Here is a 140,546-nt window from a genome sequence, read left to right on the forward strand (position 1 = left end):
GGCGATTGGGCTGGATCCGGCCCCCGGGCCTTAGTTTCCCTACCCATGATTTAAATTGTTTTTGTGCACCGCTCTTAGGGAAACACTGCAAAAAATAAAAATAAAAAAGTCGTTGTTATTTCCACAGGACTTTGTAAAGTGCCCAGTGTTTTGTAACCATTTCCCCTGCTTTCTTTCTTTCTTTCTTTTTTATTTTCTCCCCCTGCCCTTTGCAAAGCAAACATCCCCAGCCTGCATCTCCAGCAATGGTAAACACAACAGAGAGCAATAAGGTTTTCCCTAGACGCCACCCATTCCCCCCCTTCCACTGCTGCTGCCTCAAAGTTGCTGGACGAGGCCTGGGTTCTTCCTGGCCCCCACTCCTCAATCCAACACAGCTGTGGGAACAGCTTCCAAGGGGCGCGGTGCGCAGTCAAGCCCTGGGGAGGGCGTGGAGCACATCCCACAGTCCCCAGAGAGGAAGAGAAGTCGAGAAGAGCAGCCCACCTTTCTGCAACTATGCTTCTTCGCCCCCATGCCTTTCCTCCCAGCAGCTGTCTCCTCTCTCTCCCCGCTCTTGAATCACCCACTCCTCCTGGCTTGACAAGGCGCCTTTTAACTCCGGAGCATCAGCAGAGAGGACTGCCAGATGCGCTGGGCTGCGGCTGGATGGCAGAGGAGCCAGGAAGCAATCGCTCACCTTAACAGGTAAGCCTGTCTGCTTTTCATCCTGGTAAACAGAGAGGCGTTTTGGTGTTCTCTGGGCTTCTCCTTCCAGCAACAGGGTCCCAGGACTCTGTCCCTTCTGCTTTCTCGTTTGGTGGTCTGGGATCCTGTAGTTTAGAGAGGAAGCGAGCACGAAACGTCAAGATGAGATGCTTGGAATCGAGGAAAGGGCTTGTCCCTCTCTCCCAACACTGGAACGCATGGAGACTAAATGTTGGAAGGTTCTGGACTGTTGCAGGAATTTATGTATAGGTTGGGGGGGGTTGCCCCCCCAGCAGATATCATGCCCATGCAGCCCACTACCAAAACCAGCACAATCACTTTTGGGACTTTTGTGATTTGTCCCCACAAAACACTTCATCGCAGTTTCTTCCTATCTATTCCAAGGGCCTTTGCTGCACGATACCAAATGTAAGAATTCACTGATAAATGTATCTCTGTACTGGCTCACTGGGAAAACTTCAGAAATTCATATAGACCTGTGAGCTCAGCTGCTCAGCAGCCCCTCTGCCTGAGTGATAATCCCTGGCATCCGGATACCTGAGTGCCAGACAGGTAGCCATTCCAGAAAGAACAAACCCAGATGAAGACAAAAGGGTGTGATTAACTTGGCTGAGAAACAGGGAAATGTAAATATCTCTTTTGCTTCACTTGATGGGTGTTTGGTGGAGGGCAAGGAGAACCATGGGGCAGGGTCCAGGATGCTCAGATTACGGCCCCCAGACCTCCCCTTTCATGATGTAACCGTGATGTATGAGTGATGTAGTTTTGGGGGGTGTAACATGGGGATGAGCAGCTAATAAAAGTTTGGGTTCTCTTTTGTTCGGGGCTTCCATCTTGTTCCACCTGGTGGCAGGTGGGAGTCCTGTCGCGACAGTCTTCAATCAAGACCAAGCCTACTGGCTGCTGTTTTGCTCTGGTATTCCTGGCTGGTGTCCTTGTTTTTTTGTCCAAGGGAGCCCTCAGATTTCTCCGTTAACAGGACAAATAAAAGAAAGTTCTTCTTCGCTCAGTGCAGTGTTAAACTGTGGAACTCTCTGCCCCAGGAAGGAGCGAGGGACACTAATTAGAATGGCTTTAAAAGAGAATTAGACAAATTCATAGAGGAGAAAGCTAGCAGTGGCTATGAGCCACAAGGACGATGCTCTAACAGTCAAAGGCAGAAATAGTTCTGAATACCAGTTGCTGGAGGGGAGAGGGCTCTTGTGTTTGAATCCTGCCCTTGAAAACTCAATTACTTCTTACTACTACTTGTGGCGCTGTGGGTTAAACCACAGAGCCTAGGACTTGCCAATCAGAAGGTCAGCGGTTCGAATCCCCACGACGGGGTGAACTCCCATTGCTCGGTCCCTGCTCCTGCCAACCTAGCAGTTCGAAAGCACGTCCAAGTGCAAGTAGATAAATAGGTACCGCTCCGGTGGGAAGGTAAACGGCGTTTCCGTGCGCTGCTCTGGTTCGCCAGAAGCGGCTTAGTCCTGCTGGCCACATGACCTGGAAGCTGTACGCCGGCTCCCTCGGCCAATAAAGCGAGATGAGCGCTGCAACCCCAGAGTCAGTCACGACTGGACCTAATGGTCAGGGGTCCCTTTACCTTTACCTTATGGCCTGAAAGGTTTCTGAAGATCGATTAGAGCAGGCATAGGCAAACATCGGCCCTCCAGATGTTTTTGGGACTACAACTCCCATCATCCCTGACCACTGGTCCTGTTAGGTAGGGATGATGGGAGTTGTAGTCCCAGAACATCTGGAGGGCTGAGTTTGTCTATGCCTGGATTAGAGAAAGAAGAGGGTGTGGTCTCCCCCCCCCCCCCCGATTGGCAAGCAATCTTTTGTTTTGTGTGGCAGAGGAAATACAATTTTGGGAGGAGGGCGTGAAACTACCCCTGACTGGTTGCCAGGCGGAAGGTGCTTTGGGCAGCTTTCACGTTCCAAAATGTTGTCTAGCCCCTGAAGATTTCAAATAGGCACTGCATTGATATTGACAGATGGACACAAGTTTCAAAACTCCTTTGGATGACAACCTTTGGGTGCCTTCCAGCTCTGAAATTCTATGATTTAATGAAAAAGTTTCAGGGATCAACTAGAACACAAGAATGGCATCTTTGCTATGACCCTGACTTTGATCCTAGAATTTGGAAATAGGTCCTGTTGATTTCTGTTGGGCTTCTCAATACTGAAGGGGCAACCAAGGCGGTTTTGGGTGGGGGTGTCAAAGGGAAGGCCACAACTTTTATTTTTTTTTTTTAATTAATATGTGGGAAATGCCTTTAACAGCAGCTGGTTCTGATAGTATATGAACAGTGGAAGCTTTTCATAGAATATAAAACTAAGGGACTTGGCTGAGATGGCAAGGTTGAGGTGTTTAATTAGAGAAAAATTATTACTGACATTTATTAAGGATTGGAAATTTCTTGTGGACTTTTTGTGTGAAGGAGAAATTGAAGATGGGAAAAAATACTGGTTTATAGAAGACAGAATGGCTGGATCTTATGGCCTGAACACTATATTTAACTACAGGACAGAGCGCTGGAAATCCTTTTCTCTTCCTCTTTATTCCTCTTTCCTCTTTTGCTTTGTCTGTCTTTTGGTCTTCCTTTTTCTTGTCTCTTTTCTGACTTTGTTTTGCTTTTTTTAGACATTAAGTAGCTGTCTTATATCCGTATATTATAAAAATATTCTTTGTCATGGGCATTCATTTTTATATATCTCTGAATAACTGTCAATGAATAAATTAAGAAAGAAGTAGCAGCTTTGCACAGAACGAAGAAAAGCATTTCCATCAAAGGATATCTTTGTGAAGCCAACTGCTATTAAAGGCAGAGGAGCAGCGACAAGGAAAAAGAGTTGGCAACCCTATGCGAGGGGGAGCAGCTATGTGTCCTTAGGGCTGAAAATATGCCAAATTTTCTCGCAAGCTAAGGCTTGCTTCTGAGTAAAACTGCTGAGGACCGCAGGAACATTTCCTTTCATTCTGTTTGGTTTTGCAGATTATCTCCATGTAAAAGAAAGGGCACAGGGCTGTTTCTGATACTTATAATATCCTGGTTTCTGGCCAGGCCGTCTCTGCTTCTTTTAATCAAATAAAAAGGTATTTTTATTTAGTTTATACATGAGGAGGAGCAGACAGACCAGGTCTGCCTCAGAAGCCTAGGGAGCGGGAAGGGAGAGAGGAGGATGAGGGAAGCGGGGAGAGGAGTCCTGGTTTGGGATGTTACGGAAATTACGGGGGGGGGGCACATCTTTAAAGTTAAATATTACAAATATTATGCCTGAATATATCCTTCCAACTTGACAGCTCAGGGAAGTTACCTAGCTTTAAAAATAATATAAAATCATCTCCTTTCCCGGTCCCCCCCATTCCAAAGCTATTTTCCCCTTGAAAAGGGACTCCAGGAAGTTCTCAGAGGTGACAATTGCTGGGCTCATTGTTAGCCAAAGGAAGCCAAATCTCATCACCAGACTTGTCTCAGGCTCCAGACATGCAAAGGAACTTCTATTGTACTTTTGGGTGGTGGGTACTTAAGACATATTTGCCTATGCTCATCTTATACCCGAGTCTTGCCCTGCCATGTCTGCTTATGCTAATCTTGTACCAAGGACTTGTCTGGACATGTTTGCCAAGGTTAACCCCTCCCCTTCGAACTGTATTCTGGGATGTGGTGGGAAAGTTTTAAAAGTCCTTGTCACCCCATCCTCGGGGTTCAAATTTGCTCTTTGAACCTATTGCGCAATAAACTTTGGTCTACAGCTATTTGCTCCGGTTGGCTGGACTCCTCCCTTTATTCCGCAGGGACCCGCGGGCTCTGCCCGACCAGCTGGGTGACTGAGCAGCCTCACACCTAGATTTTTCCCTAACAGGGACAAGAGAGTTTGACCCCCAAAGTTTCCTGATGGAGAATAGAATGACCCTATTTTCATCAGAGGAAGACAGGGTGTGACATCTCTGCATCCGGAAGCTTCTCCCGCCTTTTCATCTCCTGCACACATAGATGTCAAATACTCACATCCCATAGCTGTCAACTTTTCTCTTTTCTTGCGAGGAATCCTATTCCTTTTTTCTTTTTCCTTTCTCCTCCTGTGATGAGGCTGCATTTTAATATTTTACTGTTTCAATATTTTAACTGTTGTATTTTAATCTTGTTTTTAAGTTGTATTCATTCAACTCGTTTTTATTATTGCTTGTTAGCCACCCTGAGCCCGGCCTTGGCTGGTGTAATGGGTATGAGTTACTCGTGCGTAAACTGGTGCCTTTCTCGGTTAATTTGCCTTGTTAAAACTTTCTGACTGCGCAGCCCCTTCTCATGGTGGCTGCCTCAGTCACTGGCAGAATCCGTCAGTGGGCGTTTCTTGAACCTCTTCCAACATAAAAGTTGTTTGACACCCAGTCTCCTCCTCCTCTCACTGCGCGGGAGTCTTCTGCGCAGGGAGGGCGTGGGTAGCGGAGGACCTGGACTCTCCTCACTGATGTCCAGTGAAGAGTCCTGGAGCCCTCTCTCCAATTCCCCCGTCTGCCTCCCTTTATCCCTGGTGTTGCGCTGATTGGCTTCCCCCTCTACTGAGCTGTTTCTCCCCCTGCTGCTGGGTCCTTCGCCAGCATCATCTGGGAGCCTCCCCTTCGCCTCTCGCTCCGATGTCAGTTCCCTGACAGCTGGGGAGGGCGGGGTATAAATAATAATAATAATAATAATAATAATAATAATAATAATTATTATTATTATTATTATTATTATTATTATTATTATTATTATTATTATTCGGAATAAGGGAATTTCCCTTTAAAAAGGGGAAACGTTACAGCTATGACACATCTACATCAGTCACCAATTGCAACTCTCTCTGCCAAGCCTACCTCACAGGGTCGTTGTAAAGAAAAAAATGTGTGAAGGAAGGGAAAGTGTACAAGACCATCAACAGATAAATGGAACAAAATAAAATTTTAAGGGTAAGCTGCCTTGAGTCCCTGATATGAAAAAGGTGGGGAGGAGGAGGAGGAGGAGGAGGAGAAGGAAGAAGAAGAAGGAAGAAGAAGAAGAAGAAGAAGAAGAAGAAGAAGAAGAAGAAGAAGAAGAAACGGAGGGAATGATCAGGACCATACCAGAGAGTAAAATCTTATTGAACCTAGTGGGACTTACTACTGAGTAAAATTGCTTAGGATTGCAGTATAAGGCTCTATTGACAATAATAAACAGTCCACACGTTTCCTAAGAAATGGCTGGCTGCTGAAACATTGCAGTGCAATCATTTAACATGGATTGGGGACATTTTCCTTCAAAATTACAAAATTCGTACGCCATCCTCACCATTTCCTTCATTTGCCACACGTGTTTTGTTTTCAGGATAAACAGGACTCCCATTTTTTTTTTACACCTATCCACAGACGCACTACTTGTTCTCCAAGACATGGAGGGGAGCAAAAAAAGGAAAAGCGGGACATTCTGGGGTCAAATCAGAAATTGGCATTGGCTTCTGTAATTGCGGGACTGTCCCTGGGAAATCGGGACACTTGGAGGTTATGAGAGTAAGGCAGTCTCCGCAGGTACTGGGGACAAGCAGTGAGGCATTGGAAGATGGCACAGCTCTGGTTGTTGTTTAGTTGTGTCCGACTCTTCGTGACCCCCTGGACCAGAGCACGCCATGCCCTCCTGTCTTCCACTGCCTCCCGCAGTTTGGTCAAACTCATGCTGATAGCTTCGAGAACACTGTCCAACCATCTCGTCCTCTGTCGTCCCCTTCTCCTTGTGCCCTCCATCTTTCCCAACATCAGGGTCTTTTCCAGGGAGTCTTCTCTTCTCATGAGGTGGCCAAAGTCTTGGAGCCTCAGCTTCAGGATCTGTCCTTCTAGTGAGCACTCGGGGCTGATTTCCTTCAGAATGGAGAGGTTTGATCTTCTTGCAGTCCATGGGACTCTCAAGAGTCTCCTCCAGCACCAGAATTCAAAAGCATCCATTCTTCGGCGATCAGCCTTCTTTATGGTCCAGCTCTCACTTCCATACATCACTACTGGGAAAACCATAGCTTTAACTATACGGACCTTTGTTGGCAAGGTAATGTCTCTGCTTTTTAAGATGCTACCTAGGTTTGCCATTGCTTTTCTCCCAGGAAGCAGGCGTCTTTTAATTTCATGGCTGCTGTCACCATCTGCAGTGATCATGGCTCTGATATTGGTGCCCAAATAAGATAAAGTTTCCGGTCAAATCAGCTTCTGTACATGAAACTGGAATGCCAACTTGCCCTTTGCTTCAGGGAGCAAAATGACTTGAACTGGCCTTGTTTGGAATTACAGGGAGAAGATGACACACGACTTGCCTTGTTGTCCCTTCCCTGTTTCCTCTGTCCTGCCGCTGCGCCCCTAATGTGCCCAGCCGGATGAGGCCGGCCCCCTCCTGTATTAAAGTGCATTGCGGAGAAGTGAGCATCGATTTCCAATTTTTACTTCCTCCTGACAGCTTTTAGCCAAGTAAACATCGCTGAGCGCGGAAACAAGACACTGACAGCTTGTGGATAAATGCCCGAGGGCTTCTTTCGCATCCTGAAAAGCGAAAGGAGGGAGGAGAAGTGGAGTGCGGCCCAGTGGTTAGAGCAGCATTCACCAGCCTGCTTTCGGCTGCTTGGGATCACAGCCACAGCTGGCGGAGGGCAACTGGTTGGAGGGAGTCAGTCTCTCAAGCCATTTCGCTAAGCACACACTCTTGGCGGGTTCCCGTGAGAACCTTCCGGAACAGCAGCTGACAGAATGGGAAGTCTAGGGCCTATTTTTAGGGCACTTAGTTTTGAGCAGCCCTCTGTGGCCTAGGAATATAGGGGCAAGGGGACTCGGGCCAGAGGGAAATGGATTAGCTGCAGAAAAGGACCCAAAAGGAGCCCAGATTTTGGGAACTGGCAACAGCAGCCTGCATAAACCTCTGCCCAGCAGGGGAGTATCGGTTAAATTCCAGGTGACCTATTTATTCTGATCTGTTTGCAGGGAGGTTAGACAAAGCTGAGTCAAGCAAGCATCGTCCCACACTTTCTGGTGTCACTTGTTGTTGTTGTTTAGTCGTGTCCGACTCTTTGTGACCCCCTGGACCAGAGCACGCCAGGCACTCCTGTCTTCCACTGCCTCCCACAGTTTGGTCAAGCTCATGCTGGTTAGCTTCGAGAACACTATCCATCCATCTTGTCCTCTGTCGTCCCCTTCTCCTTGTGCCCTCCATCTTTCCCAACATCAGGGCCTTTCCCAGGGAGTCTTCTCTTCTCATGAGGTGGCCAAAGTCTTGGAGTCTCAGCTTCAGGATCAGCCACATCATCAGCTCTGAATCTACTTGTACTTGTCCTCCGCTCTTCCTCAGTAGCATGTTGGACGCCTTCCGACCTGAGGGGCTCATCTTCCAGCGTCATAACTTTTATATGCCTGTTGTCCATGGAGTTTTCATGGCAGGGATACTGGAGTGGCTTGCCGGTTCCTCCTCCAGGTGGATCACGTTTGGTCAAAACTCTCCACTATGACCTGTCCATCTTGGGTGCCCTACTTGGCATAGTTCATAGCTTCTCTGAGTTATTCAAGCCCCTTCACCACGGCAAGGCAGTGATCTATGAAGGGGACCTTGTTGCTTAAAGGTAAAGGTAAAAGGACCCCTGACCATTAGGTCCAGTCATGACCGACTCTCGGGTTGCAGCGCTCATCTCGCTTTATTGGCCGAGGGAGCCGGAGTACAGCTTCCGGGTCATGTGGCCAGCATGACTAAGCCGCTTCTGGTGAACCAGAGCAGTACACGGAAACGCTGTTTACCTTCCCGCTGAAGCGGTACCTATTTATCTACCTGGACTTTGATGTACTTTCGAACTGCTAGGTTGGCAGGAGCAGGGACCGAGCAACGGGAGCTCACCCTGCCGCAGGGATTTGAACCGCCAGCCTTCTGATCGGTGAGTCCTAGGCTCTGTGGTTTAACCCACAGCGCCACCTGCGTCCCTTGTCGCTTACCTCGCCACAAAAAAATATTTGGGGGGAGTCTGTTTGTTGAGCAAGATCCCCACGTCAATGTGGATTGAGCATCCCAAAACTGCCAGTATGCGGTTGAATCTCATCTAGACATCGGAGCTGTCTGGAAAGGCTCTGTGTTTTTTTCTTTTAATTTTTCTTTTAATTGATTTTTAATTTCAGGTAACAAACCCGTACAAGGAATATGGAGCTTAGTAGTTCTACAGAGAAGAACGTAAAAATGTTTAATAGACTATTGTATTTTAATATTGTTGAAAGCAGCCCAGAGTGGCTGGGGAAACCCAGCCAGATGGGCGGAGTATAAATAATAAATTATTATTATTATTATTATTTCACCTCCAGAACTCTTCCACCGAACGTGGGTCCAGTGTGGATGGAGGCGGACTCCCACTGCAGAAGGCTGCTAGCCATAGGAGCCTGAGATGGAGGCCCCTCACAGGCCTCGTGTCTGTTCCGCAGCCGAAGCATGCAGGGATCCCTTGATCTCTTCCTTTTGCTTGTCTTCCTCCGAAAGAACGCGCAGGTGAGGCTGGGGGCGAGGAGCAGGGTCTCATCCGCATCCTAAAACAGCGGACACTCGGGTTGCGAACATGATCCATGCAGGGATGCACATTCGCAACCCGCAACGGCGCATCTGTGTACGAGCGGGTTGCAATTCGGCACTTCTGCACATGCGGAAAGCGCGATTTAGCGCTTCTGTGCATGCGCGATCGCCGAAACCCGGAAGTAACACGTTCCGGTACTTCTGGGTTTCGTCGGGTCCGTATCCCAAAAAAAATGCAACCTGAAGCATCTGTAACCCAAGGTATGACTGTATCATAGACAGGGCCAGATTTCGGTCTGATGAGGCCCTAAGCTACTGAAGGTTATAATAAATAATAATAATATTTTTTTATTTATACCCCGCCCTTCCTGGTTTAAAAACTGGGCTCAGGGCGGCGAATAGCAAATAGAAAACATTGATTAAAATGCGACTGAAAAACAGCATAAAATACAACATAAAACGCAGCATCAATATCAATAAAATTCAAAAATTCAGACTATATGGAGATGGCGGAAATGACTGGCAGAATCCGAGACCAGGGAGAAGAGTCAGTGGAAGAAGATTGGAGAAAATTTAAAATTTATTTGCAGAAACACTGTAAAATTTATGAATGTTAAACGACATTGAAATAATTTCAGGGGTTCTAGCAACAAAGTAAAATGTAAGATTGGAATAATAATAGATAAATTGTTTGGATATGAATTTGCTGAACAAATTTCTAAAAAGGGATACAAGAATGGGAGATGTGAGGAAGTCTGGAAAAGTAGTTAATTGAAGATGAGAAATTAAGAAAGAAGGAATTTTTTGTTTCTTTTTGTTAATACATGTGTTTCTATTTCTTTTTTTCTGTTTAATCTTAGTCTTTTTGTATTGTATTGTTTTTTGTGATTTTGTATGTTTTCTGTTTTTGTATGTTTATCTCATTGTGAAAATTTAATAAAATATTTATTTTAAAAAAATAAATTCAAAAATTCAGAGGTCGGGCGGGGGGGGGGGGACAAAACAAAAAACCCAGTCAGTAGACATCAAATGATCTCCAGGGCTAACTGGCCAAGATGGTCTCACTAGGGCCAGCAAGGAGACCAGGGAAGAATTTAAATGTGGGGTCCCAGAAAGGGTTTCTTCATAGAAAAGGAAAGGGGAAAAGGGAATAGAGGATCAGGCTAATTCAAATTGAAGGCCAGGCAGTCCTGCAGGGCCCTAGTGCCGTGGGACAGAGCATTCCACCAGGTCGGAGCCATCACTGAAAAGGCCCTGGCCCTGGTAGAGGATAGTCTGGCTTCCTTGGGGCCCTTTATATGTCCAGATGTCCTTTGTCAACAACAAATGGCCGCTGTTTTTTGTGTTGAATATACGCTACAGTACAGTCATACCTCATATTACATTTGCTTCATGATATGTTTTTTCAGGTTGCATCCCGCGGCGACCCGGAAGTACCGGAAAGGGTTACTTCTGGGTTTCGCTGCTCGCGCATGCGCATAAAATGACTTCACGCGCATGCTCAGAAGCGGTGAATCGCGACCTGCGCATGCGCAGACACGCAAACATGGGTTGCGTTCTATTCATGTTGCGAACGGGCCTCCGGAACGGATCCTGTTCGCAACCAGAGCTACCATTGTATATGGTAATTTATGGGCCTAATAGGTATCTGAAGCCATTTGCGCATGTTGCCATGGAACCTGTTAAGTTGTGGGTGAACATATCAGACGACACAGCGATTCTTCAAACAGCTCTTGTTTATTCACAGGCCAGAACAGAACTGAACTGAAGGGTTCAGCCAGCCTGCTTATATAGAGCTCCACTACAACGCAACAGTAACCATTTTCTATAACTATCCAATCACTGAATGTCACTTTCAATCCCTTATTTGCATATGTGGACCTGAGTGAAAACTATCTACAGTATCCCCCTGCTGGCCCAGGGTGAGAACTTCAGTACATAACACAACCAGTCCGTGCAGAATGTTGGCACTCTATATACAGAAAGGAGCAAACCCGTGATATTTAAGGGAGCAGGCTAGCAGGTGGTGCCCATTACTTACACCATAGGAGTCTACACAACACAAAACACTGTTGCTGTATGTAGGTTTTATTTTATTTGTTTTTTAACTTATATTTTGGAAATATACATCCAGGTGTGTTTTTTTCCCTTTAATTTTTTTGGGGGGCCCCAAGAGAGTGGGGCCCTAAGCTATAGCTTGTTTAGCTTCTACGTAAATCCGGGCACTGATTGTAAAGTTGGGAGGGTTGCCTAATTCTTTTGGGCCTTGGAGCACCTTTGGGAATCTAAGAAACAGACATGGGCACCACAGAAACACCCAAATCACAGCAGGAAGGTGGGCACTGGGCCATGTTCAGAATCAACCCAAACAACAGGTAAAACAAACAAACAAAACCTAATAAAGCACAGGCAGCCCACCCTGCCCCAAAGCCCTCAGTTTATTTATGTTTTTAATGAAAGGGGCAAGGTGGGGGAATGAACCTGCAGACTGCTGCTGTGCCGTTGTTCAGGGGCCTGACACACAAAACTGCAAGCAAAGCTTTTTCTTTGGTGTGGTGGTGAAGTGATAGAAATTGCTTTCTCTGCTTGCTTTCTGTGGACCAGGCTGCAATTTCAAGGCTCAGGCTTGCAATAATAATAATAATAATAATAATAATAATAATAATAATAATAATAATAATAATAATAATTGGGCAACTAACCTAAGTAAACATCAGGCAACTTTGGGAAGAGCTATGTACTCTGGCAAGGGACGCGGGTGGCGCTGTGGGTTAAACCACAGAGCCTAGGACTTGCCGATCAGAAGGTTGGCGGTTTGAACCCCCGCGACGGGGTGAGCTCCCGTTGCTCGGTCCCTGCTCCTGCCAACCTAGCAGTTCGAAAGCACGTCAAAGTGCAAGTAGATAAATAGGCACCACTCCGGCGGGAAGGTAAACAGCGTTTCTGTGCGCTGCTCTGGTTCGCCAGAAGCGGCTTAGTCATGCTGGCCACATGACCCGAAAGCTGTACGCCGGCTCCTTCGGCCAATAAAGCGAGATGAGCACCGCAACCCCAGAGTCGGCCACGACTGGACCTAATGGTCAGGGGTCCCTTTACCTTTATGTACTCTGGACAAAACTTTTAGGTGACTAGCTGATATGTACCTGTTATTTTTTTTCATTTCTCTCCCCTGTCGCAGGCAAGCTCCACCGAAAACTCGGCCAAAGAGATGTTTGAGGCGTGGCAGCAGTATCAGGCAGCCTGCTATCGCAAGATCCTGGAGGACCCGCGTCCCACAAGTGAGAGAGAGAGCAAGGGATCTTCTTTCCCTTTGGCCTGATCCAGCGGAGTTTTTCTTATGCTCTTAGCAGTATAAAGAGGTCTCTTCCAAACCACTGCTTTACTGAGCATCCATCCTGGTTTGTTTGCACAGTGCCTGCAGAGAGGTTAAACAGCGTTGCGTCAAGTAATTGCTGTCTCATGTTGTAAATAAAAATTGCCCTTTTCCCTTACGGGGTATCCAAGAGCCCATATAGAGTCCTTACATAGGTTCCCTATTGGTAGGAGAAAATAACAGAGGCCAACCAGAGAATATTGAGAAGCAAAGCAGCTAGTAAGCCTGATCTTTATTGATCTGTTGCAACAGGGTGCTCCTCTCACCCACAGGAGAGAGGAGGAACCCAGAAAAATGGTGTGCAAGGCCTTATAAAGACTTTTGAAATTGCCACCCTGTAGATCAAGACCACCCCCAGAAACATCATACATACATCACAGAAGGGGTGTAACCTAAGACCACCCCTCAGATACATCATACCTACATCACAAAAAGGTGGTCTAAACAGAAATTTGAATGTTGTTTTTCTCCTGTCCTTGTTTATCTCCTGTCTGGCAGGTTACTTGACTGGATTTCCTGGGGAGCCTGGCCAGTCTTTTGTAATGATAAATACTTAGTTCCTGGGCCAGGTCACACGCTCACACCTTATTCATATCTTAAATGTGCCCTTAAGACAGGATTTGTGAGGAAAGAGACAATGGGGAGGTTTCCCACTTTGACCTTGCAGAGAAAACATTTGCTCAGTTTAGGAATCAAAATGGTTTCAGGTTGGTCTTCCTGTGCTGATCTATGTATGTGCTTGGTTGGTAAATTTATGAACATTACCATATATCTAAGACCATAAAATTCTTATCATATCCACGCTTTCCAGTTCATTCACTTTCCGTATTGCAAAAAGTCTGATGTGGGGGGGGGGGAATTAAAGGATCTGTTGCCCAAGGTTGCTGATGAAAGGTGTCGCATGATCAAAGCTGATGAGATACAATCTGATCATACAACCTGAATTTGACAGCATGTGATTGATCCTCCAAAAGTAGGCACAGGTTTGAAATGTCCCAACTTGCCTACCCACCCTCCCTCTCTTTCAACCTGCCTTCTCCAGGAATCCATAATTTTTTAAGTTCAAATGTCTCCAAGAAGCGGTATCTTGCAAATGAAATTTCTTGTGCAAGGCTGTTTGGCCGGTACGCCGAAATTTGTCCAATTTCCCCCGAGAATGGCATTTCGCTTTATTTATTTCTGTTTCGTTTGCTTACTAAATTTGCGTTAATGCCCTTCATCCGTCGATTCTGGGCCGGTTCGCAACACGAAAACACAAGATAAAAAAAAACACGGAATACATAATATAAACCAGAAACAACCAGAAACAAAAAAACACCTTTTCCCCCCACCCCCTCTCACAAACACATTTTAAAGTGTATAGGTTGGACGTTTTCCGATACCTGATTTACTTGTTAATGTTCACAAACGTGGTTCCCCAACAACTGACATTTGGAAGGTAGAGTGCTCCTGAAGGCAGAAGCTCTATGACTCCACCATGACCAGCAGTCATTGAGAGATCCCCTTCTTCCTGCTGTTGCTCTGTCCCTGAATAATAATAATAATAATAATAATAATAATAATAATAATAATAATAATAATAATAATTTATTTATACCCCGCCCATCTGGCTGGGTTTCCCCAGCCACTCTGGGCGGTTTTCAAAAGAATATTAAAATACTGTGATACAACAAACATTAAAAGCTTCCCTAAACAGGCCTGCCTTCAGATGTCTTCTAAAAGTCTGGTAGTTGTTGTTCTCTTTGACATCTGGTGGGAGGGCGTTCCACAGGGAGGGCGCCACTACCGAGAAGGCCCTCTGCCTGGTTCCCTGTAACTTGGCTTCTCGCAATGAGGGAACTGCCAGAAGGCCCTCGGTGCTGGATCTCAGTGTCTGGGTAGAACGATGGAGGTGGAGACGCTCCTTCAGGTATACTGGACCGAGACCGTTTAGGGCTTTAAAGGTCAGCACCAACGCTTTGAATTGTGCTCGGAAACGTACTGGGAGCCAATGTAGGTCTTTCAAGACCGGTGTTATATGGTCTCGGCGGCCGCTCCCAGTCACCAGTCTGGCTGCTGCATTCTGGATTAGTTGTAGTTTCCGGGTCACCTTCAAAGGTAGCCCCATGTAGAGCGCATTGCAGTAGTCCAAGCGGGAGATAACCAGAGCATGCACCACTCTGGCGAGGCAGTCCGCGGGCAGACAGGGTCTCAGCCTACGTACCAGATGGAGCTGGGAGACAGCTGCCGTGGACACAGATTTAACCTGTGCCTCCATGGACAGCTGTGAGTCCAAAATGACTCCCAGGCTGCGCACCTGGTCCTTCACAGGCACAGTTACCCCATGTTTACCTTGGGGTTTACAGTTACCCCACAGTTACCTTGGCTTAATCCCCCTTTCAAAAGCGTTAAACGACCTCTTCCCCCTTTGCTCTGCCCTTCTTCCAGGTCTGGTGTGCAACCGTACATTTGACATGTACGCCTGCTGGGGCGATGCTCTTCCGAACACCTCTGCCAAGGTCCCTTGCCCCTGGTACCTGCCTTGGCACCAGCAAGGTAAGTATAGATGCAAAGGCACCCAATACGGTTCGTTCATCTCTTAAGTCTTGGAATCAATTTGATTCCTTCCCCCTCTTCCTTTTTCCTTTCTCCTCCTGTGATGGATCTCCTATTTGGGGACTTCCCTGGCTTTTTCTGGCCCATGTAGGACCAGTCTGGATAGTTAGCCTTGGTGAAGACTTGGTGCTTTCATCCCCCAAAAGGTTTTTGCTTTGAGTTTCCATTAAAATGAGGCTGCATTTTAATGTTTTAATGTTGTATTTTAATCTTGTTCTTAAGTTGTATTTCAATTAATTTGTTTTTATATCGGGTGTTAGCCGCTCTGAGTCTTGGCTGGGGAGGGCGGGGTATAAATAAAAATTTATTATTATGATGATGATGATGATGATGATGATGATGATGATGATGATGTCTGGGCTCCCAGCCTGGTTGCAATGTTTGCTAACTTTCAGAACTGTTGGTTCTGAAACCAAGGGGGTTGGACTAGGTGACTCTCTGGTTCCCTGCCAATTCTACAATTCTATGATTCTAAATAATAATAATAATAATAATAATAATAATAATAATAATAATGACATTTATATATTTATTTACTTATACATACATAACCCAGCCATCTCTGGGTGGCTCCCAACAGAATATTAAAAACACAATGAAACATTGAGCATCAAAAACAGGGTTGCCTTCAGATGTCTTCTAAAAGTCAGATACAGTGGTACCTTGGTTGTCGAACTTAATCCGTTCCGGGAGTCTGTTCGACTCCCGGAACTGTTCAAAAACCAAGGTGCGACTTCCGATTGCCTGCAGGAGCTTCCTGCACTCCATTCGAAGCCGTGTCAGACATTTGGCTTCCAAAGAACGTTCGAAAACCGGAACACTCACTTCCAGGTTTTCGGCTTTCAAGAACCAAAACGTACAAGTACCAAGGCGTTCGAGAACCAAGGTATGACTGTAGTTGTTTTTTCCCTGACATCTGGTGGGAGGGTGTTCCATGGGGCGGGTGCCACCACCGAGAAGGCCCTCTCTGCCTGGTTCCCTGTAGCTTTGCCTCTTGCAGGGAGGGAACCGGCAGAAGGCCCTTGGAGCTGGACCTCAGTGTCCGGGCAGAACGATGGGGGCGGAGACACTCCTTCAGGTATACTGGGCTGAGGCCGTTTAGAGCTTTAAAGGTCAGCACCAATGATTCTTCTGAGCACAGCAGAATGGAATACAACTATAGTGGTACCTTGGGTTAAGTACTTCATTCGTTCTGGAGGTCTGTTCTTAACCTGGAACTGTTCTTAACCTGAAGCACCACTTTAGCTAATGGGGCCTCCTGCTGCTGCTGTGCCACCGGAGCACGATTTCTGTTCTCATCCTGAAGCAAAGTTCTTAACCTGAGGTACTATTTCTGGGTTAGCGGAGTGTGTAACCTGAAGCGTATGTAACCTGATGCGTATGTAACCCAAGGTACCACCGTATTAAATCAAATTGTATTGTCATGGATATACGTTATTTGTATTTTTATTATTATAATCAAACTATTCGTATCCTCTTGCTGCTTCCCCCTCCTTCCCCAAAACGTCCTCTGCAGTTCGAGGTGGCTTTGTGTTCCAGAAATGCGGCCCAGATGGACAGTGGGTGGTGGATGAGTCAGGGCACCCATGGCGAGATCACTCTCAGTGCGAAGCCGTCGACAAAGAGCTCCCCTTCCAGGTAAACTCATTGCACCACAAACCCCACCTCTGAAGAGCAGTGAGGAGGGAGAGAAGAGACCTTACTAAATAAGAGTCGCTCTGGATTCTTAATCCATATTTAATGCGTTTGTGCTTTAAATGTTCAGTCTTTGGTTCCCCCCCCCCAAAAAAAATTTTTTTATTAGTTTTCACAATATTATAAACAAACAAACAAACACACAAACACACAAAACAGACAAACATAAATCATAGCCTTATTCAAAATTACAGTTATTAACTTTGTTAAGTGACTTCCTCGCTTCCCCTCGGTTGAATTTCATTGCATGTCCTTTTAACGGTTTTCCAAATCCCAATTTTTATGAGATTTAACTTAAACATCCTTAGATCTTCATCTTATGGAATTAAACATATTAATTCCTCACTTAACATAAATAAAATCCGAAGCCCATTAACTATCTGCAAGCTGTTTTCAGTTAGTTTAACTTAACAAATTTAACTAAATAATCATTAAATTTATTCCACTCTTCCTGATACTCCTCCTCCTTCTGGTTGTGGACTCTTCCGGTTAGGTCGGCTAGCTCCGAAAAATCCATCATCTTCATCTGCCATTCTTCTATTGTTGGTAATTCTTGGGTTTTCCACTTTTTAGCTAACAAAATACGAGCAGCAGTTGTGGCGTACAAAAATAATTTAACATCTTTCTTGGGCAATTCCAAACCTGTTATTCCAAGAAGAAAGGCCTCTGGTTTCTTTATAAATGTATATTTCAACATTTTTTTCAATTCATTATAAATCTTTTCCCAGAAGTCTTTCACCTTGGGACAGGTCCAAAAATGTTCAGTCTTTGGAAAGCAATGCTATTGAGGGCTGCTGCAAGCCATAATCCATCTCACGAGTAGATTAATCGACAAAAACTCAACTAAAGATATCTCCTACCAGTGTACAAAACTTTCTGGATGCTGTGAATATTGTGGACTTGAATCTTGATGATGATGAGTTATATGGACAGATTAATGCTTTTGGTGTGTGTGTAATATAATTAATAATATAATATAATTAATAATATAATATAATATAATATAATATAATATAATATAATAATGTTTAGGGAAGCTTTTAATATTTAACGGGCCACTGTATTTTAATACTTTGTTGGAAACCGCCCAGGGTGGCTGGGGAGACCCAGCCAGATGGGCGGGGTATAAATAAATTATTACTATTATTATTATTATATATAATATAATATAATATAATATAATATAATATAATATAATAATATATTACTTGAGAGTTCACTTGTCTCCTGTACAAGGTGAGGAAGGGATTGTTTTAAACCCTTAAAACTGTGTTAATTTTTTAAAAGCCTTTCTTTAAAAAGATTAATTGACTAAAGTTATCAAATTATGCGTGACGTGGGCAAAATTTAATCCACTGGTTTCCCCCCCAGATTGCAGTATAAAATGTAATTCTGTTGGGGGTCTGTGACCATAGTAGAAAATTGGGAGAAGGGGAAAGAAGGAATTAAATATGCCTTTCCTTCTAACAAACGGCATCAGTTTTCATCCATTAAACTCTCAGTGATCTTCCACTTTCATCCCCACCTCAAAAAAAAAACAGCTGCACTGAGGTTTTGATTTACACGATAACTTATTTCCATGTACCTGCTGCACCGAGAAAAGACAGATATTCAATTAGCTAAAAAGCCTTGAATCACTGAATGGATCTTTTTCCCTTTTGCAAATGAATAATGGCACATTATTTTGAGAACCAAACATTTCGCCATCAAAATTGGAAGTACCAGTAACTCTGGGCAAAGAAACCTAAGGAGGCCTTTTGGATGCAGCAGAATACCCTCTGATATTTCTCCGATGAAAATAGGGATGTCAATAATAATAATAATAATAATAATAATAATAATAATAATAATAATAATGGTAATAGCCTGCCCATTTGACTGGGTTGCCCCAGCCAGTCTGGGTGGCTTACATCATAATAAAACGTTAAACATTAAAACCTTCCCTATACAGGGCTGCCTTCAGATGTCTTCTAAAGATTGTATAGTTACTTATCTCCTTGGCTTGAGGGTCGCATAACTCCATACCCTCCAACATTCCTCCGATGAAAATAGGGATGTCCTAAGGGAAAGGACGTGGGTGGCGCTGTGGGTTAAACCACAGAGCCTAGGACTTGCCGATCAGAAGGTCGGCGGTTCGAATCCCCGCGACGGAGTGAGCTCCCATTGCTCGGTCCCTGCTCCTGCTAACCTAGCAGTTTGAAAGCACGTCAAAGTGCAAGTAGATAAATAGGTACCGCTCCGGCGGGAAGGTAAATGGCATTTCCGTGTGCTGCTCTGGTTCGCCAGAAGCAGCTTAGTCCTGCTGGCCACATGACCCGGAAGCTGTACACCGGCTCCCTCGGCCGATAAAGCAAGATGAGCGCCGCAACCCCAGAGTCGTTTGCAACTGGACCTAATGGTCAGGGGTACCTTTACCTTTAGTTTAGACAAAAAGCAAGAGGTGATACGACAGGCGCTTATAAAATGATGCATTTCATGGAGAAAAATGGATAGAAATAAGTTTTTCTCCCTCTTAGCACTCGTAGAACGTGTGGACGCCCTGTGAAGATTCAGGGCAGACAGAATCAGAGAACCGTAGTGTGGGGAGGGACCCTCAAGGATCATCCAGTCCACCGCACCGCAACCCCAGAGTCGGCCACGACTGGACCTAATGGTCAGGGGCCCCTTTACCATTAAGGGAAAGCAGGGCATTCCAGGATCAAATCAGAAATTGGGGCTGCTTCTGAAAATCTGGGACTGTCCCTGGAAAATTGGGACCCTGGGAAGCTCTGCAAGTGCTGCAGTCTCAGTGGATGAAACCTTGTCTGCAATAATAATAATAATAATAATAATAATAATAATAATAATAATAATAATAATAATTTGTTTGTTTGTTGGTTGGTTGGTTGGTTGGTTGGTTTATACCCTGGCCACCTGGCTGGGTTTCCCCAGCCACTCTGGGTGGCTTCCAACAGGATATTAAAAACACAATAACACATCAAACATGGAAACTTCCCTAAACAGGGCTGCCTTCAGATGTCTTCTAAAAGCCAGATACAGTGGACACTCGGGTTGCGAACGTGATCCATGCGGGATGCACGTCTGCAACCCGCAGCAGCGCATCTGTGCATGCGTGGGTTGCGAATCGGCGCTTCTGCGCATGTGCGACCGCCGAAACCCAGAAGTAACTCATTCCAGTACTTCCAGGTTTCGGCGGTCCGTAACCAAAAAAAACCCGCAACCTGAAGTGTCTGTAACCCGAGGTATGACTGTAGTTGTTTATTTCCTTGAAATCTGGTGGGAGGGCGTTCCACAGGGCGGGTGCCACTGCCGAGAAGGCCCTCTGCCTGGTTCCCTGTAACCTCACAGTGAGTGAACTGCTAGAAGGCCCTCAGAGCTGGACCTCAGTGTCTGGGCTGGACGATGGGAGTGGAGATGCTCCTTCAGGTATACTGGGCCTTTGAGGCCGTTTAGGGCTTTCAAGGTCAGCACCAACACTTTAAACACTCTTTCCTTCCAGACCTTTTGCTGATAAGCCTATTAATAGTGATGTTTTTCCTGCGTCACTTGCAACCTGCGATGGAGGTGCCCTTTTCAGCTGAGGTGTATTCCAACTGTGCTTCTGTTTCTCCCCAGAAACATTTGTGGATTCTGGAGCAGTTTCGACTGATGTACACAGTGGGCTACTCCCTTTCGTTCGTGGCTCTGCTTGCGGCCTTCGTCCTGTTGGCAGCTTTCAGGTATTGAGAAAGACGGCAAGGGGCACTGCCCTCCCCTGGGTACCACGCAGGAAAAATGAGAGGTATTGAAAGATGTGGGTGTGTGGTTTGATTAATCACACCTGCCAAGACAGGCTTCCGCTAAGGCAGGGGTCAGCAAACTTTTTCAGCAGGGGGCCAGTTCACTGTCCCTCAGACCTTGTGGGGGGCCGGACTATATTTTGAAGAGGAAAAAAAATGAATGAATTCCTATGCAAAGATGCATTTTAAATAAAAGAACACATTCTACTCACGTAAAAACACCAGGTAAAAAGGTAAAGGTAAAGGGACCCCTGACCATTGGGTCCAGTCATGGCTGACTCTGGGGTTCTGGCGCTCATCTCGCTTTATTAGCCAAGGGAGCCGGTGTACAGCTTCCGGGTCACGTGACCAGCATGACTAAGCCGCTTCTGGCGAACCAGAGCAGCACACGGAAATGCCGTTTACCTTCCCGCCGGAGTGGTACCTATTTATCTACTTGCACTGGTGTACTTTTGAACTGCTAGGTTGGCAGGAGCAGGGACCGAGCAACGGGAGCTCACCCCGTTGCAGGGATTCAAACCGCCGACCTTCTGATCCCAGAGATGCATTTTAAATAAAAGCACACATTCTACTCATGTAAAAACACCAGGCAGGCCCCACAAATAACCCAGAGATGCATTTGAAAGAAAAGGACACATTCTACTCATGTAAAAACACGCTGATTCCCGGACCGTCTGCGGGCTGGATTTAGAAGACGATTGGGCTGGATCCGGCCCCCGGGCCTTAGTTTGCATACCCATGCACTAAGGCATGTCTCTTAGAGCAGAGCAGAGCAGAGCAACAGCTCCCCCTGCTGACTATTAAAGAGTTAACCACACAGTGCACATCAATGCACTTTGGTGCGGTTCAGTAAACACTAGTGCAAGGATGGGATATGTGGGGTGTTAGAGGAAGCGTAGTGCCTCTGGTGCAGACACGTCATGCTCCTTCTGGGGTAGTTTCCCCACCTTTGGTCCTCATCCTGCACTCAGCTCTCGCCTGTGGCTCCTAGAAGCTGTCAGCATGTGACAGCTGCCACAACTTGGAAACAGCTTCGACTGGGTTAATTAGGGACTTCCTCAGGTGGATTGAGTGGATGAACAGAAGAGTTTGGATTTGATATCCCGCTTTATCACTACCCTAGGGAGTCTCAAAGCGGCTAACATTCTCCTTTCCCTTCCTCCCCCACAACAAACACTCTGTGAGGTGAGCGGGGCTGAGAGACTTCAGAGAAGTGTGACTGGCCCAAGGTCACCCAGCAGCTGCATGTGGAGGAGCGGGGAAGCGAACCCGGTTCACCAGATTACGAGTCCGCTGCTCTTAACCACTACGCTACACTGTGGGGCCAACGGTCAAGAAGGCGGTTTCTGCACAAGCTGGCGAGGGATGTGAGGGGCAGGTGGGGCTCGTCCACCTGGGAAGGTAGCGCAGTCTAGGAGAAGGAAAAGTCTGGTCCTCAACCTCCGCTGCCATGTGGGATATCTTTGGGTGAAGAAAAAGGAGGAAACCCTCAGATAACCAAGATGGCGCCTTGTACGCCTCCTTCCGGCAACTCCTGCAGCCAGCAATGTCTAGGCAACACGATGACCATGTACATACGCAATAGACAATCTTTATAGAATTCCTTCAAACCATAACAAGTCCAAAATGAAATCTTTAGTCTCATAGTCTCTGAAAAGCTTTAAATGAAGTGAGGTACTTTGAATGATGAAAGACAAGCTGTGAAGCTTTGTGTATTCAGCAAATATGATGTCCAACACTGAACAGTGATTCCGGATACTGACTACTGTTTCGCAGAATTCTTCGTCAGCGTGGTGGGACGAGATAGAATTGCTTCATAAACCCATCCTGTATCGAATGAATTTATTTACAGATAGGTAGCCGTGTTGGTCTGCCATAGTCAAAATAAAAAAAATCCTTCCAGTAGCACCTTAAAGACCAACTAAGTCAGTTCTTGGTATGAGCTTTCGTGTGCATGCACACTTCTTCATTTATGTGAAGTTTAATAAATTGAATTTATGTGACTACATTCTTACATGAGCACTGTTCCACAGCGTTTGATATTTTCATTTACATTCATTCATTCAAAACAGTAGTCAATATCGGGAATTTAAAGCTTTGCAGAGACTTTGAGACTAAAGATTTCATTTTGGACTTGTTATGGTTCGAAGGAATTCTATAAAGATTGTCTATTGCGTCTGTACATGGCCATCGTGTTGCCTAGACATTGCTGACGTTCTCCTTGCAACACGGGAGTTTGTCTGGAAACTTCTGCAGCCAAGCTGGTGCCAAACATTTTGAATTTGGATTTGATATCCCGCCTTTCACTCCCTTTAAGGAGTCTCAAAGCGGCTAACATTCTCCTTTCCCTTCCTCCCCCACAACAAACACTCTGTGAGGTGAGTGAGGCTGAGAGACTTCAGAGAAGTGTGACTAGCCCAAGGTCACCCAGCAGCTGCATGTGGAGGAGCGGAGACGCGAACCCGGTTCCCCAGATTACGTGATTACCGCTCTTAACCACTACACCACACTGGCTCTGCTTTCCTTTGGACCACATCAGCCAGGCCGAGAGGGGGGGTTGTTGTCGTCTGGACAGTCCAGGACCTCCATGCACACTGCCCAGGCATGTGTCCCAGAGGGGTCACATGGAAGCTGCTAGTGCAGTGTTTTTACTTCACCCCCGGAAGCATACTCCATTGTCTCTTGAGACAGACAGGTGCCAACAACAATGCTTTTATCCTGTATTTTTATCCTTTGAACCACCCTGAGCTCTCTCGAAGTTTAATAAATAATAAAACAAAAAAACTAATAATAATAATAATAATAATAATAATAATAATAATAATAATAATAAATAATAAATAATAAATAATAATAATATATTATTTATACCCCACCCATCTGGCTGGGTTTCCTCAGCCACTCTGGGCGGCTTCCAACAGAACACTAAAATACAACAACCTGTTAAACATTAAAAGATTCCCTAAACAGGGCTGCCTTCAGATGTCTTCTAAAAGTCTGGTAGTTATTTTTCTCTTTGACATCTGGTGGCAGGTCATTCCCCAGGGCAGGTGCCACTACCCAGAAGGCCCTGTGCCTGGTTCGCTGTAACTTGGCTTCTCGCAGTGAGGGAACCGCCAGAAGGCCCTCGGCGCTGGACCTCAGTGTCCGGCCAGAACGATGTGGGTGGAGACACTCCTTCAGATATACTGGACCGAGGCCGTTTAGGGCTTTAAAGGTCAGCACCAACACTTTGAATTGTGCTTGCAAATGTACTGGGAGCCAGACCAGTGTTATATGGTCTCGGTAGCCGCTCCCAGTCACCAGTCTAGCTGCTGCAAGTGCAAGAATGAGATTTGGTTTCTGTTAAAACCCAGTCTAGCAGTCTTGGATCCTGGCTCGAGGTGCAGATGTGGGGCACAACTGACTTCTCCCTGACCCCTGCCCACTGTTCTCTGCCCACTTCCAGGAAACTCCGTTGCATCCGCAATTACATCCACATGAATCTCTTCGCGTCCTTCATGCTGCGGGCCGTCTCCATCCTCACCCGGGACACCTTCCTGCGGCTGCACTTCCCCAAGGACTTCCAGGACGAAGGGGACCTCTCTCACCTTCCTTTGGGACAGGTATCATTGCAACTGCAATTTGAGGGAGGGTAGGTGGGAGGGGTCCAGCCGGGACCAGAGGGGCAGCATGGGCGTCGTGTTGGGAGATCCTGGACAGACAAAAGAAATTAATTTTTCAAGCAAGGCATAAACTATGGAACTCACTCATGCAGAAGGCGGTTGCTAGAAATCGAGGGAGGGGAGAATGCTTTTGTGCTTTCCAGTGTGGTGTAGTGGTTAAGAGCGGTAGTCTCACAATCTGGGGGACCGGGTTCGCGTCTCCGCTCCTCCACATGCAGCTGCTGGGTGACCTTGGGCCAGTCACACTTCTCTGAAGTCTCTCAGCCCCACTCACCTCACAGAGTGTTTGTTGTGGGGGAGGAAGGGAAAGGAGATTGTTAGCTGCTTTGAGACTCCTTTGGATAGTGATAAAGCAGGATATCAAATCCAAACTCTTCTTCTTCTTCTTCTTCTTCTTCTTCTTCTGCTTGGTAGGTTTCTCCCGGGCATCTGTTTGTGAGAATTGGATGCTGGACTGAATGGGCCATTGCATGCTTCTCAACCGTCGAAATTTCATAGAATAGAATAGAATAGAATAGAATAGAATAGAATAGAATAGAATAGAATAGAATCATAGAGTTGGAAGAGACCACAAAGGCCATCGAGTCCAACCCCCTGCCAAGCAGGAAACACCATCAGAGCACTCCTGACATATGGTTGTCAAGCCTCTGCTTAAAGACCTCCAAAAAAGGAGACTCCACCACACTCCTTGGCAGCAAATTCCACTGTCAAACAGCTCTTACTGTCAGGAAGTTCTTCCTAATGTTTAGGTGGAATCTTCTTTCTTGTACTTTGGATCCATTGCTCCGTGTCCGCTTCTCTGGAGCAGCAGAAAACAACCTTTCTCCCTCCTCTATGTGACATCCTTTTATATATTTGAACATGGCTATCATATCACCCCTTAACTTCCTCTTCTCCAGGCTAAACATGCCCAGCTCCCTTAGCTGTTCCTGTGGGGCATCCCAGAATTACTGTCAGGCTGCTACCAGCGACTCCCACGGCCAGTTGCCCAGGAACGAAGAAAGACAAGGAAATGTTCCTTGTCGTCCGCTTTTTATTCAGAATTTACAGAATTACAGAATTTACAATTTACGGAATTTATTACAGTATTTACAGGGTTGTAAAGACTGCGGAGAGAATAATTGGGTGCACTCTTCCCACCTTGGATCAAATCTATGCTTCCAGGTGCCAGAAGAAAGCTGCAGAGATAGTGCAGGATAGTGCGCACCCCGGAAATGAACTCTTTCAGCTTCTGCCTTCTGGAAGAAGGTACAGGGTTATAAAGACTAGGACTAGTCGCCTGAAAAACTGTTTCTATTCAAATGCGATTTTGGTTTTAAATGCTTGTTAAATGCAGTGAAAGGTAGTCTCTATGGGAGTATATTGTATTTAATTATGGGGTATCAGAGTTTTTAGGGGGCTAACCAGGCTGGGATAGCTGGGATAGCAGGCTTGTTGGTTTCTGAATGTCTGATGTAGATTTTCAATTTTGTTGTTCTATTTGGGACAATGACAATAAAGATTACCATATCATAGAGGCTATAGAACCCAGACCCTTGGATAATGGCGTTGTCCCAGGTGAATCTCGACACACCCCCCCCGTCTCTCCCACTTCCTCGTTCGTCAGTCTCATTGTCCCTCCTATGGGTGTTGATAAGTGCCCCTCTGCCTTTGAGCTTTTTGCTTTCCTACTTTCAAGGCTCGCTGGGTTCTGGGAGAGGGGAGAGATCTGGAATGCTTTCTAAAGACAGTTCCTCTTCCTCCTCTCTCAGTATCTCCCAACTTTCCGCCTCATCTGCCTCTGAGCTGTGACCTCCCTCAAACCCCTGTTGTAAATCTAAACTGTCTTCCTCTTCCTCCTCCCTGGAAGGGTCAGGATGGGGTCTCCACCATTCCTCCTCTGCTCTTGTTGTTGTTTAGTCCTTTAGTTGTGTCCGACTCTTTGTGACCCCATGGACCAGAGCACGCCAGGCACTCCTGTCTTCCACTGCCTCCCGCAGTTTGGTCAAGCTCATGCTGGTAGCTTCGAGAACACTGTCCAACCATCTCGTCCTCTGTCGTCCCCTTCTCCTTGTGCCCTCCATCTTTCCCAACATCAGGGTCTTTTCCAGGGAGTCTTCTCATGAGGTGGCCAAAGTATTGGAGCCTCAGCTTCAGGATCTGTCCTTCCAGTGAGCACTCAGGGCTCATTTCCTTCAGAATGGAGATGTTTGATCTTCTTGCAGTCCATGGGACTCTCAAGAGTCTCCTCCAGCACCGTAATTCAAAAGCATCCATTCTTTGGCGATCAGCCTTCTTTATGGTCCAGCTCTCACTTCCATACATCACTACTGGGAAAACCATAGCTTTAACTATATGGACCTTTGTCGGCAAGGTGATGTCTCTGCTTTTTAAGATGCTGTCTAGGTTTGTCATTGCTTTTCTCCTCCTCTGCTCAGTCCCTGATAATTACAGAAGCTATTCCGGGCTTTGGATTGCATCCCGAAATGTCCAGCTTTGGGGACAGGCGCTCTGGCGCGAATCAGCCGGCTCCCACGAGAGCTCGGGAACCAAAAAAACGAGCGTTCAGATTCTCCTCCTCTTCCTTTTCAGGCTGTGGCCGGCTGCCGGCTGGCACAGATCTTAACCCAGTACTGCGTCTGTGCAAACTACTACTGGCTCCTGGTAGAAGGCCTCTACCTACACAACCTGTTAGGACCAATGGCCTTTTCGGAAGAAAGCTATTTCTCAGGCTACCTGCTCATCGGATGGGGTGAGTTAGCCGCCCAGCGCCAAGTCCTGATGGAAAAAGAGACAACGGGAGAACAGTGGTGGTTGCGAACATTGCGGGAGAGCTTAATTCAGGGGCTGGGATGCTCAGTAATGGAGGCAACAGTGCTCAAAGCTACCTGTAAAACGAAAGGGAAGCATGAGAGGTAGAAGGCAATTGTACCCATTATCCAGATACGTTAGTTGAGTCCTCTTAATTATGTCTCTTGCAGGGGCACCAATCCTTTTTGTCATCCCTTGGGTGATTGTGAGATACCTCTATGAAAACAACGAGTAAGTACCTGGGCCAAAAAAATCTTCTACTTCACATTTGATGTATATTTTTCTTAGGGTTCTAAAAGAACTTAGATTGCACTTCTAGAGTAGTGGCTATTTATCATGCCAGAATAGGACCAGGGAACCTCAACGGGTGAAACCAGTTTACAGGGTTGTCACAGGATAAAACAGGGGCAGGGAGAGCAAAGCTGTACTTGTTCCGTAAACTCCTTGGAAAAAGGGTGGTATAAAATTGCTCTCAACGACTTAAAGGTAAAGGGACCCCTGACCATTAGGTCCAGTTGTGACCGACAAAGGTTTACCTTTGAATAAACATGGACTGCGCCCTCCCATTTCAACATTTCAACGCCTCCTGATAACTTTTATATTCTGTCAGAATGCATCTTTCCATAATAGCTGGCTGATTTCTGATTGTAACATCTTATATATATATTTACTGCCTTTTACGTATCATTCTTGTCAGTGGCGTAGCGTAGGGGGTGCAGGGGGGGCCGGCCGCACCGGGCGCAACATCTGGGGGTTAGGGTTAGGGGGCGCAAATCCACGGGTTAGGGGGCGCAAATTACTTGCCTTGCCCCGGGTGCTGACAACCCACGCTACGCCACTGATTCTTGTAAACTTCGTGTGTGTGTGAATGGTGTTATATACAGTGGGACCTCAGTTGTTGAACGTAATCCGTTCCAGAAGACTCTTCGACTTCTGAAACGTTTGACAATCGAGGCGCAATTGCCGATCGGTAGACAGGGGTTGTCATCCCTCCTTCGACCTGCTGACCCCTTTTTAAATGCTCCCCACCTCCTTCCACAGATGCTGGGAGAGAAACGACAACATGGGCTATTGGTGGATCATCCGTTGCCCGATTCTGCTAGCAATCTTTGTAAGTTGCCGAGGAACAGAGAAACTGCCTTTTACTCTTTCAGAGCATCGGTGCCTCTCAGTACGTTAGAAAGATTTACAGTGGTACCTCGGGTTACAGACGCTTCAGGTTACAGGCGCTTCAGGTTACAGACTCCGATAACCCAGAAATAGTATCTTAGGTTAAGAACTTTGCTTCAGGATGAGAACAGAAATTGTGCTCTGGCAGCACTGCGGCAGCAGGAGGCCCCATTAGCTAAAGTGGTGCTTCAGGTTAAGAACAGTTTCAAGTTAAGAACGGACCTCCGGAACGAATTAAGTACTTAACCCGAGGTACCACTGTATTAAGGAGAAAGTGTCATGTGAGTGTATCAAATATCCTTTTTGCAGTACAGTGGTACCTCGGGTTACAGATGCTTCAGCTTACAGACTCCACTAACCCAGAAATAGTACCTCGGGTTAAGAACTTTGCTTCAGGATGAGAACAGAAATCGCTTGGTGGCAGCAGGAGGCCCCATTAGCTAAAGTGGTGCTTCAAGTTAAGAACAGTTTCAGGTTAAGAATGGACCTCCAGAATGAATTAAGTTCTTAACCCGAGGTACCACTGTACTAGCGTAGGAGAAACGTTGGGTTTTTTTGCCCTGGGACATCAGGTATGTGAACAGAACAGAGGGAATGTCATGTGGTTCTTAAACCGCCCCCCCCCCCAATGCAGGAACAGGCAGACTAAGAACAATTTTTGAGGATGTGCCCATTGTCTAATGTCAATATGCCTGTGGCATTGCTGATATCGGTGGCAGACATCAGAGGGGTGACGCGGCTGGATTGAAGAGGTTGCTGCCAATCGGACCCCTTTCCTTCTTTCCCATTTTCCAGGTCAACTTTGTGATCTTCATACGCATCATCAAGATCCTGGTCTCCAAACTCCGGGCGCAACAGATGCGTTACACAGATTACAAATTCAGGTAGGTGAGAAATCGCCGGGGCAGTCGAAAGGCAAGAGATTGCCTGTCACCCAATCAGGCATTTTGTAGAAAGAGTTGACTTCTTGAAAAACAGCAACTATCTGATAATAAATTTTTTATTATTATTAATTATTATTATTATTATTATTATTATTAATACCCCACCCATCTAGCTACGTTTCCTCAGCCACTCTGGGCGGCTTCCAACAGAACACTAAAATACAATAGTCTATTAAACATTAAAAGCTTCCCTAAACAAGGCTGCCTTCAGATGTCTTCTAAAAGTCTGGTAGTTGTTCTTCTCTTTGACATCTGGTGGGAGGGCGTTCCATAGGGCGGGTGCCACTACCAAGAAGGCCCTCTGCCTGGTTCCCTGTAACTTGGCTTCTCGCAGTGAGGGAACCGCCAGAAGGCTCTCAGCGCTGGACCTCATTGTCCGGGCAGAACGATGGGGGTGGAGACACTCCTTCAGGTATACTGGACCGAGGCCGTTTAGAGCTTTCACGGTCAGCACCAACGCTTTGGATTGTGCTCAGAAACGTACTGGGAGCCAGTGTAGGTCTTTCAAGACTGGCGTTATATGGTCTCGGTGGCCGTTCCCAGTCACCAGTCTAGCTGTCGCATTCTGGATAAACTGCAGTTTCCGGGTCACCTTCAAAGGTAGCCCCACGTAGAGCGCATAGAGTAGTCCAGGCAAGAGATAACTAGAGCATGCACCCATTCCACCCATGGCTTATTGCAGATATTAACAATGCACAACAACTGGATGCATAAAAAAATGACTCCTTTTGGAATAAAACATTGCCCAGGCCCATAAGTTGAATTCAAGCTTTACTTGTAGAACTTCCTTCAAAAGAGAACAAAAGCAAGATAAATATTTTGCAACCTCTGGAGCAAAGCTTCCATGCTTCTTTTCCCAACCCTTGCTTTGGCTAGTGAGCACACATTCAGGATATGAGAAAGTGTCATGGGCGCCAGCCACAAAATGGCTGCCGTGAGGGTGTGGCATGTCCCAAAATGGCTTTTACAGGTGTGTGTGGCGCAACACAATCCACTGTGGATTTTTGAGGGGATATTTACAGCGTGCGTGACCAACGTGGCAAAGCCTCTTAGTTCCCCGCTTCGCACATGCCCAGAAACTCACTCCATTTCTTCGCTTCTTTTTAGGTTGGCCAAGTCAACGCTGACCCTCATCCCGCTGCTGGGGATTCATGAGGTGGTATTTGTGCTGGTCACTGAGGAACATGCCCAGGGCACCTTGCGATACGTCAAATTCTTCTTTGAGTTGTTGCTCAACTCCTTACAGGTACTGGGTAGATCTTTGATATCCGTGTTCTTATCATTTAGAGCACACATACCCTACTTTTCAGCCTTCTGCAATTATAAGTTTGCAGCGTGTTATCAGTCCTCTGTCCTGTCACATTTTTTTAAATAAAAAAAATTATTCTTATTCTTTCAGGGCTTGCTGGTGAGCGTCCTCTACTGCTTTGTCAATAAAGAGGTAGGTCATTGGAAAGGCATTCTGCTTCTCCTTGTGCAAGCGTGGAGCTGGCTGGCTCAAAGTCTTTATTGTTGTTATTGTTTAGTCGTTTAGTCATGTCTGACTCTTCGTGACCCCCTGGACCAGAGCACGCCAGGCACTCCTGACTTCCACTGCCTCCCGCAGTTTGTTCAAACTCATGCTGGTAGCTTCGAGAACACTGTCCAACCATCTCATCCTCTGTCGTCCCCTTCTCCTTGTGCCCTCCATCTTGTAATAGTGCCACTGTATTCTGCTCTGGTCAGACCTCACCTGGAGTACTGTGTCCAGTTCTGGGCACCACAGTTCAAGAAGGACACTGACAAACTGGAACGTGTCCAGAGGAGGGCAACCAAAATGGTCAAAGGCCTAGAAACAATGCCTTATGAGGAACGGCTAAGGGAGCTGGGCATGTTTAGCCTGGAGAAGAGGAGGTTAAGGGGTGATATGATAGCCATGTTCAAATATATAAAAGGATGTCACATAGAGGAGGGAGAAAGGTTGTTTTCTGCTGCTCCAGAGAAGCAGACACGGAGCAATGGATCCAAACTACAAGAAAGAAGATTCCACCTAAACATTAGGAAGAACTTCCTGACAGTAAGAGCTGTTCGACAGTGGAATTTGCTGCCAAGGAGTGTGGTGGAGTCTCCTACTTTGGAGGTCTTTAAGCAGAGGCTTGACAACCATATGTCAGGAGTGCTCTGATGGTGTTTCCTGCTTGGCAGGGGGTTGGACTCGATGGCCCTTGTGGTCTCTTCCAACTCTATGATTCTATGATTCTATGATCTTTCCCAACATCAGGGTCTTTTCCAGGGAGTCTTCTCTTCTCCTGAGGTGGCCAAAGTATTGGAGCCTCAGCTTCAGGATTTGTCCTTCCAGTGAGCACTCAGGGCTGATTTCCTTCAGAATGGAGAGGTTTGATCTTTTTGCAGTCCATGGGACTCTCAAGAGTCTCCTCCAGCACCATAATTCCAGCACCATAATTCATAAGCTCAAAGTCTAGGAGTAGGTTTTTTGTGCAAACTTGGACTAGTAAGCTTGTTCCTACTGGTCACAAACTCCTGGGCTCAGAGGCACCCTCTTCCCTGAATTCTAAGGCAGCGTCCTGTCGTGGTTAGAGCAATGTCCACCAATTTGGATGGCTTTAATTTTTTTTAATATTAATTTACTAATTTGGTTTTGCAAATTAAATTTTTACAATCACATGTGCAACATACAACATAGAAACAAGATTTCAAAAAATCTCCTTTGTGGGTCCTATTGTTAGTCATTTCTTCCTGCATCTTTTATAATAATCCAAACCTTTTACATCTCCGTTATATCCAAAATTCACCATTATAACTACAAGTGCTATTCCTATCCTACTAACGGTTCTAACTGTTTACCATGGTTTTTAAGAGAAGTTGTAAATTTTCCCCATTCCTTGTTAAAATTTTGGTCTTCCTCATTTCTAATTCTTCCTATCATTTCTGCCATTTCGGAATCTGCCATTCTTCTCTGTTTGGGACTTTATCTTTTTCTTTCGAAATAATTTTTATTTGGTTTTACAGAATCAATCACACAATTACAGTGGTGCCCCGCAAGACGAATGCCTCGCAAGACGAAAAACCCGCTAGACGAAAGGGTTTTCCGTTTTTCGATGCACTTCGCAAGATGAATTTCCCTATGGGCTTGCTTCGCAAGACGAAAACGTCTTGCGAGTCTTGCGATTTTTTTCGCTTCCCCCCTTTTTCTAAGCCGCTAAGCCACTAATAGCCTTTTAGCCGCTAAGCCTTTAATAGCCGCTAAACCGCTAATAGCGCTAATCTGCTAAGCCGCTAATAGGGTTGCTTCGCAAGACGAAAAAACTGCTAGACGAAGAGACTCGCGGAACGGATTATTTTCGTCTTGCGAGGCACCACTGTAACATTCTTGAGCCCATTGAAAATAAAACAAGATTCCTTAGAATCTTAGGACTTCCTTTCTTCCCTCCATGGCTTCTTTAAATACGTATATCAACTGCATATTATAGTTCATCCAAATTACAGTCCTCCGTTGTTTCCAAAGTCTTTGTAACATTGCAAGAGTTATTTAAAGCCTGCCAAAGATTTCAGGTGTTTACAGTGTTCTTTTAAATACAATCAATATTTATCCCGGGGTGGGACGCGGGTGGCACTGTGGGTTAAACCACAGAGTCTAGGGCTTGCCGATCAGAAGGTCAGCGGTTCGAATCCCTGCGATGGGGTAAGCTCCCATTGCTCGGTCCCAGCTCCTGCCCACCTAGCAGTTCGAAAGCACGTCAAAGTGCAAGTAGATAAATAGGTACCACTCCGGTGGGAAGGTAAACAGCATTTCCGTGCACTGCTCTGGTTCGCCAGAAGCGGCTTAGTCATGCTGGCCACATAACCCAGAAGCTGTACGCCCGCTCCCTCGGCCAATAAAGCGAGATGAGTGCCGCAACCCCAGAGTTGGTCACGACTGGACCAAATGGTCAGGGATCCCTTTACCTTTATATTTATCCCAATCTCTACTAAGTTTCGATCTTCCTGATTTCTCATTTTCCCAGTCAATCATCTTGCCATTTCCGCATAATATAGTAGTTTCATTTGCCAGTCCGCCTTCGTAGGCATTTTGTCATTTTCCCATTTCTGGGCAAGCAGCATCCTTGCAACTGTAATAGCGTACATGAACAGTCTTTTCAAATCTTTCGGTATATCGGGGCTTTATCTTCTTTCCATCTCTGGGCCAATAACATCCACACAGCCATGGTCGCATACATAAATACAGTAGCACCTTGGTTCTCAAACTGAATCTCTTCCGGAAGTCCGTTCCAAAATCAAAGCGTTCCAAAACAAAAGGCGCGCTTTCCCATAGAAAGTAATGTAAAATGGATTAATCCGTTCCAGACTTTTAAAAACAACCCCTAAAACAGCAATTTAGCATGAATTTTACTGTGTAACGAGACCATTGATCCATAAAATGAAAGCAATAAACAATGTACTGCAGTTACACAATCAATCGGTAGCTGAACCGGGTTCTGCAGAGCCACAAAAACAAAACAGAAAACCCACAAAAACACGAAATAAATAGCAAAAACAGACAGACTTCAGCATAACACTCGAAACAGAAGTGTGGCACTCAAATCAGAAGCATAACACTCAAAACGGAGCACGTTCGGCTTCCAAAAAAAGTTTGCAAACCAGAACACTTACTTCCGGGTTTGCAGTGTTTGGGTTCCAAGTTAAAATAAAAAATTCCTTCCAGTAGCACCTTAAAGACCAACTAAGTTAGTTCTTGGTATGAGCTTTCGTGTGCATGCACACTTCTTCAGATACACTGAAACAGAAGTTGCCAGACCCTTCTATATAGTGAGAAGGTGGGGAGGGGTATTACTCAGAAGGGTGGTGGGAATGGGAGATTGGCAGATAGCTGAGATTTGGATGCCTTTAAAAGCAGAGTTGCCATATTTGAAAGAGTGAAAATCGTTGTTGAGCGTTTTGGGTTTTTTTTGGCAAATACAGTGGTGCCTCGCAAGACGAAATTAATTCGTTCCGCGAGTTTTGCCGTCTTGCGATTTTTTTCGTCTTATGAAGCACGGTGTTGGGAAAGTTTTGGAAAAGCTTCAAAAATCACCAAACTCTTCAAAAACCTCAAAAAAGGCTACCACACCGCGTTCTATGAGTTGCTCCTCAAAGTCAAGTCGCAACTGTATTAACGGTGTTAAGAAAAAGGAAACAAACTTGCAAGACAAAATCAAATATCTTTAATACAGTCAATGACCAGGAAGCAATTTATAAAATATGACATTAAGAGTAGTATTGTGCTAGAAGTAGCAGTAAAAATATGGCCAATTCTCAGAATTGGTGCTTATATTTATGACCAGGTTTCGAGTTTTGAGTTTTTAAAATTCAGTTCAGAAGTCGCTACTGTTTATTATCGTTCCTTCGATGTTTACAGTTTGAGCTCCTTTTGCTCGTCTTATTCTTGTTGCAATGTAACAGTACTTTGCCACGGCCCTGTTAATTTCGGGCTCTTTGTCAGCTAAGAGGTGTCTGATATAGGTGTCGTCTGTACTACGAGGTACCGTATTTTTTGCACCATAACACTCACTTTTTTCCTCCTAGAAAGTAAGGGGAAATGTCTGTGCGTGTTATGGAGGGAATACCTACGGATGGCATGCCTACGGATTTTCCTCCTCTAAAAATTACGTGCGTGTTATGGTCGGGTGCGTGTTATAGAGCGAAAAATACGGTATTTTCCTCAGAATCGGTTCGATCAGCTCTTTTCTTGAGTCTCGATATAATGGGCAGTATAAGATGACATGCCCAATGGATTTGATTTCATTGCTGCCGTCTTGTGAAGCAAGCCCATAGGGAAAATCGTCTTGCGAAGCAGCTCAAAAAACCCTTTCGTCTAGCGAGTTTTTCGTCTTGCGAGGCATTCGTCTTGCGAGGTACCACTGTACAGTACTTCCGATATGGTTTGTTGTATGATGGCTGTGCTCTTGCCTCTGAATACCTGTTGCTGGAATCCCCAGGAAGGGAGAGGGCTCCTGTGTTCGAATCCTGCTTGAGGGTTTCCTTCAGATGGTGGACCAGATGAGCCAAGGGCCTGATCCAGCTCTTCTGATGGTCCTAGACCTTAAATTTTTAACATTTTAAACAATGATTTTTATGATTTCTCTATTTCCTTCTGAGGAAACTGAATAGTTCAGTGAAACGAGGTTTGTAGCCGGCATCCCGTTAAGGCTTTGTTCAATTCTAGGTTTTTCTAATTTCTTCCTTAAACTTTTTGATTTTTGTTATTTAGTTTAATTCTATAAGATAATAAAAAGGTAAAGGTAAAGGGACCCCTGACCATTAAGTCCAGTCGTGGCCGACTCTGAGGTTGTGGCGCTCATCTCGCTTTATTGGCCGAGGGAGCCGGCGTACAGCTTCCAGTTCATGTGGCCAGCATAACTAAGCCGCTTCTGGCGAACCAGAGCAGCGCATGGAAACACCGTTTTCCTTCCCAGCGGAGTGGTACCTATTTATCTACTTGGACTTTGATGTGCTTTCGAACTGCTAGGTGGGCAGGAACAGGGACCGAGCAACGGGAGCTCACCCTGTCGCAGGGATTCGAACCACCGACCTTCTGATCGGCACATCCGCAGCTCTGTGGTTTAACCTACAGCGCCACCCGCGTTCCCTATAAGATAATATTTCTAGTCAATTACTTCTCGTTTCTGGGATATTCACGGTATTTCATTTCTTTTGTGCAATTTCTCGGTTCTGTGACTGTCTTTTTTCTACAGTGGTACCTCAGGTTAAGAACTTAATTCGTTCCGGAGGTCCATTCTTAACCTGAAACTGTTCTTAACCTGAAGCACCACTTTAGCTAATGGGGCCTCCTGCTGCCACCGTGCCGCCGGAGCACAGTGGTACCTCGAGTTAAGAACTTACTTCATTCTGGAGGCCTGTTCTTAACCTGAAACTGTTCTTAACCTGAAGCACCACTTTAGCTAATGGGGCCTCCTGCTGCCACCGTGCCGCCGGAGCACAGTGGTACCTCGAGTTAAGAACTTAATTCATTCTGGAGGTCTGTTCTTAACCTGAAACTGTTCTTAACCTGAAGCACCACTTTAGCTAATGGGGCCTCCTGCTGCCGCTGCACAATTTTTGTTCTCATCCTGAAGCAAAGTTCTTAACCCAAGGTATTATTTCTGGGTTAGTGGAGTCTGTAACCTGAAGCGTATGTAACCTGAAGCGTATGTAACCTGAGGTCCCACTGTATTGGCTTCTGATGGTCCTAGGCAGGCTGCCATGGCACCACCAATCACCCCCAATTTTCTTTCTTCTTCCTCTAGGTCCAATCCCAGATCCAAAGGACATGGCATAGGTGGAAGCTGGGCAGCAGCCTGCTGGAGAAGCGGGGCCAGAGCCTCAGCCACTGGGCTTCCTGGCACAGCCGAAGCAGCCGCCGCAAAAAGGTCGCTTATCCTCCGCCCCACACACACCCGGGAGAAAAGGGCCTCCCCGGCGGCCTTGGCAACACAGCAGTTGCTCCACAGACGCACATCAGCACCAAATCTTTTCAGTACGTCCCCGTCAGGATGAAGTCCCAGGACAAGGTTGCGGGGTCCGCTGTCGCCGGGCAGACTTTTCCGAGCCCTGGTTGCCCCCCAGTCAGCTGCTGAGCACCCCCTCCCCCCCGCCAGTGTCTTCTGACATCCCAGAGGATATGGAAGAAGATTGCCAGCTTTTCCGAAACATGATACGGGGCTGCCCGGGCCGGTGGTAAGAAAAGACTTCCCAGTGCAGCTGTGGATTCCTGGAAGATGCGAAAACTCTCGTATAGCAAGATATGTGAACGGCACATTGCGTGCGGCTGTTTTTATTGACTGTCTGGAAGGACCAGCTGGTGAAAAAGGTTAGCAGCCCATCTTTGGAGAGGCTTCCAAAACCGTTTGTGCCCCTGCGGGCGTGTCAAACGCCAGTCACCTACTCACCTGTAGTGTATGTAAGAATCGCCTCGAGGCCACCCAGTATAAGAACCATATTTTTCAATAGTTAAATTTTTTTGGTACTACAGTGGTACCTCAGGTTACAGACACTTCAGGTTACAGACGCTTCAGGTTACAGACTCTGCTAACCCAGAAATAGTACCTCGGGTTAAGAACTTTGCTTCAGGATGAGAACAGAAATCGGGCGGCGGCGGCAGGAGGCCCCATCAGCTAAAGTGGTGCTTCAGGTTAAGAACAGTTTCAGGTTAAGAACGGACCTCCAGAACGAATTAAGTTCTTAATCTGAGGTAAAGGTAAAGGGACCCCTGACCATTAGGTCCAGTCATGACCGACTCTGGGGTTGCGGCGCTCATCTCGCTTTATTGGCATACAGCTTCTGGCTCATGTGGCCAGCATGACTAAGCTGCTTCTGGTGAACCAGAGCAGCGCACGGAAACGCCGTTTACCTTCCCGCCGGAGCAGTACCTATTTATCTACTTGCAGTTTGACGTGCTTTTGAACTGCTAGGTTGGCAGGAGCAGGGACCCAGCAATGGGAGCTCACCCCATTGCGGGGATTCGAACCGCTGACCTTCTGATCGGCAAGTCCTAGGCTCTGTGGTTTAACCCACAGCGCCACCCGCGTCCCTTCTTAACCCGAGGTACCACTGTATTATATTCAAATAGATTATTGAATGTTACTTTATTTATTATAAACCATTCCATTTTAAAGTTACGTTTTCACTACGACTTTTTGTATTGGATCAGATTATTATAATGCGCGTGTTGTCTGTTGTATATTTTGTTTCTGTCAACGGCCTTGCGTGTCGCAATATGGAAAGGTGGAATACGAATTAAAAGTGAAATGACCTGAAATGAAATATGAACTGGAAAAGAGCTGGTGGTGTTTTGCTTCTGGTCAAGCTTCCAATGCGTCACATATGATTTGTGTCACTGTGTGTGGACATTGGGCAGGATGGCTAGTGGCAGATCGTATAATCATAGAATTGTAGAGTTGGAAGGGACCTAAAAGTCACTTTTGTGGACCACAAGTCTCTTCAATACAGGTATAGGCAGGTGTACACATTTAGCTGACCGACAGGTGTTTGCGGGGGTCCTGAGCTAAGGGGTGACAGGACTCTGGGCTCCTCTACAAGGATGGATTGGTGTCAAGGCAAACCAGTGTTATGAAATGGTGAACACAACAACCACTTCCATGTACATTGTTCAAACTGAGCTGTCACCTTTGTGACGTACGGCATGTGAGATACAAAGAGGACCGACTGCTAGATGTGAGAGGTGACAGCAACAGATCTTGGGTCCAAATCAGGTTAGATGAGCCAGAAGCAGGATCTAATTTAACCCTGATCTAATCAATAGTGATGTATGGAAGTGAGAGCTGGACCCTAAAGAAGGCTGTTTGCCGAAGAATTGATGCTTTTGAATTCTGGTGCTGGAGGAGACTCTTGAGAGTCCCATGGACTGCAAGAAGATCAAACCTCTCCATTCTGAAGGAAATCAGCCCTGAGTGCTCACTGGAAGGACAGATCCTGAAGCTGAGGCTCCTGTACTTTGGCCACCTCATGAGAAGCGAAGACTCCCTGGACAAGACCCTGATGTTGGGAAAGATGGAGGGCACAAGGAGAAGGGGACGACAGAGGACGAGATGGTGGGACAGTGTTCTGGAAGCTACCAGCATGAGCTTGACCAAACTGCGGGAGGCAGTGGAAGACAGGAGTGCCTGGCATGCTCTGGTCCCTGGGGTCACAAAGAGTCCGACACGACTAAACAACTAAACAACAACAACAACAAATCAATCCCAGAAATCAATACCGAAGCTGACGTAAAACAACACCCTCCTTAAATTAATCAAGCTTTCTTTATTTCTTAGCAGGTTGTCCTTCTGTAGGGTGGAGGTCCATTACTCACAGATTGCGTTAATCCCATATCCACCTCCTTTTGTGTTTTGGCACAAGGAGCCTTATTGAAGTGAGATAACCCCTTCCTAATCCCATTTTCACCGGGAGCATGCTCTTTGATTCACTCAGCTGGGGTGCCCCAGGAATTCCCCGCCCAACTCCTTCTGTTGAGGAATGTCCCTCACTACTTAATCATTTTTCTGCCCCGCATGGTCCTTAATCTCATCATCCTTTGTCTCCAAGACCACCTCCCTCTGGAAGTCCTGGCCCTATAAAGGCCAGCTCCCAGTCCTGTAGGTTAGTACAATCCTCCAGGAGAGAAGTTGTCTGCTGGGTGCTCCATGCTTTTTCTCTTCGAAGCGGCTCCTTGTCACAGATACCTGCTGGATCTAGACCTCTTCAGCCTTAGCTAGCTGAGACGGGCCACAAACCCAGCCGCTCTGTTCGGAGGCCTTTTTCGAAAACTACTTGGGAAGTATTCCCTGGAATCCATGTTGCATGCTGTCTTGCAACCTCATTAACACAACAGTTGCTTTTCTCTAGAAAAAGGTAAGAATTGGAGTTTCGTTCTGCCCTTTTCCCTTATGGGGTATCCAAGAGCCCATATAGAGTCCTTACATAGGTTCCCTATTGGTAGGAGAAAATAACAGAGGCCAACCAGAGAATATTGAGAAGCAAAGCAGCTAGTAAGCCTGATCTTTATTGAACTGTTGCAACAGGGTGCTCCCCTCATCCGCAGGAGAGAGGAGGGACCCAGAAAAATGGCGTGCAAGGCCTTATAAAGACTTTTGAAATTGCCACCCTGTAGATCAAGACCACCCCCAGAAACATCATACTTACATCACAGAAGGGGTGTGACCTAAGACCACCCCTCAGATACATCACACCTACATCACAAAAAGGTAGTCTAAAACAGAAATTTTGAATGTTGTTTTTCTCCTGTCGTTGTTTATCTCCTGTCTGGCAGGTTACTTGATTGGATTTCCTGGGGAGCCTGGCCAGTCTTTTGTAGTGATAAATACTTAGTTCCTGGGCCATCTCACAGGCTCACACCCTATTCATATCTGAAATGTGCCCTTAAGACAGGATTTGTGAGGAAAGAGACAATGAGGAGGTTTCCCACTTTGACCTTGCAGAGAAAAGATTTGGTCAATTTAGGAATCAAAATGGTTCCAGGTTGGTCTTCCTGTGCGGATCTCGCAAGTGGTGCCTCGCAAGACGAAAATTCCGCGAGTCTCTTCGTCTAGCAGTTTTTTTCGTCTTGCGAAGCAACCCTATTAGCGGCTTAGCGGATTAGCACCATTAGCGGTTTAGCGGCTATTAAAGGCTTAGCGGCTTAGCAGCTAAAAGGCTATTAGCGGCTTAGCGGCTTAGAAAAAGGGGGGAGCGAAAAAAATCGCAAGACTCGCAAGACGTTTTCGTCTTGCGAAGCAAGCCCATAGGGGAATTCGTCTTGCGAAGCGCATCGAAAAACGGAAAACCCTTTCGTCTAGCGGGTTTTTCGTCTTGCGAGGCATTCGTCTTGCGGGGCACCACTGTACATGCTTGGTTGGTACACTTATGAACATTACCATATATCTAAGACCATAAAATTCCTATCACAGTTCCTTCTTCCTTTTCCCCTCCTGGCATTCCAAGCAAATTTGTGCACCATTAAGCATTTGTCCTGATTCATTCGCAGGGAGTTTAGACAGTGTCGACTGTTTAATGAAATTAGAGAAATTGTTGGCTCGCATTTTCCACTGGCATTTCACTTTCCAATATGGGAAGGTGGGGCACGTTGAGAGGGGTGCTAAAAAGTTATAACGTAACTAGAGAATTCAAAAGATATTTTGGTTAAATATAGTGTAAATATAGTTAAATTTATATTTGGTTAAATATACTTTAGTTTTGCTTGGAAAGTAAAATTAGTGGAAATTGCATAGAGATCATTAAAAATGATTGCCAAGTATTTGCAGTTATATTATATTTTATCATTATTTATTATTTAGTATTCCCTGACAACTTCAGAAGTTACAATTAAAATTATTTGGTTTTTTTCAAAAGCAGTTTATGTGCTTCTTCATCGAATGCCAAGCTAAATGTTGTCCAATCACAAAAATAATAGCAGATTTGAATTCCTCACACCCAAAGGCATAAGATCCCCCTCACTGAAGAAATGTGCAAAAATTAAGTTTCACTGTGTTTTCATTATTTATCTCCTCTCTGTTTCTTACTGTCTATAAATGGTGTACTCTTCTGACAGAGGGGTACTTTGCACATGCTCCAAGGCACCCTGTCCTTGGGCTGAGTTTAAAAAAACCAAGCTGCTCCTCTCAGAAGGGAAAACTGCACTCTGTACATGCTTAGGAACACTTTGTCCTTAGGCTCCTAAAAACCCCGCAGCTACAACCTCCCGATAAAAAGCAAGTCTACAGTGAGAGATTAGGGTAACCGTCACTATTTCCAGGACCTCTTCTCGTTGTGAGACTTTGTGGGTGAGCTGAGAGTTTGTTTGGACCCAGGAGAGGAAGAGTGCGTCAGAAAGAAAAAGAATTGATAGCGATTTTTATATATTCGCAACTTTGTATTCATGTAACAATTTTTATATGCAACTGTGTCTTTATGCAATTATTTTGTCCTAAGTTGCGTGTCGTTGCTTCAGTTTCCCATACACCACTTAGGGATAGATTTAACATATTAAGAGGTACAGTTGTAACTTGGTTCTCAAATCTCTTGGTACTTGGACATTTTGGCTCCCCCACAACCTGGAAGTGTTCCGGGTTCTGAACGTTTTTCGGAAGCCGAACGTCCCGACGCGGCTTCCGTTTGAGTGCAGGAGGCTCCTGCAGCCAATCAGAAGCCGCACCTTGGTTTTTGAACGCTTTTGGGGATGGAATGGACTCCCAGAACTGATTAAGTTCAAGAACCAAGGTTCCACTGTATAGGAATTAAATCATCCATCCATCCATTGATGGGGGGGGGGGAAATTGGTTTGGCCTTTGCTTGCCCAACTCCCCATGGGACTCTTGAGTCCATGATCGGTCAGACAAGAATGGATGGAGGCAGGATCCAGTGGAAAGCAAGGCAGATATTTATTTTTCTGTTGCAACAGAGTTCCCTCCCCTCCTAACAAGGAGGGAGAGACCCTGAACAAAAGTGTGCAGGAACCGTTAAAGACTTTTGACATTGCCCAACCCCCCTTAGCCAGAGACCACCCCAAAATCATCATACATACGTTATAGGAGGCGGTCTACAGCGGAAATCCTGCCTGCCAGGATACCTAATAATGGTCGCTGATTGCCTTACCTGGGCAGCCTGGCTATTCTTTTGTGATGGTTAACACTTTAGCTCCTGAATCCAGGTCACAGGCCCACCCTATTCTTACACAAATATGCCCTGAAAACAGGATTTGGCGCTTTCCCCATTTGCCTCCCTTACTGCAGAGGAATATTTTAGGTCATTGGGAGAGTCAAAATGGCTTCAGGATTGCTCTCCTGTACTATTTCAAACACACGGTTTATATATTTAGATGTGTGTGTACAGTTATACAGTGGTACCTCGGGTTACATACGCTTCAGGTTACATACGCTTCAGGTTACAGACTCCGCTAACCCAGAAATATTACCTCGGGTTAAGAACTTTGCTTCAGGATGAGAACAGAAATTGTGCTTCGGCGGCAGTGGGAGGCCCCATTAGTTAAAGTGCTGCTTCAGGTTAAGAACAGTTTCAGGTTAAGAACAGACCTCCAGAATGAATTAAGTTCTTAACCTGAGGTACCGCTGTACCTCTGGTTACAGATGCTTCAGGTTGTGTTTTTTCGGGTTATGGACGCGCCGAATCCTGGAAGTACTGGAATGGGTTACTTCCAGGTTTTGCCGTCACGCATGCGCAGAAGCGCTAAATTGTGCTTTGCACATGCACAGAAGCGCCAAATCACAAGCTGTGTGTGTGCGCACACAGCGCTGCGAGTTGCAAACGTGCTTCCCACACAGATCACATTCGCAACCCGAGCGTCCGCTGTATTTATGAATATTGCTTCTATGTGACTTTAGAATTCTTATAACACCGTCAAATAACCAACCAAATTTTTGTCCCATTTTGGGAGGGAAAGAGAGCGCCACGTGCTCAGAGGAACTCAGAACTGAAGCCCCGGTAGGGGAAAAAAAAAGACCTTTCATAATGGTCAGGGACTACAATTCCCAGACACCCCCTCTCCGCAGAACGCCAGGCTCTGCGAGGAAAGGGCTGCGGCCAATTAGAGAAGACTACACTTCCCAGGATCCTTTGCGGCAGCGATTAGCGGGAGGGGAGAGGGGCGGAGCGATAGGCTTGGCGCTCGACGCATGCGCGGCGACCAACCCGGAAGTCAGAGGACCTGCTGGTGTAAGGAAGGCACCTGAGGTTGTCTACCTGGCCAGGTGTGTTGCGGGGAAGGGGTGGGAGGGGCAGGAAGCGTGGAGGGCCAGGAATGGGGCGGTGGGGAAAGAGGTTATCAAGGGAAATATATTTGGGGTGGGGAGTAGAAATAGGGTTGCCACATTTTTCTTACCAGTGCTGCGCCTCTGCTTTTTATTTTTTTTTATTTTTTAAAAGAAAGCTGCCAGACACGCAGAGTTGAGCAGCTGAGGCTTTTCCTGGCAGGGTGACACGGAGGAAATGTTGCCCTGCTCCCACGTGGTGTGTGGCAGCTTGCTGGTGTCTAAGGCACAGGAGCAGGTGGAGCTGAAAGGAGAGGAAAGGTGGCAACCCACCTGAGGGGAAGAGAGGGAGCCAGCCCCCAGTTCATGCGGGGCATGCCTAAGCTGTTTCAATATTGTGGTCATTGTTTAAGCAGCGGGCTTTTCTCTGTGTGGGTCGGGGTGGGGCTTCTGCAGTGGGGGGTTGACTTTTGATGGGAGAAAGGAATAGGGAAAGGGGAGGAGAGCTGCGAGCTCTGGACAAGGAGGTAGAAAAGAGACAGAGGGAACGCGTATCAGTTTTTTCACTGGTTGTAAATCAAACACGAAGGCACACTGCGCAGGTGTTGGCACGCTAGTTACTCTTGGGTACAATCTTACGCTTCGATGCTAAGGAAACGGCCGGGCCCAGTAGGGAACAGACGCAGCTGAAGTCTCAGAACCTAGCTTCTGGAGGAGATCAGTTCTGATCTCAACTAGATTATATGCCAGGAGTGAGCAGGGTCCAATCTGCCACACTTGGAAAAAAATGTACCATGGAATTGCAGAGTTGGGAGGGGCCCTGGGGGTCATCTAGCCCAACCCCCTGCAATGCAAGGAATCTTTTTGCCCACGTGGGGCTTGAACCCACAGCCCTCAGGTTGAGAGCCGCGTGCTCTAGTGACTGAGCCATCATGTTGCCAATCCAATAACAAGAAAGGTGTGTGGAAGAAATGGTTGCCGTAGCTAATCCACACGGAAACAAGAGAAATATGTGACGGCGGCGGTGGAATACCATCCTAAACCAAAAACTAGTTGCCCTTGCCTAAGATGGAAACAAAATCCCAGCCCCTCACCCACTCTACTTAATCCATCTTCTCCCCTTCCAGAGTTTAGGACAATATCAGGAATTTTGTCTTTTGAACCTTCTTTAGTGCCTTTGGGCTTCACTTCTGCCTGTGATGTGTTGTGAGCGCTGGGCTTTATTTGTTTCCCTCGCCTGTATTTGTTTATTTGTTGCATTTCTGTATCACTTCCTTTTCCAGGGAATTCAAGATGGCTTGCATGGTTCGCACCCCTCCTGTTTAACCCCCACAACAACAACCGTGTGAGGCAGGTTTAGGCGGGGGGGGGGGGAGGCAGTGACTGGCAGAGAGAAGCAGGGACAAGGTCTCCCCAAGTGAGAATCACATGGCTATTTGAGGATCTGAACCACCCTGGCGCGCTCAGAAAGAGTTGTCAGACTCTCTGCTGCTTCATTGCGAAAGATGATTGGCACCTCGGAACAGAGCGCCTTGAAAATACTTAAAAAGGCACACTTGTGAGTCAGGTTGTCTGACAATGCCCGGGAGCGTTCAATTCTGCGGCCCGTGCAGTTATCACCTTCTCTTGCGCAACTGCAGCAGTTTTGCAGCTCTAAAGTTTTCCCTGCTCCCTCCCTCTCTCTTTCTTTCTGCGTTGGCGAGCTACACAGGTTAATTACATGGTTGCGGATGAAGCTCTTGGCAGCTAGATTTAATTTCAAGCATTGCGCTTGGCGAGGAGCCAGAAGCAGAGCACTGCCTTGTGTATGGACGGGAAATGCTTAACCTTTGGCGTTTGTGAGGCTGTGAGCCTTTCTTGGATCTCAGCCTCCTGCCGTCCCTCCTTTTGCAAAATGTTGGCCGCAGACCAGCAGATGCCCTTGCTACTGTTGAGAGCTGTGGTTTCAATCCCATACTCACTTTGTTCCAGGTAGAAATGTATAAACTGAATTGTAAGCATGTGAACCGGGATGTCTCCAGTTTCACTCTTACCTTGGCTATGACTATCCCAGGTAATTTTAGAGCAACTTTCCCTGTTAGATGGGGATGATGGGCATTGTAATTCAAAGCATCCGAACTACACCTGGACTAAGTGGGCAAAAGCTGCTGTTTTTGCCATAATGTGATAAGAGCAGCCTATCTTACATGGCTGTTCCAAAGATTATTCCAGTGAGATATATCTTTTCAATCAACACGTTAGAAAAATGCACGGCAGTGTTTTTGTGTGTTCCACATCCCTGTTTCCTTCTCCAACCGAAACTGACACAGTTCTAAGAAAGGAACAACAACAAAAAATTGCTCTCCCAATACGTCACTGATCTTTGGAACTCACTGCCACAGGGATTTGGTGGGGGCGAAAGCATGTTGGCTAAAAAGATGAGACACATCGGGAAACCGTACTGAAATAGCTCTTGCAAAATCTTCATGTAGACAGAAAAATACCAAGTTAGTGAGATGTTATACTTTGGCAACCGTATTGAGAAGGGTTCAATAGGAGACGGTAGCAAAGCTTTCAGGAAGGTAAAGGTAAAGGGACCCCTGACAGTTAAGTCCAGTTGCAAACAACTCTGGGGTTGCAGCACTCATCTCGCTTTACTGGCCGAAGGAGCTGACGTTTGTCCGCAGACAGTTTTTCCGGGTCTTGTGGCCAGCATGACTAAGCCGCTTCTGGCAAAACCAGAGCAGAGCACAGAAACGCCATTTACCTTCCCGCAAGAGTGGTACCTATTTATCTACTTGCACTTTGACGTACTTTTGAACTGCTAGGTTGGCAGGAACAGGGACTGAGCAACGGGAGCTCACCCCTTTGCAGGGATTCGAACCGCCGACCTTCTGATCAGCAAGCCTTAGGCTCTGTGGTTTAGACCACAGCGCCACCCGCGTCCCAGTTCAGGGAGGTAGGTGGCCCCTATTCAGTACTGTTATTGTTGAACTGAATACCCTCCACCAAGAAATAGCTGAGGGCATTTTAAGAGCATCTGTTGTAGTTAGCTTTGTATCTCAGCTACAAACAGGTCAGTCATCATCTGACTATCTGACTAGGACCTTGGAGACCAGAATTCAAATCCTCTCTCAGCCACGAAGTTCACTGGGTGACTTGGGCCAGTCACTGCCTCTCAGCCTAAGCCCACCTCACAGGATTGTTGTGAGGTTAAATAAAATGAGCAACAGTAATAGCAACATTTATCACCTGCCCTTCACCAGCAGGTCCCAGGGCCGGAAATGCATTATTTAAAACAGTTAAAGCAAATTATATTCACAGGAATAAGTTGAGAATCCTGTATGCCATCTTTTGAAAAGGAGCAATATAAATGTAATAAGAAAAATAAAATCCCACCCCCCACTTTTATGCAAAAAGGATTTGTGCTTTTGGGGTGATTACCTAGGGCAGGGGGTCCATTTAACTGTTAAAAATTCAGCAGATGGAACCAAAGGAAGTGTCCAGAAATAAAGGATTTTTGTGTGGAGTCGTAATCGCTTGTCATCTGAAACACTACAAGGTATTGTTTTTTTTGCTGTTGCTGAATCCAAAACAGCCACCAAGCCTTGGATCTCATACGTAATACAGCCACTAGAATCTTGAAAGCTAAAACACAAAAAAAGTTCAGGCACTGGGATATTTCTTTAATGGTTGCCTTAACCTTGTGGAGGGTTGTGTGTTTTCAAATGGGCATGAGAGCTAGAAACTTGTGCCCTTCAAGAAGCTGGCAGAATCTGTTCTTTTCAGTTTAATATCCAGTATCCAAAACAGGACCGTATTTATTGCGTCGGTTTGGGGAGCTGGGAGATGCAATAGGGGCTTGCTCTGTCCACGCTGTGCATGGACCTGGTATTGTAGTACCTCTGAGCGACAGTGTGGCACAGTGGTTAGAGTATCGGACTGTGGCCTAGTTAGCCAGGGTTCAAATCCCCCGCTTGGGTGTGAAGCTCAATGAGAGAGACTTTGTCACTGTATCTCTCAGCCTAGCCTGTCTCACAGGGTTGTGGGGATTAAACGAGGAGTGGCGGGAAACCATGGAGCTCCTTGGGTAGAATTTGGGATTTAAATGCAATAAGTAAATAACCCAGCGATGGGTGTGTGTGAGAGAGACAACCCCCTCTAGAGCTGGAATCATGGTCACATAGCGCCTGTCCACTGTGTCAGTGGCAGACCTCAGGGTCCTAAATTTCTGTGACACCAAAGTTCAGTGCCTCCTCTCGCCTAATAATAATAATAATTTATTATTTATACCCCGCCCATCTGGCTGGGCTTCCCCAGCCACTCTGGGCGGCTTCCAACCAAATATTGTTGCTGTTTAGTCGTTTAGTCATGTCCGCCTCTTCGTGACTCCCTGGACCAGAGCACGCCAGGCACGCCTGTCTTCCACTGCCTCCCGCAGTTTCGTCAAACTCATGCTGGTAGCTTCGAGAACACTGTCCAGCCATCTCGTCCTCTGTCATCCCCTTCTCCTTGTGTCCTCCATCTTTCCCAACACCAGGGTCTTTTCCAGGGAGTCTTCTCTTCTCATGAGGTGGCCAAAGTCTTGGAGCCTCAGCTTCAGGATCTGTCCTTCCAGTGAGCACTCAGGGCTGATTTCCTTCAGAATGGAGAGGTTTGATCTTCTTGCAGTCCACGGGACTCTCAAGAGTCTCCTCCAGCACCAGAATTCAAAAGCATCCATTCTTTGGCGATCAGCCTCCTTTATGGTCCAGCTCTCATTTCCATACATCACTACTGGGAAAACCAGAGCTTTAAGTATACGGACCTTTGTTGGCAAGGTGATGTCTCTGCTTTTTAAGATGCCGTCTAGGTTTGTCATTGCTTACAATAAATAAACAAGTTGAGGGGCTCAGGCTTTCTGTGAAAGCTCTCAGGACGCCAGGGAGGCTTTGTTTTGTCACCGCTGAGAAACTCTGTATGTTCTCAGGGGCACTCTTCCTGCCGTTGTTTCACAGCCCCTTGCCAAACCTGGCATTTAAAAGAAAACATGAGAACATTTTTTCTGTTACAATGGCAAGGAGCAGAACACCCCCAGCACCACAGGGAGGTTGGGCTGGCCTCAACCAGAGCCAGGGCTTTTTCGGCTGTGGCCCTGATCTGGTGGAACGCTCTGTCACAAGAGACTAGGGCCCTGCGGGACTTGACATCTTTCCGCAGGGCCTGCACGACAGAGCTGTTCCACCAGGCCTTTGGCCAAGGCACGCCCTGACCCCCTCCTTTGGTAATCCTCACAGTACTCTAGCCCAATGGTTGCCATTAATTTGACTCTTGATTTTAGAATGAATTGATTTTAGAATGGATTTCAATTAAGTGATTATGATTTTATGTAATCTGTGTTACTTTTATTGCTGTTAGCCGATCTGAGCCCGGCTTCAGCTGGGGAGGGCGGGATATAAATAAAATTATATTATTATCATTATTATTATTATTATTATTTTCTTTTAAATGTGGAGTTTAGCAATGGGCCATGAATGCCCCTGAGTATATGCAAAGTTTCCCACCAGCGACAATTCCCCTCCCTGACATCCTGAGAGCTTTGGGCCCCAGAACTTATTTATTTATCCTGGATTTGCATTCTTTCCGATGGTTCGGTCAGGCTTGGGAATGATCGCTGCTTCCTTGGAGTTCCCTCCTCCTTCTTCCTCCTGCTTTGCATTCTGCACTTTCTAGACGGTCCCTTGCAGGGAGTGGGGATTTAAAAAACACACACACACACGCAAAACAACAAGCCTGGGTAGGCTGAGACTCTGCTGTCATCCATATATGGGCATGCCCCAAACGCGGCCCTCCGATTGGCTGCCGGGCGCCATGCATATGCCTGTCAACAAATGGCTGAGCCCCGCGGATGGTGCGCGGAGGGAGGGGGGGCAGGAGGGAGAGTTGCAATCTGATGGATTAAAGGTCCCTATTGTATTGCAAGGGGGGGCATGTAGGGGCCGGTGGAATGGGCCTGCTGGCCCTTTAAGGGAGCAGTAACACACACACACACACACACACACACAGAGCAAAAGGGGGGGGGGAAAGCTTTGATTGCTTGCAAAATCCCAATATCTCTCTCCCTGTTTTATTTTTTACAAACTGATCCTCCCCCCTTTGCTAAGCTGTGTTTGCAAAAAAAAGGGGGGGGTAAGAAAAAACGGAAGGAAATCCTTTGCAACCTGTGGATCTGTTTTGTTTTATTTCATGCTGGTTTTTCCGGGCCTCAAAGCAGGGATGTAGGTTTCAGCCTCCAGATCACACCCACTCCTCCCACCCCAGGCTTGGGAGTAACAGGTAAGAACCCTGGGATATAGTGTGCGGTTGTTGCCTTCCCCCCCCTCTCTTGGGGTGCAGATGGATTCTTGATCTGAGATCCTGGAAAGGGACTCTTGGCCTAGCGAGGCCTCCCCGCCCCCCTCCCCCCCCAAATGCATGACTTTCCCCCCTCTCTTCTTTGCAAAGAGCTGTGTTGCGGGTTGCAGCCTTGGCGCTGGGGTTCAAGGGGTGCAGAACTATCCCCTGGGCGCTTGCGCGGGCGAGTTGACACTTTGCGTGGGTGGTGGTGTCGATGCCGGGCTCCCACCCATCCCAAAGGTCCTTTTCCTGGAAGGACATTGTTCCCTTTGTAGGCTCCGCAAGCGCTTGCTCCCCTCCCTTATTAGGATCGGGGCCCTGGCATAGCTAGATCCCAGAAGCCACGCCACGGGGGGGGGGGAGAAGGGGGACGGCACCCAAGTTTGTCTTCATGGCCCGAGTCAGCGCAGGAGGTGGAGGGTGGGTGTGAAGACTCCCCAGGGGTTTTATGCATGGGTGGGTGGCAAGGAAAGTGGGTGGCACCCCTTGCACCTGTTGACTCCGGTGGGCTTCCTCTTGTGAACCCCTCAAAGGCGGCTCTCGCCACCCTGGGGTCCTGGAGAGCCCCGGGTTGGCCAACGCTGCTGCCCCCCACCTGGACTTCCCCAAGATTTGGATGACTTCGCAAGAGGGCAGTGGGGAGAGGCAGACATAGAACATAACCTCCGTTTGCCCCATTTGCCTTAAGAAAAGGGGGTTCAGTCTGCTGTTTCGGCTATAAGCGAGGCAGCACCCTTGCACTTCAGAAGTAGAAGCCAGCCTTGGGCAGATTGCCAGTTTGGGGACTCTGGGCAGGTGGGACGGCAAGTTGATCGGTGGTTGGGGGCCACCTTGGAAGTGTGTGTCTGTGTCTACCTGTCCGTAGTTATTTCACATGACTCCATTCATTCAGTGCTGAACGTTGGATGCAATTGTTGCAAGCGGTGTTAGAAATTCAGGTGCATAAACTAATCGCCAAATGGTACCTTAAACCTAGGATACAGGAGTCACAACAGAATGTCTAGGCACCATTCCCTCCCCCACCAATGGGGCTTGATGTTGTTGTTTTTGTTCATTTCATTCATCTGTTTCTCTGTCTGTCTATCTATCTATCTATCTATCTATCGCAAAGCGGTTTCCAAACATTAAAACATCATATAAAACAACCTAGAACAAAACAAATTCAAGCTTTAAGGAAAATATTTCAGATCCTTCTCTAAGTGACATTTTGCTTCCCCCATACAGTCATACCTCAGTCGTACCAGGTTGAGCGTTTTCAGGTTGCGTTCTGTGGCGACCCGGAAGTACTGGAAAGGGTTACTTCCGGGTTGCGCCGCTCGCGCATGCGCAGATGCTCAAAATGACGTTATGCGCATGCGCAGAAGCTGCAAATTGCGACCCGTGCACGCGCAGACACGGGTTGCGTTCTGTTCAGGTTGCGAACGGGGCTCCGGAATGGATCCCGTTCGCCACCAGAGGTACCACTCTACAGTGGTACCTCGGGTTAAGTACTTAATTCGTTCCGGAGGTCCGTTCTTAACCTGAAACTGTTCTTAACCTGAAGCACCACTTTAGCTAATGGGGCCTCCTGCTGCTGCCATGTCGCCCGAGCACGATTTCTGTTCTTATCCTGAAGCAAAGTTCTTAACCTGAAGCACTATTTCTGGCTTAGTGGAGTGTGTAACCTGAAGCGTATGTAACCTGAAGCGTATGTAACCCGAGGTACCACTGTATTTATTTTCCTACTTAATTTATATAGCTGCCCCATAGCAGAAGAGCTGTGGGAAGCCAGTGTGGTATATTGGTTAGAGTGTCAGGATAAGACCTGGGAGATCAGGGTTCAAATCCCCACTCAGGAAGCTCGCTGGGTGACCTTGGAGTCAGTCACAGCCTCTTAGCCTGCCTCACAGGGTCGTCATGGGGTTTAACTGAGGGGGGTGTGTGGAACCATGTACCCCTTGGAGAAAAGGCTGGGATGTAAATGCAATAAATAGGCTCTTCTGCTTACCTGCTCAAGAAAGCCGGAGGGGCCAGCCAGACGGAGATGTTTGTTGCCAGCCTGGCATCCAGAGATCTCCATGTGGGTGCAGTTGGACCGTGTCCGTTGCAAAACGCGCCTGGCGCCCGCCTAATTTCTAACACTGATGTCGTTTGAGCTTTGCGCATAATTCACTCTCCCCTCTGAAGCCTGTTTCGCAAGGGGTCAAACTGTAGCTACGGGAGATATCCCCGAACAGGAAAGTCTCTCACATAACTGGCCGGTGCTCTTTTTCCCCATGTGGGGGAAACAAAATCCATTTAAGAAGTTGGTTATTAACAGTGCGCCTTAGCCAATGATGTGTCCTATATTAGTAACACAACATTGTTGTTGTTGTTTAGTTGTTTAGTCGTGTCCGAGAGCCAGTGTGGTGTAGTGGTTAAGAGCGGTAGTCTCGTAATCTGGGGAACCGGGTTCGCGTCTCCGCTCCTCCATATGCAGCTGCTGGGTGACCTTGGGCCAGTCACACTTCTCTGAAGGCTCTCAGCCCCACTCGCCTCACAGAGTGTTTGTTGTGGGGGAGGAAGGGAAAGGAGAATGTTAGCCACTTTGAGACTCCTTCGGGGAGTGATAAAGCGGGATATCAAATCCAAACTCTTCTTCTTCTTCTTCTTCCGACTCTTCGTGACCCCCTGGACCAGAGCATGCCAGGCACTCCTGTCTTCCACTGCCTCCCGCAGTTTGGTCAGACTCATGCTGGTAGCTTCAAGAACACTGACCAACCATCTCGCCCTCTGTCGTCCCCTTCTCCTTGTGCCTTCCATCTTTCCCAACATCAGGGTCTTTTCCAGGGAGTCTTCTCATGAGGTGGCCAAAGTCTTGGAGCCTCAGCTTCAGGATCTGTCCTTCCAGTGAGCACTTAGGGCTGATTTCCTTCAGAATGGATCGGTTTGATCTTCTTGCAGTCCATGGGACTCTCAAGAGTCTCTTCCAGGGTTGTAGTGAGGATTAAATGCGGAGATGGAGAACTTCATACTCCGCCTTGAGCTCCATGGAGCGAATCAGGTGGGTGATAAATGCAACGAGTAAGCAAATAATATAGGGACACGGGTGGCGCTGTGGGTTAAACCACAGAGCCTAGGGCTTGCCGATCAGAAGGTCGGTGGTTCGAATCCCTGCGACGGGGTGAGCTCCCGTTGCTCGGTCCCTGCTCCTGCCAACCTAGCAGTTCAAAAGCACATCAAACTGCAAGTAGATAAATAGGCACCGCTCCAGCAGGAAGGTAAACAGTGTTTCCGTGCGCTGCTCTGGTTCGCCAGAAGCGGCTTAGTCCTGCTGGCCACATGACCCGGAAGCTGTACGCCGGCTCCCTCGGCCTGGAGCGAGATGAGTGCCGCAACTCCAGAGTCGTCCGTGACTGGACCTAATGGTCAGGGGTCCCTTTACCTTTAAGCAAATAATAATCAAGCGACAAGTCGATGCCTAGTGCAAAAGCAATGTTAGAACAACTTGAGAGTTGCAATTTTTTTTAGCTTCTGCCAGTAAAATATGCATGCTAAATGATATTGCTTTCTAAGGTAGGGATAAGGAACCTATCAGGGGCCAGATGTGGCCCTCCACGCCTCTCTGAACTCTCCCCAGGCAGCATTCCTCAGCGCCTTGCTTTGCACCGCAAGTGTTTCTTCCTTTGCTAAAAAGTTGCCCTTGAACTCTGACCGTTCCTCCGGCTTGCAAGTGGGGGATGATGATGGAGAGGGGTGTGGGAGCACCTGCAGAAACTACCTAGCTTTAATGTAAAGGGACCCCTGACCATTAGGTTCAGTCACAGATGACTCTGGGGTTGTGGCGCTCATCTCGCTTTACTGGGTGAGGGAGCCGGCGTACAGCTTCCGGGTCATGTGGCCAGCATGACTAAGAGCGAACCAGAGCAGCGCACGGAAACACTGTTTGCCTTCCTGCTGGAGCGGTGCCTATTTATCTACTTGCAGTTTGATGTGCTTTTGAACTGCTAGGTTGGCAGGAGCAGGGACCGAGCAACAGGAGCTCACCCCGTCGCGGGGATTCGAACCGCCGACCTTCTGATCGGCAAGCCCTAGGCTCTGTGGTTTAACCCACAGCGCCGCCCGCGTCCCTCTACCTAGCTTTACGAAGGTGAAATTTGCATCTTTTGCTCTGCCCCCTTTGGCGACCTTCCCCGCATCCTCTTTGCACCCTCGGAAGGCCACCCCAAAGGGCGTGCTGTCCTCGGGTGGGAAAAGGTGCCCTTTGCCCTGGATGGTGGGGCAGTGGAAAATGCTCTGGTGCCAGCTGACGTCTGCAGATTATCTGCATAGGAGTGCTTTTGGTGGGAGGGCATCCAATGTCCCTGGCGATGGGGGACCCTGGTTCATGGAATGTGGGTGGGTGGGGGAAATCCTCTGCAAAAACTCTGGAGATTGTCTTGCTTTCCCTGATATGTCCATTTTCTGTGTGCACATAACATTTTTTTGTGTGGGGAAACATTCAGCCGTGAGACGCCTCCCCCACAAAAAAATCCTGCAATCCGGAATGGTCCAGCTACTTTGAGAAGTAGAATTTTGTTAGTCATGTGCAGCCGGGGATGCGTCCCACAAGCTTGGCCTTACAGGGACCTAAGACTCTAGGCCAGGCTTCCTCAACCTCGGCCCTCCTGATGCTTTTTTGGCCTATAACTCCCATGATCCCTAGCTAGCAGGACCAGTGGTCAGGGATGCTGGGAATTGTAGTCTGCAAACATCTGGAGGGCCGAGGTTGAGGAAGAAGAAGAGTTTGGATTTCATATCCCGCTTTATCACTACCCTAGGGAGTCTCAAAGCGGCTCACATTCTCCTTTCCCTTCCTCCCCCACAACAAACACTCTGTGAGGTGAGTGGGGCTGAGAGACTTCAGAGAAGTGTGACTGGCCCAAGGTCACCCAGCAGCTGCATGTGGAGGAGCAGGGAATCGAACCCGGTTCACCAGATTACGAGACTACCGCTCTTATTAGCATCCTGCTCCGGTGCAATTTTGCCTGCCTGTTTTCTCCTCTGGAGTCGCTGTTACTCCGTAAGTTTGGCTGGCGCCACCAAAAAGCTTAGGAGGAAGGGAAAAGTGATAGGTGGTCTTGGAGGAACTGGCAGGCTTTGAGCTGACAGGCCCCTCCTAGTCTCAAAGTGCCTCTAGGGACTGCAGAGATCACTGCCCGCCTGGCTCTCCTGGGCAGTGCTGACTGAGGCTGGCAGCAGTTCTCATCCAAAACATACAGAGGGCACCAGGTTGGGGGGGAACATCTCACATGGATAAACATCATTGCTTTTGACCTCAGTGGCCATTGCACCCATCCCCGTCCTCATGTCAGACCTATTTGCATGAGCAACAACCACCTCCGTGTGTCAAAAGCTCAGAAGCAAAAGGGATTGAGGGTTAAAGTGCATAGGCTGGTCAGTGTATTGATATACAGTGGTACCTCGGGTTAAGTACTTAATTCCTTCCGGAGGTCCGTACTTAACCTGAAACTGTTCTTAACCTGAAGCACCACTTCAGCTAACGGGGCCTCCTGCTGCTGCCGCCACGCCGCCTGAGCACGATTTCTGTTCTCATCCTGAAGCAAAGTTCTTAACCTGAAGCACTATTTCTGGGTTAGCGGAGTCTGTAACCTGAAGCATATGTAACCCGAGGTACCACTGTATTGTCCACAACCAGTTTGAAGTCCATACAGTCATATCTTGGGATAAATCCGCTTCAGGATAAGTATTTTCGGGTTGCGCTCCGCGGCGACCTGGAAGTAACGGAGCGCGTTACTTCTAGGTTTCGCGGCTCGCGCATGCGCAGATGGTCAAAATGATGTCATGCATGGAAGCGGCGACCCACGACCCACAGACGCGTCTTACGTTCTGTTCAGGATGTGAACGGGGCTCCGGAATGGATCCCGTTCTCATCCCGAGGTACTATTGTATTGCGATAACGGTTTCATAGCTTTCAACCTGTCAATATATCACGAATCAGGATGTGTGTTAGAGCTGGGCGATATATTGTCCCAAACCGGTTTCAAGTCCATATCATGACACTGGTTTCATAACTTTTGACCTGGCATTGTATTGCGAATCGTGATGTGTGTGTGTGTGCGTTGCAAAAATCACAATGTGGGGAAAGCCGTGAAGCCAGGCAAGGCCTCTCCATAGCTTATTACAGTGGTACCTCCGGTGTGGGCGGGATCCATTCCGGAAGTCTGGCTGGATCCCGAGGTTTTCGCAACCGGAGGGTCGCTTCTGTGCATGTGCGCGCATCAAAACCCGGTAAAATACTTCCAGGTTTGCTGCGCATGCATTCCGAAGTTTACGTAACCAGAGGGTTATGTAACCGGAAGTACTACAGTACAGACATTGTGATATATATCACGATGTTTAGCTGGTGATATATTGTGATGTTGAAAACCAGTTATTGCTCAGCCCTAAAGGTGGACAGAACAGAGACGGGCAACAGCCATTGCAGCTGCTGCAGAATTATTCCTGATATTTGCAGGTTGGTTTCCTAGTCCTGTGGTTACCATCCTCCAGATGTTTTGGACTAGAGTTCCCATCACCCCAGACCATTGGCCCTGGGACACATCTGGAGTTATCTGCCCCTATGCTAGTCTGGCACCACTCTTCTCTTCCCGAAAAAAGCACTTGCAAATTGGCAAAGGAGTGGATCCACTTTGAATTTGGTTTCTCCCTTCTCTCATCTATTGCTCTCCTTCAGTTAACTGGGTGTAGAGGAGCAAATATGTACAGGGAAAGGGACCCTTGACCATTAAGTCCAGTCATGGACAATTCTGGGGTTGCAGCGCTCATCTCGCTTTACTGGCTGAGGGAGCCGGCGTACAGCTTCCAGGTCATGTGGCCAGCACGACTAAGCCACTTCTTGCGAACCAGAGCAGCGCACGGAAACGCCGTTTACCTTCCCGCCAGACCTATTGATCTACTTGCATGTTGATGTGCTTTCGAACTGCTAGGTTGGCAGGAGCAGGGACCGAGCAACGGGAGCTCACCCCGTCGCGGGGATCCGAACCACCGACCTTCTGATCGGCAAGCTCTGTAGTTTAGACCACAGCGCCACCCACTTTAATTAAGATTGGGGGGGGGAGACACTGTACTGCACTCTGCACAAACCTTTGTACTTTCCTCTGTGCAAATGAATCTGTCGCTCCTGACTCTCTGGGCAAGGGGATGTTTGTAAGCTTCAATACGGGGACCCAGAGGCCTTTAATCCTGTTTCATGCCTCTGATCGTTCCGGTGTTGGGAGGCGGCCCCAACCCACACAAGGTGGGTGGCCAGGGTGAGCTTGCTTTGCGGGCCTCTCTTAAAAGCTCTGGCAAGGTTTCAAAGAAAGAAGGAAATAGCTAATATGAGCCCGTGTCTGCAGTCTTGCATCTCTGGGGCTGGAAGGCTCCCCCCATCACATGCAAATTTCCTAGGTGGGCACTGATAACATACCATATTTTTTGCACTATAACACTTACTTTTTTTCCTCCTAGAAAGTAAGGGGAAATGTCTGTGCGTGTTATGGAGGGAATGCCTACGGGTGGCATGCCTATGGATTTTCCTCCTCTAAAAACTATATGCGTGTTATAGAGCGAAAAATACGGTATTTTTATTTTGATTTGTTTGCTTATTGAATTTCTATCCCATCTTCTCCTCTGGTGAGCTCAAGGTGTTGTGCGTGGTTTTCCCTCCCTCCTCCTTTGACCCAGATTTCCGGAAGTGCCAAACATCCCCCAAAGTTTGGGGGAGCCCTCTCCTAGCCCACTGCTTTCTCTCTCTCCTTTTTAATTTATTTGCTCAACACACAACAAAAAAGGACAAAATTAACCAAAGTGAAAGTACCATCAGTCGCGCCATACATAGAGAATTAATATAAATTTCATAATCCTTACACTGTCACGGTCTCTTCTTTTGAAACCCAACTTCCCATCTACTCCATAAATCAAATTACCATTCTTTACTGCCAGTACATTTTATTACTGTCATCTCAAAACATGTTCAAAATATCTTAAATCGTATAACTAGTAAACTATATTGCTGGAGTTATTCAAATGCCGCTACGGATTTTAGGTCAGTATCATTCATTTTCAAGTATATTTTAAATACTTCCCATTTTGAAATGAATTCTTTCCTTGGTTTGTTCTTTAATTTTTTTGGATAGTAAAGGTAAAGGGACCCCTGACCATTAGGTCCAGTCGTGGCCGACTCTGGGGTTGCGGCACTCATCTCGCTCCATTGGCCGAGGGAGCTGGCGTACAGCTTCCGGGTCATGTGGCCAGCATGACTAAGCCGCTTCTGGCAAACTAGAGCAGCGCACGGAAACGCCGTTTACCTTCCCGCCGGAGCGGTACCTATTTATTTACTTGCACTTGGCAGGAGCAGGGACCGAGCAACGGGAGCTCACCCCGTCGCAGGGATTCGAACCGCCGACCCTCTGATCGGCAAGTCCTAGGCTTTGTGGTTTAACCCACAGCGCCACCCGCGTCCCTAATTTTTTGGATAGGCTATCTTAATTCAGCATAAACGATCATTTTTGGGACCCAGTTTTTTGGGTCCGGCCCACTGCTTTCTCAAAGCATTTGTGCGAGGAACCCCAGAGGCTTATAGTGGGAATTGCAACGCTTGTTTTCCGACGCGACTGTGAGCTCTGAGCTCAGCTCAGGAAAAGTGGGGTACAAATGCAAAGCGAAAATTAAAAATCCCCCGCCAAAGAAGGCAGGCGGTAACAGGGGGCAACTTCCCTGAAACACTGTACTTCTGTCCTTGCCCCTGCTGTCGAGCCTCTCTGCCCCATAGCTCCTGCCCAGACAGCTGCCCCTTCAGCTGCCTCCCCAGCCAGCCCCATCTGTGCCGGAGCGGCTGCCTCTGTCCTGCCCTTTACGACACTGTAATAGGATCCGTAATCTCGTCAAGCCTCCCTTCTTCCCTTGTAAGCCTGGCGTAAATTATGCAGCAGGAGGCCACGCAGAACCTGAGCTGGCCAGCAAGAGAGCAGGCTCTCAGGGGTGGGTGGGGAACAGCCTGCATCGCCCACAGCTGGTCAGACTGTGGGGTGGGGAAGCTGGTGAGGAAGCCAGGGACAAAGGTGTGCATGGGGTGAGGGACTCAGGTATAATAATAATAATAGTAGTAGTAGTAGTAGTAGTAGTAGTAGTAGTAGTAGTAGCGGCTCCCAATCAAATGTTAAAAACAGTACAGTGGAACCTCAGGTTAAGTACTTAATTCGTTCCGGAGGTCCGTACTTAACCTGAAACTGTTCTTAACCTGAAGCACCACTTTAGCTAATGGGGCCTCCTGCTGCCACCGGGCCGCTGGAGCATGATTTCTGTTCTCATCCTGAAGCAAAGTTCTTAACCTGAATCACTATTTCTGGGTTAGTGGAGTCTGTAACCTGAAGCGTATGTAACCTGAAGCGTATGTAACCTGACGTAACACTGTACAGCATTAAATATTAAAAACTTCAGATGTCTTTTAAAGATAGGATAGCTGCTTATTTCCTTCACATCTGGTGGGAGGGTGTTCCACAGGGTGGGCACCACTACTGAGAAGGCCGTCTGTCTGGTTCCCTGTAACCTCACTTCTCGCAATGAGGGAACTGCCAGAAGGCCCTCGGAGCTGGACCTCAGTGTCCAGGCAGAATGATGGGGGTGGAGACGCTCCTTCAGGTATACAGGACCGAGGCCGTTTAGGGCTTTAAAGGTCAGCACCAACACTTTGAATTGTGCTCAGAAATGTACTGGGAGCGAATGCAGATCTCTCAGGACCAGTGTTATGTGGTCTCGGCAGCCGTTCCCAGTCACCAGTCTAGCTGCCGCATTCTGGATTAATTGCAGTTTCCAGGTCACTTTCAAAGGTAGCCCCACATAGAGCGCATTGCAGTAGTCCAAGCGGGAGATAACTAGAGCAGGTAGTTGCTGGTGTATGAACGCTGTGGGTGGAGGGGCTCCGAGAGAGTGATTCAGGCCTCCGACGCCTTTCCCCACCCCAAACCCGTCTGCCAGTTTGTCGCCTTTCTTTGCTCCAATCATGGAATCCAGAGACCTGAAGCCAAAGCATTGATTTTCAATTTGCCGGGGTTGAGGGAATGGCCCCCGTATGTATGGGCCCCACAGAACGGGGCCTTTTCCGCAGTGGCTCCCCACTTGTGGGATGCTCACGTGGTAGCTTCATTAGGCACCAGTCGAAAAGGTTCCTCTTCAACCATGCCTTTGGCTGGTTGAGACCCGATGCCCTTTTAAAATGTGTCGTGGAAGGGGAGGGGGTGGTATTTGTATTTCGTACGCTGTGTTTTTCATATTGCAGTTTTGTGTCACGAACCGCCCCAAGATCTGCGGGTATAGGGCGGTATGCAAATATGATAAATAACAAAATAATAATATTAATAATAATAACCTTTGAGAAATCACCATTTCTGGTGCCACACCCCATTCTGTGATGGATCTAGGTAGCTAGCTAGCTAGCTAGGTAGATAGATAGATATACTATGGGTCTGAAATATGATGTGTGATTAAAATAACAGTAGAATAATAATAGAATTGCAGAGTTGGGACCTGAGGATCATTTAGTCTAACCCCCTGCAAGGCAGGCATTTTCAGCTATTACACACAGGGATTGAACCTGCAACCTTGGCATTATCAGCTCCACGCTCTAGCCAACTGAGCTATCCAGGCATGGTGTTTTCTTATTACGCTGTCCCACAATTTGGTACAGTGGTGCCCCGCAAGACGAATGCCTCGCAAGACGGAAAACTCGGTAGATGAAAGAGTTTTCCGTTTTGGAGGTGCTTCGCAAAACGAATCTCCTATGGGCTTGCTTCGCAAGACGACAATGTCTTGCCAGTTCCTGCTGGTTTCCCCCCCTTTTTTCTAAGCCGCTAAGCCGCTTATCAGCTGATCCGATCAGCAGATAAGCCGCTAAAAGCCTCTAAAAGCCTCTAATAGCGCTAATAGCGCTAATCCGTCAATCCGTCAATGGGCTTGCTTCGCAAGACGAAAAAAACCGCTAGACGAAGAGAATCACAGAACGGATTCTTTTCGTCTTGCGAGGCAGCACTGTACTAGGTAAGGAACAATACATTTGTAGCTCTGTGTGGGGTAAAACTGCACTTCCCAGAATTATTGGGGTGGGGGGAGTCACGTCTCTAAATGTATGGTGTGTGTGCAGCCCGTTGTGTGGCTCCTGACCTACTGCTAACGGTTGCCCTTTTGCTTTCACACAACGAGGGCTAGAAACCTGACGGTGCTTTTTCAAAACCGGAAAGCTTAATTCCTCTCCCGCCTGCCGGAAAGCTGAATTCTGCGTCCCTCGCGACATCCTTGCGCAGAAAGAAAGCACGCGCCTGTTGCGATTGCAAGCCGGCTGATGTCTCCTCTTTTCCTCTTCCCGCAGGCACCTCGGAGGCCCCACGAGCTGCGCATCCATGAGCTAGGGGAAAGGAAGGGCCGCCTTCCCCCCCTGCCCCCTTGCCATGAGACAGTGATGGATCAGAACACCTTCTCCCACATCCAGCTATGGTGCCCGCGGCCTTTCGGCACCTACTCCCAGAACAAGCAGTGCCCTGGAGGCCAGGTGAAGAAGACCTTTGGGGACTTTGCCTGCAAAGCCAAGGAAGAAGAAGAAGGAGGCGGCGAAGCCTGCTCCGAAAACACGCCCCCTGCCCCGCCGCCTCCGCCCCCGCCGCCCCCCACGGTTTCCCCCAGCCCCAGCCAGGTGGAGGAGGGCCGGGTGCTCTTGGACACGTGGTACGTGATCAAGCCGGGAAACACCAAGGAGAAGATTGCCTTCTTTGTGGCCCATCAGTGCAGCAGCGGCAGCCGAGCCAGCGCCATGAAGGTCAAGGGCAACTGGGGGAGTGACAGCTCCAAGGCCAAGCGGCGGCGGAGGTCCCACGACCCCGGCAAGAGCAAGGCCTGTCCGGTCAAGGCGAAGGATGCTGGCAGCAGCAGCAAAGAAGCGGAGGATGTGTGCCTTTGCCCAGAGTCCCACGCCGAGCCGGCGGGCGGAGACTCCACCGACCTGCTCTCAGTGGCGGAGATGGTGGCCTTGGTGGAGCAGCGCACCGCCCTGGCGTTGCAGAACTACCCCAGGCCGAGCGTGCCGGCCGCGCCGCCGTCCCCCATGGTCTTCGTGTCGGCGGAGCAGGAGGGCGAGGAGAAGAGGGCGCCTTCTCCGGGCGGCGGCTCGGACTGCAGCCGGGTGGCGGAGGCGGTGGCCCACTTTGAGTCGCAGCAGCGGGAGAGGAGCATTCTGCGCCCCAACGGCCTGTGCAGGGAGTCTCCCGAATGCGTGGCCAACTCCCAGCACAGCCCCGGCGAGGTGCGCATCGCATTCCGCATCTCCAGCAGCCGCGACCCGCGCTCGCCCACCGAGGGCGGCCAGGGCGCCCGCCCCAACTGCATGTTCATGAGCTGCGGCGGGTCGCCCACGGGCAGCGCCGCCCGCGCTAAGGACAAGATCACATGCGACCTCTACCAGCTCATCAGCCCCTCGCGGGACACACTCCCCAACAATGTGGACTTCCTGCTGGCCAACGCCTCCCCGAAAGGGGCCGACGGGGTCGCCAGCGAGCCCCCGGACGTGGAGATGACTTGCCGGGAGAGCCCCGGCGGCTCCGGCAAGCTGGACGCCATCGCGGAGGGCGGCCGGGGCAGCGGAGAGAAGGTGGGAGGCCCCGCCGCCTCGGTGGCCCGCGACTGCGTCTCCGGCTTCCATGTCGACGTGGTGGTCACCGGCGTGGTGGACCAGTGCGTCTTCTTCGGCAAGGACAGCACCAAGAATATGAAGGAGGAGACAGTCTGCCTGACGGTGGGCTCGCCCACGCAAGAGGGGCTGTGCTCGGCGTGCGACGACCCGCCGCCTGGCCAGCTCTTCTTCCTGCACGCCCAGGTGCCTCGGCAGGAGGACGGCCGGGACATGGACGGCGCATTTCTGGACCCTGCCGGCGGCGGCGAGGGCGGCCTGGAGAGAGCCGACGGGCCCGGCCTGGAGCCGACGTCCGCGGACACCTCGCTCTGCCGCCTCTACCGCCACGTCTCACACGACTTCCTCGAGATCCGTTTCAAGATCCAGCGTCTGCTGGAGCCCCGGCAGTACATGCTGCTCCTCCCGGACCATATCATGGTGAAGATCTTCAGCTACCTGCCGACGCAGTCGCTGGCCGCCTTAAAGTGCTCCTGCCACTACTTCAAGTACATCATCGAGACGTTTGGCGTGCAGGCCACGGACTCGCGCTGGACCCGGGACCCCCTGTACCGCGACGACCCCTGCAAGCAGTGCAAGAAGCACTACGAGAAAGGGGACGTCTCCCTCTGCCGCTGGCACCCCAAGCCCTACCATCACGACCTGCCTTACGGACGCTCCTACTGGATGTGCTGCCGGCGGACGGACAAGGACACGCCGGGCTGCCGGGTGGGACTGCACGACAACAACTGGGTGCAGCCTTGCGACATGCTGAGGGAGAGGGCAGCCCGAAGGGAGGATGGGAGGTGAGGGGCAGAGCCCGGCGGGGACTGGGGGCGCGGCGCGGCGAAGAAGAAGGAGCGCCTCCCCCTCTTCTCCGCTCTCCTCGGGTGTGCAAGAGGGTGTGGTGTGATTGTGTTTTACAGAATTTTTGTTGTGTTGAGGGTTTTTTTTTTCCAAAAAAAAATAATTGCATTTGGTTGCGTTTCCCCGTTTGGGTTTGATTTCTTGCCTGCCCCCAGTTACAGAAGGGGGGGCGCCAAAAAGCCAACGTATGGGAAAGTAGAAACTAAAATCTACGTCTAAGGAGGCACAGGGCCCCTAGAAATGAAAAGGGAAATCGTGGGTGGCGGGGATTAAAACGAGCACCTGTCTTCTCTTCCAGCCATTGCAGCTCATCTCCAGGTTTAAGGGAGGGGAAGGGTTAACCTGCAGACCTCCAGGCATCGTCTAACTCCAACTCCCATCATGCTCTCTGGAGGGCAGCAAATTTCTGGTCACTGGTGTAGGGAGATGATGTGAAAGATCCTCAAGTTGCCTCTGTTCCTGCCCCAGCCCCATTTTTGAAAAATAGGATATTTCCTGAGCTTCCAGACTTCCATTTGGGGATATTTGCTCTCCTGACGTCACGTCGCTGGTGGTACCCATGCAAGGCTCGCAGAACCATTTGTGTCCATCCTTGTGTCAATCGAGGATGCAGCCTCACGGCTGACTGTAGGAACCAGAGGCAAAGTGTGCTGCGGTTTCCTGGTGGCATACCTGCACTGTCCTTTTTAAAAACCAGCTACTCAAACGCTTTAGGGCAGCAGAGGGATTTCCTCTGTGCCCTTGCAAGAACTCACTCCTAGGGAGGGTATTCTGAGGCAGCCCAGAGAGCAAAACCGGTCCGGTTTCCCCATTGCCACGGGGAAACTGTGCTTGTTTCTTTAAAGCATGCTTCCCCAACGTAGTGCCCGCCGGACATTTTGGACTACAACTCCCATCAGTCACCGCTGTAGTCCAAAAACAGCTGGAGGGAACCCCTATTGGAGGAAGACTGCTTTTAAGACACAGCTGTTTCCTTACAATGAATAAACCTTGGCTTCCCAAGTTGCAAATCTTGGCTTTGCTTCCTTCTTCCTCCACATCCTGAATCTGGGCCCTTTGCTCCTCAAGTCCAGGCACAGGCAAACTTCAGCCCTCCAGATGTTTTGGACTACAATTCCCATCATCCCTGACCACTGGTCCTGTTAGGTAGGGATCATGGGAGTTGTAGGCAAAAGCATCTGTAGGGCCAAAGTTTGCCTATGCCTGCTTAAGTCCATGCAAATAGGACCCTGCTTCCCTGTTTTGAGGGTCATTTAGACCAGTGTTTCCCAGTGATCTTGGGTTTTTGGACTACAACTCCCATCATCCCTAGCCAGCAGGACCCAGTGGTCAAGGGTGATGGGAACTGTAGTTCCAAAACCGGTTGGAGACCCAAGCTGTTTTGGGAAACATTAGTAGATAGGTAGCCGTGTTGGTCTGCCATAGTCAAAATAAAAAAATTCCTTCCAGTAGCACCTTAAAGACCAACTAAGTTAGTTCTTGGTATGAGCTTTCGTGGTTAGTTTCGTGGTTAGTTAGTTCTTGGTATGAGCTTTCGTGTGCATGCACACTTCTTCATCTGAAGAAGTGTGCATGCACACGAAAGCTCATACCAAGAACTAACTTAGTTGGTCTTTAAGGTGCTACTGGAAGGAATTTTTTTATTTTGGGAAACATTGATTTAGACCTCTTGACTTTGCCCGCGGTTCTCTCCCTCTTTCCTGCCGAACCTCCTACAGCCGAACCACTTCTCCTGGGTCTGCCTGTGCCCCTCTGCAAACCTGTCGCCTCGCTTGGGGAACCTCGTGCCCCTGCTCCGTTAGAGAGAGACCTTCCTTTATCCCCAGATCCCTGCCATTTTGAAACCCTTCCGGACACTCTGTGCTCTGGGATCGCATGCAACCCTTCCAAATCCCACAAATCAGACCTCCATTCTGCTACCTGGCTGCTCGCTCTGTTTGCAGGGGACCTCGGGGCAGGTGGATAGAACAGCCACAAAATAATCCCGAGCCCTTTTTACGAGTTGGAGAGGAACGGCGCTGAAATCGCATCGTTCTTAGGAAGAAGGCAAAGGGAGTCTCTGCCAGAAAACCCTCTGCAGCCGTGTTCGAACCGATCTGAGAGTTCTCTTCACCCCCCCCCCAAAAAAAGCCAGGGAACCACTTTAAAAAACAGAGTTACATTTGTGGCATAGAGGGGGGGAGTTCCCAGTCCTAGACACCTGCTTGTGAGCTGCAAAAAAAACCAAAACGGCACCGGGAAAAGGGGTTTGTTTTAACTGGAATTTCCAACACGAGGTCTGCTAGCGCTAGGAGAAAACATATCGCCGTCTGCCCGCTGAATTGCGCTAGCAAGGGGGGCGGCATGTTGCTTTGCCTAACAGTCAAGCCCAGCAGTGGGGAAGGACGACGGAAAAGGAAGGGCCCCACACCTTGCAACTGTGGTTTATGTTTGCCCGCAATTCGCTGCATGTCTGACGGCCCCACGCCAGGTGCTTCTGCCCCCCCCAACCCCCCAAAAATAAAAATCAGGAGAGGGTTTCATCGCCCAGACATATCACCTCCGTCTGCCTTTGATGCCCTGTGCATCTTCTTAGGGCTACAAACTCTCACGTTGTCTTAAGGGCTCTGTTTGTGACGTCTGAGGCTCCACTGGGTTAGGGGGACCTTGTTCTCTGCCAGGGCCCTGGGCAGGTAGGTCAGACCCCCTTCCATACCAAAGAGAGGGCTACCACCTGACTTTTTACGTGGCCCCTTCACCTTGTCCCCAGCCACCGTAATGGGACGGAGAGAACCCATTCTGCAGCAAAGGAGTTTTCCCACCCTCCCTGAATACAGCAAACCCCCATTGAGGAGTTTATACTCCTTTGTGCAAGGAGATTTGATCTCTGCTGGGGAGCAGCCCTCTCTGTCCTGCACCCCACAGCTCTGTCCAGCTAGAGACCAAGAATTGTCCTGAGACCCCCACTCTGATTCCATTGTTCAATAGATCAGCTTGGATTTTCTGGAGAAAAGCTGGCAGTTTCCTCTGAGATTTCCAGTCCACAGAAAACAAAAGACCTCCATGCGCCTCCCTAGCCCTCTTTTGAAAGTCTCAGCTGGGCTGTTGGCTCCCGTAAATTTCCCCCAGACTGTCCTCTTTCCAGATTCCATACAGGGCAGTTCTGGCCGCTTTTAATATTTCCGCAGGGGAGGCAGTCGCAAGAGCCGTCGCTTGTCCCCAAGGCTGGCCCGGCAGAAGGGAGAAGGTGCAGCTATGAAAATTCTCCTGCGCAGCTCTGCCGCTTTACGGATTCTGTGTCAACCTGGAATCCATGCAAGCGCTTCGCTGCCCTCCCTAGACACAGCCATCCTTAAGGGGCCCTAAAGAGTCGGCCTTCCACATGCCGCCTTTTAAGAATGTCACCCTCTTAAAATATGTGCACACACACACACACCCTCCACATATGTCCACACACACTACAACCCAACCCAAATATACACCTGCCCTTAATTTTGGGTGGTTTTTAGCCATCTATCTCATCCTACCCGCCGCCCACCGAAAAATCTTGCTCATTTCTCTCCTCCCTACCAGAATGAGTTCTCGCTCCGCAGTCTTCCCCAACCTCACACTTCGGTCGAAAAGTCTTGCCACCCGCACTGCTCCGCTCGCGAAGTGGAGTGCCGTCCTCATCTCCAGTCCTGTTCACACTGATATTTATATGCTTGTTTGTCTCTGTACATGTGTGACATTTTCAAAAATGACTTTTGAGTGGAGGGGGTAGAGAGAGGGGGGGACAAAAATTAAACAGCAGGAAAAAAAGAGAGAAAAGAAATAAGGCTTGATTTCTGACAGTGGTTCTGCGCTCGTTTTTATTTGCTGACCGGGGGGTTCATAAGCGAGTCATTTGGGCTTTCTTTGCACAAACCGGAGTTAAATTGCAAAGCCCGATAAGGACTGAACATGCTCAGGAGCGGCGAAATGTTGAGTGTTGGTTGAAAAAGAAAAATGGAGAACGAGGGGCAGGATGAAGTGGGTTGCTTTCATTACACCCATTGTACAGATGGGATAATAGAGGCGGAGGGAGTCATGGCTCACCTAAGACTACATAGTGAGTTTGCAGCAGAGAAGAGAATAAAACTGGGACCTGATTCATAGTTCAGCCTCTCTTGCCAGCATACTAGAACAGCTCTTAAAAGCCCCAAAGATTGTTATTGTCTCTGAAACTGGTTTCACCTGGTGTCCCTAGAACAAGGAATGAAAGGAAAACTAGGTAGTCCTTTTACCCAGCACAGCAGCTAGAATCAATATCTTCCTAGCTTTCTTTTTCTTCCTCTTCTCCACCTCCCACCTCTTGTTTCATGGTCACATAGCTCAGTTGGTTAGGTAAAGGTAAAGGGACCCCTGACCATTCGGTCTAGTCGTGGATGTCTCTGGGGTTGCGGCACTCATCTCACTTTACTGGCCAAGGGAGCCGGCGTACAATTTCCGGGTCATGTGGCCAGCATGACTAAGCCGCTTCTGGCGAACCAGAGCAGTGCACGGAAGCGCCGTTTACCTTCCCGCCGGTATTTATCTACTTGCACTTTGACGTGCTTTCGAACTGCTAGGTTGGCAGGAGCAGGGACCGAGCAACGGGAGCTCACCCCGTGGCGGGGATTTGAACCGCCGACCTTCTGATCGGCATGTCCCAGGCTCTGTGGTTTAACCCACAGCACCACCCGCGTCCCCAGTTGGTTAGAGCATGGTGCTAATAACACCAAGGTTGCAAGTTCGATCCCCGTGGGAGACAATGCGTATTTCTGCATTGCAGGCCGTTGGTCTAGAATAGATGATCCTCAGGGTCCCTTCCAACTCTGCAATTCTATGATTCCACAATCTAAAGAGGGAGGCAGAGACGAGAACTGAAACTCGGAGGCGCTGCTGCCTCCAACTGTGAAGGCTAAGGTATGAGCCCATTTGGCCATGGTACAGCAATAAGTAACCAAACAAACCTCTGTGTTGCAAAGAGAACGTCAGCAATGTCTAGGCAACACGATGACCATGTACAGACTCAATAGACAATCTTTATAGAAGCTTTGTGTATTCAGCAAATATGATGTCCAACACTGAACAGTGATTCCGGATACTGACTACTGTTTTGTAGAATTCTTCATCAGCGTGGTGGGACGATATAGAATTGCTTCATAAACCCATCTTATATCAAATGAATGTATGTAAATGAAAATATCAAATGCTGCGGAACAGTGCTCATGTAATAATGTAGTCACATAAATTCATTCGATATATTTACATTCATTGGACATCATTTGCTGAATACACAAAGCTTCACGGCTTGTTTTTCATCGTTCAAAGTCTGATACCTCGTTTCATTTAAAGATTTTCAGAAATTTTGAGACTAAAGATTTCATTTTGGACTTCTTATGGTTTGAAGGAATCTATAAAAGATTGTCTGTTGCGTATGTACATGGTCGTCGTGTTGCCTAGACATTGCTGATGGCCTCCAACTGTGAAGACACAGCCTCAGGTCTAGTAGACATCGATAGCCTTATCCCCTTCCATCGATTTGCCCAGTCCTCCTTTAAAGCCATCCAGGTTGATCGCCGTCAATGCCTCCTGCAGCAGCGAGTTCCACCGTTTAACGAAGCGCTGCAATAAGACATCCTTTCTGTGTGAAGAAGGAACAGCTGGCAGCTGTCTTCACAGAGGTCCAGCCGCTATGTGGTTCCCCTCCAGAGGCGACTGCGGTGCAACACGATACCTGCGAGCACCTGAAAGTACCTGATTTGAATGCCTGCTAGCAACTTCCGGCCTTCATCTTAAAACTTAACAGGTGTAGCAGCCATGGATGCCTTGTCAAACACCAACCGCCTTGTCTCTCCCTGCCTACGCCCATGTTTCGAACCTGTAGCCTGGTGGAGAGGTCTGGGTGATCCGAAACCTTGCACCCTTGTTTTCTGGACTTTTTGGTCAGCTTAATAAAGGCATCGTCCAATTACGGACTACTTTGGTATTTTTCTTTTGGGCAAACATGGCCACCTTTTCAACTCTCGGGTAAAAACACAGCAATCCTAACACAAACAGCGTTTTTTGCAAAGCAGCCACAGCCAGATGGAATTGTTCTGAGCACCTCAGGTGTGTTAAACGGGTGTTAAAAGACGTTGGGGGCGATGCCAGTGGAGGGTTCCCCACAGATGGGGGCCCCATCACTAAAGATTCCCTCTCCATTAAGAGATGGCAGGGTCATGTGAGAAAGGGGAGGCTTTTAAATGCCCTGGTCTGAGAATCCATTTTCATGATAAAAACAAACAGCACACCATTTTCTAGACCTTACGGTTTCAAATATAAACCTGCTCTTAATAAGTCCATCTGCAATCTGCTCTTAATAAGTCCATAAAGCAGAGAGGGTGGCTGAATTTGGGCCTACCTGGGCTTGACGTGAGATGGATCTCTGAATTGTTTACAAAGGAAAATATCAAATATCTGTGTGGTTCAGTTGTGGTTTTTCTGAAGGTTTTCTGGATCACAGCAAGTGTGGAGGAGAAATTAACCAACTCCTTCTGTATAATTACCATATGTATTTGTTTAAAAACCAATAAAATATTGGGTTTTTGGATTTTTTGGAAAGATTTGGAAAGTCGGAGGAAAAAACCCACTTCTGAAGCCAGTCTTTGCATTGGGAGTAAATTCCCACATTTGTGCCAGTTGTGTGGGGGGAATTCCCCCACCCTCTGCACAAACAAACACTTGGGTCTTCCTCAGGACTGCAGCAGAGGAGATAATAGGTAAAATTATCTAGGTATAATCTAAAAAAATGTAGTATAAACACTGACAACTGGGAAACACTGGCCTGCGGGTGCTCCAGTTGGAGAACAGCCTTTACCAAAGGTGTCATGGGCTTTGAAGACACTCGAACTCAGGACGCAAGGGAGAAACGCGCTAAGAGGAAGGCACACTTGGCAAATCCACACTGTGACTGACTCCCGACCGGAAACCAATGTCCCCACTGTGGAAGGACTTGTGAGTCCAGAATTGGGCTCCACAGTCACTTACGGACTCATTGTTAAAACAGTGTTTATGGAAGACAATCTTACTTGGCTACAAGTGATCACCAAAGAAGAATAGGTAACCCCCCCTCCACTTTTGCTGAAAACCCAATAATCCCCCTCCCTAGCTGATGATATTAGCATTTCTTAAAAACAAAATAAAACTCAAATGCATTATGCACATTTAACATCTGAGTCCAGTCTGGGCCTCATTTGCCCATCCTCTTGCAACATGAACTTCAGACTTTTTTGATGGGAGGGGAGGTTTAATTACTCCTGCCAAGCTCTGCACCGCTCCTGGCGACAGAGGGGGTAGGGATGGTGCAGAACGTGCAACCGTGCACAAACTTGGTTGCATCACTCATCTTTGGAACGAGATCGGATTTATTTGTTTTTGTAAGCACTGGGCAGTCTCTGGCTCGGACGATCCCATTGGTCTTCCTGCCAGCAAGCCCACCGTTCGAGAGACGACGCCAATCCCATCCTGGCCTCCCTCAGCAGAGCCTCCCCTGTTGCAGAATGCTGGCCTTTTACATAACCACATTTATGCTTTGTGATTATCTCTTTAGCCGTGGCGCCCAGCCGAGAGCCTCCTCCTTTCAGCTCATTTGGAACACAGCTTACCTTGAGTATCCCATCTCCCGGGAATCAGCTAAAAACACATCTCCCTGAGGTCTCCGGCATTACGGCCCAATGTTAAGTTCTTTTGGGACAGGAGCCAGAGAGAGAAGAGGTTCTTTCGGCAACAGAACCTGATGGATTGTCAGAGCTGAGCATCATCACGCTCTGCGCTTTACAAAAACAAGCACCTGCAAGTCTGTTCCAAAAGATGAGTAAGGCAGTCGAGTTTGCAATCCTGCACCATTCTGGCAGCATCAAACAAATCTGCCAGTGCAATATAATGTTGTTGTTGTTGTTGTTGTTGTTGTTGTTGTTGTTGTTGTTGTTTATTATTATTATTATTATTATTATTATTATTATTATTATTATTATTATTATTATTATTATTATTATTATTATTATTATTTATACCCCACCCATCTGGCTGAGTCTCCCCAGCCACTCTGGGCAGCTCCCAATCAAGTGCTAAAAACAGTACAGTGTTAAATATTAAAAACTTCCCTGAACACGGCTGCCTTCAGATGTCTTTTAAAGATAGGATAGCTGCTTATTTCCTTCACATCTGAAGGGAGGGCGTTCCACAGGGTGGGCGCCACTACCAAGAAGGCCCTCTGTCTGGTTCCCTGTAACCTCACTTCTCCCAATGAGGGAACCGCCAGAAGGCCCTCGGTGCTGGATCTCAGTGTCCGGGCTGAACGATGGGGGTGGAGACGCTCCTTCAGATATACTGGGCCTTTGAGGCCGTTTAGGGCTTTAAAGGTCAGCACCAACACTTTGAATTGTGCTCGGAAACGTACTGGGAGCCAATGCAGATCTCTTAGGACCGGTGTTATGTGGTCTCGGTGGCCACTCCCAGTCACCAGTCTAGCTGCCGCATTCTGGATTAATTGCAGTTTCCAGGTCACCTTCAAAGGTAGCCCCACGTAGAGCGTGTTGCAGTAGTCCAGTGCAAGGATTGCTGCACATGCAATTATAACTTCTCTCCCCCGACTCGCTTCAAGGCACACCCCACAACCTCCCCAAATCTGCTCCAGAGGGTTGGGGAACCCCAGAAAAGAGTTAGGGGCCACACAGGGAGGAGGGAAGGAGAAAGTTCTGTTGCACAAGCAAAAATCCTGGCACGGAAAGAACAAGGTATTTAGCCCTACATTGGATGCAACCCAATACTTTTTTCCCCCTGAAGAAGCTGTTTTTCATGCCTGCAAGGGTTTTATTTGGGCTCTGGCTATTTGTCACGTTTCTCCCCTACCTTTCCTCCACAAAGCCCAAGGTGTTCTCTCTCTGTCCTCAAAACAAACAGGAAGGTTAGACTGAGAGTGACTGGCTTATATTAATGGCCCAGAGGCGGTTGGAAAATGAGTGACAGGAGCAAGCCAGCAGTCAATCACACTGTGCAAGTTGGAGTTAACTCTTTAGTAGGACAGGAGTGTCAGGGCTAATGAGCACAGCAACTCATCTCCCGTTGGGTCTTGCCCTCATGAAGCAGTTGCTGAGACTTAAGGTCTTCACTTCCCCACAGCTGACTAAGTCCCCTCCTCTCCAGGATTCCGCTCCCCCAAGCAACCGGAGACTGCGCCTACAAGTCACCAATCTCTCCTCCACCCTATTCAGAGCCAGTGTGGTGTAGTGGTTAAGAGTGATAGACTCGTAATCTGGGGAACCGGGTTCGCGTCTCCGCTCCTCCACATGCAGCTGCTGGGTGACCTTGGGCCAGTCACACTTCTCTGAAGTCTCTCAGCCTCACTCACCTCACAGGGTGTTTGTTGTGGGGGAGGAAGGTGTCAGGGAACTGACATCAGAGGCACGGGAAAAGGAGAGGGTCTCTGATTCTGCAGGAGAAGGTCCCAGCGCTAGGGGGAGACTCAGCTGGGAAGAAGGGGAAGAGAATGAGTGTAACACCAGGGATCCAGGAGAGCAACGGGACAGGGAGGTGCAGGGGCTCCAGGACTCTTCGTTGGAAGTTAGTGAGGAGAGCCCAAGCACCCCGCTGCCCACGCCCACCCTGCGCAGGAGACTCCCGCGCAGTGAGAGGTGGAAACGATTGGGTGTCAAACAACTCTTATGTTGGCAGCGCTTTAAGAAACGCCCACAGACAGATTCTACGAGTGACTAAGGGCAGCCACGCTGAGATGGGCTGTGCAGTCCGGAGGGTTTAACCAGGCAATCCAATGCTCAAACGGGGCAGAATTACGCACGAGTAACTCCCAACCACTACAGAAGGGAAAGGAGAATGTTAGCTGCTTTGAGACTCCTTTGGGTAGTGATAAAGCGGGATATCAAATCCAAACTCTTCTTCTTCGTCTTCATGACTCTTGTGGTTCTGGGAGACAAAGGGGAACTTGTTACAGCAGGAGAGAGAGAGACCTGTATCTCTTCAACAGCCTTACCACCACTACTACTACTACTACTACTACTACTAATTTTTTTTATTTATATCCTGCCCTCCCCGGCCAAAGCCGGGCTCAGGGCGGCTAACAACAATAAAATAATACAACATTCTAAAATCATTTCATTATAAAATTAATTCCAATCAAATTAATGGCAACCATTGGGCTAGAGTTCTGTGACGATTACCAAAGGAGGGAGTCAGGCTGTGCCCTGGCCAAAGGCCTGGTGGAACAGCTCCGTCTTGCTGGCCCTGCGGAAATATTGTCAAGTCCCGCAGGGCCCTAGTCTCTTGTGACAGAGTGTTCCACCGGATCGGGGCCACGGCCGAAAAAGCCCTGGCTCTGGTTGAGGCCAGCCCAACCTCCCTGTGGCCTGGGACCTCCAAGATGTTTTTGTTTGAAGACCGTAAAGTCCTCCATGGGACATACCAGGAGAGGCGATCCCGTAGGTACGAGGGTCCTAAGCCGTGAAGGGCTTTACTCATCTCAGCTTCTTGACCAACCTCCCATTCGTCAGCTTCTGCCTCCAATTGTGGACTGCTCTCTGCCACAGACTCTCCCAGCTCACTAAGCCCTGTCCTCTCTTCAGCTTCCAACACCGACTCCTCCCAGTCTGCTCCCTCTTCTCCCTCTGACCATTCATGACCATTCTTCGCTTGGTGGTTCCCCAGCTGGTTCCTTCCACCATTCCTCTGCACCCAACCAGTCCATGACATTGGATCTCCCTCAGTTCCAGCTTTGTCCCTCCATATGAGTGTTAACAGGCGGTGGGTTCACATGTGCATGTTCCAGCTGCACATATGAACTAGTTCAACCAACCAGATGGCAAGCGAATCTGCAGGTGGGATTGAATTCTAATTGAATTCGTAACAACTAGAACAGAAGTTTGATGCCGGTAACTTCCAGAAGTTTTTTGTGGTACCTTACAGATTTAACAAATTCATTATAATATAAGCACTGGTGGACTAGAGTCTTATCCAGCCATATGTAGAGGGGGGGGGGTGTAAAAGGTTGGGTTGGCTGGCAAAATGAACAGTCTCTTACAAATCAATTAAAGCTGAACGGGACAGATCTGGGTAACAGCTGGTCTTCGTATTTTTTTAAAATGGAGGCCAGCCATTGATTCCTTCTCTGTCCCAAATGCCAAGCTACAACCTGACAGTTGCAGCACCTAGCAGAGACGAATTCAGTCTGCAGTCTCCAACTTGGAACTGTCTGAACTTCAGTTGGTCCAAAATGCTGCAGCCAGATTGCTGGCCGGAGTCCCATTTAGAACTCGCACAACCTGTTCTGAAGCAGCCAAACTGCTTGCCCGTTTGTTTCCAGGCCTAAATTCAAGGTGCTCACATTTGTTTCTAAAGGTCTTTGGCACTTACGGTATTGTTTTCTGGGATCCACCTCTCTTGCTGAATTCTGCTGCATTTGGAACAGAACATTTTGGAAGCGTTTTATGTATTAAAAACACTAGAACTGAAAACATAAATAAAGCCTTGCTGGCTTAAGCCAGTGACTCTCCATGTCCAGCAATGTTATTCTCACTGCGGCCAAGCAGATGCCTGGGCCATAACACACCTGGGACCTTATGAAGGTGAGTAAGGAATAATATAAAATGAAGGTATTCATGGCTTCAACATGTAGCCGAATTACTGTAGTCCCCTCCCCCACCATTTGCGCATCTTCTAGGCTGGTGACGAGTTCTGCATAATTCCAGTATACCTGAAGGAGCATCTCCACCCCCATCATTCAACCCAAACACTGAAGTCCAGCTCCAAGGGCCTTCTGGCGGTTTCCTCACTGCGAGAAGTGAGGTTACAGGGAACCAGGCAGAGGGCCTTCTCGGTAGTAGCGTCCACCTTCCCACCAGATGTCAAGGAAATAAACAACTACAGTCATACCCTGGATTGAAGTTGCTTCACGTTGAGCGTTTTCTGGTTGCGCTCCGCAGCGACCCAAAAGTAATGGAATGTGTCACTTCTGGGTTTCATCGCTCACGCATGCGCAGCTGGTCAAAATGACACCATGCACATGCACAGAAGCAGCTAATTGCGACCCACTCAAGACGCGGGTTGCATTTGCTTCAGGATGAGAACAAGGATCCGGAACGGATCCCGTTTGTATCCAGAGGTAACACTGTATCTGACTTTTAGAAGACATCTGAAGGCAGCCCAGGGAAGTTTCTAATGTTCGATGTTTTATAATGTTTGTAATATTCTGTTGGGAGCCACCCAGAGTGGCTGGGAAAAGCAGCCAGATGGGCGGGGTATAAATAACTTTTTATTATTATTGCTTTTTTCTGGGGGTGCAGAGGTTCGCATACCCCTAAACATTTTTTGAATCTGTTTGGCCTCATTGAGAGGCAGTATTTCAATATGAGTAGGAAAATGAGAGTATCCCTAAACTTTTTTTTTTTTTACAAAAAAGCCCTGATGATTATTATTATTATTAATACTAAAGCTTGCCCATAGATTGTGGACCTTTCGGTTCCTAATAAAGGCATTCGCTGCTCAGGTGCAGATTTCGGTTGTGTGATATATATTTTTAAATAATAAGAATTAAAAAAATTATTTATACCCCGCCCTCCCCAGCCAAGGCCGGGCTCAGGGCGGCTAACAACCCATAATTATTGCATCAAACCTCCTTCCGTAATAAACCAACCGCCCGCCACCTTCCCCTTTCCTCCCCGCGTGTCCTTCGCCTTCCTCTTCCCTCTTCCTCCTCTTTTCCTTTCCGAAAGCGCCGCGTGTCCTTAACCAGCGAGCGGGCGTGGCCCCGCGTCGCCCCGCCCCCTTTGCGCGGGCGCGTCTGATAGGCTGGGGGCTCGGAGGCGCGGCTCGAACGCGGAAGGTGGAGCTCGTGACTCCGCCTCCTTCCATTCATGCCCGGCGCGGCCTCACCCCATTGGCCCTCCCCCGAGAGGGGGCGTGGCCGGCAGGAGCCCCGGGTCCCCAGTCGGAGCGGAGGCGCCATGCGGAAAGGGCCTCGGCGGGGCCGCGCGGGGATGGGGGTCCCGCAGGGCGGCCTGGAGCCCGGAGGCTTCCCCGCCGCGCGGAAGCGGAGCCTGGGGAGCAGCCGCCGCCTCTGGCTGGCCGGGCTGCTGGCCCTGGCCGCCGGCTCCCTGGCGGGGCTTTACCTGCTCTGGCAGGTGGGCGAGGACCCGGCCGTCCAGCCCCGGGAGGCGGCGCAGGGGGAGCTGATCCCGGGCGCCCAGGTACCTACAGGTAGGGGGGGGTTGGGGGTCTGGTGCACGCGCGTGAGTTAGCGGGGGGGGGGGAGAGGGGGTCGCTTCCAGATCGCCGCCCTCCAAGGCGCTGTGGAACTCCCTGCCTCTTGATGTGCGCATCCCCCGCTTCCAGTAATAATAATAAATGTTACAGTGGTACCTCGGGTTGCAGACGCTTCAGGTTACAGACGCTTCAGGTTACACACTCTGCTAACCCAGAAATAGTGCTTCAGGTTAAGAACTTTGCTTCAGGATGAGAACAGAAATCGTGCTCCGAAGGCGCAGAGGCAGCAGGAGGCCCCATTAGCTAAAGTGGTGCTTCAGGCCCAGCCACTCCCAATCAGATGTTCAAAACAGTACAGCATTAAATATCAAAAACTTCCCTGAACAGGGCTGCCTTCAGATGTCTTTTAAAGAAATAGCTGCTTATTTCCTTCACATCTGAAGGGAGGGCGTTCCACAGGGCGGGTGCCACCACCGAGAAGGCCCTCTGCCTGGTTCCCTGTAACCTCGCTTCTCGCAATGAGGGAACTGCCAGAAGGCCCTTGGTGCTGGACCTCAGTGTCCGGGCTGAACGATGGGGGTGGAGACGCTCCTTCAGGTATACTGGGCCTTTGAGGCCGTTTAGGGCTTTAAAGGTCAGCACCAACACTTTGAATTGTGCTTGGAAATGTACTGGGAGCCAATGCAGATCTCTCAGGACCGGTGTTATGTGGTCTTGGCGGCCACTCCCAGTCACCAGTCTAGCTGCCGCATTCTGGATTAATTGCAGTTTCCAGGTCACCTTCAAAGGTAGCCCCACGTAGAGCGTGTTGCAGTAGTCCAGTGCAAGGATTGCTGCACATGCAATTATAACTTCTCTCCCCCGACTCGCTTGCAGTAGTCCAAACGGGAGATAACCAGAGCATGCACCACTCTGGCGAGACAGTCTGTGGGCAGGGAGGGTCTCAGCCTGCGTACCAGATGAAGCTGGGAGACAGCCGCCCTGGACACAGAATTAACCTGCACCTCCATGGACAGCTGTGAGTCCAAAATGACTCCCAGGCTGCACACCATGGATCCTTTCTGGCGCCTTCTAGTTCTTGTTTAGGCAAAGGGTTTAGAGAGCTTGCGAGGGGTTTCTCTGCGCTGCTGCGGTGTCAACTACCTGCACGTTTTTAATTATGCTAGAAAAATGCAACTTGTGCTGCTCATAGAAGTAGTACGACTCATGCAACACGTTGGCGACTAATATCCACACAGTAGAAAAATAAAGAAAACAGAAGACTGACTTAAGCCCTTGAAAAATCCATTGAAATCAGACATTGTAAGTTCATCTCATTTTGGGTAGTTCGCAAGTCTCTGTGGCTTTGTACAAGGTTTTGCATTTTTCTCAGAAGATTGATAAAGAATGTATAATCGTTTTGGTAATTATTGTGTGTATATTAGTCACCAACGTGTTGCCTGAGTCGTACCACCATTTTTCATTATGGCTGCAAGTTGGTTGTGCTGTTTTATCTTTTTTTTTTTTGGAAACCGCTCTGGGGTTCCCCTCCACCGTACAATCGAGCAGTGCTGTACATATAAATTTTACGAAGTAAGTGCATCCGTACTACTGTGCAACGCGGATCTGGAGAGGACAGATTGCAGGTCGGTGGGGGGTGGATGATCTCCTTTTGGGGTTTTCAGGTTTGTGGTTTGTTGGAGGCAGGCCAGACTGCGTCCCCACCACGGGATCCTCCTGCAAAGGCTTTGCAATGAAAGACTTTAATTTTTTATTTTTAGTTCTTGAATTTATATACCACCCTATTCCCCGAGGTGGTGTCAGGGCAGTTCACAGAATCCGCCTCAGAGCCTTATGACCGGCAGGATTCAAAGGGGCATCTAGCATAGCTGTCAACTTTTCCCTTTTCTTGTGAGGAATCCTATTCAGAATAAGGGAATTTCCCTTAAGAAAAGGAAAAGGTTGACAGCTATGGCACCTAGTCATTCCCCTTCAACACACAAAAATCCTCTCCTGGTTACCCAAAGCTTTCTTCCTTTCAGCCATATAATTTAGGCTGGAGAGGACCAGGTAAACCTACTAGACCAGACCATATGCAAGCAGGGCCGTGCTGGCTGGGGCTGGTGGGAGTTGTAGTCCAAGATGGCCGTGCTGGCTGGGGCTGGTGGGAGTTGTAGTCCAAGATGGCCGTGCTGGCTGGGGCTGGTGGGAGTTGTAGTCCAAGATGGCCGTGCTGGCTGGGGCTGGTGGGAGTTGTAGTCCAAGATGGCCGTGCTGGCTGGGGCTGGTGGGAGTTGTAGTCCAAGATGGCCGTGCTGGCTGGGGCTGGTGGGAGTTGTAGTCCAAGATGGCCGTGCTGGCTGGGGCTGGTGGGAGTTGTAGTCCAAGATGGCTGTGTTGCCTGGGGCTGATGGGAATTGTAGTCCAAAGCTGCTGGATATGTGGGAAAAATATTCACCTGGAGGGAGCCTCGCCACAAGGCCTCAGCTATGGGGAATTTAGATTTTATTGAGGGAGAGAGAGCAGGAGAGATGGTCTGAGCTTGCTAGGATTTCCTTCAGTGAGGCTGGACTTGGATAATATGGTGCCCAGAGTGAGGACAAAAACTGCCCCACCCCCCCCCACCCCAATAATTCTTATTTTCACAATACAGTGGTACCTCTTGTTGCGAATGGGATCCGTTCTGGAGGCCCATTCGCAACATGAAAAGAGTGCAACCCGCAGCGGCACAGCTGCGCACACACGGGTTGCCGCTTCTGCACATGCGCGAGTGGCAAAAAACCAAAAGTACGTAACCCTTTCCGGTTCTTCCGGGTTGCTGCGGGATGTAACCTGAAAGAACGTAACATGAAGCAAACGTAACATGAGGTATGACTGTAATTAATTTTGGTGCAGTTGCTTTTTTATGTATCTTCTCAGAGGGTACCCATATAAATGTTGTTGTTGTTATTTTGCACCTCCTCGACTCTGCACCCTGTGCAGCGCAACTGCCTGCGCCGTCCTAAATCTGGCGCTGCTGGGATTGTTTTCTGACGAGGCTTTTCTCTCGCCTTCTTGGCAGCTGAAGCACAAGCCCCAAAACCTGACTAGCGGTCAGCTGAAAGACCTGGCCTCGCAGGTTCAACTGCAGCGCCTTTGGCGTAGCTACCTGCAGCCCATCCTGATCGAGAGGTATTCTGGAAGCCCTGGCAACGAAAAAGTCCGGCAGGTGAGTCCAAGTGCTAATCTTGCAGCGGGCGACCGAACACGTCATGGCGAGCCGTAAAATTCAGGTTACGGTCCTCCTTTGTAATCGCTGCATCGTCTCACCGTTGGGGGCATAGCTGTCAACTTACAGATTTGAAAATAAGGCACCAGCAGCCTTGAAAATAAGGGATCAGCAGCCAAAATAAGGGATTTTCGGAGCACAGGTATGTTCGACTTCTGAGCCCCTCCGAGCCAAAGGCAGAAAGCCCAGTCAGCAGCCAAAGGAAGCCTCAAGCGGTGGTTCCCACAGCGCAGCAACCCGGCAAAGGGGATGCGGCAAGGAAAACCACCGTCACCTCTCCGCTGGGAAGCGCTGAGCAAAGGCGAGTCCCCAGGCAACGCGGCCGATTTGATCAGCACAAGGCATGCAAGCTCCACCCCCAGTCGTTCTTAGACTCCTTATTGGGTGAGCAACGCAGCCAAGCAACACAGTGGGAGCCTCCCTCCTCCCTGGCCGGCAGGGAGGGAGAGGAGCTGCTTCCTTTGAAACCCGGGAAATTTAAGGGACATCATCAATAAGGGACAGCAGCGGGACATGGCGCTAGGATAAGGGACTGTCCCGCCAAATAAGGGACGCTTGACAGCTATGGTTGGGGGACATGGAATGCTCTCGCTGCTGCAGTAGTTGTGTCGAAAAATAAATTCATTTGATATCTGTCCTGAGTCTTCCAGCGCTCCGTCTCCTTGGAAGTCCTTGAGTTTTATGAGAGAGGGTAAAAAACTGAGGACTAGGAACCTTGTGTGAGTGACTCAAGTCCTTCACCTTCTCTTCTTCCTAGTTCATTGTGGAGAAGCTGAGGGAACTGGGTGCTTCCTGGCAGATAGAGGTGGACGCCTTCAAAGACCGTGCGCCACACGGCGTCGTCAGCTTCGCCAATGTGGTGGCTACGTTGGACCCCGCAGCCGCCTGGCGCCTGGTGTTTGCCTGCCACTACGACTCCAAATACTTCCCCCGCGACAAGCGTGGCCGGGCCTTCCTGGGGGCAATGGACTCGGCTGTGCCCTGTGCCATCCTGATGGAGCTGGTGACGGCGCTGGACGAGGAGCTGAAGAAATTGAAGGAGAGGGTGAGCGGGTGGCCTTTCCTGGGCAGAAATGCTCCGATTTCCTTTTGTGCCTCTTGCAGAAAGGGGGAGTAAGGGCTAGTGGTTAGAGCGGCCGGTGGGGAACTTTTTAATGTTTCATTTGTCTAAAAGTATTGTTGTTTTGTTGTTTAGTCGTGTCCGACTCTTTGCGACCCCCCAGACCAGAGCACGCCAGGCACTCCTGTCCTCCACTGTCTCCCAGAGTTTGGTCAAAGTCATGCTTGTAACTTCGAGAACACTGTCCAACCATCTCGTCCTCTGTCATCCCCTTCTCCTTGTGCCCTCCATCTTTCCCAGCATCAGGGTCTTTTCCAGGGAGTCTTCTCTTCTCATGAGGTGGCCAAAGTCTTGGAGTCTCAGCTTCAGGATCTGTCCTTCCAGTGAGCACTCAGGGCTGATTTCCTTCAGAATGGAGAGGTTTGATCTTCTTGCAGTCCATGGGACTCTCAAGAGTCTCCTCCAGCAGCATAATTCAAAAGCATCAATTCTTTGGCGATCAGCCTTCTTTGTGGTCCAGCTCTCACATCCATACATCACTACTGGTTTTCCCAGTAGTGAGTTCATCATCATCATCATCATCATCATCATTTAAATGTGTATACTTCCCTTCATCCATAGATCTCAGGGGCAGTTCACAGCATAAAAATGCAAGACAAAAAAACACAAAATACACAATGAAAACAAGAAGAGAACAAAACAATAACCCCCTCTCCTATCTACAAACACATTTAAAAGGATATAGGATGTTAGCCAGCCAAAATCCTGGTGGCAGTTACTGTTCTTTTGACAATATAGCTACATCGCTATCATCCAAAAATAAATATTAACTTATGACAAAAGTTAAGTTGAGCCGATCAAGTGCATGGCAGTAATTGCCTTGAGGTTGTCAACGTGGGGAATGATCAACTTGTTGTATTCATTACTCATTTTAGGACATGTGGCAGCTGTAATAGTGTCGTTATCTTCTTTTTTAAATCATTTTTATTAATTTTCCAATAAAAACATCCAATTAATATATCCAATCATAATATTCCAATTAAAATAAAAAAGACCAAATTATAATCCAAATCTGGACCTCTGAAGCATATCTCCACATCTCAGTCTTGCCTCTCCTCGTTGTTTCCATATTTCCACATCTCGATTTTAACGCTTTAAAATTCTCCGTCCCTGGTTCCACGATTCTCAGTCATGTCAAACATCATATATCCTTTCATCTGTCGAATACAGCTTTATTTGTATGTATATTTTTTTCCAACTGCCTTTTTACCAGCGCAGCTGCCTCTGGCTCCATTCCAATCCAGGATGTTATCCATGTCTGTTATCAATAGTGCCGCCGTCTTCTAATGCATCAACGGAAACTTTGCAACCTGCTTTGAAGTTGAATAGCCGAAGGAGGTCTAAAACAGCATGTCTGTGTGTTTTAGGGCTCCAAGGTGACATTGCAACTGCTGTTCTTCGACGGGGAGGAGGCCTTCCAGGAGTGGACGGATCAGGACTCCCTGTACGGCGCACGGCATTTGGCTGATCGCATGGCGAAGGCGCCACATCGCCCGGGCCTCAGCCAGCTCCAGGCTATCGTGAGTGCTTCTCTGAGCCAGCTGCCTGAGAAACGGCTGGCTTTTCCTTGCAAAAAGGGAAGTGCAGGCCTTTGCCACCTTGAAAGGGTGGGGGCTTCCTCTCTGAACTCCCCCTGTTCGGTTTGAAACCACATTAAGCGCCACGGGAGCAGCTCAGTGTAAAAGCATGCTGCCCCGTGCGCAAGAAGGTTCCTGGTTCAGTCTTCAGGTCCCGAGGGTTAACCGTGCGGCAAGGTCCAAGTCCAGTCCGAGGTCGAGGGTGCGGTATGGAGGCTGTCCGTCAGCGCTGAAGCTGGGTCCAAGGCAGGGAGTCGAGTGAGGTCAGGAACTCTGGCAGAAGAGCAGGACAGGGTGCCAGCAGGAACAGGCTACCAACAATGTTGCTCCCGCAACTTGGGACTGGGGCTAGCTGGCTTTTATCTGCCATGAGGCATAGGGCAGCCCTGATCCTCTGGTGACTCGCCTCTCCTGGCCTGGAGGCGAGCACTCCTCCTGCGGGAACTTAGTTCCCTCCGCCTCTCTGCCCTGAGCCCCTGCAGCTCAGGAGAGGCTGGAGGGTTACTGGACCCAGAGGCAACCTCAGCTTCCCCTGACGGGGCTGAGAGTGGAGCACCTGCAGGCAATGGGTCCTCCATCACCTCAGGAGCCAGAGCAGACTCAGCTGATGCCTGCACCTGAGGATCCAGCACAGGTGAGGACCCTTCAGGCTCAGGCCCCAGCCACGGTTCAGCTGGTTCTGGAGGCGGGGAATCCTGTGCAGGCTGGGATCCCTCAGGTTCAGCCTTCGAGTCCGAATCCCAGGCCATCACATTCAGTCTCCAAGTAGGATCTGGGAATGCCCTGGAGAGCGACTGCCAGTCAATGTCGTCTTTTTCTTTGGCGATCCCTCGTAGCCGAGTAAGATTGTCTTCCATAAACACGGTTTTAACAGTGAGTCCGTAAGTGACTGTGGAGGCCGATTCTGGATCCACACGTCCTTCCACAGTGGGGACATAGATTTCCGGATAGGAGTTGATCACGGTGAGGGTTTGCTAAGCGTGCCTTCCTCTTAGCGTGTTTCTCGCTTTCGTCCTGAGTTTGAGTGTCTTCAAAGCCCACGACAGCTTTGGTGAACACTGTTCTCCAACTGGAGCGCTCGCAGGCCAGTGTTACCCAGTTGTCAGTGTTGATACTACAATTTTTTAGATTTGCCTTGAGATCGAGTCTTTAAACCTCTTTTGTTGACCACCAGCATTACGCTTTCCATTTTTAAGTTCAGAATAGAGTAGCTGCTTTGAAAGACGATAATCAGGCATTCGCACAACATGACCAGTCCAACAAAGTTGATGTTGAAGAATCATTGCTTCGACACTGGTGATCTTTGCTTCTTCCAGTACACTGGCATTGGTTTGCCTGTCTTCCCAAGTGATGTGTAAAAAAATTCCAGAAACACCATTGATGGAATCTTTTGAGGTGTTGGAGATGGCGTTTATAAGTGGTCCATGCTTCACAAGCATGCAGTAGAGTTGGTAGTACAATAGCTTTGTAAACAAGCATTTTGGTTTCCCTGCGAATGTCCCGGTCCTCGAACACACTGCACTTCAATCGGGAGAAAGCCGCACTCGCAGAGTTCAGGCGATGCTGTATTTCGGCATCAGTGTTGGCCCTTGTGGAAAGATAACTGCCCATCGTGCCTCCCATCCCCTTCTCCATACTAGTGTCAAACTTCGGGCTATAAGGTCCAAGGTGGAGAGAATTTGCTCCTCTCTAGCTCTGATCACAGACACTAGAGGGGAGGAACCCACTACCTTTGACTCAAACTCCCATTGGCCACAGGCTGCGTGGCCAACACTCCAGGGTGACCCCTGACATACGTGCTTACAATTGATCTTAAAGGAGGGATCTAGAAGGCGAGAGGGAAGCAATCGGGAGAAAGCCGCACTCACAGAGCTCAGGCGATGCTGGATTTCGGCATCAATGTTGGCCCTTGTGGAAAGATAACTGCCCAGGTAGGAGAAGTGATTGACATTTTCCAACGTTACTGTAGATAGTACTGGGCTAGATGGAACAATAATCTAGAGAAGGCATCTTTCTAAGTCCCTGTGAAACAAGGGACTCCTGAGACCACCGGAGCCTCAAACGACAGCAGAGGCCCTGGGAGTTCCTGTGTCTGTGGTTTTTTAAATTTTTATTAAACAATTTCAACATAACAAATTATCAGTCCATTTAATCAATTACAATATTTTCCCCCCACCCCTCCCTCTCCCTCCCACCAAAGACTTCTCTCAGCTCCCCTCTCTGATTTCTTTACACATATAATTCTCTGCATATTATAAAATTGTACATAAAAAGGTAAAGGGACCCCTGACCATTAGGTCCAGTCGTGACCGACTCTGGGGTTGCAGGGCTCATCTCGCTTTATTGGCCGAGGGAGCCGGCGTACAGCTTCCGGGTCATGTGGCCAGCATGACTGAGCCGCTTCTGGCGAACCAGAGCAGCGGACAGAAACGCCGTTTACCTTCCCGCTGGAGCGGTACCTATTTATCTACTTGCACTTTGACGTGCTTTCAAACTGTTAGGTTGGCAGGAGCAGGGACGGAGCAACGGGAACTCACCCCGTCGCAGGGATTCGAACCGCCGACCTTCTGATCGGCAAGTCCTAGGCTCTGTCATTTAACCCACAGCACCACCTGTGTCCCCCAAAATTGTACATATGTTCACCTAATAAATTTGTGAGTGTTTATTCAAAACCTGCCAAGGAGTCCCGTTCATTTTGTTGCCTTTTTTGATAATTTGCAAAAAGCTCCCATTCTTCCTTAAAGTCACAGTTGTCCTTGTCCCGCAGTTTGTATGTCAATCTAGCCAACTCTGCATAGTTCATCAATTTTTCTTGCCGTTGTTCTTTCGTTGGGATTTCCTCATTCTTCCATCCTTGTGCAATCAGGACTCTTGCTGCTGTTGTGGCACGGGAGCACCTGTGTTGTTGACTCTGCATTTTCCCGTTTCAGTCTCTCTTTGTTCTGCTGGACCTTTTGGGTGCCCGCCAGCCAACCATCCAGAACCATTTCCGCAACACAGCCCTCTGGTTCGAAAGGCTCGTTGGCCTCGGTGAGTGTCACTCTTTGCGCTGGGGAGCCAATCGGGAAAGGAGGGGGCGGGGCTCCAGGGTTGATTGGCATTTCAGACCCCGCCTCCATTTAGACCCCGCCTCCCAGGGATGAGCAGCCAGTGGGGGGGGCTTGGGATGTAAAGTTCTGTCCGATAGATTCGCCTTCGCCAACCCGGCGCCCTCCAAGTGGACTCCAATACCCCTGCCGGAAACCCAGCAGAACAGCTGCAGTACTGAGGTGGATGGACCCATGATCTGACAAGTTCCTGCATCCTTTTAAGTTGAAGTCCATCAATTTGGGGGGGGGGTCCACGCGTGCCGCATCCATCCCTGCTTTAGAACTTCTACCTGTGCCACAGATGTGGGGTGAGGCGTCCCTAAAGCAAAGGAAGGATACAAACAGAGGCTTGACCAGCAAGACTCTGGGAGGGGTGCATATAATAATTCCTGTCCACCCCTCGGCCCAGGTCGTTTTATTCACAAAAGAACTTTTTACACAGCGTCCGTAAGAACCAATCAGATTTCCTCTGCGCATTTCGAAAAACCCCACGTGGGACAAAGTTAAAGATTAAAACTACAAAGAACTAATTTCCTACTTGACCATGCATATGCTGTTCAAAGTAAAATAGGAAGCAATGCTTTTAGGAAAACCCGGAGGTCGTAAACAAGCGGTAAACAGGAGAGGAAGGATGGCAAGGAGATAGGGATTTTTATCCCCTTCCTGTGAAACTACTTCCACGCCCTAAGATGAACGAAACCAAGGAAGGGTACATCAAAGAAACTACCTACTACCGTATTTTTTGCTCTCTAAGACCCACTTTTTCCCTTCTAAAAAGTAAGGGGAAATGTGTGTGCGTCTTATGGAGCGAATGCAGGCTGCACAGCTATCCCAGAAGCCAGAACAGCAAGAGGGATCACTGCTTTCACTGCGCAGCGATCCCTCTTGCTCTTCTCGCTTCTGAGATTCAGAATATTTTTTTTCTTGTTTTCCTCCTCCAAAAACTTGGTGCGTCTTGTGGTCTGGTGCGTCTTATAAAGCGAAAAATACGGTGTATTTTATGACCCAGGATGCATGCCTGGCAAAGCAACTGGCAACTGTGTCCTATGGTGCTTATATGTGCTTGTCAGACAGAGAAAAATGGGCAGTAGAGAAAATGTCCAGAAATGCAGAGGCTTGTGGGATTTGATCAGAAATTATTGTCAATGAATCGAACCCGGTCAATGCCATGCTTTCATAGCGGACACAATGGCTTGATGCATATTTTATAATTCCTCATAGTAACCCCATCTGATCCTCACACACTGGATATTTGCAATCCTACATTTGGGCTGGTGTTTTCCTCCAGTATTTGCTGGAAGCGCTTAGGGAGCCTGAAGATACCGTATTTTTCGCTCTATAGGATGCACCAGACCATAGGAGAGGGAGAACAGGGGGAAAAAATTCTCCCCGTCTGCTTAGCGCCCCTTCCATTTCTCCTCCCTCTTCGCTGAAGGGGCGCTGCGCAGAGAGGGAAAACTGTGCAGCGCCTCTCCAGCGAAGCAAAGCCTGGAGAGCAAGAGGGATCGGTGTGCAACGACCCCTCTCGCTCTCCAGGCTTCAGGCGGCTATCCGCAAGCCTTCAGAGTGCAGCGGGAACTGCAAGACTCTGGGAGGCAGAGCAGCCTTTGAAGCCTCCGCAGAGCAGCAGGGTGCTTTGCGCAGCCATCCCCAAGCTAGAACAGCGAGACGGAGCGCTGCACAGCACTCCATCTCCCTGTTCTGGCTTTGGGCTTAGCTGTGCAGCCTGCATTCGCTCTATAGGACGCACACATATTTTCCCTTAATTTTTGGAGGGGGAAAAGTGCGTCCTATAGGGCGAAAAATACGGTAAGTCTCAGTCGGACCATAGCTCCTATGTTGCGCCTAATCCCACTCTTTTGTTCTCTAGAGAGGCAACTGCACCGGCTCGGCCTTCTGGAGTCTCACGCAAAGGAGCAGCTCTATTTCCAGCAACGCTCCTACTATGACCCCGTCGAAGACGACCACGCTCCGTTCCTCCGGAGAGGTACTTCTCTCCCGCTTTCCCCCAGTTGCCCTGAGGTCTTTTCGTTGCTGGTTTGATCCGGTGTTTGCTGTTTGCAGTCTGCTCCCTTAGCAGGGCTAGATCCGCTAACCTGGGGAGAAAACAGCAAAGACCCGATGAAGAGAGCACAGCAGAGGTTATATTTTCTGAGAATCCTCCGGAAAAATAATCTCTCGAAGGACCTGTTGGTGGCATTTTACCATTGCACTGTTGAGAGTGCAACAGAGACTTACGGTCTCTGTGTGTGGTTTGGGAGCTGCACGGTCAATGCTGTCCAATGTTGTAAAGACTGCAGAGAGAATAATTGGGTGCACTCTTCCCACCTTGGATCAAATCTAGGCTTCCAAGTGCCGTAAGAAAGCTACAGGATAGTGCGCACCCCAGAAATGATCTCTTTCAGCTTCTGCCTTCTGGAAGAAGGTACAGGGTTATAAAGACTAGGACTAGCCACCTGAGAAACAGTTTCTATCCAAATGTGATTTTGGTTTTAAATGCAGCGTAAGGTAGTCTCAAGGGACGCGGGTGGCACTGTTGGTTAAACCACAGAGCCTAGGACTTGCCGATCAGAAGGTCGGTGGTTCGAATACCCACGATGGGGTGAGCTCCTGTTGCTCGGTCCCTGCTCCTGCCAACCTAGCAGTTCGAAAGCACATCAAAGTGCAAGTAGATAAAAAGGTACCCCTGTATAAGTACCACTCTAGGTAGCATGAAGGGAAATGGCGTTTACGTGCGCTGCTCTGGTTCACCAGAAGCGGCTTAGTCATGCTGGCCACATGACCCGGAAGCTGAATGCCGGCTCCCTCGGCCAGTAAAGCGAGATGAGCGCCGCAACCCCAGAATTGGCCATGACTGGACCTAATGGTCAGGGGTCCCTTTACCTTTTAAGGTAGTCTCTATGTGAGTATATTGTATCCAATTATGGGGTATGAGAGTTTTTAGGGGGTCAACGAGGCTGGGATAGCAGGCTTGTGGGTTTTTGAATGTCTGATTTAGATTTTTTCAATTTCGTTGATCTGTATGGGACAATGACAATAAAGATTATCGTATCTTAGATGACCCGGGGGGGGGGGGTCCCTGCAGCTCTACAATTCTATAAAATGGTCGTCTAGAGGAATAGAGGAAGAGCTTTCAGAATGGCAGGGGAAAGTCTCGCAACGCAGTGTGCTGCAAGCTTGAAAGCAGAGACCGAAAGCTCGCAGAGTGAACCTGCAGGGGTCAAGCAGATTTCTAAAGCAGCTGCGAGTTTAAAGGACCTGGGGAAATTTTTTGCTCTATAAGACGCACTTTCCCCCTCCTAAAAGGTAAGGGGAAATGTGTATGCGTCTTATGGAGCGAATGCAGGCTGCGCAGCTTTCGCTGAAGCCAGGAGAGCAAGAGGGATCGACCCCTCTCGCTCTCCTGGCTTCGCTTCGCTGGAGAGGCGCTGTGGTTAAGAGCGGTGGACTCGTAACCTGGGAAACCGGGTTCGCGTCTCCGCTCCTCCACATGCAGCTGCTGGGTGACCTTGGGCCAGTCACACTTCTCTGAAGTCTCTCAGCCCCACTCCCCTCACAGAGTGTTTGTTGTGGGGGAGGAAGGGAAAGGAGATTGTGAGCCGCTTTGAGACTCCTTAGGGTAGTGATAAAGCGGGAGATCAAATCCAAACTCTTCTTCTTCCTTTAAAGAAAGAAATAAAAAACACCTGTGTTTGAACGATGTACTCAGTAGAAAATGTACTGCATTGCGTGGTTTTCAGACAACGCTGGGCTCACAGCTTTTGATTCCTTCTCACTCTTTTTCTTTGCCGAAGGTGTTCCAGTTCTTCACCTCATCACCACACCTTTCCCCGCCGTCTGGCACACCTTCGAGGACACAGAGGAGAACTTGCACCCGCCCACGGTGCTCAACCTCTGTAAAATCTTGGCAGCTTTCCTGGCGGAATATCTGTGGCTTTAGGGGGAAAGGACTCTCCTGCTGACCCCGAGGCCTTTGGTTTTTGGTCAACCGAGATGTGGAACGGCTGGAGGATGCGCTTCGTTTAAGAACCAGCACAGTCGCTTGCCAGGGACTCCGTCTGCGGCCCTTGCAGAAGCTGCGCTTGTGGTCCAAAGGGATGTGGGGAGAGACAGGCTGGGGAACGGAAGGGTCTCAGACCTTGTGTCTTGGGGTATTAAGCCTTCAGGCCCCTCAGGGAATGTGACTGGCCAGGCAAGAGGACCCCAGTCTGGTCTCCAAGATGGCACAGACCAGGGAAACCAAATTGGAGTGGATCAGGGAAACCAAATTGGAGTGGAGCTCTGGATCTACTTGTACTTGTCCTCCGCTCTTCCCCAGTAGCATGTTGGACGCCTTCCGACCTGAGGGGCTCATCTTCCAGCGTCATAACTTTTATATGCCTGTTGTCTTTGTCCATGGAGTTTTCTTGGCAGGGATACTGGAGTGGCTTGCCGGTTCCTCCTCCAGGTGGATCACGTTTGGTCAAAACTCTCCACTATGACCTGTTCATCTTGGGTGCCCTGCTCGGCATAGTTCATAGCTTCTCTGAGTTCTTCAAGCCCCTTCGCCACGGCAAGGCAGTGATCCATGAAGGGGGGAGTGGCGGTAGAGAGAATAATAATAAAAAAAAACTTCCTTTCTTCCCAGGGGATTGTTGTACAGTGGATGCTTAGGTTGCGAACGTGATCCGTGCAGGAGGCACATTCGCGACCCGCGTGTCTGCACATGCGCGGGTCACGATTCGGTGTTTCTGAGCATGCGCAAGCGCCAAAACCCAGAGGTAACCGCTCCGGTACCTCTGGGTTCAGCGCGGTGCGCAACCCGAAATCACACAACCCGAAGCGTCTGTAACCTGAGGTATGGCTGTGGTTTCTTGGGGGGGGGGACCCCGACCCATCCCTGATCACCAACCCTACAATGTGCTCTCTTGTTATCAATAATAGTCTTGAATCCAAGTTCTGCTTTTGAGCCATTTTGGAAACTGAGGCCTGGTTTTTGGAAGGGTCCAGGCTCCCTCCATCTGTCGGTTCCACGGAATGTGGCTATTGACACGTGATAGAGACATGATTCAGGAACAACCGTTTGCACTCTGATCCCAGGTACATAAAATGAAATTTTCTTTTCCCCTGAGGCAGCTGTTTAGTCCCTGCTGGGGGGGTGGGGTGCAGAACAATATCCAAGATTCCCTGAGATGCCTACCTCTGCATCCCCCCCCCCCGACCTATTCCATCCTGTACCAAGCAAAAACGGGTTTTTACTCTGTTTTTAATTTAATATTTATTGTTGAGCCTTAAGGCCCCTTCGGGTGTGGCAGCTCTGCTATGTGGAAAAAGCTTGGGTGGGAGGGAGGAATTCTCATTTCACATTCAAGCTAAGTCTGGGTTACGCACCTTCCTTATTCCAAAGTGACTCCGAGGCCTGGTTTGGACACACGACAAAATCCTGAGTTAGGAGAGTGGGGTGCCACTTCTGAATGCGTCCTCACCTTTTTAAAGCATACCTGCAAGTAAAAAGCTAGCAAATCAACGAGGGATTCCAGTTCAGCCCTCTTCCTGGTGTTCTAGCTTTCTACTTGCAAGGACTTACTTTTTAAAAAAGTAAAAGTTGGGGAACACTCTGAAGTGTTACAGTCCATTATTCCATCTCAGACTACGTCCCCTCCCTCAAATGGTTTGTTGACAAGTATTACAATAAAAGTTTCTGGCAACTTTCTGCTCTTATCATCTATTTGTGTGTGTGGTTTTATTTTTGCCTGTTAGGATAACCAGAATGCAAACTTAGCACCGTGATAAAATTCAGTGGACTTCCTGATCTTTGGCATCCGGTTTTCCTACCTGTTTCAAGGTGTTTTCTCAAAAGGGCTCCCTGAGACATTTTTCGGTAAAGCAGAAAACGGAGCCCCCTTTGAAGGCGCAGAACGTCGTCATTTTAATTTACCTTAAGGTCCCAGGGCAGGTTGCAACAGTTTAAAATGCAAGATTTAAAAGCAGCTCAGCACCCAAGTTACATTCGGCACTTGAGGCAAAAAAAGGGAAAAAAGCAATCCTACAACCCTCTCTCTCTGGCAGTAAAAGTAATAATAATAATCTATTTTTGATACCAATAGTCTTAATAATAAAAGTATGTTTCTTTATCGTTATCCTTCAACATAAGATCCCCCCCCTCACAGTATTAAAAAAGGGTTAAAACAACTAATAATAATAGTAATAGTAATTTATTTATACCCCGCTCATATTGCTGGGTTCCCCAGCCACTCTGGGGGGCTACCAAAAGAATTAATGATAATAATAAAAACCGACAAAACATCAGAAATTAAAAGCTTCCCTAAACAGGGCTGCCTTCAGATGTCTTCTAAAAGCCAGATAGTTGTTTATCTCTTTGACATCTGGCGGGAGGGCGTTCCACAGGGCAGGTGCCACTACCGAGAAGGCCCTCTGCCTGGTTCCCTGCAAACTCAGTTCTCGCAGGGAGGCAACTGCCAGAAGGCCCTCGGAGCTGGACCTCAGTGTTTGCTGCCCTTTCATGACTCCAAACTTTGAAGCAGCCATCTCAATCTGCCCATGCCTCAGCCTCCCCCTCTGTTCTCTTCAGTTTGCTTCCCTCTCGCCTTCTAGATCCCTCCTTTAAGATCAATTGTAAGCACGTATGTCAGGGGTCACCCTGGACTGTTGGCCACGCAGCCTGTGGCCAATGGGAGTTTGAGTCAAAGGTAGTGGGTTCCTCCCCTCTAGTGTCTGTGATCAGAGCTAGAGAGGAGCAAATTCTCTCCACCTTGGACCTTATAGCCCGAAGTTTGACACTAGTATGGAGAAGGGGATGGGAGGCACGATGGGCAGTTATCTTTCCACAAGGGCCAACACTGATGCCGAAATACAGCATCGCCTGAACTCTGCGAGTGCGGCTTTCTCCTGATTGAAGTGCAGAGTGTTTGAGGACCGGGACATTCGCAGGGAAACCAAAATGCTTGTTTACAAAGCTATTGTACTACCAACTCTACTGCATGCTTGTGAAGCATGGACCACTTATAAACGCCATCTCCAACACCTCAAAAGATTCCATCAATGGTGTTTCTGGAATTTTTTTACACATCACTTGGGAAGACAGGCGAACAAATGCCAATGTACTGGAAGAAGCAAAGATCACCAGTGTTGAAGCAATGATTCTTCAACATCAACTTCATTGGACTGGTCATGTTGTGCGAATGCCTGATGATTGTCTTCCAAAGCAGCTACTCTATTCCGAACTTAAAAATGGAAAGCATAATGTTGGTAGCCAACAAACGACGTTTAAAGAATCTCAAGGCAAATCTTAAAAAATGTAGTATAAGCACTGACAACTGGGAAATACTGGCCTGTGAGAACTCCTTTACCAAAGGCATAATGGGTTTTGAAGACATTCAAACTCTGGACGAAAGGAAGAAACGTGCTAAGAGGAAGGCATGCTTGGCAAACCCTCACCATGATCAACTCCCGCCTGGAAATCTGTGTCCCCCCTGTGGAAGGACGTGTGGATCCAGAATTGGCCTCTATGGTCACATATGGATTCACTTTATGGAAGACGATCGAATGGAGGAAAATGAGAGCTGGGGCCAGAATTGCATGCTAAAATGTGCAGAATGTCTTTTTCCCACAAGGGTGCAGCACCAGCCCAGTAATTCTTCCCAGGAAGGCTGAAAACGTTTCGCTGTAGTTCTCTGCCAGGTTTCTACAGATGGGTCCCACCAACTTTCTCCCAAGCCATGAATTTGTGCACATAGCATAGGCAGTAAAATGCTGAAGGCTGTTTCCTCCAGAGATTTGGGTGTTTGCTGCTGTTTTTGCATAAGGATAATTTCGTTGCGTTGCAAAGTCAACTGGGTCTGTCCCCATTCCTGGCCATTGCTTTAAGACTAGCTTCACCCAGACACTGGAGAGACCTATCAGAAGTAAGCATGGACCAATGGAACCAAATAGTATGGGAAACAGCCCTACTAGAAAAATTAACCAATAAACTGAAACTGACATGGGGACAAATAGAAGAAGACACCTTCACCCCAGTATGGCTCCCCTTTATTGTGATACACAGCCCAACAAGATGAAAAAAATCCACCAACAGCATACAAATCAATATGGCTAACCTGACCCAAAACACCCACCCACCCCACTCAGTGAAAACATAGACCACCACAGCCAGCCACAAATGAATAACCACACCCTAGGCCAACCCCAACCTCTCTCACCAGCAAAGGAACACAAGTGAACAGCAGAGAACCTGCACAAGCAACACTGACACCAAACCCTACATACAGGTGAAACTCAGAAAGTTAGAATATCGTGGAAAAGTTCATTTATTTCAGTAATTCAACTTAAAAGGTGAAACTAATATATGAGATAGACTCATGACATGCAAAGCGAGATATGTCAAGCCTTTATTTGTTATAATTGTGATGATCATGGCATACAGCTGATGAAAACCCCAAATTAACAATCTCAGAAAATTAGAATATTAAATGAAATCAGCAAAACAGGGATTGCAAATAGAGCAATATTGGATCTCTGAGAAGTAGAAGCATGCATATGTACAGTGGTGCCTTGCAAGACGAAAAGAATTCGTTCTGTGATTCTCTTCGTCTAGCGGTTTTTTCGTCTTGCGAAGCAAGCCCATTGACGGATTAGCGGATTAGCGCTATTAGCGGCTTTTAGCGTCTTATCTGCTTATCGGATCAGCTGATAAGCGGCTTAGCGGCTTAGAAAAAGGGGGGGGAGGAAAAAAACCCAGCAGGAACTCGCAAGACATTGTCGTCTTGCGAAGCAAGCCCATAGGAAATTCGTTTTGCGAAGCACCTCCAAAACGGAAAACTCTTTCGTCTAGCGAGTTTTCCGTCTTGCAAGGCATTCGTCTTGCGGGGCACCACTGTACTCAGTACTTGGTTTTGGGCCCCTTTTGCATCAGTTACTGCCTCAGTGCCAGTGGCGTAGCGTGGGTTGTCAGCACCCGGGGCAAGGCAAGTAATTTGCGCCCCCTAACCCGTGGATTTGCGCCCCCCTAACCCGTGGATTTGCGCCCCCTAACCCTAACACCCAGATGTTGCGCCCGGTGCGGCCGGGCCCCCCTGCACCCCCCACGCTACGCCACTGCTCAGTGCGGTGTGGCATGGATGCAATCAGCCTGTGACACTGCTGAGGTGTTATGGAAGACCAGGAAGCTTCAATAGCAGCCTTCAGCTCTTCTGCATTGCTCGGTCTCATGTCTCTCATCTTTTTCTTGGCAATGCCCTCTATGGGGTTCAGGTCAGGTGAGTTTGCTGGCCAATCAAGCACAGTAATCCCATCGGCATTGAACCAAGTTTTGGTATTTTTGGCAGTGTTGGCAGGTGTCAAAGTCCTGCTGGAAAATGAAGTCAGCATCCCCATAAAGCTCGTCTGTGGAAGGAAGCATGAAGTGCTCCAAAATCTCCTGGTAGATGGCTGCGTTGACCCTGGACTTAATGAAGCGCAGTGGACCAACGCCAGCTGATGACATGGCTCCCCAAATCAACACAGGCTGCGGAAACTTCACACTGGACTTCAAGCATCTGGCATTGTGTGCCTTCCCATTCTTCCTCCAGACTCTGGGTCTTTGGTTTCCAAATGTGATGCAAAAGCTGCTCTCATATTAGAAAGGAACATTAGAAAATGTGACAGAACCGCCAGCATTATAATCCGGGAAGCTAATGCAATGTCCTCCGTGTCTGAATGCCCCGTACGCCTCTGTTGGGATGGGGTGAAGGAACAGAAGGTCAAAATGAGAAGGCAGCCTCTCCTCTGCTGAGAGCAGGGTGAGATTCAGGGTTTGCAAGTGGCCCCTTGGATGGGCAATATGGTTGCAACCCTCATTTTCAGCACTTCGGACAGCTCTTCCCACCTTGCTTTCCCAGCATTTATTATTTTAAATACCGTATTTTTTGCTCTATAAGACTCACTTTTTCCCTCCTAAAAAGTAAGGGGAAATGTGTGTGTGTCTTATGGAGCGAATGCAGGCTGTGCAGCTAATCACAGAAGCCAGAACAGCAAGAGGGATCGCTGCTTTCACTGCGTAGCGGTCCCCTGTTCTGGCTTCTGAGATTCAGAATAATTTTTTTCTTGTTTTCCTCCTCCAATAACTAGGTGCTTCTTGTGATCTGGTGAGTCTTATAGAGCGAAAAATACGGTAACTACTTTGACATTTCAAAGCGGTATAGAAACGAACTGAATAAAATGATGACGACGAGGTCCCAGCCACAAACCACAGCACGGTAATTGCTGGATTATTATCGATGGTTGGGGCCGCGATGGCTATGCTTTGCCCCCACAGCTAGATACATCAATGCTTCTGAATCCCAGTTGCTGGAAACCTCAGGAGGGGAATGGTTGGTCTTGTATTCGAATCCTGCTTGCGGGTTCCCCTGTGAGAACAGGATGCCAGACTGGAAGGGTTACTGGTCGGATCCAGCAGGGCTCTTCTTAGTGATTCATTGTGGTTGCAGCAGGAGGTGATTCGCCTGCCACATTCCTTAATGCAGCCTTCACCAGTTTGGGGCCTTTGAGCTGCCCTTGCTAGTTGGGGGGCATGTGGCAGATTTGACGTTGCCCATCCCCAACCAAAAAAGGCCAGCAAGTAAGGTCAGGGGTGGTAGGGTGGAGGATAAAAGGTAAGGTAAAGGTAAAGGACCCCTGGCTGGTTAAGTCCAGTCAAAGGCTACTATGGGGTTGCGGTTCCCTCCCTGCGAGAAGCCAAGTTACAGGGAACCAGGCAGAGGGCCTTCTCGGTGGTGGCTCCCGCCTTGTGGAACACCCACCAGATGTCAAAGAGAAAAACAACAACCAGACTTTTAGATGACATCTGAAGGCAGCCCTGCTCAGGGAAGCTTTTAATGTTTGATGGATTACTGTATTTTAATATTTTGTTGGAAGCCGCCCAGAGTGGCTGGAGAAACCCAGCCAGATGGGCGGGGTATAAATAAAATAAATCATCATCATCATCATCTCGCTTTCAGGCCAAGTCAGCTTTCTGAGTCATGTGGCCAGCATGACTAAACTGCTTCTGGCGCAACAGAATACCGGGACGGAAACCAGAGCGCACAGAAATGCCATTTACCTTCCCGGCGGAGTGGTACCTATTTATCTACTTGCACTGGCGTGCTTTCGAACTGCTAGTTTGGCAGGAGCTGGGACCGAAGAACGGGAGCTCACCCCGTCACGGGGATTTGAACCGCCGACCTTCTGATCAGCAAGCCCAAGAGGCTCCGTGGTTTAGACCACAGCGCCAACCGTGTCCCTTGGTGGTGGTGGTGGATAAATCGTGCCATAGGCACCACTGATTGTCACATCCGTTGCCAAATAAACAGCAGTTCTGCAAATAAGCTTAATTGTGGCATTTTGGTATTTTTCTCTCACACAGCATCTCTCTTTTCTCCCCGGACTCCTCAGCCAGGCCTCTTTTGAGCCAGCTCTCAGGAGGTCCGCGGAAGACAACAATCAAAGTCAGCCAAGCCAGAAATTGCCTTCCTCACATCAGGTGAGAAGCAGGGCCCTCAATTGCCAGTGCCGTTTATCTCCTTGAAGCAGCAGGGAGGAAATCCATGGCTGTTTGTCACGGGGGATTGAGGCGGCTGTAAAAACAGGGCAGAGGATTGCTGGCTGAGTCTGGGTAGCAGACGAGGGCCACATTGCCTCTCGGAGAACCCTTCGGTGGAGGTAGGAGGCCAAAGAGGGCAGAGCAATGAGAGACCCTTAATGTTGGCAAGGATGTGAAAAAGCAGCCAGAGGAGCAACAGCTGTGGCTCAGTAAGAGAGCGTCTTCCTTCTCTGCAGTAGTGCGCTCCCTGTGGAACGTCCTCCCATCAGATGTCAAGGAGATAGGTGTGGGATGTGAAACACAAGAGCAGTCAAGTACAACATTCCTAGAGTGAAGATGTTTACACATGGGGAGGACTGTTTGTCCAGCCAGGTGGTCAGCTTCCTGTTTCCTTCTGGGCTGGGACAGACTTCCTCTGCATGTGACTAGAGGTGGACGTGGCCTCACCTGTGCAGGTAACGACAAAAGCACAGGGCAGGGCAGCCATCTCTCTCCTTTTGAAGAGAGCATCGAAGAAGCAACATCTGCTTAGCCAAAGATGCTCTCTTGGCTCCAGCCAAGAGGACAAAGGGACTGTCTTCTTATGAGATAGTTTCCAAGTATATGTTACTTTTCTAAGCGAAGTCTGCCTTCTGGGATCCTATTGTGAACAGAATGATGTGTGAATAAACCTTTTTATACTTTTATAGAAGACTGTGTCGTGTCTTATGAGGGAATAAGGGGGAAATGCCAGAACAGTTATTATAGAGGCTTTAGCGAGCCTGAGCAAACGCATCCGCTGCGAGTTTAAAAAGGGGAATGTTACTCTGCTAAAAATTGTGAACTTGTTAACACAAGTTGGAAAGGCTATTATCAGACAATATACCCTCTCCTGCATCCCTGAACATTCCCACAATAAGTAACACTACAACCTTCAGAAGACATCTGAAGGCAGCCCTGTATAGGGAAGTTAAAAAATGTATTGTTATATTATTATGTATGTTGAAAGCTGCCCAGAGTGGCTGGGGCAACTCAGTCAGATGGTGGGGCGCCAGCTAGGAAAGGACTTCCTGGGGGCGTATGAGCTGACTAGAAGCAGACCCACTTTGGTCCAACCCCGCAGAGCTGTTGTTAAAAATAAGAAGGAAAACAACAAGGTCTGTGATCTTGAAAAAGACATTTAGTGCTCTCACCATCACAGAGAAAACATGATGGAATGGCAAGCATCACATAGTGGCACAATGCGATGGTGGATCAGTACGTGACCACTGCCGAAGAGTTGATGTGCAGATTTAGTTGTTCAGCAGTAAGTTTTTTAATAATGGATCCAGTCATCATTATATAGCTTACCTGGGCTAGGAGAACTTCTGCAGGCACCGGGGGTGCCAGATTCTAACTGAAGACGTCCTAGTCTAGCGCTTTCCACTTGAAGTTGCTCCCGTGTTGCACTTCGCTTCCTTCCAGCCCTCAGACATACACGCAGCCTGAATTTCAGGAGACTGGCCTTTTCTGTCAATTCCCCCCTCCTCTTCTTGAACAACGGGTGCTCTGTAACCCGCGCTTTGCCAGCTGATGCAACAACAGAAAGAGGGCAAACCTATTTTGAAGGCTGGGGCTTGATCCTGGGGAAAGCAGTTTCAGAGTGTTTCCCTCTGAACATGTGCAAAGTGCATCTCACCCTCCACCAACTTGCTCTCCCATGCCTGGGAGATGTGAGCTGTGCTTCCCAAACCTGCCTGTGACTGGAGAGCTTGGATTTTAATTTCCTAGAGTGATCTGGCTGGGCTGGGCAGACGGTTTGTCCGATCTGTTAGGTTCTTCTTAAACTAGCATGGGAACACAGCTGTGACAAGATACCAGTGGATCAGACGGAGACTGGTGTGTTAGAAAAGAAGTGTTTATTTACAAAATAGGATCACTGCACACAGCAAGAGACACACTGGGAGACAGGCACACAGGGAAAACACACAACCACCATCCATTAAAAGCTGTCAAGAGAACTTCATGGAATGTTTAGAAGAGACCACGCATAAGTTTACGAACCAGCCCGCTAGAGGGTAAACCGACACAACCCAGCTGTATTTGCCCCTTGCAAATGACGGCTCAAGCGAGCAGTCAAAACAGGCCAAAAGGATATGTCACAACTGGGAACAGGCTCCCCGCTGCACAGCCGAGGGAACAAGGATGCTGTTTAACACACCACCATCTGAACCCAGAAGAGATACCTGGTCTAAACAGGCTGGGCAAAAGCAGTTCTTTAAAAGGAAAATGTTAAAACCAGTGACTGCAACAGTTCAGCTATTCTTTGGTGCCTAGCTGAGAAGTAAAACTGGTGAGTGGAACTATTCCCTACTAGGATCTTTCACAGGCAGCCCAAAGATTTTCCGGCTAAGCCTGCGATCTCTCACTCGGCCAGTCTTTTGAGCCAAGAAATCCGTACCCTTCTCCCCACCCCCGGGAAGAGATCTGAATTTGTGCCCCCCAAGCAGCCAGCACCTCCAGGCCAGAGACGGGCCTGGAAGCAACTGGAGGGAGAGGGAGGGACTTGATTTTGAGCAAGCAGAGAGGGAGGGCCCATTTTGATCTCAGGCTGCACACCCTGGTTTCTTAAAGGCTCGGAACTAAAGGGGCGAGAGAGCAGGTGGAATCCGGAGGGGAGTCTTAAAGAAGGATGACCTGATGGCCGAAGGGGGCGCCATCTCCCTGTTTTTAAAGGCAAGATTGGGTACAAAAGGGCTAAGTAAGGCTAAGGGTTCAATGCGCTCCTGGATGTCGAGCAAGCTACACATCGACCAGGTCCTAAGCAGCATCAGAGCAGCAAGGGGGGGGGGACTCTGAAGCTTCTAGTCCCTAAAGGCACCCACTTTTGTGTGTGCTTGCTGTACATGAATGTTTATAAACCCATGCTTCCCGCCACCATCTCTTTCAGACCCATGCCTCTGTCTAAAGAAGTCCAAAGGAGGACTCCAAATCGGGGTGGGTGGGGGAAGGAGGCTCCCTGTATTCTGGGCCAGCGGCCCTCTTAATTTGTTCTACTCCAGGGGTTACGTTCTGGTCTCAAGTTTATTCATGTACTCCTGCAGCGCCTGCAGCCGAGCGTCAATCTCCGAGAGGTCAGCCGATGGCTCGTCGTATAGGTTCTCTGTGGGACAAGACAACCGGGGTTATTGCCATACGAGAGGACCGGGAGACTGGGGCACAACTTTCTCCCCCCCCCCCCATTTTTTAAAATTCATTTTATAACACAAATAAAGAACACAAACAGAAAGACAAGCAATACAAACAAATTCTTGTCTTATCCTTATTTTTCTAAACAAGTCCCACCTATCTGATTTCCATTTTACTTCATCTTTAGCAGTTTACATATATCATGATTTCTAACCATTTTTTTAATCGCACTTACTTTAACCATAAGAAACTTCACATTTTATCACTTACAAATAATAGTATTTTGAAATACATTATCTTCTACTTCTAACCCTACAGCCTATATCCACTTCCAAAGCTATTCTAAAACTTAAATATTAACGTATTTTTTCAAATATTCCTTAAACTTCTTCCAGCTGGGGCGCAACTTTCTGGGCAAGGCCTAATGAGGAAGGGCTAGCTATGGCTTGGAGGCAGAGCCCAATAATAATGAGGTCAAATCTCCAGGGAGGGCTGGGAATGCCCCTTATCTGAAACCCTGGACAGTCACTGCTGCCAGGAAGCGTGGACAATGCAGATGAGCCAATGGGCTGGCTTGGCCTAAATAAATAAATAAGCAAGCAAGCAAACAGTAACCGGCCCAGCAACTGGCAGCAACAACCCTCACCCAACCCTACTCATTGCTAGTACACCACCGCACTTGACCTGACCTGGAGTTTCTAGATCGCGGGCCCTACTGGTCAAAAGGGGAGCCTCAGCGATCGCCCTCTCCCGCCAGAAAAAAACACCCAGGACTGCTCCAAGAAAATGCCCAGGGCAAAAAGGAGCGCTGGGCTCCGTTGGGCCACCCCCTTACCTGCTTGTGATTGGCCAAGCAGATAGTCAATCAAGATGTATTTTAAAAAAATATTTTTTCCCTTCCCTTCTCACTTCCCTCTGTGGCCCCCTAGCCTCATGCTGTGGCCTCCCATTTATGCATTTTTCATCTGTGGCCCCCTTGGAATATCCTTGGGGGCCCAGTTGGCAAGCACTACAGTCATACCTCGGGTTAAAGTAGCTTCAGGCTGAGCATTTTCGGGTTGCACTCCGCAGCAACCTGGAAGTAACGGAGCATGTTACTTCCGGGTTTCGTCGCTCGTGCATGCGCCCTCAAAATGATGTCACGCGCATGTGCGGAAGCGGCGAATTGCGACCCGTGCAGATGCGCGGACACAGTTTGCGTTTGCTTCAGGATGCGAACAGGGCTCCAGAACGGACCCTGTTCGCGTGCAGAACTACCACTGTATAGTGGTACCTTGGGTTAAGTACAGTGGTGCCTCGCAAGACGAAATTAATCCGTTCTGCGAGTTTCTTCGTCTTGCGGATTTTTTCGTCTTGCGAAGCACGGATGCACCCTGGTACTGTATTATAATGGGATAGCGGGCAAAGCACAAAGCGGGTCGCTCCCCAGCATGAGGAGTTTCCCCAGCCTGGAGGATCTGTTGCCGGGAAGAGGCAAAGACACCCCCTCCCACCTCCCCACGAAAACAGCCCCCCTTCCTCTGTTGCCAAGCCTTGCCGCGTCTTCGCTCCGCCAAACCGCGTCCCACATCAAAGCCCCATCCCGCTCCTCTCCCTCTCTCTCCACGAGGTGCCAAAGGAAGTTCGAACCCAGGAACCGAGGGCGGACGCACGAAGCGCCCGGCGCGGACTCTCCCTTGCTCCCCGTTACCTTGCGCCACGCCGCCGGGCTCCCCACAGTCTCGGCAGCTGCTCCCGGCTTCTTCCCACCCCCGCAAAGGCGCCTTCGCGGCGGCCCAAGCGCAGCGGATGCCTCCTCCTCCTCTGTCCCGCCTCCTCCTGCCTTCGCGCAGTTAGGGCAAAATGGAGCAGCCACGTGGGGAGGGGGAGAGAGAGAGAGAGGCAGAGGCGGCGCAGAGACCCAGCCAGATCCGCTGGATCCCAGCCCACCTGCCTCCTCTGTGCCCTCTCCAGAAGAGGATCCCTCTGGAAAAGGTAGGTCGCTCCCTCGCTCGCTCCCTGCCAGCCCAGTTCCCGCTTCAAAAGGAAATAAACTCGCAAGACGTTTCGTCTTGCGAAGCAAGCCCATAGGGAAATTTGTCTTACGAAGAACCTCAAAAACCGCAAAACCCTTTTGTCTTGCGAGTTTTTCGTCTTCCGAGGCACCACTGTACTTAATTCGTTCTGGAGGTCCGTACTTAACCTGAAACTGTTCTTAACCTGAAGCACCACTTTAGCTAATGGGGCCTCCTGCTGCCGCCGCCGGAGCCCGATTTCTGTTCTCATCCTGAAGCAAAGTTCTTAACCTGAAGCACTATTTCTGGGTTCGTGGAGTCTGTAACCTGAAGCGTATGTAACCCGAGGTAACACTGTACATGGTTCTTCTACTTGATTCTCACAACCACCCTGTGAGGTAAGTTAGGACGAGAGCCAGGGACTGGCCCAGGGTCACCCTTCACGGCCGAGAGAAGAGTCGGATCCTGGGCTCCTGACACTCTCAACTGCTACGCCACACTGGCTCTCAAGAGGAGATTACACTTCACTGTTACCCGGAGAGGTCAACCCACTCCAGTCTCTGCGCCGCCTCATCTCAAGAGGCCACTGGAGACCCCGAGGGATTTACCTTTGTCCGCTCGCAGGCCTGTGGTAGGCGTGCTGGCCAGGTGCTTCCTGTGGCCACCATCCGTGTGGGGAATCTGCATGGAGAACAAGTGGCACTGGTCAGTTCACCTCTGATAGCTAAAGAAAATCGAAGACCCGCCCTCAGTGCCCAGGAGTCTCGGCAGACGGTGAGCTCAGTTTGGCCAGCACTTTTCTGCCAAAGAGGGACCTCGAGAGACCTGGCTGCTTACCATGGTACTGCCATTCCAGGATGAGGAACTCAGAGGCTTCCGGCCCCTCACCGCTCGCTTCCTCCCCCTAAGGGACAACACACACAACTCATCAGGCCGGATCAGGCTAATGGGCTAATTGCAATCATGTCCCGAGCCCAAACTCTGTGTCCGAGCCAGGCAGAGCCAATAAATAACAACAACAACAACATATTTATTATTTATATCCCACTCATTTGGCTCAGCTTCCCCAACCACTCTGGGCGGCTCCCAACAGAATATTAAAAACACAATAAAACATCAAACATTAAAAACTTCCCTAAACAGGGCTGCCTTCAGATGTCTTCTAAAAGTCAAATAGTTGTTTATTTCCTTGACATCTGGTGGGAGGGCGTTCCACAGGGCGGGCGCCACTACCAAGAAGGCCCTCTGCCTGGTTCCCTGTAACTTGGCTTCTTGCAATGAGGGAACCGCCAGAAGGCCCTCGGCGCTGGACCTCAGTGTCCCGGCCTGAACGATGGAGGTGGAGACGCTCCTTCAGGTATACTGGACCGAGGCTGTTTGGGGTTTTAAAGGTCAGCACCAACACTTTGAATCGTGCTCGGAAATGTACTGGGAGCAAATGTAGGTCTTTCAGGACTGGTGTTATGTGGTCTCGGCGGCCGCCCCCAGTCACCAGTCTAGCTGCCGCATTCTGGATTAGTTGTAGTTTCTGAGTCACCTTCAAAGGTAGCCCCACGTAGAGTGCAGTGCAGTAGTCCAAGTGGGAGATAACTAGAGCATGCACCACTCTGGCAAGACAGTCTGCAAGTAGGTAGAGTCTCAGGCTGCGTACCAGATGGAGCTGGTAGACAGCTGCCCTGGATTCCTAGCCCTGACCTTCCTCGTGAGAACAGGGGTTGTGTGACCTGCTTGGCAATGGGAATTTTTGCCACAGCTTTATCAGATTCAATTCTGCTCCCATAGAAAGCTTGCTTTTTAAAGTGTGGGGTTTTGGCAGGACGCGGCTCGGCATTCCAGCACAGCTTTGCATCAGGCTCTGCCCCACCTTCCTTACCTTGGGGCAGCAGGCTCAGAGTAATCGTCCAGTTCGCTCCCTGAGCTTGCGGATGAGCGCCGGCTGCGGAAGCTTTCCACTGCAGGAAAAGAGCGTAGGGTGAGATCAGGTGAGGCGAAGACCCTTTCGCACAGGCAAGTCACCCAAACGCTGCAACGTGCCTGTGTAAAGTGACTCTCGGAACATATAAACCAGGCGTAATGGGCAAAAAGAAAGCAAACTATAAATACCGTTAACTAAAGCACCTACGAGAATCTCTCCTTGCTGATCTACTGTGAAGCCTGCTATAATGTCATGGGATGTTCACAGACATTTCGAAGGTTCAGGGCGAAGCAGACAGCAAGAAAACACAGCTCTTGTAAGGGCAAGATGGGAGGCAAAGAGAACCTGATGCAGGACGGGCTGTGCACTGCGGACAATGAAGGAGCAGAGAGAAGGCAGGAGAGACGGGGGGAGCGATGGCGAGGAAAGTGAATTTCCCGTTAGGACTAACAAATCAAGAGGAGAAAGGACGGAAACATCTCTGCACGTCCGCTCCAACTCATGTATTCTTTTTTCACATGCTATTTTATATTTCAAAATATTTATTGCGATTTCAAACTGTTGTGCACAAGGGCAGAAAGAGGGCAGGAGAGGTACGGATGCCGTTGGCGGAAATAAGGCAAGTTTGCACATACAGGGGTGCGGGGAATGTTCAGAACTAAGTAAGAAGCTAATTTCCCCAAACAGACAAACATTTCCGCGCACTGTCACTTTTGCTTGGGCTGTATTCATCCATCGCCAGCCAGGCATCGAAGAGGAGAGCTCACAAGCCAGCTTGCTCAATTTGGGAAGCAGCCGCAGAAAGGACTTGGAAGGCTCAAAGACTCTGGCCTGGCCCTCTGCCTTTCTCCGCTAGACTCCTGCAATCCCCTCTTCTCTGGCCTTCCCTTGTCTCTCACCTTTAATCGCCTCCAATCTAGCTGGCAACCTCCTGTTCCTCTAATCCTATGATCACCCTGCTTCCTGTACGCTCCACGGGCTTCCTGTATGTCCCAGATCCAGCACAAGTTCCTAGTCCCTACCCCCTCTTCAGATCTATTCCCAAGTTGTCCAAAGGTGCCCTGCTCCATTATTTATAGCCCAGCCCCCCCCCAAGAGCTTAAGGTGGCGTACATCGTTCTCCGCCTGGATCCGTTTTATCCCCACAACAACGCTGTGAGGCAGATGAGGTTGAGAGGCAGTGGCCAGTGTCACCTGGCGAGCTTCAATATGGCCGGGTGGGGGACTTGAAGCCTGGTCTCTCCCAGGTCCTGGTCTGACACTCTCACTGGTGCAGCACCCCTGGCTCTCTCTAACCGAACGACCCCTGGCCTTTTCTCCCTTGCAGTCTGCTTCCGGAGAAGCTTACTTCACCCACGTCCCACCTTAAAGTGAAGCCTTTGCCGCAACCCCCTAGTTCCCATTCTGCCCTGTAACCCAGCCTAGTATGAAAATACCGTATTTTTCGCCCCATAGGACGCTCCAGCCCATAGGACGCACCTAGTTTTTTGGGGAGGAAATAAAGAAAAAAAAATTTATTTCCCCCCCAGGTGCGGGGCTGGAAGAACCAGGTCGGGGAACAGTGGGAAGGCACGCTCTGCCTCCCCGCTGTCCCCCGAGCTTGTGGGGTTGGCGATGGGGAGAAGTGCGCTGATCCCGGGACGGCAGGCAGCTCTGCGCCGCCATCCGGAGCGGGGCGGGACTTTGCTCCCCACTCCCAATGGCCGCGCAGAGCTGCGCTGATCCCAGGACTGCAGGCAGCTCTGCGCGGCCATCGGGAGCAGGGCAGGATTTCGCCCCCGGCTCCCGGTGGCCGCGCAGAGCTGCGCTGAGCCGGGGACTGCAGGCAGCTCTGCGCAACCCTCGGAGCCGGTCTCCCGAGGGTTGTGCAGAGCTTCCTGAAGCCTGGAGAGCGAGAGGGGCTGGTGCGCACCAACCCCTCTCGCTCTCCAGGCTTCAGCGAAAGCCTGCATTCGCCCCATAGGACGCACACACATTTCCCCTTCATTTTTGGAGGGGGAAAAGTGCGTCCTATAGGGTGAAAAATACGGTATGCAAAATCGATTGCCTGTTCCCCCCATGTACGCCTGCCCACTTCCCTCTCCACCTCCAACTGAGGTTTTGGAAGCTCCTCGAGGCAGGGACCTGGCGCCTCCATGCAGCTGCGTGCGTCACTTGCGCAGCACACGAAACAGGGAGCAAGGTCCCAGCGAGACGCACCTGAAGAACTCCTGCCCCGGCTTTTCCCGAGACCGCCGGTGCTGAAAGCCGATGGGCCTCTGGACTGCAGGCGGTGGCACCAACCGCTGGGCGGCGTGTCTCCCATCCCCCGCCGCAGGCATCGCTCTCTGGAGGGAGACAGGACAAATTAGCCCAAACAGCGCCGTTCGCCCTTGCCTGGATCATGCAGCTGCCGGGGTTGGGGGAGCGGCAGGGAGAGGCAGACCCTGGAAGCGAGCGACTCACTTTTTCTGCTCCACTTCCTTCTGCTTCCTCTCCTTGGCCTTCACAAAGGCGGTGGGGTCAAAGCGTGGTGCCCGGGGTCCTACAGGGAAGGAGAGGGAAAGAGGGTGGTCAAGGAGGAAGGGCATCTTATGGCAGTTCTGTCCTGCAGAGCAGAAGGGACCTGGTTTGTTTACAGGGCAGAAGCTCCCAGTGCCCAGTTCTGGGTTGACGTGGTGCCCAAGGCAAAGGCAGCCTTGCTGAAAAGGCAAGGATTTGCTTTGTCCACGGAGAGTTAAGAAGCCCGTCATTCTTCGCACAAGGTGGGGTGTGGATTCTAGCTTTGGGGACATCGCGCTTAGATAAGGTCCTGAGGTCCTCCATTCCACGGTTGTGGGATTTGAACTCTGGCACAGTTCTCGGCTTCAAAAACCGACAAGCAAGTTTCTAGCCCCTATTGTTGGAGAGTCAAGCATGGCGGCAAGAACGCCTCTGAATATGAGCTACTGGGGAACCCTGATGGGAGTGCGCTCTGCTCTGCGCCTGGGCTGGCCACCATATAGGACAGAGTGCTGAATTAGACAGGCCTTTGACCTGATCATAAATTCACAGAGCTGGAAGGGACCACACGGGTCATCTAGTCCAACCCTTGCAATGCGGGATTTTTTTGCCCAAGGTAGGGCTTGAACCCACAACCCTGAGATCAAGAGTCACAGGCTCTACCAACTGAGCTATCCCAGGGCTAAGGCTCTTCTAACATGTATTTTTCACTCTATAAGAAGCACCTGACCATAAGACGCACCTAATTTTTAGAGGAGGAAAACAAGAAATAAGAAGTCTCCTGAACGAAGAGGGAGCGCTCCTCCCTCTTCGCTCAGGAGGCTTTTCAGGGCTATCCCTGAATCCAGGAGACCAAGCGAAAGCAAGCCTCCTGGGTTTCCCCCAGCCTCCCAGAAGAGCCGCGCACTCTTTGAAGGGAGCACGGCTCTTGGGGGCTTTTCTGGGAGGTGGGGGAAGGGACAGAGCCGCAGCTCCCGCAAAAGCCAGGGATAGCTGCGCGAAGCCTCCGCAGGGCAGCGGGATGAAGGGATGAAGGCTCCCCTGCGGAGGCTTCACGCGGCTAAGCCAGAAGCTAGAACAGCCAGAGAGAGGGAGCGCTGCGCTCCCTCTCGCTGTTCTGGCTTCTGGGATAGCCCACGAAGCCTGTATTCGCTCCATAAGCCGCACACACATTTCCCCTTACTTTTTAGGAGGGATAAAGTGAGTTTTATAAAGCGGAAAATACAGTATCTCAGAAGCAAGAGATGCGGTGTCAGTAGTTTCACGAGCTGCAGTACTTGACTCCGGCCCTCCCCCTCAGATCTAGCAGATAAAACAAAACATGTGCTGAAAAGGGCGGCTTTACTTGCCTGGCATCCTGAGAAGAAGAGGAGTTTGGATCTGTTGGTAACTCGGAGCCAGGCAGGGAGAGGATAATGAGACCTGCTCCTTTCTGTGCCCAGCACACCCCCTTCGAAGGAGGCTTCTTCTTCCTACCAGTCACTGCGCCAGGCAGGCCTGGTGCCAGGGAAGAGGGGGTGCATGGTAAGGGTGACTCACCCCTCTCACCTGTAGGAGACGGGGACTGTCGAGGGAGGCGGCCCTGGCTCCCGCTGCGCCCCTCCCTGGAGGTGGACCTCTGCCGGCTGGGCCCCCAGGCGCCGCTGCGCTCCCGGGAGTTCGAGCGCTCCTCCGAGGTGGAGCGGCGGACGTCTCTCTTCTTGGTGCTGCTTCGGGACAGGGTGGGGTGCGCAAAATTGCGAGGGGGCGCGGGGTGGTTCTGGGGAGATGGTCCGGAGGGGGTGAAGCGCCTGGGGAGGGGAGAGAAAGGAACGCCTGCAGCTAGAGGGGTGGGTTTGCGTCCGGCATAGAAGCTGCTGCCTTTGACAGCACAGCAGAGCGGCCAAGGGGTCAGGAGCGCTCACCCTTTCTTGTACAAGGCCAGCTCGTTGGTCAGGTTCTTCACGCGAATCCGGAGGCTTCGTTCTGTCGCTTTCATCTCCGCCAGCTGCAGTGGGCAGAAAGATCTCTTTTTGCGCCTTGTGTTAAGGCTCAGGCTGAATAATTGGGGGGGGTGTGTGTTAATATTCAAGCAGAGTTGGTACCTAGGAGTCCAGGGTGGATATTTGCAGAATGTGGTCCTTTCACATGGTTTTTTTAATGTGGTGGTGCGGCATTTTATGTATTGTGATTTGCTGCTATTTTTGTTGATTATAGTTTGATTATTTATTGTACAGTTGTACCTCGGTTTTCAAATATAATCTGTTCTGGAAGTCCGTTCTGAGTTCTGAAACAACTGAAAGCAGAAGCCTCAAAACGGAAGCCGCCTTTCCTGTTTGACTTTCGAGGCGCGTTCAAAAACCGAGGCATTTACTTCCAGGTTTTTGGCATTCAAGTTCCGAAACGTTTGACTACAGAGGCGTTCGAAAACCAAGGTACAACTGTAATTGCTAAGAGTGAATTTCTGTTTAATTATTATTTACTGATATTTTGAGAGTAATGTTATTGTGTACTATTATGTTCCAATGGATTATTGAATACTACTTTACTTGCTGCAAGTTGTCTAAAGTTACAGTGGTACCTCGCAAGACGAATGCCTCGCAAGACAAAAAACTCGCTAGACGAAAGGTTTTTTCGTCCGCTATTTGCCTCGCAAGACGAATTTCCCTATGGGCTTGCTTCGCAAGACGAAAACGTCTTGCGACTTTGTTAAGCCGTTTAAACCGTGCTTCGCAAGACGGAAAATTCGCTAGACGGCAAAAATTGCGGAACGAATTAATTTCGTCTTGCGGGGCACCACTGTATGTTTTTATTATGACTTTGCTGTACAGTGGTACCTCGGGTTACAAACGCTTTGGGTTACAAACTCTGCTAACCCGGAAGTAGTACCTTGGGTTGAGAATTTTGCCCCAGGATGAGAATGGAAATTGTGTGCCTGTGGCGCGGTGGTAGCAGAAGGCCCCATTTGCGAAAGCACGCCTCAGGTTAAGAACGGTTTTGGGTTAAGAACGAACCTCCGGAATGAATTAGGTTTGTAACCCGAGGTACCACTGTATTGAATTTGATTATTCTAAGGCAGGAGACAGCAATTTTTTTCAGCAGTTCCACTGTCCCTCAGACCTTGTGGGGGGGGGGCGGACTATATATTTTTTTTGGGGGGGGGGATGTACAAATTCCTATGCCCCACAAATAACCCAGAGATGTGTTTTAAATAAAAGGACACATCCTACTCATGTAAAAACACGCTGATTCCTGGACCGTCCGCAGACCGGATTTAGAAGGTGATTGGGCCAGATCCGGCCCCCGGGCCTTAGTTTGCCTACCCATGTTCTAAGGTGTGTGATCTTTGTTGCATGTTTTGTCATAAACCGCCTTGCACAGAGTAGTATGGAAAGGCGGTATGCAAATTAAGAGTGAGTGAAATGAAGGAGCTGGTGTTTCTAGGGGTCCCTAGTCTTGGAGGAAGGCTGGCCATCCCTCCCTCTCTCCTCACCATGACCCCCCCCCCTCACCAGCCCCACGGCTCTTGTCGGAGGGAAAAGAGAAGCCTTGCCCTTTCTGCCAAGGGTGGGCAGATTCCAGGCTTATTCGATCTTTGGCGTTTTTCTACCTCGGACCCCCAAAATGAAGCGGAAAGGACGCAGTGGGAATAAAAGACCAGGAGGTGCCTCTGAGCACATTCCACGCCTAAGGATTTGTTCTGAGTAGCAGAACTGGGCTCGGACGAGCGCTTCTGCACTGAGGTCTTTGTCCTTTCAGCAGCCTAATATAGCCCTCTCCCCCACCCGCCCAGGCCAAGGCCAAGGCCCAGCCCACCTCGTCGGCAAGCTGCCGGCTCTCCTGCAGGCGCTTGTTAGCGATCCGCTGGTGCTTCGCCCTCTCCTTGGTCAGCTCCTCCTCCAGGCTCTGCACGACCTTCTTGAGGATCTTGACCTCCTTGAAGGCGCTGCTCTTGTTGGTGAGCTTCAGCTCCTCCTGAAGGCCCAGCAAGACCGTCTCCACTGACTGTTTCTCCTCCAAGGTGTGCTGGAGCCTGAAAGAAGAAGAAGAGTTTGGATTTGATATCCCACTTTATCACTACCCAAAGGAGTCTCAAAGTGGCTAACATTCTCCTTTCCCTTCCTCCCCCACAACAAACACTCTGTGAGGTGAGTGGGGCTGTGAGACTTCAAGGAAGTGTGACTGGCCCGAGGTCACCCAGCAGCTGCATGTGGAGGAGCGGAGACGCGAACCCGGTTCACCAGATTACGAGACTACCGCTCTTAACCACTACACCACACTGAAAAAGGGAGCGTCGGGGCAGGATAAGCGGCAGCCGAGAGAGAATCTCTTCCGCGCAAGGCTTGAGACCTGAGCTTTGCAAAAGGTTGTTTAAGCGCTAAAAGGTGGGTTTGCAAAGCCACTTTTGTCTTTAGGCGTCTGGCAAAAAAACACTCCTCTTTTCCCAGGCCTATGGCTATTAAATAATCTAAAGTGTGGGGCAGAGGACTGTTATTATGATGACTACTTTACATCTGTCAGTATACTTTTTATTATTGATGTTCTGTAATGTGTTTTTAATGTTGTACACCACCCTTTTGATAAAGGGAGGTATATAAATTGAATTAATCATCATCATCTCTTCAAGGAAAGAGCAGCTGCCCTCCTGCTGCATTGAATTTCCAGACTGATATTGTAAAATGTCTGGCCTGTCTCCTTAAAACACACGCCAGGACTGTAATAAAAGCTCCTCTCGCTGGGTGTGGTTCCCTCTACGGATGAATGGGAAGCTTACTGTAGCTTTGCCTGTCTAACAAGTCTTAGCTGCTATGCTGAAGGGCTGATCTGCTGTTCATAAATAAATACAACTGTCACAGTTCTCCTGACTCCTGCTGGTTCCTGGTAATAGGGCAGACCTGTTGCACAGTGAGTCTCCTTCTCAAACCCATGAGATAGTGCAGAGGTTGCTTCACTGCCACTTCAATACTTGCCCTTGTTTAGATTTTCGGGCCGAGGAATTTAGACTTAAGTTGGATTGTTTGCTCTTTGTAAGCTGTCTTGAACGTTTTTATAGAGAAGCAACAGATCAACGTGGTAGATTTAAGGGTTGTATTTTAAATCAGTAGGGATCAGTCAGATCAGAACAATGCTTTGAGGAGGAAAACTGACTCCAAAGAAGCATTTACATACCTGTGATCACAAATAGCTCCCAAAGATGGGAGACGCAGTTCTTGAGTCATAGCTGTCAACTTTTCCCTTTTCTTGCGAGGAATCCTATTTCCCTTAAAAAAAGGGAAACGTTGGCAGCTATGCCTTGAGTATCTCTCCCTCCCTACAAAAACCCCAACACCTTCCACTCTCCCTGGTACCTGGGAAAGAACCCAGCAGTTCCAATAAGCACTTCAAACACCCATTTCCTGGTGCCACAGATATCCTGGTTCCTAAATGCCGGAACAGCAAATTCAGAAGGCCGCATTGATGTCTCCTGCAGAGAGAAGCTGCCTGATATGGCTCAGGTTACACCCCCCCACCTCCCCCACTCACTCGTCACGAAGCCGGCGGATCTCAGCATCTCTGAAATCCTTGCTTGGCTTTGCCTTCAGCAGGGCCAACTCCTCCTTGAGCTCCCGGATCACCTTCTGCAGAACGACAGGATCCGGCTTGCCCATGTAAGGGAGGGGGAGCGGGTAATGGATCCTGCCGAGAAACAAGGAAAGGCAACCACAAGTCAGGACCCCCTGCACTGCACCTTGCCGCAGACAGGAGCAAATGTCAAGGGGTTGGTTCTGGTGCTTAACAGGCCAGGCAGAAGCTCTGTTTGACTAGGAGGGCAGAGGCCCCCTCCCAAGAGGGGACTGGCTAGCAACCCTTGCTGCTTCCTGCCTCCCTGTCCAGAAGAGACAGCCCAAACCAGCCCACAAAAAGGGAAAGGCAAGGACTTTCTTCCCTGTAACTGCTGCCAATAAGGTAAAGGGACCCTTGACCATTAGGTCCAGTCGTGGCCGACTCTGGGGTTGCGGCGCTCATCTCGCTTTATTGGCCGAGGGAGCCGGCGTACAGCTTCCGGGTCATGTGGCCAGCATGACTAAGCCAAAGAAGCGCACGGAAATGCCGTTTACCTACCCGCCGCAGAGGTACTTGTTTATCTACTTGCACTTTGACGTGCTTTCGAAGTGCTAGGTTGGCAGGAGCAGGGACCGAGCAATGGGAGCGCACCCTGTCGTGGGGATTCGAACCGCCGACCTTCTGATCGGCAAGTCCTAGGCTCTGTGGTTTAACCCACAGCGCCACCTGCTTCCCAACTGCTACCAATATTGAATGCTTATTCCTCTGCATATCCCTGCAGATCAGCCTTTGCGAAGCTGAGGCCTTCTAGCCGCTTTGAACTACAATTCCCATAAGCCCCAGGTGGGTGTAGTCCAAAGCGTCTGGAAGGCCCCAGCTTGGCAAAGATAGCTGTGGTCCTTGATCTTCCCCTGTCTTCTTGCTTTGGGAAAAGGGGGGCAGCTCCCTGGACAGTCGTGGGCTAAGAGGTAAGAAGGGCCTTTGCTCCCACCTCGTTGTTTGCTGTTTTCGAAGCAAAAAGGAGGAATGCAAAGCACCCTGGTCTTACGCCTCCTCCTTCCTCCCACACAGCAAAGGAAAGGATTGGTTTCATGAAGGTGATAGAGTACATGGAATTGGCAGAAATGACTGGCAGAATCCGAGACCAGGGAGAAGAGGCGGTGGAAGAAGAATGGAAAAAATTTAAAGACTATCTACAGAAATACTGTAAAATTAATGAATGTTAAAGGGACGTTGGATTGAAAATAAGCGGTGTTGGTTAAAAGATTAATAAGAATATGTAAATATGGATTGACAATGGTGGAAAATATATATTTATTATAGGTTAAGATGTTGAGTAAGGATAAATGATAGAGGGTAAGGATTTGCTGAACTAAATATCTGAACTGGAATACAAAAAGGGAGGTGTGAGGAGGTCAAGAAACTAGTGAAGGAAGTATAAGATATGAAAATACAAACTTTTTTCTGCTTTGTTTTTTGGTGTTTTTTCTTCTTTTTTTCTACTCTGTTAACTGTTTTTTATTGTGTATTTCTATGTGTTTTGTATTTTCTCATTTTTGTAGCTTTTTTGGTTTTTGTATTTTATGTTTAAATTTTGAAGCTTTTGATTGTTTATGAAACTTTAATAAATATTATTATATTAAAAAAGGACTGGTTTCATTAGCTGCTTCCCTTCAAGTTATAAGGTTATGCAGTCTCTCTGGCAGCCCCACAGCTCTTACAGGATACGTGGGTCTTCCAGAAAGGCCAGGTTCACCTGTCCCCATCGCACCTGCAATAAATCTATGGCTGGCCATGGGGCCTTTGGGTGAATGTTTAGCTACAAATGAGCTGCTCTCCATTTCCACAAGCCCCCTTGTCACCCCAAGGCTCCCTGTTGGTCATGCAGCCGGGGATTCCCCTGTCACCTGTCAAATTCCACCGAGTAGATCAAGATGAGGTAGCGCTTGGAGCTCAGCGGGGAGTTTTTGGCAGCCGCCGTGTGCCGGGGACCCACTCCAATCTTCCTGCTCCTGAGTGACTCCAGGTCTGTGTAAGTGAGGAGGTCCAGAGTGACCGACTCGCTGCTCTGTAGGGGAAAAGCCCACACAATCAGCACTACATCAAGGACCGTTTACACAGCCAGTCCTTATCCTGGAAGAAGCGACTCTCGGACGAGGGAAGGACAGGAATTCAAGACAGAAAGGGGGTCATGGTGGCAGGATTTAAGATGCAGGAACCTGGCAGGGCATGTGGTAGAAACACCGTAAGTCGTCAAAGCCGGGGGGAAGATGGAACACATAAAGGAGGCCTGACATTCTGGAGGTCCCTTCTCAAACCTGGTGCCTGTTTCAGACTACAACTCCCATCAGCAGCAGCCACATTAGATTGGGGTCCCCCCCATTATTTACTTACTAATGTGTCGAAACAAAACAAAATAAATAAAATGAATAAAATACCTTCCAGAAGCATGTTAGAGACCAACTCAGTTAGTTATTGGTATGAGCTTTCATGTATGCTTCTTCACATCTGAAGAAGTGTCCATGCACACGAAAGCTCATACGAATAACTACCGTATTTTTCGCTCTATAACACGTACCCGACCATAACATGCACGTAGTTTTTAGAGGAGGAAAATCCGTAGGCATGCCACCCGTAGGCATACCCTCCATAACACGCACAGACATTTCCCCTTACTTTTTAGGAGGAAAAAAGTGAGTGTTATGGTGCAAAAAATACGGTAACTTAGTTGGTCTCTAACGTGCTACTAAGGGACGCGGGTGGCGCTGTGGGTTAAACCACTGAGCCTATGGCTTGCCGATCAGAAGGTTGGTGGTTCGAATCCCGGCTATGGGGTGAGCTCCCGTTGCTCAGTCCCTGCTCCTGCCAACCTAGCAGTTAGAAAGCACGTCAAAAGTGCAAGTAGATAAATAGGTACCGCTCCAGCGGGAAGGTATACAGCGTTTCCGTGCGCTGCTCTGGTTCGCCAGAAACAGCTCAGTCATGCTGGCCACATGACCCGGAAGCTGTACGCCGGCTCCCTCGACCAATAAAGTGAGATGAGCGCTGCAACCCCCGAGTCGGTTACGACTGGACCTAATGGTCAGGGGTCCCTTTACCTTTAACGTGCTACTGGAAGGTTTTATTTATTTATTTATTTATTTATGTTTTGACTACGGCAGACCAACACGGCTACCTACCTGATATTAATGTGTGTTTCTGTTTGTTTTTTTTTTTTAAAGATTGAGGCTTTTATCTACCGTGTTCACACCGAGGAGAGGACTATAGACGAAGAAATCTCCCAGATGCCCACCTGTGGAATGGATGGTTGGTGGCAGGGGAGAAGTGACAAATGGGAAAGGAAGCCTAGGAAAGCGGCAACGCTCAAGAAGCCTGAGGAACTCTGCGCAGGACACATTTCCATAGACTTTTCCGTGGCGGCCCCAAAGCCAAGCTGAGCCTCACCTGGGAAATGGCCGACTCTAGCATGCTGCAGAAGATCCCAAACTGCTTGAAATTCCCAGTCTTGTGAGTGAGGTCTTCAATGACTGGAAGAAAAGGTAAAACATGAGGGATGCTGATTTTGGCATGTAATAGGGAGCATGTAATGGCTTAACTTGGGAATTTGAGAGCAAGAGGGAAATGGAACCAGTATTTTATCGTTTGAAAAGACCTGGTGGAATGTTCTGTCCCATGAGACTAGGGCCCTTCAGGATTTAACCTCCTTCCGTCGGGCCTGTAAGACAGAGCTATTCCGCCTGGCCTTTAATTTGAATTCAGCCTGATCTTTTATTTCCCTGCTCTTCCCTCCCCCTCCCTCCCCTTTTATGAAGATCACCCGCTCTAAGACCCCACAGCTAATTCTCCCCTGACCTCCTCGCTGGTACAAGTAGGACCAATTCAGCCAGCTAGCCCTGGGGATTATCTAATTGATTTTTGAATTTTATTGTTATTCATGTTTTTATATTGTATTTTATGCTGCTTTTATAATTAAGTGTTTTAAAGTGTTTTAAATTTGTTGTTAGCCGCCCTGAGCCCGATTTTTGAACTGGGAAGGGCGGGGTATAAATAAAATTATTATTATTATTATTATTATTATTATTATTATTATTATTATTATTATTATTAAAGACACGGGGCTTCAAGTGCCCAGCAGAGGCAGGGACAAAGCAGAGCCAGAAGGGCAACTGCAGAGGGCCGCTGGCTCATCTCTGCACCTGCCAGATAGTCAAAGCAGAGAAAGACGGTGTTTGGTTTCCCATCTAGCAGCACAGTGTAGTTGGGCATTTCACAGCTCTTCCCCCTCCTAAGCTGTTCACATCAGCACAGCTTCCTCAGTGTCAGATTCATTACAGTGGTGCCCCGGAAGACGAATGCCTCGCAAGACGGAAAACTCGCTAGACGAAAGGGTTTTCCATTTTGGAGGTGCTTCGCAAAACGAATTTCCTATGGGCTTGCTTCGCAAGACGACAATGTATTGCGAGTTCCTGCTGGGTTTTTTTCCTCCCCCCCCTTTTTTCTAAGCCGCTTATCAGCTGATCTGATCAGCAGATAAGCCGCTAAAAGCCGCTAATCCGTCAATGGGCTTGCTTCGCAAGACGAAAAAACCGCTAGACGAAGAGAATCACAGAACGGATTCTTTTCGTCTTGCGAGGCACCACTGTACTCACAAGCAGCATCAAACTCCCCCCGCCACTGGTCCGTGGTGAGCCGGTCCTCCACTTCTACTTCCAGAAGGTTCCCGTCCACCGACATCCGGATGATGTGCTCAACGCCACGGAAAACATAGTCCGCTTGCAGCCCGTGCAGCTTGGCCATGTTGCGACCAGCAATCTCTCTGCCCACCTCGCAGGGCAGGAAGTGGGCAGCCTTGAACAGCAGCCTTCCACGCACAATTATCTATGCGGGGGGAAACAAGGGCAGGGAAGTTTATCAGCAGGGTGAGAAGCAATCACAAAATCACACACAGATGTCCTTTGGATGATGGTTTCTCCCACCCCACAGGTTCAGAATTAAGAAAAATGTTTCTGCTGGGATAGAATGGCCCGTAACTGAGAACTGTTAATTTTTTTGTCTCCCCCATAGTGTCCGAGTTAGGGACGCGGGTGGCGCTGTGGGTAAAACCTCAGCGCCTAGGACTTGCTGATCGCATGGTTGGCGGTTCGAATCCCCGCGATGGGGTGCGCTCCTGTCGTTCGGTCCCGGCGCCTGCCAACCTAGCAGTTCGAAAGCACCCCCGGGTGCAAGTAGATCATAGAATCATAGAGTTGGAAGAGACCACAAGGGCCATCGAGTCCAACCGCCTGCCAAGCAGGAAACACCATCAGAGCACTCCTGACATATGGTTGTCAAGCCTCTGCTTAAAGACCTCCAAAGTAGGAGACTCCACCACACTCCTTGGCAGCAAATTCCACTGTCGAAGAGCTCTTACTGTCAGGAAGTTCTTCCTAATGTTTAGGTGGAATCTTCTTTCTTGTAGTTTGGATCCATTGCTCCGTGTCCGCTTCTCTGGAGCAGCAGAAAACAACCTTTCTCCCTCCTCTATGTGACATCCTTTTATATATTTGAACATGGCTATCATATCACCCCTTAACCTCCTCTTCTCCAGGCTAAACATGCCCAGCTCCCTTAACCGTTCCTCATAAGGCATCGTTTCCAGGCCTTTGACCATTTTGGTTGCCCTCCTCTGGACACGTTCCAGTTTGTCAGTGTCCTTCTTGAATTGTGGCGCCCACAATTCAATAAATAGGGACCGCTTACCAGCGGGAAGATAAACAGCGTTCTGTGTGCTGCGCTGGCTCGCCAGATGCAGCTTGTCACGCTGGCCATGTGACCCGGAAGTGTCTGCGGACAGCGCTGGCTCCTGGCCTATAGAGTGAGATGAGCGCACAACCCTAGAGTCTGGCAAGACTGGCCTGTACGGGCAGGGGTACCTTTATAGTGTCCCAGAGTCACTTAGTGCCATTTTCCTGAATTTTTCTCATGGCCTAGTGTGGCCACCACTAGCCAGACTGATGGAAGGACAGTATTGGATTCAGTGAGATTGGGAAAACATAGAAAAATAAGGAGAGACAAGTGGGAGGGGAAATGGGATGGTAGCAAGGGACAGAAAAGCTCCCCCCAGAGGATCTGCAACAGGGATAGGGAAACTGTGATAATAAGCATAATGGTGGATTAATTAGCATCAATTTATCCTTGCAGGCTCCCTGTGTCCGAGGCCTGGGTGGCCCCCCCTGATAGCAGGAAGCTGGACTTGACTGGCCTTTCGCCTGACCCAGCCAGGCTATCCATATATTTTTAACTGGGGGTGGGGACTTCAATTAGCATTTAGCAGTAACAAGGAGGGGATAATTACCTTTAAGGGCAGGAGATGCTAGGCATTAATGGTGGGGAGGCGACTACTGGGAGTAGGAGAGGCTACTCATTGGAGTCCGAGAAAGCAGCCTTCCTATGGTCTTAATAGGGAGGGCGTTAATTAGCATTAACTGTGGGCAGGGCTACTGTTTGGGGTCCGAATCAGGATTCTTAAGGTTTTAAGGGGCGTCAATTAGCATTAATTGTGGGTGTTAATTAGCATTAACTGTGGGCAGGGCTACTGTTTGGGGTCCGAATCAAGATTTTTAAGGTTTTAAGGGGTGTCAATTAGCATTAATTGTGGGATGGTGTTAATTAGCATTAACTGTGGGCAGGGCTACTGTTTGGGTACTGGGCAAGGTGATTGAGCGAGCGGTTGCCGAACAACTCCAGGCACGCCTGGAAGAAGCGGACCATTTGGATCCCTTCCAGTCGGGATTCAGGCCTCATCATGGGACTGAAACTGCCTTGGTCGCACTGGTTGATGATCTCCGGCGGGCTAGGGACAAAGGTGAGAGCTGTTTCCTAGTTCTGCTGGATCTCTCAGCGGCGTTTGATACCATCGACCATAACATCCTTCTGGACCGTCTTGAGGGGCTGGGAGCTGGGGGCACTGTTATACAGTGGTTCCGCTCCTTCCTCCTGGGCCGTGTTCAGAAAGTGGTGGTGGGGGATGAGTGTTCAGACCCCTGGGCTCTCACTTGTGGGGTGCCTCAGGGTTCTGTCCTCTCCCCCATGCTTTTCAACATTTACATGCGGCCGCTGGGAGAGATCATCAGGAGGTTTGGGCTGGGTGTTCATCAGTATGCGGATGATACCCAGCTCTACCTCTCTTTTAAATCAGAACCAGTGAAGGCGGTGAAGGTCCTGTGTGAGTGTCTGGACGCGGTTGGAGGATGGATGGCGGCTAACAGATTGAGGTTGAATCCTGACAAGACAGAAGTACTGTTTTTGGGGGACAGGAGGCGGGCAGGTGTGGAGGATTCCCTGGTCCTGAATGGGGTAACTGTGCCCCTGAAGGACCAGGTGCGCAGCCTGGGAGTCATTTTGGACTCACAGCTGTCCATGGAGGCACAGGTCAAATCTGTGTCCAGGGCAGCTGTTTACCAGCTCCATCTGGTATGTAGGCTGAGACCCTATCTGCCTGCGGACTGTCTCGCCAGAGTGGTGCATGCTCTGGTTATCTCCCGCTTGGACTACTGCAATGCACTCTACGTGGGGCTACCTTTGAAGGTGACTCGGAAACTACAACTAATCCAGAATGCGGCAGCTAGACTGGTGACTGGGAGCGGCCGCCGAGACCACATAACACCGGTCTTGAAAGACCTGCATTGGCTCCCAGTACGTTTCCGAGCACAATTCAAAGTGTTGGTGCTGACCTTTAAAGCCCTAAACGGCCTCGGTCCAGTATACCTGAAGGAGCGTCTCCACCCCCATCATTCTGCCCGGACGCTGAGGTCCAGCGCCGAGGGCCTTCTGGCGGTTCCCTCATTGCGAGAAGTAAAGCTACAGGGAACCAGGCAGAGGGCCTTCTCGGTAGTGGCGCCCGCCCTGTGGAACGCCCTTCCAGCAGATGTCAAAGCGATAAACAACTACCTGACATTCAGGAGACATCTTAAGGCAGCCCTGTTCAGGGAAGTTTTTAACGTGTGATATTTTATTGTATTTTTGGTTTTTATGGAAGCCGCCCAGAGTGGCTGGGGAGGCCCAGCCAGATGGGCGGGGTATAAATAATAAATTATTATTATTATTATTGGGGTCCGAATCAGGATTCTTAAGGTTTTAAGGGGCGTCAATTAGCATTAATTGTGGGTGTTAATTAGCATTAACTGTGGGCAGGGCTACTGTTTCGAGTCTGAATCAGGATTCTTAAGGTATTAATGGGCGTCAATTAGCAAAAATTAGCATTCATTGTGGGAGGGGCTATTGTTTGGGGTCCGAGGCATAGCTGTCAACTTTTCCCTTTCCTATTCGGAATAAGGGAATTTCCCTTAAGGTGGGAATCTTCTCACGTACTTAATGGGGGGCGTTAATTAGTATTAATTAGTCTTAATTGCCTATGGTTAATTAGCATTAATGGGGGGAGGCGGTTATTAGGACTAGGAGGGGCTACTGCTTGGACTCTGAGGCAAGAGTCTTCTTCTTATGGTCTTAATTGCGGGGGGGGCGTTAATTAGCGCTAATTGCCCGGGGTTAATTAGCATTAATGGGGGGAGGCGGCTATTAGGAGACGGGGGAGGGGCTACTGTTTTGAGGGAGGCAGGAATGAGGTGGGTTCGGGGGTTTAAATAGGGGACGGAGCCCCCCCAAAAGCCAACTTACCTGCGCGCCGCCCCCACCTCAACTGCCGTCTCCAGCGAAAGCCGCCTCCTCGCCGCTCTCCCATTGGCCGCCCGCTCAACCGCTCCCGCGCCGCCATTGGCTCGTGACGACGTCAGTCACCTCCCAGGGCTCCCTCGGAAGCCGCGCTGGCCGTCAGTCAGAGCGGTGGCCCCGCCCATAACACTACAAGCCCCTCCCCTCCCTCTCCTTGAGCGTGTGGGCGGGGGAGGGGGCGTGGAGCACCCAATCCGAGACGGGCAGCTCGACCCGGCGGCGCTTATTGGTCCAAGGCACCTCGGACATCAAGGAAGAATCTCGCCCAGAGCTGCGCCCGCCTCTCGACGCCGGCTATTGGCGCCTCGGCTTGTCACTCCTCAAGACATCCTCCTATGGAGAGGGGCGGCAGGGCGGGCGCGGAAACGCGCTGCTCTATTGCCCTCTAGTGGCCGTTGAGCGCGTTGCTCCTATAGCGGCTGAGCGATCCGGTCCGAGGCTAAGCTCTCCAGCTGGGATCGCGAGAGATCCAGGGCAGGTGAGAGCAGACGGTGGGAAGGGATCTGCACTTGTATAAGAACAGAAAGTGAAAGCAGCACCTCGCGCACCTATTAGGGCCGAAGCGATTTTTCTTTCTTGGCAATAACTTTTATTGGGTTTTGAATGAAAGTGATGTAAAGTAAAACCACGAATGAACAGTCAAATCAGGTAGGATGAAAACAGAGACCAAAAGTGATCATTATATCAGGTATGCCTTATATTACGTTAATTAATTAATTAATTAATAACTATTTTTTAAAGCTGCGTCAAACAATAATAGCAAAGTCAGGAAGGACTTGAAAAGGCATGACGTGACTGAAAACTAGGTATATTTTCTATACGTCCAGCGAGGCCGAGAGAAGAGATGGGTGCAATTGTTAATTATAAACACGTGAGATGAAGGCCCAACATACAGATGCAAAACAGCCCCCTTCAGCCCTTCAGCCAAAGATCTTATATTGCCAAGTGATTTTTTCCTCCTGAAGCAAAGTCCAAAATGAACGGACAAACTATATTGCAATACAGTGTTGTGAACCACCCTGAGGGTCTAGAGCAGTAAACAAAGGTGATTAATAATAATAATAATAATAATAATAATAATAATTGGGATGTCCTAAGGAAAAGCCTGTTGTCTTTGTCCATGGAGTTTTCTTGGCAGGGATACTGGAGTGGCTTGCCGGTTCCTGCTCCAGGTGGATCACGTTTGGTCAAAACTCTCCACTATGACTTGTCCATCTTGGGTGGCCCTGCACGGCATAGCTCATAGCTTCTCTGAGTTATTCAAGCCCCTTTGTCACGACAAGGCAGAGCTGGACCATAAAGAAGACTGATCGCTGAAGAATTGATGCTTTTGAATTCTGGTGCTGGAGGAGACTCTTGAGAGTCCCATGGACTGCAAGAAGATCAAACCTATCCATTCTGAAGGAAATCAGCCCTGAGTGCTCACTGGAAGGACAGATCCTGAAGCTGAGGCTCCAATACTTTGGCCACCTCATGAGAAGAGAAGACTCCCTGGAAAAGACCCTGATGCTGAGAAAGATGGAGGGCCCAAGGAGAAGGGGATGACAGAGGACGAGATGGTTGGACAGTGTTCTGGAAGCTACCAGCATGAGTTTGATCAAACTGCGGGAGGCAGTGGAAGACAGGAGGGCCTGGCGTGCTCTGGTCCATGGGGTCATGAAGAGTTGGACACGACTAAACGACTAAACAACAACAATAGCCACTGGTGTTCATATCCTCTGTGAATTTCTCTTAACCCTCATTTAAAGCTGCAAATATAACGTTTTAAGTGCTTTATACAAATGTGACACTACATGGCACTGGTGAGCTAATGACAAATTCAATATATTTTTAAAAGCATTTTTAAAAGACATTTTCACAGCGTTTTTTTAAAATATATGTGTAGATTTCACCCGAGTGAAATACAGTGGTACCTCGGGTTAAGTACTTAATTCGTTCTGGAGGTCCGTTCTTAACCTGAAACTGTTCTTAACCTGAAGCACCACTTTAGCTAATGGGGTTCTCATCCTGAAGCAAAGTTCTTAACCTGAGGTACTATTTCTGTGTTAGCGGAGTCTGTAACCTGAAGCATCTGTAACCTGAAGCATCTGTAACTCGAGGTACCACTGTATATAAATGTGTGTGTGTGTGTGTGTGTGTGTGTGTATGTGTATGCAGGCAGGACATCTTCAATGGGACCGGCCTGTCCCTAAAAGCCTACTGACGTTGAGCATCTCCTCCCCTCCTTTCCTGCCTGGCAACAGCCCAATCTGCCTTGTGTGCCGCCCCCCCACCCCATTATATTTCCTATTTCTGGATTAGCGGAGTCTGTAACCTGAAGCGTCTGTAACCTGAAGTGTCTGTAACCCGAGGTACCACTGTACTTCCTCTGCGTTCCTAGTCCTGGGCCTTTCTTGCAGGGGCTGATGGGAGTTGTAGTTCAGTAACATCTGGAGCGCCCCAAGGTCCCTCACCCCTGGAATCTCGAAATTTGGGTGGCGTGCAACAGGGCACCAACCTATTTGGCTTTAAAGGAGGATTATCGACAAATTCCCTTTTCAGATTAGACATCCCTTTTATTTCAGTGTATTATAAAAAAAGGATACTTTGTATTGGGTATGAACTTTTGTATATCTTTTGACAAGTATCGAGAAATATAATTAAATGCAAAGGAAAGAGAGAGAGAGAGGGGAATAGGGAGGGAAGCCAGGGGCTTTCAATGGATGGTGCGGGTTGCAACCACTCTTCTGCCAGGTTCAGTGTTTTGTCAGAAGAGTATCCAAATAATCTGGCTGCTGGATTAGGGCCATTGATTTGTATACAGTAGGTATTACATGAGGGACGCGGGTGGCGCTGTGGGTTAAACCACAGAGCCTAGGACTTGCCGATCAGAAGGTCGGCGGTTCGAATCCCCACGACGGGGTGAGCTCCCATTGCTCGGTCCCTGCTCCTGCCAACCTAGCAGTTTGAAAGCACACCAGTGCAAGTAGACAAATAGGTACCGCTCCGGCGGGAAAGTAAACAGCGTTTCCATGCATTGCTCTGGTTCGCCAGAAGCAGCTTAGTCATGCTGGCCACATGACCCGGAAGCTGTACGCCGGCTCCCTCGGCCAGTAAAGCGAGATGAGCGCCGCAACCCCAGAGTCAGCCACGACTGGACCTAACGATCAGGGGTCCCTTTACCTTTACCTTTTAGGTATTACATGGGGTTTACAGTCTTTTTTCCTAAATATAATCTTTATTAGTTTAACACATAAACTACATAAAATACATAGATAACGAGTCATACAAAGTGGAAGCGAAGAAAGAAAGGGGAGGGGAAGAAAAGAAGAAAAGAAAATACAGTGTATTACAATTAAATAAAAAGTTGTGAATGTAAAACCAATCATTCTCATTATACTGCTTATATTGTCTATGTTTTTTCGCACAGATTTATATTATTTCATACTGTTTTTGTATAGTCCGATAAGATATCTAATACACTTTTTGCTTGCAAGTATCAAGCTAGTTCTGCAAGTATATTGTTGTTTGTACAATACAATTTTAGATGTTCCTTAAATATCTTCCATTCTCCATACACTTTCTGGTTTGAAACAATTCCAATCAGTTTTGCTAGTTGCAGGTATTCTATCATGAGGGTCTGCCACTCTGTAATCATTGGTAGTGCTTCATTTTCTCAGTTTCTTGCCATTATTATTCTAGCTGCCTTGATTGCAAACATCATGGGTGAACAAACTAAAGCCCGGGGGCCGGATCCAGCCCAGTCGCCTTCTCAATCTGGCCTACGGATGGTCTGGAAATCAGCGTGCTTTTACATGAGTAGAATGTGTGCTTTTATTTAAAATGCATTCCTGGGTTATTTGTGGGGCATAGGGATTCGTTCATTCCCCCCACCCCCCAAATATAGTCCGGCCCCCCACAAGGTCTGAGGGACAGTGGACCGGCCCCCTGCTGAAAAAGTTTGCTGACCGCTGGCATACATAAACAATGGTCTTATACTTTTTGAAAAATTCTATTGGTAGTGTACCTAATAGGAAGATCTCTGGTCTTTTTTCAAATGTAAATTTAAATAATTTCTTGACTTCACTGTAGATGTTGTTCCAAACTTCACGGATAACTACACAATTCCACCACGTATGAAAGCAAGACCCTATGTCTTTTTTGCACCTCCAGCATGGGGGTTACAGTCTAAGGATGGTGCCTAAAGTTCAATGGTGGGTGGGATTGCCAAAGTCTTTCTTCCTGGAGGGAGGTCTGCCCCCTTTTATTTACCGTATTTTTTGCACCATAACACTCACTTTTTTCCTCCTAGAAAGTAAGGGGAAATGTCTGTGCGTGTTATGGAGGGAATGCCTACGGGTGGCATGCCTACGGATTTTCCTCCTCTAAAAACTACGTGTGTGTTATGGTCGGGTGCGTGTTATAGAGCAAAAAAGACGGTAATTTAATTTTTTTTTTTTTTTTTTTTTGCCAAACGCCTAAAACTGAATGCAGGCAAGTTAAATGCATGCAAATTGTGGGCTTACTGTAATGGAAGTTGTTAGTTTGCGGGTGCCAGACGCCTGGATCCTGCAAGTGTCGGAATTTAATCAAGCCTTGGCGTGCTAAGCTGTGCTGCAGACATTCCCAGCCTCTGCACCCAGCAAGTGTTAAAAGCCAATTAAAAGTGTTAATTGCTAATTAAGCCAGCCTTAAGAACTTAATTTGTTCTGGAGGTCCGTTCTTAACCTGAAACTATTCTTAACCAATGGTACCACTTTAGCTAATGGGGCCTCCCACTGCCGCCACCGTGCGATTTCTGTTCACATCCTGAGGTAAAGTTCTTAACCTGAGGTACTATTTCTGAGTTAGTGGAGTCTGTAACCTGAAGCATCTGTAACCCGAGGTACCACTGTATATTATTTCCCCAGCCACTCTGGGTGGCTCCCAACAAAATATTAAAATACAATAACCTGTTAAACATTAAAAGCTTCCCTAAACAGGGCTGCCTTCAGGTGTTTTCTAAAACTCTTGTAGTTGTTTTTCTCTTTGACATCTGGTGGGAGGTTGTTCCACAGGGCAGGTGCCACTACTGAGAAGGCCCTCTGCCTTGTTCCCTGTAACTTGGCTTCTCGCAGGGAGGGAACTGCCAGAAGGCCCTCGGAGCTGGACCTCAGCGTCCGGGCAGAACGATGGGGGGTGGAGACGCTCCTTCAGGTATACTGGGCCTTTGAGGCCGTTTAGGGTTTTAAAGGTCAGCACCAACACTTTGAATTGTGCTTGGAAACATACTGGGAGCCAATGCAGGTCTTTCTAAACTATTGTGGGGTGGAGAAAAAGGCTTTTTCTGGTTTTATCTTTTTTGTAAACTGCCTTGCGGTTTTTGTTTTGTTTTGTTTTTGAATTCTATGAAATAAATAAGCAAGGTAGCCATCTTCCAATATCTGAAGGACTGTCACTCGGAAAACGGAACATGTTTTGCTTTCTGCTGCTCCAAACAAGAGGACCCCGGCAAACGGCTTCAAATGGCAAGAAATGAGATTCCGAATACACATTTGGGAAAACTTTCTGACAGTAAGAGCTGTTCGGCAGTGGAACAGACTCCCATGAGAGGTGATGATCTCTCATTCCTTAGAGGTTTCTAAGCACAGGTTAGACGGCCACCTGTCAGGGATGCTTTAGCTGAGAAGAAGAAGAAGAGTTTGGATTTGATATCCCGCTTTATCACTACCTGAAGGAGTCTCAAAGCGGCTAACAATCTCCTTTCCCTTCCTCCCCCACAACAAACACTCTCTGAGGTGAGTGGGGCTGAGAGACTTCAAAGAAGTTTGACTGTCTCGGGGAGGAAATAGAGGAGTGCGCCTTTGGGGTTGAGGTCAAACCGCTGGAAGGTTGCAGCACCAGCTATGGCTGTAGAGACCGATACAGGAGAGACATGTTTTGTTGCAGCCGGGGCAGAAGAAGGCATCTGTTTGTGCTGCTGAAGATGCTCCATGGCGTTTTGACTCTTTGCGCTCCTCCCAGCGGTCATTCCTCCTCCGGTCACTGCTATGGATGCACAACCTGACTGTCTGTTTCCAGGCACTGTGGTCGTCTGCAAAAGATTCCCACATGGTGGAGTTGATGTTGCCAGCGTTCACGTCATGTTTGCAGATGTAACACAGAGTTGGTCTGCCAGCGGCCTGGTGCCTGAAGCCAGCTCCCCTTAAAGGTAAAGGACCCCTGACCATTAGGTCCAGTCGTGGCCGACTCTGGGGTTGCGGTGCTCATCTTGCTTTACTGGCCGAGGGAGCCGGCGTACAGCTTCCAGGTCATGTGGCCAGCATGACTAAGCCGCTTCTTGCGAACCAGAGCAGTGCACGGAAACGCCGTTTACCTTCCCGCCGGAGCGGTACCTATTTATCTACTTGCACTGGTGTGCTTTCAAACTGCTAGGTTGGCAGGAGCAGGGACCGAGCAATGGGAGCTCACCCTGTCGTGGGGATTTACCTTCCTGCCAGAGTGGTACCTATTTATCTACTTGCACTTTTTGGCGTGCTAGGTTGGCAGGAGCAGGGACCAAGCAACGGGAGCTCACCCCGTCGCGGGGATTCGAACCACCAACCTTCCGATCAGCAAGTCCTAGGCTCTGTGGTTTAACCCACAGCGCCACCCGCGTCCTAGCATTCAAAAGGTTAGTGAGACAGGACTCGCCTTTGCAGAAGCCACGCTGATTCTTCTCCAGCAAATTCTTCGTTTTCTTCCATATGCTTGGTGATCTTATTCTTCATAACGCTTTCCACCCGTTTACAAATGTAATGCACCTTCGGCTAACTGGATCTCCCCGGATCCCTCCCCACCCCCATGGTCACTTTCTAGTCCTCCGGAGCAGAGGTCAGTCTTAGGACAGGTTACATATTTTTGTACGCCAGCAATTTGGCATTTGATTTCTTTGACGAATTGGAGGGGGCAGGATACAGCCTAGTCCTGGTGCTTTGTTCCCTTTTTAATTTGTAATTGCGGCCTAGAATTTCATCTCTTGCCACCAGTATTTCCCTCGTTCTTCAGACTCCCCTCTTTGAAAAGTCAGTTCAGGCACAGGGATCTCGTCTACGTTTTCTGACAAAAGACAAAAGGCAAAGGATCCTTCTGGCATCTCCTTCTACTTTAGCACACCTTTAAGTCTCCACTCATCCTAACAGTCAAGCGGTTTCCCTACTTCTGAGGCATTTAAAGACTTTTGAACATGTTGGTGTTAACATTTTAACGATGTGTCCCTCGATTGTTTTAATTTTTCACGCCCTTTACGGTCTGCTAGCATTTCTTTGGCCGGATTTTTAGGTTCCTATTTGTCCTAATTTCAGCAAGTCTTCCGTTTTCTGAAGGAAGCCTTGTTGCTTCTTGTAGCTGCTTTGACTTTTGCTAGTTAACCATGTCAACATCTTCTTTCCCTTGTAGTAAACTTCTGGTATATATACCTAGCTCTGCTTCTATTATTATAGTTTTGAATAACCCCTAAGCATCGTGGAGAGATTTCACCCTCTTGGCGTTCCCTTTCAACGTTCTCTTTTTTCTTCCTTTTTCTTTACCAATTCCCTTGTTTTGCAGGAAAGTTTCCAAAGTCCAGTGTCTTTCTGCAAGAAGCGCCACTTGGTTTCCCTAAAATCGGTCTTTTATCCGAGAGGGGAATGCGGCTAAGTCTAGGGTGCCCCATGGCACAAAAGGAGCTTTCAGTTGTGCTTGCAGAACCAGCTCTGGACGTTTTCAGGCGAATTTTGTGCCTAAAACATAGGGCAATTCTCTCTCTCTCTGTGTGTGTGTGTGCTTGGTCAAGTCATGAGTTCTTTGCAGAAAACCTTGCATGTCTAGACGTATAAAGGTTAAATTCAGGACATGGCGGGGACGTGTGGGGAGGTGGGGATGAATATTTTCATACCCCTGGCCCTTTAAATTGCAAACTCCACCTCCCCAATATTAACATTGTCTAAACAGCGTTTTGAGTATCAGTCCCACATCACTTAAGAGAGTTGTATGCCTCTGTGTAGCATTGGCCATGCTTTCATCCTTCTCGATTCCCTCTTATCCCCCTGCCTTGACCGGGGGCCAGTATTTTGACAGGTTTAAAGACTATCTCAACCTCTCGAAGGTCATCCTGGAGATCATTGAGGACCGAAAGAAGGGGCAGGCTGGTTTTCCGGTCTGGGGTCCCCTTGACTGCAGTGATGTGCCCTTGGGACCCCTTGAAGACCCCTTGGGAGTCCTGGCTCAGTGGGCCATCAGCAGCGGGAGCAGCAGCTCGGAGGGTGGAGCGAACGGCGAGGCGCCGCAGCCCCCCCAGCAAGCCGCCAAGGGGATGATCTGCAACTTTTGCAAGCACAACGGAGAGTCCAAGAACGTCTACACTTCCCACCCGCTGAAACGGGCCGACGGGGTGGTGGCCTGCCCCATCCTTCGCAACTACACCTGCCCGCTCTGCGGCGCCACAGCCGGCAAGGCCCACACCCTCAAATACTGCCCGCTCAACCAGGAGAAGCAGTCGCTGTATCGCAAGTGCGGACGCAACTCGGCCGGGCGCAAGGTCAAGAGATGAAGCGAGGGACCTCCCTGCCCAGGAACGAAGAACCACCAACCCACGACTACTGTAATTAAGAACCAGAGATAAGACAGAACACATCATTTTTGATACCGGCAACTCCAAAAAAGCCAACTTCGTTTGTCCCTACCCAACCTCGCCTTTCAAAATACATTTAAATCAAGACGTTTATTTTGTATTATTTGCTTTCTACGCCAGGAAGATGACGGATGCTGCAACAAGTGATCTTTTTTAAAAGACACATACGGGATATCATGAAAATGCACCCTGCTTTTCAGTTTGAAGAACGGAAATCAGCCTAGTTTCTTTCCCTAAATCTGTGAGTTTATAACACTTTTGTCTCTTGCTTTTTAAAATTTCTGCAATTGTCTTAAATCTTTTCAGGGCCACTTGTTGCATGATGGAAGCAGCTATTTCGCCCTCCAAGAATCCTAAAACAAATCCCAAAAGTTGCCATTTTGTTTCTTATATCATGTGTGTTTTGTATATATGAGAAAAGTTTATATGCTTTGAAAAGAAATATTTTTATATATATTTTAAAAAGAAAAGTATTTATATCTATATTTGTTCTTGTGGGTGGTGGTGTTTGCACTGCAGAAGTTTATTATGTTTTGTTCCGGTGACGTTTGAGACTGTTTAATAAACAAGTTTTTATTGTTCTTGCATCAAATCATTGCCTTTCTCAGTTTTGTTCTTGCATCAAACTGTTGAATTTTCTTCAAGCGTTTCCCTGCAAGAGTTCAGGCAACAACAGGCTAACCGTAACTTGGAAAGTTTACAGTGCTTGGTAGTAGGTCCTGCTTAGGCCAATGGGGCATATTGCCTTGTAAATATATCTAGGTCTGTGCATAAATCTCTAGGTATTTTGTTAATAAAATATATCTGTGCACAAACATGGAATCTAACTGGGTTAGATAGCAAGACTTTTTGAGAAGATCATCAGTTGAAAATGGGGACTCCTTAAATAATTGCAGCTGAATCTTCTAACATGCTTTGGAAACTTCTGCAACACGAGTATATTCCGAAATCTGGGATCTATATTTCCTTAACTCTGCAAAAAAATAATGCTTCCACTTATCATGTGTGGACCGTGCAAGACATCAATGCCTCATATCCACTAACCAGTGAAAACTCCTACTTGGTCTCCATTTTGTCTTCTCAGATCTCAATAGGCATTAATTGTACACTTTTAAGCCACCGTGAGGAAACTTCTTCTTTTTAAGGTTGGGGAGAACAAAAACGTGTACTCCCTTCCCTTTCACAGAATTCATGAAATTCACAGAATTCCCCCCCCCCCTTCTCAAACCTCCCTATATAGGGCTGGATTTTGCACCCTGACATCTGCAGACACTGTTAAAATTAAGTGAAAGGGATTTTGTATTACAGATGCACTTGGCATTCACAAATCACATTCACCCCCTCTTTTGGGGGGGTGGGGGTAAAGGTAAAGGGACCCCTGACCATTAGGTCCAGTCGTGACCCACTCTGGGGTTGCGGCGCTCATCTCGTTTATTGGCCGAGGGAGCCGGTGTACAGCTTCCGGGTCATGTGGCCAGCATGACTAAGCCACTTCTGGCGAACCAGAGCAGCGCACGGAAATGCCGTTTACCTTGCCGCAGGAGTGGTACCTATTTATCTACTTGCACTTTGACGTGCTTTCGAACTGCTAGGTTGGCAGGAGCAGGGACCGAGCAATGGGAGCTCACCCCGTCGCAGGGATTCGAACCGCTGACCTTCTGATCAGCAAGTCCTAGGCTCTGTGGTTTAACCCACAGCGCCACCCGCGTCCCTGTGGGGTGGGGGGTAGATGCATTTTTTTCCTGGATGTAGATGTTTTTCCACCACCACCCCACACAGCAGAATGCACAAAGTCCTGATCATGATTAATCAAAGTGAGGAAAACACTTTGTGTGGCCTCAAACTGGAGGATTAAGGAATGGGAACCCTCCCCTTTCATGTTAAAAAGAATACCACACAGAACTCAGAACATAACAGATAAACCTTTGCGAAGCAGGTAGCCCACCCCATTCTAGTTTTTGCACCAAAGCTCCCTATCACCTTGATAACTGGTTTTCAACATCACGATATATCACTAGCTAAACATTGTGATACAGTGGACGCTCAGGTTGTGAACGTGATCCGTGCGGGAAGCACGTTCGCAACCCACAGCGTTCGCAATCCGCAGCGCCGCGTCTGTGCACGCGTGGGTTGCGATTCGGCGCCTCTGCGCATGCGCAAAGCGCAATTTAGCGCTTCTGCGCATGTGCCCTAAACCCAGAAGTAACCCGTTCTGGTACTTCCAGGTTCGGCGCGGTGCGCAACCCAAAATCTCGCAACCCAAAGCGCCTGTAGCCCAAGGTATGACTGTATACTGATACATCACGATGTCTGAAACAAGGATGGAACGATGTGGATGTAAACACTGAACGTGGCAACCCTGTGGGGAAAAGGATGTTCTCCTAAACCAGCACGACAATGGTTCCTCTTCATCCTGGAGAAGAGTGACTAGCGGGGTGCCACAGGGTTCTGTCTTGGGCCCGGTCTTATTCAACATCTTTATCAACGACTTGGGTGATGGACTCAAGGGCATCCTGATCAAATTTGCAGATGACACCAAACTGGGAGGGGTGGCTAACACCCCAGAGGGCAGGATCACACTTCAAAACGACCTTGACAGATTAGAGAACTGGGCCAAAACAAACAAGATGAACTTTAACAGGGAGAAATGTAAAGTATTGCACTTGGGCAAAAAAAATGAGAGGCACAAATACAAGATGGGTGACACCTGGCTTGAGAGCAGTACATGTGAAAAGGATCTAGGAGTCTTGGTTGACCACAAACTTGACATGAGCCAAAAGTGTGACGCGGCAGCTAAAAAAGCCAATGCAATTCTGGGCTGCATCAATAGGAGTATAGCATCTAGATCAAGGGAAGTAATAGTGCCACTGTATTCTGCTCTGGTCAGACCTCACCTGGAGTACTGTGTCCAGTTCTGGGCACCACAATTCAAGAAGGACACTGACAAACTGGAACGTGTCCAGAGGAGGGCAACCAAAATGGTCAAAGGCCTTTAAACGATGCCTTATGAGGAACGGCTAAGGGAGCTGGGCATGTTTAGCCTGGAGAAGAGGAGGTTAAGGGGTGATATGATAGCCATGTTCAAATATATAAAAGGATGTCATATAGAGGAGGGAGAAAGGTTGTTTTCTGCTGCTCCAGAGAAGCGGACACGGAGCAATGGATCCAAACTACAAGATAGAAGATTCCACCTAAACATTAGGAAGAACTTCCTGACAGTAAGAGCTGTTTGACAGTGGAATTTGCTGCCAAGGAGTGTGGTGGAGTCTCCTACTTTGGAGGTCTTTAAGCAGAGGCTTAAAGGAGTCAGGATGGTGTTTCCTGCTTGGCAGGGGGTTGGACTCGATGGCCCTTGTGGTCTCTTCCAACTCTATGATTCTATGACTTTTCCTCTGTTCACACAGGGAGGGCTGAGCTTCTGCAAAAGGATAACTTTTTCGCCACCAGACACTGAACTGCAACTCGCCATCAGCCTCTAGCTAGCATGGCCAACGAGCAAGGATTATTTGCGTTGTAGTTTCAGCAACACCTGGAAGGGGCCAAAGTTTCCCCACACCTGTTCCGGAAGCATCCATTCCCCTCGTTGATGTGAGAAGTGATAGGATGCTGGAATATTGTTGTGTTTTTAGTTGTGTTTAGTCGTTTAGTCGTGTCTGACTCTTCGTGACCCCCTGGACCAGAGCACGCCAGGCACTCCTGTCTTCCACTGCCTCCCGCAGTTTGGTCAAATTCATGTTGGCAGCTTCGAGAACACTGTCCAACCATCTCATCCTCTGTCGTCCCCTTCTCCTTGTGCCCTCCATCTTTCCCAACATCAGGGTCTTTTCCAGGGAGTCTTCTCTTCTTCTTGAGGTGGCCAAAGTCTTGGAGCCTCAGCTTCAGGATCTGTCCTTCCAGTGAGCACTCAGGGCTGATTTCCTTCAGAATGGAGAGGTTTGATCTTCTTGCAGTCCATGGGTCTCTCAAGAGTCTCCATGCTGGAATATAAACAAGGCCTTTTTTTGCCTGTTGCGAGGTTTGTTATGGCTACCATTCGCTCTGTTTTTACCCCCCCCCCCTCAGAGCAACTGGCAGAAAAGAGGAATTTTGTATCTTTAGTGGAGACGGCTGGTTTGCACCGTCTCCAACAGAAAGCCCTGATCTCTAGAAATGGGCAATGGGAAACAAGGGTCAGTGGAAAGGGCTCCCCCCCCCCCACAATCCGGCCTCTCAGGCCCACTTTTGATGAAAAAGTGGAAAAAGCAAATGGAACAAGGTCCTTCAGAGAATGGTCATCGCCCAAATGAAGGCTGGATACCTAGACTCTACAAGGGGAAGGCAAGCTAGGAGCACAAGGTGCACACTCACATTTTAGACAGGCCCAAGCTGGCGTGGCCATTCACCTTGGATACATGCAATGTTTAACCCAAGTCCTGAGGATAAGGGATCTAGAAGGTGGACAGAAGTGGGCATCCGGTTGGCCAACTTGAGCAAAGGAGAGTGCTAGATTAGAAGGGATTTGGGCATGATCCAGGGCTCATCTTACTTTCTTTAGGTGGCTCCACCTCACTAGTGCTCAGCAGGTGGGATTCAGGTACAAACCGGGAATTAAGATTTGCACAGTTACATTGAATTGAAGCCCTTTGTCACTCTTAGCACAATCAAGGCACTTCTTTAGAAGTGACTTCCAGCAGTTAGGAAAGAGATAGGGAAACGCTGAAAAGTGTGGGGTGAGCAAAGAACCAAAGGGAAAACATCTAAAGGACCCTTCAAGGAAACAGGGATGAGTGAATTCTCGTCGTGATGGAACCTGCCAGCAAAAGGAAGGATGGATAAGCAAAGTTATGGACGACGTCAAATCAGCAAAGCTAATTGCTAAAATAAAAGACTCTAATGGAGACTGGGTGTTGTTGGGGGTTTTTTTGAAGACCTTTGAACCCTTTGTGGATTATTTGAAGAAATATAACAGGAAGAATCTGTGAATGGGATTTGATCTACAAGCAACAGAAAGCATGAGAGACTATTGCATGGGTAGGCAAACTAAGGCCCGGGGGCCGGATCCGGCCCAATCGCCTTCTCAATCTGGCCCCTGGATAGTCCGGGAATCAGCGTGTTTTTACAAGAGTAGAATGTGTCCTTTCATTTTAAAATGCATCTCTGGGTTATTTGTGGGGCATAGGAATTTGTTCATCCCCCCCAAAAAAATAGTTCGGCCCCCCACAAGGTTTGAGGGACAGTGAACTGGCCCCCTGCTGAAAAAGTTTGCTGACCCCTGGACTATTGTGTTATGATTATGATGTAAAAAAGGGAAGACGAGGTGCAGGAAGGGGGGTGCGGATAAGAAACATCATGGAAAATGGGATGGGAAGTTGATAATATAAAAGATTTTTTTTTTTAATGTATTGGAATTATATGTGGAATTTCTGCAAATTTATATATACAGTGGTGCCTCGCAAGACGAAATTAATCCGTTCCGCAAGCCTCTTCGTTTAGCGGTTTTTTCGTCTTGTGAAGCAACCCTATTAGCGGATTAGCGGATTAGCGCTATTAGCAGTTTAGCGGCTATTAAAGGCTTAGCGGCTATTAAAGGCTTAGCGGATTAGCGGCTAAAAGGCTATTAGCGGCTTAGCAGCTTAGAAAAAGGGGGGTAGCAAAAAAAAAATCGGAACACTTGCAAGACGTTTTCGTCTTGCAAAGCAAGCCCATAGGGAAAATCGTCTTGCGAAGCAGCTCAAAAACGGAAAACCCTTTCGTCTAGCGGGTTTTCCGTCTTGCGGGGCACCACTGTAAAAATAAAATAAAATTGAGGGGGGGGGGAACCCCTCCCTGCGAAGAAATCAGAAGGGATGCTTAGTAGGGATCGGATACAATATAGTGTCCCCGTAAGCTTTTTGCAAGCATACAGGTTTTCTACAGGAGCCCAGAGGTAAGAAGGGAGAGGAGGAAGATCGGGGGTGGGGTGGGGGGTTCAGAGGCTGGCAGTGGGGCCGCCTTCTGGGGTGTGAGCCTTGGCAGAACTCCAGCAACGCTGACCCCCCCCAAAAAAGCACCTCTCTTGTGCACATATAGGTGCAGCCGCTGCAGAAAGCACTAGTTGCCTTAAGTGTTCCTTGCAGCAGATTGCAAAATGCGCATGATGGACGCCCAGCCCCAAGCCACAAGGAAGTACCTCTTGTGCATGTGGCTATTTTTCAACGGATTACAGCTGTGCAGATGCTTCTCCCTGGTTAGCCGTGTGATCCCAGTGGAGTTTGCAAAACACAGCTGGAATCCCTTCTGCAGCGAGCTGAACATGGGGGCTGTGTTGATCTAGCAAGCTCAGCTCCTGAAGAGGCCCGAACTGCAACTTCGCCTTGAAGGCGAAACTGCCCAGCGCAGAGAAGAGAAGGACAGTCCCTTTACAGCAGCCATGGGGAACCTTTATCAGCTTAAGGGCCACATTCCATTCAGGGATTGCCTTCCAGGGGCCACATACAAAAAGTGGGCGGGGTCAGAGTCAAGGGTGGGTGGAGCAATGATTTATTTTTTTTTGGCCTTTGTACAGTTAGCTGTTTGACACCCACCCACACCCGACGCTCTCTATCCTCCTTCCAGGCATTATCAGAATCCAAGGCTGCGTTCTAGCCAGGAGAAAACAGGGTGTGACCTGGAGCGAATATTGAGGGCCAGGTAAATAAGTCTAGAGGGCCACATTTTACCTCGGACCTGAGCTCCCCTTGCTCTAGGACATGTCTGCATGCCAAAGCAAAGCCATTTTCAAATCTTAAAAATAAAAATGCATTTGCCACTGAAAGACACTTTTTGGAACTGTAGTTCTTAGCGCCTTCATAACAATGAGCACAGGAGCTAGATAAATATTAGACAACTCAGTTGGATAGAGCATGGTGCTAACACCGCCACGGTTGCAGGTTCGATCCCCGTTAAGGGGACGGTTTCATATTCCTGCACTGCAGGGGGTTGAGCTAGATGACCCCCCAGGGTCCCTTCCTTGATTGATTGATTGATTGATTGATTGATTGATTGAATGCATTTATATACTGCCCTATACCCAAAGGTCTCAGGGCGCTTCACAGAACAAAATCAGAATATAAAACCACAGCATATATAATCAAAATAAAAACCACAACCCAAAAGCCCTTCATGATTCTATGAGCCTTCTATACCTAGTTAGACCATTGGTCCAACTACCTTAGTACTGCCTACACGGACTGGCAGCAGCTTATCTGAATTTCAGGCAGGGGAGTTGGGCCCTTGTTATGTACTGAGCTGAATAGGATCCAAAAGGCAGCGGTCTGATTGGTCCTAGAACAATAGGATTCAGAATGCAGCGGTCTGATTGGTCCTAGAACAATAGGATCCAGAATGCAGCAGTCTGATTGGTCCTAGAACAATAGGGTCCAGAATGCAGCAGTCTGATTGGTCCTAGAACAATAGGGTCCAGAATGCAGCGGTCTGATTGGTCCTAGAACAATAGGGTCCAGAATGCAGCGGTCTGATTGGTCCTAGAACAATAGGGTCCAGAATGCAGCAGTCTGATTGGTCCACAGGAGCCACCCAATCTAGCTCCAGGTGGAAGTGAATCCACAACCTGATTGGTCTACAGGTGAATCCCGGAATTAGCCAATCACGTGGGGCCCATTGTGTAAATAATCTATATAAAGCAGACATTCTGGGGAAACTTCCATTTCCTCCTCACCACTATGAGCTGAATAAAGAGCATGAAATCCACTCTCGACCCTGAGTATATTTCAGCCCTTCTGCCTGCCAAGCAGCTGTCCTTACCACTGGGGTGTGGCTGTTGGCAGAGGATTCAAACTGGACAGGGATCGGGGGTGGGGTGGGGGCAGCGAGCTCTGCTTCCAGTCGGGCAAACTGCCCATGCCTCCTCCAGAAGGCTAGCCTCACACGTCAGAACTTCAGAGCCACCCTTCCTAATCCAAAAATCGCAAACAGAAGACAAGAGTTTATTCCAGAAGCTTCTGTTTGCATCCCACAGTGGCAAAGAGCTGGGGTTGCTCCCTCCGCTGGCTCTGACCTCGTCACAGGCTCAGTGGCTCGGTGTTTTCTTGTCTGAGGAGAAACGAAAAGGAAAGGAGTGATTAGCCCCCATCTGTGCTAATTAAGATGCAGCAACCGCTCTCAATTCCTCTAGGGCAGGGGTCTGCAACCTTTAAGACAAAAAGAGCCACTTGGACCCGTTTCCGAAGAAAAAAACAACTGGGAGCCACAAAACTCGTCATTATAAAAATAACTTTTTTGTCACTTTTTATTATTTCTTTGTTTGACCCCTCAGAATTACTCCTCCTCATAGAAATAAACGTTAAATTAACAAGTTACCTTTTTTTGTGTGTATGTTCTTCACTCCCCTTCAAAACAGTGACCAGCATACATGCCCCCTTTCAATGCAGTGACCAGCGTACATGCCCCTTACAATGTAGCGGGCGGGTGGGAAGGTGATGTCGGGATGGTGCGTGACTAACGCACGCACCGCCCCCATGTGACGTCACAGCCAGTACAGTGCCCGCTACAGTGGGGAGTGTCGGGGCGCACAATGCGCCTCCTCCTCTTGCTAGTACATAGGCGCCGACTCCATGGGGCTTGAGGGGGCCCGAGCCCCCTCAAAAATTCATTTGGGGGGCTCCGCCCCCCCAATAATCTCCGGCGCCCCTCCAGCAGAGCGCCATCGCCGCCCCTCCCCCAGCCCAAAATGCACAGGGTCGGGCTGCATACCTCCTGCCCTCCCTCCCGAGCAAAAGCTCCACCCAATTTCCTTCGGAGCTGATTAATAGGCGCAGCACGCTCTCCCCTATTCGCTCACGAGGAGGCGGCGCCACTTTATTTGCATATTCATGAGCTTATTTATTATTCATGAGCTTTCCCGGGGCCCCCCCCAATATTTTTTATAAATCCGCGTCCCTGTGCTAGTATCCGCCCCGGAGCCGCGGCAAAGGTGTAAAAGAGCCACATGCGGCTCCGGAGCCGCGGGTTGCAGACCCCTGCCCCAGGGTTTAATCTGCAAAGGCCAGACTGCAAGATCCCTGCCTCTGGGCATCGCTGATGAGGTCCAAAGGATAGCAGAGCAAGACATCTGGCACCAGCTGGGATGAAGGAATTGCTGGGAGGAGGCGTACAAGGCGCCATTCAACCGCCTTAGGGACTCCGGATTTGTGTAGGGTCTCCTCCTGAGCCTTTTCCCAAAGGATGGATGGCGGCTAACAGGTTGAGGTTGAATCCTGACAAGACAGAAGTACTGTTCTGGGGGGACAGGAGGCGGGCTGGTGTGGAGGACTCCCTGGTCCTGAATGGGGTCACTGTGCCCCTGAAGGACCAGGTGCGCAGCCTGGGAGTCATTTTGGACTCACAGCTGTCCATGGAGGCGCAGGTCAATTCTGTGTCCAGGGCAGCTGTTTACTAGCTCCATCTGGTACGCAGGATGAGACCCTCCCTGCCCGCAGACTGTCTCGCCAGTGGTGCATGCTCTGGTTATCTCCCGCTTGGACTACTGCAATGCGCTCTACGTGGGGCTATCTTTGAAGGTGACCCGGAAACTACAATTAATCCAGAATGCAGCAGCTAGACAGGTGACTGGGAGCGGTTGCCGAGACAACATAAAACCGGCTTGAAAGATCTACATTGGCTCCCAGTACGCTTCTGAGCACAATTCAAAGTGTTGGTGCTGACCTTTAAAGCCCTCAATGACTTCGGTCCAGTATACCTGAAGGAGTGTCTCCACCCCCATTGTTCAGCCCAGACACTGAGGTCCAGCACTGAGGGCCTTTTGGTGGTTTCCTCACTGCGAGAAGCAAAGCTACAGGGAACCAGGCAGAGGGCCTTCTCAGTAGTGGCACCCGCCCTGTGGAACACCCTCCCACCAGATGTCAAAGAGAAGAACACCTGCCAGACTTTTAGAAGACATCTGAAGGCAGCCCTGTTTAGGGAAGCTTTTAATTTTTAACAGACCACTGTATTTTAATACTTTGTTGGGAGCCGTCCAGAGTGGCTGGGGAAACCCAGCCAGATGGGCGGGGTATAAATAATAAATTATTATATTATTATTATTATTATCCCGCAAGGCAGCAGAGGTTTAGGATCAGAGATGGGCTCTCTTTCGGGGTGGACGAGTCCCACCTGCCCCTCACTCCCCTCTATGGCACATGCAGAAACTGTCTTCTTGACCGCTGGACCTACTCTTGGTCTTGACCGCTCAATCCGCCAGAGTCTGGCTTTGCATGCAGGGGAAGTTCCTAACCCACCGAGGGTTTGGGATGCCCTGGGATCTTTGAATGAAGGGCGGCATACAAATTTAATAAATAGTAATCATAAAATAAGTATAATAGTGTTGGGCTTGCCAATCAGAAGGTTGGCGGTTCGAATCCCTGTGACGGGGTGAGCTCCTGTTGCTCTGTCCCAGTTCATGCCAACCTAGCAGTTCGAAAGCACACCAGTGAAAGTAGATAAATAGGTACCACTCCAGCGGGAAGGTAAATGGCGTTTCCTTGCGCTCCGGCTTCCATCATGTTATTCCGTTGCGCCAGAAACAGTTTAGTCCTGCTGGCCACGTGACCTGGAAAGCTGTCTGTGGACATACGCCGGCTCCCTTGGCCTGAAAGTGAGATGAGTGCCGCAACCCCATAGTTGCCTTTGACAGGACTTAACCATCCAGGGGTCCTTTACCTTTACAGTTCCCAGGATTCTTCGGAGGAAGTCATGCACCTTAAATGTGAGGTGTATAAAGTGAATTTAAAGCGCACAAGTCCTCCCAAAGAATTCTGGGAACTGTAGATTGCTAAGATTGCCAGGAATTATAAATCTGTTAGGGGTAAAGTACCATTCCCAGTAGGGACACAGGTGGTGCTGTGGGTTAAACCACAGAGCCTAGGACTTGCTGATCAGAAGGTCAGCGGTTCGAATCCCCATGACGGGGTGACTTCCTGTTGCTCAGTCCCTGCTCCTGCCAACCTAGCAGTTCAAAAGCACCTCAAAGTACAAGTAGATAAATAGGTACCGCTCCAGCGG

At 48.7% G+C, this 140,546-nt stretch overlaps 6 protein-coding genes and 1 long non-coding RNA gene across 15 annotated transcripts in view; 5 read left to right on the forward strand and 2 right to left on the reverse strand.

Annotated features, from left to right (window-relative positions):
- Positions 1–456: 456 nt before the first annotated feature.
- Positions 457–37,370, forward strand: LOC308590410 (glucagon receptor-like). Its single transcript, XM_081200442.1, has 14 exons — positions 457–687; positions 9,026–9,206; positions 12,406–12,505; positions 15,028–15,135; positions 16,712–16,833; positions 20,506–20,609; positions 24,118–24,274; positions 26,906–27,065; positions 27,295–27,355; positions 28,166–28,235; positions 29,090–29,178; positions 30,346–30,484; positions 30,638–30,679; positions 36,522–37,370. The coding sequence occupies exons 2-14, from the start codon at positions 9,150–9,152 to the stop codon at positions 36,849–36,851; spliced, it is 1,539 nt and encodes a 512-aa protein (XP_081056568.1). The 5' UTR covers positions 457–687; positions 9,026–9,149; the 3' UTR covers positions 36,852–37,370.
- A 6,007-nt stretch (positions 37,371–43,377) lies between these two features.
- On the forward strand, positions 43,378–64,361 carry FBXO46 (F-box protein 46). 2 transcript variants are annotated; one of them, XM_081200350.1, is made up of 2 exons: positions 43,378–43,475; positions 61,195–64,361. In XM_081200350.1, exon 2 carries the CDS (start codon positions 61,285–61,287, stop codon positions 63,292–63,294), a length of 2,010 nt encoding a protein of 669 aa, XP_081056476.1. In that variant the 5' UTR covers positions 43,378–43,475; positions 61,195–61,284; the 3' UTR covers positions 63,295–64,361. The 2 variants fall into 2 exon arrangements, with proteins under 2 accessions (XP_081056476.1, XP_081056475.1); XM_081200349.1 differs by lacking the exon at positions 43,378–43,475 and adding an exon at positions 49,389–49,769.
- Positions 64,362–76,223: 11,862 nt separating this feature from the next.
- Positions 76,224–89,867, forward strand: QPCTL (glutaminyl-peptide cyclotransferase like). The gene is made up of 7 exons (XM_081200504.1): positions 76,224–76,571; positions 79,628–79,774; positions 80,592–80,879; positions 82,322–82,474; positions 85,462–85,561; positions 87,491–87,607; positions 89,415–89,867. The coding sequence occupies exons 1-7, from the start codon at positions 76,239–76,241 to the stop codon at positions 89,558–89,560; spliced, it is 1,284 nt and encodes a 427-aa protein (XP_081056630.1). The 5' UTR covers positions 76,224–76,238; the 3' UTR covers positions 89,561–89,867.
- Positions 89,868–99,034: 9,167 nt separating this feature from the next.
- Positions 99,035–120,959, reverse strand: CCDC61 (coiled-coil domain containing 61). 2 transcript variants are annotated; one of them, XM_081200403.1, is made up of 14 exons: positions 120,890–120,959; positions 116,884–117,112; positions 115,679–115,761; positions 114,142–114,302; positions 112,214–112,366; positions 110,507–110,723; positions 108,616–108,698; positions 108,260–108,501; positions 106,676–106,754; positions 106,430–106,557; positions 104,189–104,267; positions 103,153–103,219; positions 102,924–102,996; positions 99,035–100,295 (listed from the first exon to the last, which is right to left on the reverse strand). In XM_081200403.1, the coding sequence occupies exons 2-14, from the start codon at positions 117,029–117,031 to the stop codon at positions 100,198–100,200; spliced, it is 1,611 nt and encodes a 536-aa protein (XP_081056529.1). In that variant the 5' UTR covers positions 117,032–117,112; positions 120,890–120,959; the 3' UTR covers positions 99,035–100,197. The 2 variants fall into 2 exon arrangements, with proteins under 2 accessions (XP_081056529.1, XP_081056528.1); XM_081200402.1 differs by lacking the exon at positions 120,890–120,959 and adding an exon at positions 117,974–118,071.
- On the forward strand, positions 118,822–120,562 carry LOC308590622. The gene is made up of 2 exons (XR_014009804.1): positions 118,822–118,927; positions 120,337–120,562. It is a non-coding gene; the product is annotated as an uncharacterized lncRNA (long non-coding RNA).
- A 6,494-nt stretch (positions 120,960–127,453) lies between the features above and the next one.
- Positions 127,454–131,250, forward strand: NANOS2 (nanos C2HC-type zinc finger 2). The gene is made up of 2 exons (XM_081201776.1): positions 127,454–127,685; positions 127,775–131,250. The coding sequence occupies exon 2, from the start codon at positions 128,934–128,936 to the stop codon at positions 129,468–129,470; it is 537 nt and encodes a 178-aa protein (XP_081057902.1). The 5' UTR covers positions 127,454–127,685; positions 127,775–128,933; the 3' UTR covers positions 129,471–131,250.
- Positions 131,251–137,332: 6,082 nt separating this feature from the next.
- LOC308590592 (uncharacterized protein) overlaps positions 137,333–140,546 on the reverse strand; it is a 33,118-nt gene continuing 29,904 nt past the window's right edge. For 3 of the 7 annotated variants that reach the window (XM_081200784.1, XM_081200783.1, XM_081200781.1), the window contains one exon: positions 137,474–137,600. In XM_081200784.1, coding sequence (XP_081056910.1) covers positions 137,570–137,600 — 31 coding nt within the window. In that variant the 3' untranslated portion in view covers positions 137,474–137,569. Of the gene's footprint in view, positions 137,601–140,546 lie in introns of all 7 variants that reach the window. The other 4 variants (XM_081200780.1, XM_081200778.1, XM_081200779.1 and 1 more) reach the window with 4 other exon arrangements.

Source organism: Podarcis bocagei (assembly GCF_964188305.1).
Source record: "Podarcis bocagei genome assembly, chromosome: 7".
NCBI lineage: Eukaryota > Metazoa > Chordata > Lepidosauria > Squamata > Lacertidae > Podarcis > Podarcis bocagei.

Bases quoted from the DNA above. Each gene is read 5' to 3' on its own strand.
- LOC308590410 (XM_081200442.1), top strand. From the start codon at position 9,150: ATGCAGGGATCCCTTGATCTCTTCCTTTTGCTTGTCTTCCTCCGAAAG. The intron at 27,356-28,165 runs GTAAGTACCTGG...CTCCTTCCACAG, and splicing joins TACCTCTATGAAAACAACGA to ATGCTGGGAGAGAAACGACA. The intron at 30,485-30,637 runs GTACTGGGTAGA...TTATTCTTTCAG, and splicing joins TGTTGCTCAACTCCTTACAG to GGCTTGCTGGTGAGCGTCCT.
- FBXO46 (XM_081200350.1), top strand. From the start codon at position 61,285: ATGGATCAGAACACCTTCTCCCACATCCAGCTATGGTGCCCGCGGCCT.
- QPCTL (XM_081200504.1), top strand. From the start codon at position 76,239: ATGCCCGGCGCGGCCTCACCCCATTGGCCCTCCCCCGAGAGGGGGCGT. The intron at 76,572-79,627 runs GTACCTACAGGT...CCTTCTTGGCAG, and splicing joins AGCTGATCCCGGGCGCCCAG to CTGAAGCACAAGCCCCAAAA. The intron at 87,608-89,414 runs GTACTTCTCTCC...TCTTTGCCGAAG, and splicing joins CGCTCCGTTCCTCCGGAGAG to GTGTTCCAGTTCTTCACCTC.
- CCDC61 (XM_081200402.1), bottom strand. From the start codon at position 118,042: ATGGCCAGCGTGACAAGCTGCATCTGGCGAGCCAGCGCAGCACACAGA. The intron at 108,502-108,615 runs GTGAGCGCTCCT...TCCCCTCCCCAG, and splicing joins CTGGCCTTGTACAAGAAAGG to GCGCTTCACCCCCTCCGGAC. The intron at 106,755-108,259 runs GTGAGAGGGGTG...CCTTCCCTGTAG, and splicing joins ACAGTCCCCGTCTCCTACAG to GACCCCGGGCACCACGCTTT.
- NANOS2 (XM_081201776.1), top strand. From the start codon at position 128,934: ATGCTTTCATCCTTCTCGATTCCCTCTTATCCCCCTGCCTTGACCGGG.